Source organism: Thunnus albacares, chromosome 20 (assembly GCF_914725855.1).
Source record: "Thunnus albacares chromosome 20, fThuAlb1.1, whole genome shotgun sequence".
Taxonomy (NCBI): Eukaryota; Metazoa; Chordata; class Actinopteri; order Scombriformes; family Scombridae; genus Thunnus; species Thunnus albacares.
Window position 1 is genome coordinate 12,929,424 of NC_058125.1, and position 138,777 is coordinate 13,068,200.

The window sequence follows — 138,777 nt, forward strand, 5'->3', positions numbered from 1 at the left end:
AAAAAATAAAATCTCAAATACACTTCAGAAATGTGGATTCTTCCGTTGATGGAGGCTTGAACTTATGAAAAACAATTCTTTTTGCGTCAAAGAGAAACATCTATACAATTATTGAATGTAATAGTAAGAATATTGTATAGTGTTGTATTACAGCACCTAATAGCTCATGAGCATAATTTGTATGCAGTTATTATGAGTAAGTGAGTGTGTTTCTGAATAAATGTTTACTCTTAATACACAATATAACTAGGAGTTTACAGTATATACAGTATTTGTCTATTCATAAAACAAACATGCTGCTCCTCCACAGTGAATTTCTAAAATAGGGGGTTGTTTTTGTGGTGGCTTTCAAGTTTCCAATCAGCTGCTGGAGACCAACTGACCCAGCCCTCTGGCCTGCTGGTGAGGCGCAATTCCATTACCAAAAGGTAGAGTAAATTATCCATGATGTAGAAAGGCAGCAACTAACACGAAACTGAAGCGCTTAATTTAATGTACAAGTTGCAGCAGAATTTTGTTCAGTAAAGCACTAAAAATGACCAAATCTAAACATTCCTTCCCCTCTAAAAACAGTTTTATAGTGTGTGTAATGTATACCGTATTTAACAAGATATCTTCACACCATCCAAACGTGCGTGCTACATGCTGAACTTTCAAAACCTCAAGGGGTGAAGTTGATCATTGCTCAACTTCTAAAAGTAAGAAGGCAGACAAACAGTTGGCATGAGATTTATGTTGAATTAACTTTTTAGTTCTTCAGACATGTTGCTAAAACATTTTATTCTTTTTCTGTTCTGCCAACGTTCCCATCTCTGTTTCACCCACCCGCTCCCCAGGCCTCAGCTGTTGTACAGCCGTTTTGACCTCTGAGATTTGGGGGCTGTGATAGGGGTCGGCCTGTCAGTGTCTCCCTCAGGGCAGAGCAGTGACATTTAACTCAATATCCCAGAAGGATAAGGTTTCTCCCTCGCCTCCCCTCCATCTTCCGCCTCTGTCTATCGGTGAGGTGTCAGTAGCCTGTGTGTGTGCGGAGCCTACTACAGTGTAAACCCCTGCAAGCTGGGACACCCATCACCTCCAGCTCCCTCCGTGGTGCTAACACGCCACGCCCCTCTTGCCAGGCTGAGGGATCACCATGTGCCGCCTTAACCCGTCCAGCCCTCCCTCCTTCGTTTGTGAACTCAATACATGTTCCCAGTTCTGCACAAGTGTTAAGTACTGCGGTGGTGCAGCTGTACGCACGGCTATGTTATGCAACTAAGTCTGTCTCTGCTGACTTGCACGGCACAAGCAAAGTGAGAGGGGACAAGGCGACATTTATCACTTAAAGACGTGGAGCCGGGATAGACTGACATATTTCCTAAAGAAGGTTATTGTCATTAACAGTACATTCTGTGGGTTGCACATATGCTGTCCAACTGATTAACAGCATCCATTTGTGGGGGTATAATGAAGTGAAAGAGCCAGAAACCCACTTTAATTGATCTAGTTTTATGATATACGACCCAGACTCATGTGTCAGCCCGGCGGTGTAATACGTAAAAGCAGCATCTTAAAGGACAAGTTCACAATTTTTCCAAGTCTGTCCTAAAACAGTCAGATTCCCAAATTAACATTGAAATATGTTTTTCTTGCTGTAATCATTCCTCCTGTTCATTCTGGCAATTAAAATATCCCTTCCTCAGGTGTTTTCAAGTGATGGGGCACAAATTCCAGTCTTTTTTGCAAGCAAAAATGTGTTCAGAAGTTTATCTGAAGCTCATGTGGGGGCTTCAGATGTCCAAATTAGTCAAATTAAGTGGATATCTTCAAAGGTTTTAGCCATTTTAGCACAAATTTCCCTCTTTTTGTTTCTATTCTTTCACGGCTGCTCAACAGGGAAACACAAAGAAGGAATTTTGTACTTCAGAGGCTGTAATTGTGGAAGATATTCACTTGATTTGACTAATTTGGACGTCTGAAGATTCATATAAGCCTCAGATAAACTTTTTGCACAAAACAAGGACCGTGAATTTTGTCCCCCAACACTTACACTGAAAGTGCATTCAGAAGAGATCTTCTACTGGTCTACGGTACTGTTTCAATGCTCTTACAGGCATTTGACTAATGCATTAGAACAGATTTGAAAAATTGTGAACTTATCCTCTAACTGCACATAGACCTGATTGCATCCATAAACTTATGGTTTCTTTGATGCAAAATACCAAAAAGTTACTAACCAACCACACAAATGTAATAACACGGGACACGTGTGGTACTGACTGTGAGGACATAATTAGTACTGAGCAATAAGGCAATGGATAAAGGAGCTGCAGCGTCGGTGTTAGCTGGGTACTTGTTACAGCATTAGCTAATAGTAATAATAGAAGTGGCAGCTGAGTGTCTGAATCCAGAATTCCTGTCAAGATATAAATAGAGCAGGTGACACTGTGCTGCTGGGCATGGCACCACGACAGCTTTGCAGCTTTTTTATTTCAGAATGCTGGACCTTAAGTTCAACCTCCTAAAATCTAACTTTCATCTATTGAGAGAAAATGACATAGGATGTTGGAGGACACAGTGGACCCCATCGTGTCATCAGTATCCATGTGGTGCATTGGGCCCAAGAGTTCCGGGTTGTTCACACCATTCCACACACTTATAGCTGCACTATATAAGCCCACGGGGGAGCCGGCAGGAAAAGTGAGCCTGTTGATCAAAAGTGGCCTTCATTTTACCAGTGAAGTGTCATTTACTTGGCTGGCTCTGCATTTTTTTAGAGGTGCGTTGTTAATCACTATGGCAAAGACTTTTTATTGGGGGAAGTCGAGGTCTGCAGAATCGAGCACAGCATCCCGTTAGCTTCACTGGTTGAGATTAGACGTTGCTGCCCTGAGTTGGTCAATTTAAGTCATTTACTGTTCAATAAAATTCCAGAGAAGCTACACAAAAAATATTATAGCAAATTCTGTCATACATTACAGAAACATTAGATGTATATGTGCTGAATAAACAAACAGTGACCATTATGTTATTATGTGGACCACGCCTTACAAATTAAGTTACTACCACAGCTCCATCTATCAAACCTTTAACAAACATACCACAAACTTTACAGTCGGTAGATTAATGCGTGTATGGCAAATCATACTGCAAACTTAAAAGTGTGTTTCGCTGCAGATTGCAGTTTTTTGTTTTGGGGATGCCTATAAACTGGAGGATGTATATAAACAGAATCCTCCTGGAGTTTCCTAACAGAGGTCATAAATTAAACAGCTTAGTATCCAGGCCAGCATAGCTGTATGAACTACTATGTTCAGTATTTGGCATCGTCTGAAAGATGAACACTTGGAAATATACTACATCTTCAATGTCTTGTCTATTTTGAGTACTCTTACTCAATCAAGACAGTATTAGGGGGGTGATTGCAATGACTGATGGGAATTTTGCAGCCTCGAAAAACTGACTGGATTTATTTACACCCTTTTTCTACTAATGTTTAATAATGTGTCCTGCCTCAAGAACAAGGTCACATCTGAGTCGAGACTCACTGACCAACACAGAATTTAGAAACACAGTCCAGTGGAGGCGCTGCAGTGAGAATTTGAGACGACACAGCCAGCGACAAACTGTGAAGACTATGAGTTACTTTAAGTGTCAAAGTCTTTCGTCTTGTAGTTTTATCACTATAAGCGTGCAGAGGACTGTAAGCCTGAGGCAGACTGAGGCTGGAAACCCAATGACCAACAGATATCAGAGCAACTTTGTAATAGAACAACTGTGTGGTTTCTATCAGAGGCAGTGCAGTTACAACTTATTCCAGCTTCATAAACATCTAAGTTTTAACCATATTATAATGTAGGTTACAAGTGTTTCTGTATCAGGATATTATGGAATAAGCAGGTAACAATTTCATATTTTTCCTTTTTCTGAACTCTTATGAAATGCTTCTCTGTAAAACGTGCTGTATGCTTCACCTCTCACCTCACTGGACTTATTAAAGTTTGAAAAACAATTTTCATTTCAAGCCACAGGACAGAGTGAATTACAGAAAATCAATTTGCATAAATAAGTTATTCTTTTTTAAATCCAAGCTCAACCCCCCTCAGCAGTAGCCTTCACCTCTCACCCCATTGGTCCTGTAAAAGGAAGGCAAAATGATAGACAGAGCGTCTTGAAGAAGGGTGTTGATGACAGGAAGACGGATGAATGCAAAAAGAGCCTGAGAAATGCCGAAGAAAGAAACAGGATCCTTTTTTGATAAAAATAGAACGAGGAACGCAAGATAGAGATCCAGGAGTTTTCAACAGAGCCGCGGCATAGCGACAGAAGGTGAATATCATGCTTATATAAAAAAAAAAAAAGATTTAAGTTTACAGTAACTTGTTAATGGCAACAGGACTTTACACAAAATGTTCCGACTTTCCGACTTCTGTTCCGACTTCACCACTTCACCACAAGAGCTCCTTTTTGGCAGTACAGCAGTTATGTTAATGTTAACCTTCCTTGTGGAAGTTGGTAATCAATTAGCATTTTCTTAACCAAAGTGCTGTTGTCCATTTTTGTCTAATACGGTATTTATATGGCTCTTATGACTAGAGAAGTTAAACGAGCTCAACAGCACCTCCATGTGGATAACAGCTGAACATAACCAGACATACTGTACATTAACATGACAGCAACTACAGTAACTTTCTTTTTTGATGTTATTAAAGAATATTGATTGAATATTAATTCTGAATCTGTTCTATTTAAGTAAGGTTTGATTCAGTTCAGCCTAAATATTACCCTTTGTGCATGATAGGGTCTTGTAGTTAATTGCTTGGCTTATCTGTCATTAGGATTAAATTAGAAATTACACCTTTTTTTAATGAGGAAAGAGCCGTTTTTCAGAATTAGAGCAAGTGCACAAATACAAATACTTGTGAAGTTAGATCTACGAAGATGGAAGATGTCTGGAGGAAATTAAATGCAGTTTTGGACAAGCAAAAATAGCTTTCTTGGAGAACAGAGAACTTCTGAGAAGCAACATCATCATCACAGTAAAGATCATTGAAACCTGTATCTTTTCTGTTCTTACATATGGATCAGAGATGTGGACATTGACAGAGGAAGCAAAAAGAAGGATAAATGCATCTGAGATATGCTGCTACAGGAGAATGCTCAAGATCAGCTGGAGAAGATTTATGTCAAATGTTAGAACTGGTAGGACAAGATGGGTATTTTGTGAAGATTGCAGAGAGAAAGTTTGAATTTCCGGGGCACATTCTGAGAGGGTTCGGTGGAGGCTGATAACAAGGGTTTTGGAGATATGAATAAAGGGAAACGAGGAGTGGGAAGATAACGCATAATGTGACTCGATGACATAAAGAGATGGAGCGGAGAAAGAGGATAAGAACAACTCAAGAGAAAAGCTCAGAAGAGAAACAGCTGGAGGACCATGAAAGCCAACCTTCAGATCAAAGACAGCACAAATAATTGATTGATTGATGAGCCGCTACCAAAGCTTCTACTGAAAATGGTCAAAAAAAACAAAAAAAAACCCTGCAAAATTACATTTTTTAATTATAACCAATGATCACAAACAAATCCAGACTATTCAACTAACAATCTACCAAAGGGCACATCTAGTGTATTAAAGGCCAGCATGGAATATTTTAAAATCTACAATATAAGCATGAAATTATGAAATAATCAGATACATTTTTAAACTAAGACTAATATTAGGAAATGTTATTTTGAGTTTTTAATTCCAGAAGTTTTTATTTCAAATTGTAATGGAATAAAATCTACAATAAACTATAGTGAAAAGAGGCAGAATGAAAAACATTAAAAACAAATTATCTGAGTTTTGACAATTTAATCCTATAAATTGTTCAAACCTAAACGTATGTATAAATGCATATTACATGTTTGATAAGGTCATTTATCTATTTCAGTAGTAAAATGAGGAACAGAACTGATGACTGCTAGTACAGTGATGAACTGGTAAATAATAGATCGATATAAACATGAGGATTTTTCATTAAACATAGATACAGGATTAAAATAAAAGCATCCAGTAGACAAGGTAGCTCAGATTCTCGCTTTATTGGTCAACTTGATGAAAGACTACAAAACGAATTCACAAAAAATCTCTTTCAAGTAATCAAATCTGTACAAACCTAAACTGTATGGGTTTTTTACAGCTCTGGCTCATATGAATCTGAAGAGTCATATGCATGTGTGAGTGTGTGTGTGTGAGTCAGCGTGCGCTTGCTCGTTCTTGTTAAAAGGATTCTGAGACGTCACACTCAGCCGGGCAAGACGCAGCGTCCACGCACACGCACACACACATGCACACACCTGTGTTTGAGATTTTACAGTACAGAGGACAGGGAAAACAAAATACTTCCCCCCTCCATAAGTACACACACACCACCTGCTGGCAGGGGTTTGCTGCTAAATTTATCATGCCAGCAATCTCCCGCTTTCTCCCAAACCCTGCTTTTTCAGTCAAAATTACTGTACAGACAGACACTGTGGTTTCAACCTTTCCACGGGAAGAGTGGCAAGAGAGAGGGGAAAGTATAAATCTCTAATACTCTCACACAAAATGTACATGTGCACACATGATTTTAATGCTCACTGGCAGATGGGACGCATTTGTCATCTGCGCACGCACGCACTCACTCAGACAATTCATAACATTAAATGTTTTAAGAAGTACAGATAAAAAAGGAAAAAAGCCCTGGGTATAGGTTTGATTTCTGGCTGTTTGGTGAAAGAAAGGAGAAGAGAGGTAGAGAGGGCAGGAGGGATGGGTCGGAGGTCGAGGGCAAACTACTGGTGTCATTTCTTAGCTTTCCTTGGAGGAGTGACTGGGCGGCCAGAGCCCATGCCCCCTCCGCCACCATAGAACAGCTTCTTGTCTGCAGGTTTGAGAATCTGTTAAAAAAAAGGGAAACAGAAAAATAATGAAGCGAAGACAACAAAAACAATGTCATGTTGCCATTTTAAAACGTTGATTTGGAAGAAAAGCTTTAGCAGATTGTGAATTTTTTAAAAAGGTCTCGTTATGTCTCTTGCTTACCTGGAATGAGCACATGAGGGTCTCGTCTACGCTCATCATGGCTCCGGCGTTGTCGAACTCACCGCAGTAGTTTGGGGCTGAGAACAGCGTCACCAGCTGCCTCTTTGCAAAGAACTCATAGCCGTCCTCAACCACCTGAAAACAGACACGACAGATTAACAAGCCGTTTTTGAGGAATGAAGGTCGTTTCAAACATTTTGCTTCTCACCAGTATGAAATAAATCAGGCACAAAACAGAACCATAAGATTGTAACTCATCTTGGGCGTTACATTTATGAATAACTTATATGGCATGAAGGTACATCATAAATGCAGGTCTATCGCTCGCACTGCCTACCTGGTTATCAGTCAAACTGTGCTGAAATCCAACTGAGCTGGAGTGGCCAGGTGCTATCCAAGTACTCCAGCAGTTCTCCCTGACTTCTCTTCAAATATTCACTAACAGCTGGACGAGGTTTGATGAAAGTCCGAACTTAACACACACTTTAAAAAGTGCCAGTTTAAACAGGAGGAGGAAAGATGCACAGAACAAGAATACGGATCTTATCTTTCATCACTTATGTAATATTAACTGCTCTACATTTCCCCTGTCAGCTTGAACGGGTGTGTTCTGTCATTGTGTCTAATTAGACGTCTGCTCAGGTTGAAGGTGGATAAAGCTTTGCTGGAATTACATGAGGTCATCAAACTTGAAATGAATGATAAAGGTGTAATTTGTGCCGCCCAAACAGGTGGAACAACCCTCTCAGGAGAGTCATGGAGAAGTTATCAAATACAGACTGTTCACACCCACACCGCCCTCAGACAACATCTGATCAGACACTATTATTAAAATCACCTGTCAGCCTTTAAATTTATAACCTTAGAATCAAAGTCTTGCACTGACCTGATGGGCCCGACAAATGAGGTCCATGTCGTGTTTATGGAGGAACTTTGTGACCACGTCAGCGCCAAAAGTGAAGGAGACACCACGGTCGTTCTCCCCCCAGCCCAGCACGTCCTTGTCCGGATCGGCCCAGAGCAGGTCGCAGAGGAGACCCTGGTCAGGCACATCAGTGGGGCGCATAACCCTTCGGACCTGCTCCATAGACTGGAGGTCTGGAGATAGGCCTGGAGAAGAAAACAAAAGTTAAGACAGGAAGAAAAACTAGTGAACCTAGAGTCTGTTTGGAAAGTGTTTGCAAAAATCTAACTATAGAACTAAATTTAGTTTTCAGTAATGTTTTCAAACAGAAGAAAAACTGAATGTATGTCAATTATGATCAGCTGGAACACAATGGATTTTTTAATCAATGATAAACTTTTCAATTGCATGTGTATATCAAACATTATGTAATCGAAACTATGTCCTACAAATGAATAACTCTAGAAAACATACAATATCCTTTCAGTGTGTTCTGTCTTATGTAACTTTACAGCATTGAAGAGGGAGGTGGTGTTTACCCTCATGGTTATCAGTGCCTGTTTACATATTTTGCGCTGTGGGTCTCGCTGGTTTAGACATGAGATAGCCGTGACTGGCTGTTAGTATCATGTCTGAACCCTAAAGCCCACTTTATCATGCTGTTATTTGTATTATAAGTACTGCCTAACTAGTTCAAATAGGTGCCAAAATAGTTGGGGTCAAGAAAAAGAAACAAGTCTCTTTTAATACACATTATTTAAATTGCCAAGAGTGCTGCACAGAGATTTTGTACTTTCTGAGATGAGCATTTTGACAGTATCTGACCTCTTTTTTTTTTTTTAAATGTTCAATTGTTTAAGACCAAGTCCAGCTCAAACACAGTATATTAATTTGTAAGACTTGAACTGTGTAATAGCATACATGATTAGAAACTACTAAAAGTACTGAGCAGAAGGTTTTGCCTATAGTAACTTGATACACATTTAGTCCAGCAGTATCCGTCATAAGCACAATCTTTTAAAGAGGTAACTGTATATCAGTTTAATTATCTACCTGTTAGGAGTCAGTGTGATTAAAAATAAGAAAGAAAAAGTGCTCTGTAGCCATGTGTGTCGATACGGGGCACGGATATATAAATATACTCAAACAAGAAATTAAGATGGCACACAGCCCTGCAGGTCTTTGACCATTATGTTGACAGTAAAAACAGAGCAGAGGCGAGTTTGTGTGTGCACTCTGTATAGACGCCAAATGAACTGTTTGATGAGGCTACCTCCATGGCAACAGAAGATCTTCTCATCAACAATGGCTGCAACAGGCAAACAGTTGAAGCAGTCGGTGAAGGTCTTCCACAGCTTTATGTTGTATCGCCTCTTACCTGTGGGAAGAAACCACAATTATTTGGTCACACTCTAATATTGAGACGTGCTTAAATCTCAGCGGCTCTGCCTCTTGCATCACGTTAGAAACGATCATAATCCAGGCTGTAAATAGCAAAGAAAAGCATGTGATTTTATGCCTTTACTGCTTGATCACGCTCCTTAGCCCAAAGCCTGAGTGTACTGAGAGGTTTGTATGTGTGGCTGCTGTTACCACTAAAAAGACAGTTTTTGCTTTCGGTTTAAGAGAATAGCTCCAACTCAGATTCATGATTTATTCAAATTGTTTACATTTTCTCTGTGGAGTATGTAGACTAATTTCCACATGAAGTGCTAAATTTTACTTGATGAGTGTCTAACAAACTGAAAACAGAGCTGATGCACACAGTGAAGGATATTAAGTTAACGCTGGCCATTTCTTAAGATCGACAGCAACTTGCCGTTAAAGAAACCAAACAGTCTTTAGATCTATACTCACTTATCAGATTATTATTAGGTACAAGATAAAACGGCCCTGCAATAAATCCAATAATGTTCACCACAAATGACAGCCTCCAAAAATAAATCAACACTTCTCTAAAACAGATTGGGAGGATAAATGTCATCTGTTATGCATGCTATGTGACTTACACTCATCGTAGAAGCCATATATTCTGTTAATGGAGGCGCACTCGTGGTTTCCTCTCAGCAGAAAGAAGTTTTCTGGGTATTTGATCTTGTACGCCAGCAACAGGCAGATGGTCTCCAGAGACTGCTTGCCTCTGTCTACATAGTCTCCCAGGAACAGGTAGTTGCTCTCTGGTGGAAAGCCCCCATATTCAAAGAGCCTCAGAAGATCATAGTACTGCCCGTGAACATCACCTGGTGAAAAAAAGAAGTGTAAGAGAGGAAGCAGCAATGTTGGTCAGAGGTGTGATTATGATGCCGTGTGTATGTGCACAACAAAAAAGTAAGGGAGATGGATAGAGGTACAACAACACTTGGCAGTGGCGCCTTGCAGATTAACAACAACACTTCAACCGTGACTGGCCATGCATTATTTTAAATGAACACTTATTGTTGCCCGACTTGTTTTTTGTGATGTTGAGACAACTGACCGAATGTGCAAGCTTGCAATGTGAGAAAACTGGTGATTCTCACTGCAATGAAAACTTATCCAGTTCCTGAAACTTGCAGACTGTTCCTTTAAACTGGCATTGTTCATTTAGTGGCATCAGCGCTTTGACACAGGAGGCCAAATCCAGTGAGACCAAGTGCAAAACAGCACTGTGCTGGCAAGTCAGTGTTATCAGTTTATCCCTCCGGTTCTGTAATTATGTGGCAAGGACGCAGCCAAGCGCTTTTATAGTCCTGAGCTTTTCAACTGGTTTTAAATACAATTTCTTTAATTAACTGCCATTTGAAACTCATCAGCATCAGACAAATAAGACTGCATAGCATAACTCCAGTGTAAGCCTTCTCATAATAGTCCAGCACACTAAGTTTAAACAGCCATTTCACAGTGTTTGTAAATACTGTGGCTGACCACACTTGAGAATTCCCTCGACTCTAAAGAACACAACTAAGCCTCACCACAAATCTTGAGGGGCGCCTCAAGTTCGAGCAGGATTGGCTGGCTGAGGAAGATCTCCCTGGATTTGAGGCAGAGACCACGGATTTCATTCTCTGTCAGCTGAACATTTTTGCCAGGTCTGGAGCCTTTCACTGCAAGAGGAAGGGAACAAGAGTGAGAAATGGTAGACTGGAAACAACAGACCATAAACAACTGAGTTTATTGTTCCTAATAATTTTACAGGGAATAGAGAATTAAACTGTTCAAAAGTATTCAATAATTAAATAATGTGCAAAAAATAGGTTGAAAATATCAGTATCTTTGAAAGAACAGTCAAATGAGTTATTGTACAGATACATATACAGGCGTCAATATTTAGTACACTCAAATCTGACATCCACAGACAATCATGCACCTTACTACCGTAACAGTATCCTCTTGACCTTTCTATTCTTTCTGATCTGTTTATTTTTATTTATATTTTGAGTTAGTTTATTTGGTTATTGTATACAATTTAGCCTTTAATTGCATTTGTTTCTTTTACCTTTATAACCTCATTGTTTTTTACCTCACTGTTGGCTGCTGTAACATTTTAATTTCCCTTTGGGATTAATAAAGTATCTATCCAATTATCTATCTTTAGTATTCTGTTTGAGAGCCAAGTAGTATTAGCTCTTAGCCCAAGAAAATGGTCACAGTTATTAAACTCCAAACTTGTTCTGTAACTGAACAAAATATCATAAATACAGGATTTATAATTAGTATCATTTTATAAGCAGATTTTACAGGGAGTAGAGCATAAAACTATACTATTCAAAATATTCAATAATTTTATAATGTGCAATAAATGTGTTGAAAATGTATCGGTATCTTTAAAAGAACAGTCAAATGAGATATTGCGTTTTATTCTTTAGTTGGAAAATACTTCCTAAACTACAATTCATGTGTTCTGTGCAAAATAGGATAAAATTGCCATGCAGAATTAACACAAGTTCATTTGTAGTGTGCACACTGTTCACTTTTCAATCATGAACTCTTGCCCCCACCATCAGAACCATCATGTTTATATAAAATAATTGAAATATTGAAGTCTGGAGAAAAAGGCTGATTGATTCTACAACTTAATCTTATGTCTACAATAAAAATCTGAATTCTGCAAAAGTCAGACATTAAAATGATGCTCAGTTCCATTTTATCTTTTAGGGTGTGCTAAATATTCTACTTGTCCCAAAAACAGACTGAAGTTTCATCATTTAGAGAGAAACCCTGAACCTGCCCAATAGTTAGTAAATATTGGTGTAATTCATGAGCCTTTCTAATAGCACCAAGGGTGTTTTCAATGGAATATGGAGCAATTGCCTGCCATTCAAACAAAACTGGTTTGAATGTAAATATCAAACAAAAATCCAACAGGACCACAGAGATAATAAGTATTTTATGGTTGGTTATGGTTGTTTATGGAGGTGAACTAAAAATGACATACAGTAATATATTTATACTTTAATGTTTTACATTTTGAGATTATGGACAGTTATACATTTTGATCTTACTATGCATAAGCATTCGGTCAGCAACAAGTACATTTTGTCATATAAACACTTTAAACAGAAGCAACTTACATTACGAATAACAAATTTGCAAAAAGATGAAAAAACCATCCGACAGTGCTCACCTGGACATATTTCATTATTACATTGTCCATCACATATTTTGTATTTCATATTTATACTTTAAATATATGCTGCTGTAATATGTATATATTTTGTGTAGATAATTCAAGTATCAAAATATATTGTGTAGAATCTTCAGCTATCAATATTTAGTACTCATAATTCTGACATCTATAGACAATCATGCACCTACAGTAGCAATATCCACTTGACCTTTCTATTCTATTTCTTTTTATTTATATTTTGAATTAGTTTCTTCAGTTATTGCATATCATTTAACCTTTAATTGCATTTGCTTGGCTGCTGTAACATTTTAATTTCCCTTTGGGATCAATAAATTATCTATCCATCTATCTATCTTTAGCATTCTGTTTTAGAGCCAAGTAGTATTAGCTCTCAGCCCAAGAAAAGTGGTCTCTGATTATATCAGTAGTCACAGTTATTAAACTCCAAACTCGCTCTGTAACCGTACAAAATATTGCAAATACAGCATTTATAATTAGCATCATTTCATAAGAAGATTTTGTACATAATATATCTATATCTATCTTTTTAAAGTGATAATTCTAGGTTAACCACACCATCTCCAAACATTTCTAAAATGTGGTTACTTTCTTGGACAAAGTATCACATAACTAAATATATAAAAGTGAGCTAAGTAAAGCGTTAAAATGCGTTCAGATTAAAGCTTTAATTTGCTCCGAGAAGGATGCAACTAACAAAACATAAACTGACGCTAACAAAGCGAAAAGGCAAAGACGAGTTTAACCGGCTGACATAGCAGAGCTGGTTATCGTTGTCTAGTCTCTGTTAGCGTAGTTAGCTAAAATGGCTACCTCGGTGAATAAATATCGAGTGAAAAACGGAGTCTTACCTTCCAGCAGACGCTGTATAATGGAGTCGATGTTCAGTTTGTCGGCTTCTGCCATGCTATTCCTCTTATTCTGGTCGGTTTCTAACAACTCCTACAAGCCAAAGACGTAGTAACGATGTAATGGCTGCTGAGTTAGTGACCGTTAGCTGTTAATCGGCTAGCTAGCTCACCTTGGGGCAGAACTGGAAACCTCAAAATTTGACTGATTTGTTCAAGATGCAACGGCTGGCGTGTACTTAAAAAAATCCGCATCAGTCAACTAATTTCCATTAGGTGTCCGAATTCACTTAATAATCGTCTTTTCTTCGACAACGCCGTTTCTGCCGAAGCTACTAGCACCATGCCATCGACACAAAAAAAGAGCCAAGATGAGCGTTAGCTTAAAGCGAGGCTTGAACGGAAGTGGTGCCATTGGTCAGTTTTTCTAGAAGGCGGGGCTTTGTGGGATTCAAAATCCACGCTGATTGGCTGCTTTTCAACGTCTTTCAGCATTTTGCTTATCTCAAACCAGAATGTGAAAAAAGGACAACCATTCTCCGATATATCTGACGTTGTTTCTGGGTTTAATTGGGAGAGTTTATCAAACGATGCTTGATACACCGCGTGTATCGTCTACATGTACCCAACTATTCGTGTTTGTATCGCTTTTTGTTTTTTTTGTTGTGCAAGTAAAGCGACACCCACGGAAGTGACAAAAGGTGGGAAGACGTCATTACGTATGTTGGCATGGGCATAACGTCCCAGCTTCTGGCAACACGCAGCGAGTGATTCATTCAGAAGCTAATGCACAGTAATATAAACATGACTCTAATAACCCGGAAAAAACGTCAACCTATCTAGTTTTAACGAATAATTCTCTTTATATATCATACGACCGTCCGACCATGAAGCTCCTCCACAAAGACATAGAAAAAGATAATGCCGGGTGAGTGACTGGCGATAACTAATGTTAGCAGGCTAGCCAGCATGCTAAATAGCAGCTGACTGTACTTGTGTCAATTTATCCGTGGTAATAAAAGTCCATATGTGATTTACATTTACCAGCACAGATATGGAGAGATTTGGGATTAGTACGAAAATATTCACTTTTGTAGTTAATGTGTAATAACTTAGGACATGACAGGACACATATGTGCATAGATTGTAGCACTTTGTAGATGTGGCTATAGCTTTATTGACTTAGTACAAAACAAACATCGATTGTGCTATGATTGATGTATACTCTATATACATTCCAGCATGGATGCTCCTGCAACATCTCCCTCAATAATGTCTTGACATCTTAAAAGTAAAATCATATCCACAGTTCAATTGAGTGATGACGTGAACCACAACTGATTACCTGTTTATGAGTGACGTAAATTCAGAAGGTGGCTCATTTTTTGCATAAACCTTTTCAGTCAGGTGACTCTGATGCCAGAGGAGGCGGAAGACATGTGGCACACTTACAACTTGCTGCAAGTGGGAGACAGCTTGAGAGCGTCCACTATCAGGTAAGAGCAAACCTATTTACTCCCCCTGTGAATTTTCCTCATTTATCCTGGTTGGCGTTTACATCCCCCTGCAGGCCTGCGTGAAAGAAGCGCAGCAGCTTCTTGCAGAACAGATAACTAAGATGGAGAGAAAATACCCGGACTGATTTCTTGTCATACTTGGCAATTTTAACAACACAAACCTCTCACAGGACTGTCCCAAATAACCCAGCACATCACGTGTGCTACTAGAGAGAAGAGAATACTGCACCACTACTACACCACCATAAAAAGTGCGTAACAATCTGCACCCTGCACTGCTCTGGATCTCTCTGAATCACCTGATTCCAACCTACAGGCAGAAACTAAAATATGCAAAGCCTTTAGTGTCTACTGCAAAGAAATGGACCACCACAGCCACACAGGATCTACAGGCCTGTCTGGATTGCACTGACTGGGACATATTCAGGATGATGCAGCTGACCTGGATGAGTATATGGACACTGTTACATCATACATAAGTTTTTGAGAGGATTTATGTATCCCCTCTAAAACTACAATCAAATACAATAATGCCAAGCTCTTGTTCTCAGCTGAACTCAGGCAGCTTCGCAAAAACAAAGAGACTGCCTTCACCAGTGGGAACACAGATGAGTACAAACAGGCCAAATACACATTTCAGAAGGCCATCAGGGTGGCCAAACAGAAACACTCAAAAGACCTGAAAGAAAAATTTGCATCTAACAACCCAGCTGCCATCTGGAGAGGACTGCAGGCCGTCACAAACTACAAAAAGAAAAACCCCTCAGCACTTGGACAGTTATCAATTTGCATATGACCTCAACTTAATCTACAATAGATTCATCACCTCTCAGTATGAGTCTCAGCCTGCTCCCCCATCCCCCTGCCTTCCACTTCACACCCCAGAACCACCCAGCAATCCTCCATGCTTCTCTTCCAGCCTAAAACTCCCCCCTCATCCTACAGACCTGCTGCTATCTGCCCCATGCACTTTAAACCCTCCCTCCACCTAGTTATTGTTCGATTTTTATTTATTCGTTAGATATTTTATTGAACTCACCCAGCATAACAGTGTCTGTTTTTTGTTAGATTTTTTACTGAATATAAATGTCTTTGCGTGTTTTGAAAGCTGAACGAAAGCAAATTCCTTGTATTTCTATACTTATACTTGAATCCTTGAATGTTACGTTCAAACCAGGGCTGCAACTAACAATTATTTTCACTATCAATTAATCTGTGGATTATTTCCATCGATTTGATTGTTTGGTCTATAAAATGCTTGAAAATGCTGAAAAATGTCGATCACTGTTTTCCAAAAGCCCAAGGTGATGTAAAGATAATTAGTTTACTATCATTGAAGAATAAAGAACCAGAAAATATTCACATTTTAGAAGCTAGAATCAGAGAATTTTTGCCTTTTTTTTTCTTAAAAAATGACCCAAAATGATCACTCAATTATCAAAATAGTTGGCAATTGATTTTCTGTTGATTGATTAATCAACTAATCGCAGCAGCTCTAATTCAAACTGTAAATTGACTGGGAGAGGTAAATAACAGCTAAAGTCCTGCCAAACATGTGACAGTTTTCCAGCCCTGTAGAGAAAGATGTTGGCTTTGCAGTATTGCAGTATTGCAGAATGTGCCTTTTTGAGCCAGTAAACAATGTAGCTCAACCTCAATTCTCTGCTGTTACACAAATGCAACTATAGTTATGTACAGTGTCCAGCTTTTAGGTTCAGTATCCAGCTTGGCTTTACATAATTAAAATCTTCTTCTCCTCTTCTGCTCTTTCTATCTGTGTCTTTGTGTATCATGCCATGTTTTGGTCTCAAATACACAGCAAACTTGTCATTGCAGTCACAACTAAAATCCCTTTCCTCTGGTCCCACAGGAAGGTGCAGACAGAGTCCACTACCGGAAGTGTGGGCAGCTCCAGAGTTCGAACTACTCTCACCTTATGCGTGGAGACTATCGACTTCGACTCCCAGGCCTGCCAGCTGAGAGTAAAGGGCACGAACTTAGAGGAGAACCAGTATGTCAAGGTCTGAGATTTACAAGCGACTTGACAGTTGCAGCCTTGTCACATTTATAGAAGTTTTAATGTGGTGTAGAGTGATCAAGCAGGCAAGTCAAGGCAAGGCTTTAAATGACAAGTTTAATAGCAGTTAAAGATCATTACACATGTTGTTTGTGTATAATGCATGTCTACTTTACATTTTAAAGCGACACACCTTTCAGTTTTATGTTTTATAGGTTCAACATGTAAAGTTTATTTTAATGTAATTTTTAGTTGGGCTTGTTGTTACACTAATCAATCAGCAACTCAATCAATATGTACTTATTTGTATTTACTAACATAAGCAAATTCACATTAAAGAATAACAGCAGTATAATTTATTGTTTTTCCTCCATAAAGATCTGTAGAGTGTAAATGTACTCTTGTTTGAAATGAGAAGTGGTTGTGATTCTTGTGTGTTTGTGTTCTCTTCTTCACTAATCAGATGGGGGCTTACCACACTATTGAGCTGGAGCTCAACAGGAAGTTCACACTTGCTAAAAAGAGCTGGGACAGTGTTGTGCTGGACAGAATCGGTAAGCAGGTGCTACTGTGATCACAATTTCAATTTGTTTTGTTCGATCTCAACAACAGAGTAAAACTTCACTTTGTCTCATTTTTGTGGTTGGTTTAAGCTCGCACTTGCACGTCACGCCGTTGTTTTCACCCTGTCAAAACACAGACCTCCCAAGTAAAGTGAGCGAACATGGTTATGTGCTAATGACACAGGGAGTCCAAATGTCAAAAATTGCTTACAGATGTAAGGACAACAGCACTGCATTAAAACAACAACAGCACTCTCTCCATCATTGAACGGGGGAAGTCCGTTGACGCAGCAGGGGTACCAACACACAGGGCACCTGGGGAAAAAACACATGGTTGTCTGGCAAAAAATTTGAACCAGGCTCAACTTTTGCCACAAAGCAACGTGACGTCAGCAAGCACATTCTTAGTGGATTACTTTGTAACATAAAAGCCGTATTTCTGCTGTTTTACCTCAAGATCGTCTTGACAAAAAATAAAATATCTGCCTCTGAGTTTTACAAACCACTGTGCAGACACAATAAACCTTCAAATTCACAAATCTGTTACGCAAACTGTACTTCCTGGAATATGTTTCATGCGTCGAATCATGTTGAAGGTGCCCAGTGATGAGAATCAGCTGTTTAACAAGCTTTTTAAATCCCTTTCACAGGGTGGAAATAGGCTGTTGGACTCTATACAACAATTAATGCTTTTAATTTACCTTTCTTCATCTGTCTTACACATGCTTTTCTATCTGTAGGCTTTTGTAGCTCATTCCAGATATAAGTAATCACAAATTAATTAAATATATCAAAAGCTTATTCTGACTGTAATGTCTGATTAACAGGGTGACATTATAACAGGTTTTGTTTTAAATAAAATGTACGAAAGAGAGAGCGTTGCCATGGGAACAGAATAGGAGAAACAGGAGGGAAGCTCCTAGCTGACAGATGGGGTTCATGTTATTTGCAGGAGTGAAGGTCTGTCATTACACATGCCTGTCTCCTCTGTAATTTTCACCACAAAAACTTATATTTAAGAAGAATGACCAATAAATACCAATTATTTTACCAGTAAAACGCAATAAATGGTAAAAAAAATACAATAATTAATAGTAACATATTTGTCGATAACTTCATTAATCCTCAGACGATGCATTTATCGTTTTCTACCCTTCAGAGCAAGCCTGTGATGCGACCCAGAAGGCAGACGTGGCAGCTGTGGTGATGCAGGAGGGTCTGGCCAACCTGGTGCTGGTGACCCCTGCCATGACTCTGCTTCGCGCAAAAGTGGAGGTCACCATTCCTCGCAAGAGAAGGGGAAGCTGCACCCAGCACGAAAAGGTAGGTCAGCTTTCTCTAAGTGCACAGATGTAATGAGCTCAGGACTTTCAGAGCAAAGACGAAGAAAGAGATTATCAGTGTTAAATGCCGGAGAAGATTGAAATATGAAGATAGGCAGTTGAACGGATACTGGATAGGCTTATGGAAGAATGAAGTCAGCAGGTCACCTGTAGGTAGTGAAGTGGCCCGATAACCCTGAATACGAGGCAACCTCCATTTGTGACACCTATTTTTGGGAAAAAAACATCTTGAAGGTAAGAATAACTCTAAATGAAACAAGGTAGGCAGATATATTTAACATGTTTTAAATGTATTTTCACATATTCAGTATATAAAATAGAATAAACCAATAAAAGCAAAATAAATCTATAAAAGTAACCACATTGACTATCTAAAAGAGACAGAGAGTGTATTGGATGCATATTACATAACATTTATGTCCAGTCATTTGTGTAAGACAATTCCGCTTTATAAAGTGATTTAAAAACAAAAACATTGTCTTATATTCAGACAAATTCGGTAACTACCCCTGTTAGTTGTCCCAGTTCCTCAGTATTGCGACCTATTGTATTTGTCATGTATTGTTTGTTTGATGTCAGTCTGTCCATCTCTTTGTGTGCAGGCGCTGGAGAGGTTTTATGAGGCTGTGATGCAGGCAATTCTTCGCCACATCAATTTTGATGGTAGTTTACTCACACAACTATGTTCCTGTTTTATGTTGCACACTTCCCCTTTTTTAATTTGTTGTTCCTATCACATTTGTTTGTTTGCTGATTGCTTCTTTTCCATTGTACTGTATGTCGTTTTTATGGTCCTATTATGGTTTATCATTGTTGCTGTATAATCTTAATTGTTTTCTTTTTTTTTTTTGTTTCTGATTCAAGAAAATTAAATTAAACATTAGAAACTTTTTGATTTTGATTTCTCCTCACTGCCATGTACTAGTGGTGAAGTGCATCTTGGTGGCTAGTCCAGGGTTTGTGAAGGACCAGTTCATCACCTACCTATTTAGAGAGGCGGTGCGGCAGGACAACAAGATCCTCCTGGAGAATCGGCCCAAATTCATGCTGGTCCACTCATCATCAGGTCATAAGTACTCACTCAAAGGTAGGAGCTGATGGGTTATGAGTATACAACAGTCAAATCTTATTTCAGGGTAAAAACTTACTTAAATGTTTGTTTTCGTAGAAATCCTCTCTGATCCCACTGTGACAAGCAGGCTTTCTGACACCAAGGTGAATATGCATCTATGCTTTGTCAGTTTGTTTTGCAGGAATCCAGAAAATGTTACTATATAAGACACAAATCAATGTGTTTACTGGTGTTTATTTATAACTTTCAGGCAGCAGGAGAGGTGAAAGCCCTGGAAGACTTCTATAAGATGCTGCAGCATGAGCCTGACAGAGCCTTCTACGGGTGAGTGACGTGACCAGAACACTTAACAGGCTGTGACTCTCATTCATTAACACAGATTATCAACAACCTTTGTATCTTTGCATCGTCACAGATTGGCCCATGTGGAGAAAGCTGCTGACGCTCTCGCCATTGACACCTTGTTGATAAGTGATAAGCTGTTCAGGTATGCACGTACTGAGAGACACACACAGTGTTTCTTTCACAAACAAAAACTTGTGTCATCAGAATAATTTGAAAAATACTATAATCACATGAAAATTCCACACATATTCCTTTACCTATTGGTTTTACACTAACTATACAAGGGGTTGCTTGTGATTTGAACAGGAGTCAGGGACAATCACAATTTCTCTGTGTATCAATATAATATTTTGTGTGTCTTGTGTACATCCAGGCATCAGGATGTCCCTACAAGGGCTCGTTACGTTCGGTTGGTGGACAGCGTGAGAGACAATGGAGGCAACGTCAGGTATCAAGTTATCTTTGAAAAATCTTGTGCATAGTTGTTTATGTTTGCATACACCAGGAATTGGCAGAATTGGACGTCCCTTGCCAAGCATCCAGCTAATGACAGCCTCCTGTCTCTTTTTTTCATGCAGAATATTCTCAAGCCTTCATGTGTCTGGTGAACGTAAGTTATAAAACCATTCAGATTTTTATGAATTATATGTTAAAAGAGAGAAAAAAATGAGATGAGATGTTTGTTATAAACATATCTGCAGCATTAATTTGACAAAATCATTAATCAAGCATAATCTAGTGTCTTATTGCTGAAAGGTACCCTGTGGAGTTTACTTGTAAACAAAGTCATGTTTTTACTCAGTGTTGCCCACCAAAACTCATTATGTGAATTCTTGAGGCCTAACAAACATGTTGGATGTATTTTGCTCCTCATAAAACATCTGCAGAGCAGATTTTTTTTTGAATGATTTTAAACTTACATTGTTGCATCCATGTTTGCTAGCTTGCAGTCCTCTTCTTTACTGATTTTATCGGGGCATTGCGACTCTTCTTAGCACATTACCTACTGTCAATCAGCAGAATAATGTACATTGTCTTGCACGCATACATTTGTGTCTTTGAGCATGATACAAACAGAATGGGGATCCACTCTTATAAACATTGCTCCACAGCGCTACTTGTGGTCAAAAAATCCACAAGGTACCTTTAATTGAGTACAACTCAACAACTCATAGGTTTTTGTTACAACTGCTTAACATGTACTGACCAGTATGATTAACATAACGGCAACATATTGTAAGATCTTCACTATAGATGTTTGATGACTGAATACTGATGTCCTGACTTGCTCTTTATTGATAAAGTCCCCAGTTTAAGAAGCCAAGAATGGACAGAAATATTTGCTTAACAACAAATGTGCTCCTTTCACTCCTGTACTCAGACATAATCAGCCAACAGCTTGCTGAGAAGTGCTAACTGTGTACTGTTAACTATAGATATATCTTTTCTTTACCGTCTCCTCAGAACTGACTCAGTTGAGTGGAGTGGCAGCCATCTTGAGGTTTCCCATCGCTGACCTATCAGAAGCTGAGGACGATAGCAGCTCAGAAGAAGATTGATCCCAGAAACTGACCAGAGAGATCTTATTGGTAGCGAAGAAGAAGAAGGTTGTCCAGTGTTGCAGATTACAAAAGAATGACTCGGTGTGTGTTGCAAAAATACAAAGCTGCTGTGTCAGGGTTTATGTACTCCTCTTCTGCAACATCCACACCTCTTTAAAAATCAAATTTACACACGTTTTGCTCCTAGTGGCCATAATTTTACATAATTTGATGCAGTTTTTGGTGCTTTGATGCTTTTGGTTTGAAGGTGACAGTATCTGCAGCTCCTAAGAATGCCAATGAAGAGGAATGTAACTAACTTTGCCAAGTCCACATAAAAACAGTTCAAATTCTGAGTGACATTTAGCAATAGCAAAAACCAGATTTCATTTTTCTTGCCAAGTGTATATACAGTATATCTTTCTTGCAATTAAACAACAGAAGCATTCAACCACTTGTGTTATTTCACTTTTTCACATGAACCATTCTCATCATGCATGAATGAAATACACATTGGAACAAGATATAAAAAATATATAAATTATTACATACAATAATCTCATTTTCCATTTAAAAATAACTATTTTGGTTATGGGTATTATAACCCAAAACTACTGCATTTCAACAAACTAAAAATCAAGTATGCAGGATTGTTAATTTGATATAAGTGACATTTGAGTTCCACAGTTACAACACTGTAAGTTCCTCTTACTCTTCTCTGGAAAAATGTCAAATAATAAAGTGAATTAATCACAGTGAACAAACTCATTGTCAGCAGCTAGGACTAAAGTGCATTTTAAAACAAATTGCTTCTCATCTCTTCATACTTTACTCTTCCTGCCTCGTTGAATCCTAAGTCTCGATCCTATAAGCGCAGCCTTGAGTGCGTGTACTAGATGCACTTGGCATCATTCAATAGGACACTGGTAGGTCTTAATCCAGTCTAAATCCTCCAGTGTGCCCCAGTGGAGGAAGATAATCGAGCAAATAACCATGACATGCATAATCTGGTGGCTGTTGCCCCAATTGTCAAACAGGCCTGGGCTGAAGCGCTCAGGGATCTGGATGACATTGACCAACCCTCCCAGTACAGCTAAAGAGTCCATGATGACAAAGAGGCGCAGTGAGTTTGGGCTGCCCACGCCGCTGCCGTACACCCGGAACAAGAAGAGGCAGAAGCGGAACAAGGCCTGCCAGACAAAAGCCCGCAGGCGCAGGACGTTAGTGCGGGCTGTGGTGGCACAGTAGATGCCATAGGCTGATAGGAGGATGTAGGCCAGCAAGGCAGTCTGTTGCATGGTTGGATAGCAAAGAAGGGTGATGTGGATGATGGGTAGCGCACCTGGTGACAAGAGGGAAGATGTAGTGGTGAATAAAAGGCAGTATCACTAAAACTAAGTCAGGAATGATTGACTTGGTTATTGTCAGGGTTATTATTAATCAAATGTGGAGACTTAAGACTTGGACTGGAGTTAGATTTAGCAAAAATTTAGACTTGAGGCCTAAAGATTTGATTTGAGACTGAGAAATGTAAGAATTCAGATCATAAACAGCAGAGCCAATTTGCATCAAGTACATTTTGAGTGAGGTGATCTTCACTCCCTCTCAACGACCTACCCAGAGTGTTAACGAGGCAGACCCCAAACATGTCCAGGGACAGCAGGGTGTCGTACACATGTTCCCCTCCCACATGGTTCATGAACACATGGTAGACCACTGAACCTACAGTGGGGCAGAGGCAGGCCAAGTAGTGGACCACGCAGATCCAGACACTCTCCACCTCCATCCATGGGATACTATAAGGCAGCAGCACCAAAAAAAGGAAGAAAGGGATGCCTGGAGTGACAGGAGAAGTTGTAAAAGGGAAAGAGGAGAAATTAGATGAGATGAGATAAAAGGAAGAAATGAAAAATGAAAATCGCTTGAAACCTCTTAATTGAGGTTTGCAGGGTTGATGCCTTTGTTGTTAAAGTTAATGGCATTGTTGTTTACAGTGATATTTGAAGCCTGACATTGTAATCACAGCAGATGCAATCAAATATCACCTAATGCACAACAAAATGAGGAATTTAATGGTCTGAGTGGTTCCTCTGTTTGTTTTTACAGTGAATAATATGAAAGATTTGGTTGTTGGCTACATGCAGAGAGAAACGTGAGCAACGCTCTAATACTAATACCCTTCACTTCCCCTCAGTAAGAGTGTTAGTCTTAATGAACTTACAGGATGGTCAAGGAGAAAATGGATCATGAAGAAGATGCCATTGGAAGTTCAAGGCTCTGAGAGTTTTAGCTCATGCCTAGTTGATTTCTGTCTTCGCTTGTGTTTGCACAACTCAAGTCAGTATTAAAGTGTTTAATCAGAAGCACAGATTAGAAAATGTATTCTATAACTGTTCCCAAAATTTACAAAATTGTCTCCTGCATGTGTTGCTAAAGACACACGTAAAATGTTTTTATTACAGGTAAGAAGTGTTAGCCAACTACACATCTTTAAAGACCTTGTTAACAGCAGGATATTTCCAGGACAGGGATTCCTGGGGCAGATTACAGCTAATACCCCATATCCTCATTACACACTTGTCAAGTATGCTTCTAACTGCTCATAAGTGAGAGTAGTGGACATCTGTGACCTTTTTTGTTTGTACATCCCCTGTATGGTTTAAGTGGATATAAAGAGGAAAGGGCTTGCTCTATATATTTAACTATCAAAATGTAGAACTTCATGGTAATTCAGATGCACTGCAGTTTTACCGTTAGTCCAGGATGGCAGTGATTGGAGTGGATACCTAAGCAAAGAATACCAACATAGGCAATGCACAGTTAATTTCAGGACTTACCATGTGTGTAAATGTTCCCCAGCTCATTGTGCATGTAGAAGAGGCTCCTGAGGCACTCTTGAGCAGTGGACACTGGCCGGTAACCCGTCAGGACATATTTGTTGAACTGAAGGTGTGAAGGAGTCTTTGTAAAGTCCAACAGCCGCGGTCCTTTGTAAAGCACCATAACGACTTCATGCAGTCAATGCCCTTACATTTAGTTGATAGCGCAGGTTCCTCAACATTTACATCCTAAGCGATGCCACACACAGGACTCTCAGGCACAGTCATGACTGCTTCTGGTCCTTGAGACCCATCATTGGACAGGTGTAATTCCAGGCAAGTAACCTGTTGAGCCGGCCAAGTGGCATGCTTTCAGTTGGACCAATCAGCAAAGGGCTCTTATTCCTAGAGATAAAGCTGGGGTAATCCTCACAAAAAGCCATGTGCACTACCGCAGCTGCTACTTGTCATGGCTCATAACTGACACTTCACTTCAGCTTCATCGTGAACATAGAAATATTCTGTGGTTCCCTTATTCTAGACTGCACACATGTTCCTATTCCCCATGCTCATCTACAACTGTGCTGCAGTAAGGAAGATCTGGGGATTACAACACTTTATCAGAAGGTTGTTTTTCTTAATGACACTAATTCACTGGCACTGCTAATTCCTTATCATGTAGATTTACACATAGTAAATGGGTTTTGCTCATTCTGTAACATACAATATGCATATAAACACACACACATAGATGACTGAAGACACATTTTCCACTTTTGGGATTCTTTGATGGTTTTAATCAATCAAATACTGTACAATAATAAACAGATGCTTGCCGCAAGTAGTAAAAAACCCCTTTCCCATGCAAAATAAATTAGACTGAATTAGGTTTTATAGAAATATTTTGAGCTGATAAAATAAAGGCAAAACTGGCTGATATGCAGAAAACAAACTCCATTTCTCAAACAACCATTTCTTTGCATGTACAGTGAGCAGTAAGTGCAGGACAAAACGTAAAAAATATACAATAAAACAGAAAAACCTAACAACTCAAAATCTTTAAATGTTGTGTTATCTCTAGACTTACAAAACAAACACAAAAATATGACTCCCAGGACTATTAGATGGACAGGAGAAAATAAAACTAATATACAATTAGGAAACAATCAAAAGTAATATACAATGGCTGAAAAAGAGGTTATACTTGTCGTTGTCAGCAGGGTTAACCTGTGTAGGAAAAAAACAGAATGCAGTGTAAAGATGAGCAGAATTGTTGAGAAAAATACTGCGTTCAGAGCATTAAAACTTATAATTTTTTTGTTTGAGTCTGTCTTCTTACCTTGATAGCCACTATTCCCAAAGAAGCCGTTCAAATCGTATTTGCCATTCTTTGCTCCTGAAGACAAAGAAAAGAAACAATGCAAAGTTTACTCAGAAGTTTCCAAATGATCTCTATCGTAGAATGTTATTTACATTGTTTACATATAAATATAAAGTAAGTTTCTAGCCTTTGCCTGGATTTAGATGTTTGGCATGGAAAACAATACCACTCATTTTGTTCTGTTAAATACAGGTTTGCAACCAGAGGGAGAGCATACTATGTTCCCTCAGATCAGTACCTCCGCCAATGAGGTAATGTTTTCGCCCCTGTTTGTTTGTTTGTTTGTTTGTCTGTCTGTCTTACCCTAACCCCAACCCTAACCCCTGCCCTTAGGGGGACCCCAACAGCTCATTTCGCATATTATGGAAGGGTTGGCTCCAATGCTGAGGGAACATGGGACTGAGGGAACATAGGACTGACCCCACCAGCAGCAGTTAGCTTAGCTTAATTTAGCATAAAGACTGGAAACACGGGGAAAACAGCTAGCCTGGTGCTTTCCAAAGGTTACCTCTCAAGCTCATTAATTAATATGATATATCTTGTTTGTTTAACCAGTAACGTTACAAAAACCAGAGTGTACAAATGAGAAGTTGTGGTTTTACAGGGTTATGTGCCAGACTATTTCTTGGCTGTGAGCAGTGACTCATTGAGATTTTGTTACCTTTAGCTATGTTAGCTGTTTCTCTGTTTCCAGTCTTTATGTTATATAACCTGCTGCTGGCTGTATAGCCTCATACTTAACGGAACAATTCCACATTTGGGGAAATATGTTTATTTACTTTCTTGCCAAAAGTTAGATGAGAAGGTTGATACCACTGTCATGTCTGTATGGTAAATATGTAGCTGGAGCCAGCAGTTAGCTTTGCTTAGCAATAAAGACTCGAGAAAGCAAAAAAGAACCACAACCAGAAAAGACAAAGAATTAGTCCAGTACACTTTGAAACACCAACTTGTCTTTTTGCACTTTGGTTTTTGTATGAAAGAAACACACAAGATATAACCTGTAATATTGTGTTATTTGCTGTTTATGTGTTAAGCTAAGCTAACTGGCTGCTGGCTGTAGAGCATGTTTAATGTACAAATATGAGAGTGGTATGATATCCATCTTCTCATCTAACTCAGCAAAAAAGTGCATTTCCCAAAATGTCCAACTATTGCTTTACTAAATGCAAACTTGTAAGAACCATACAGTAGGAGTTTTGCATGCTAGATTTTCAGTAAGCAAGGCATCCACATCATGTAAACAGCAAAAAACGTATTTAAAGGCAACAAGCTGGGAAAACTCTAAAGTTCAAATTTTATATATTGCTCAGGATACAGCCTTCTTACTTTATCTTTTTTTTTTTCATACATTACTGTATCCTTAGATTATGAAATATTTCCAGAACCACCCAACCATTTTGTTGGAATCTAGATAATCTAACTCGCAGTGCTTTTACATCCTCTGCACTTGCCTTGTGGGTGAAAATGCAGTTTGAGGTGCTGCTGAATGTGTATCTGACGTGGAAGCTGTTGTGGGGGCACATCATCGGGTTGTTCAGGCGCCTGAGCTGCGGCCTGCGTTTCTGTGGCGGGTGCAGAATCAAGGGTGAGGCTGGCAGTGTTCACGGGGTCAGGCAGGTCCTCCACACCAGCTCCATGCACCACATCAGGCATGAGGGAGGACTCCACAGGCAGATAGGATGGAACAGTAGGGTAGGCCAGGGTGGGACCTGGAGTGGGAACTGCAGGAAATGCAACAACTAGAGAGGGAGCGCAGAAATATAGAGAAAAAACAAACAGGTGAGTGGTGTCATTGTAAACTTAAGTTTCAATGTTGTCTTTATTGTCTGTGCTTTATGTATGTAATTAAGATTTTGGGATGAAACTGGTGTTCCTAGTTTTACCTTCTGGCTGCACTTGTCCGTTTATGTAGCCCACATTTTCTGAAATTGACAAAAAACAGCTAAATAAATGCACTGGAGCAGAACAGCCAACTAGGCATATGCAGAAAAACTCGTTATACTTACCGTATCTATCAATCGCCATCTCTTCGCCTTCAGCTGCAATTGCTGGCGTTGGTACTTCTCCCTTCACTAAGAGATCAGGAGAAAAAGAAACAGATATAAGAAAGACATATTGGGGTCTACAGTATATTTATGTTGTGAATCTCTCAAAAAGAAACCTCTTTCCCTAATGGGACACACACTGTAAGATTTTCCAGCTGTACCTGGCTCAAGAGGCAGGGGCTCATGAGGTAAACTAGCTCTAACTGTTTAATACAACAACAACAAAAAAACAAACAAACAGGTAAATGTACAATTTGTTTGTGTAATTCTAACCTGACTAGTTAGATAACTGAGTAGCAATAATGACAAAATACCATATTCTCCACCAGATTTGCCTTCAGATGCAGATTCAAGGGGCTGCGGCTGATACAGTCCCTGATTATCTGTTGAGAGGTTGTTGAAGTAAAACTATTTAGTAAACATGGTAAAAAATAGAGATAAAAATAATGATTTGTATGAAATGAACTGCAAAACAAATAAGCACATACCATATTGCCCTGGAGATTTTGCTTCACCACCAAAACCAAGAGCTTGTGGTGCGTAGGGAACTTCACTGCCACCTTAGCAACCACATAGAGATGAGTTAAACCAAATTAAGAAATAAATGACATTTAGAGGATGTGGCTGTCATATTTGCTAAATCTCACCATATTTGCCATTATGTCCAAATCCAAGCGGTTCAGGCTGATATTGTGACGCAGCCGTACCTGCAATATATATATATATATAAATATATAAATGAAACACAGTAAAATAACAAATGCATTGGTGCTGTGTACACTGGCTAAAGCTGCTCTCTAACAAATCTTCAATGCAGCACTTTTTGTATTTCCTCTTTTTTCATAATTCACATGTTTATGGATAAGCACATGGATTTTTTTTTTTACCATATTTGCCAGTAGATTTGGCTTCAGGACTTAGTCCAACTGGTTGAGCTTCATAGGGCATCCTTCCATAACCTGTCGAAGAGGAGAAACAGAGGAAGAAGAGAAATAATAAAAGATTAATCATGTAACTTTTACATGACCATGACTGAGATTTTATGTGTGTGTCACAATAGAGCTAATTACTCACCATATTTGCCGCCTGCATTTCCATTACTGCCAAGACCAAGAAGTTGCCCACCATTGGGGAAGCCACCATATCCTGAGCAGAGAGGGGGGAAAAATGATCACCTGACCTCTTAAAATGGTCCCACATTAGGAGATATTTGCTCACTCCAGTGTAGACTGTGTATTTAATGTCATCTGCCTGTCTTTATGTCCAGAATATCAAAACCAGCACAGTGAGGACAAAATTATTATTAGTCACAGGAGAAGCCCTTTTGTCACATCACACTGACCGTATTTTGTGAGTGCAGGATCCCCTCCCATGCTGGCACCAACACCACCTGCAAGAATGTTGAATTAATATCATCTAAAGTAAGATACAAGAAATGCACCACTCAGGGGGCGCAGCATGCATCAACACATGCCAGGATTAGCAGCTTTCTTCCCACTTTGGAGAAACGCAATAAAAAGTCATCATATTACTGCACATTATTTTGAGATAGATGATTTGAAATAAGAACTAGATGACAAATAATAGATTCCACTCCTGAGAAATGCAATGAATTTCTTTCCTTCTTTACGCAGGTCTCAGTTATTAGAAATTGCATATCTCCCTGATTCTCCCATTACTGTTGAGAAGCCCTGTGCAGTTTCCCTCTGCTCATTCAATCCAATTTCTCCATCCTCACTGACTGATATGATAATGAAAATGAAACCCTCAGCTTGTCCTTTAGGTATTCTTCCTGTAAAATTTCTAAATTATGTTTTTATTATAGTTTCCCCCTCTATTCTGCAAATTTTAAACTCCTTTCTGTCACCAGGTTCTGTTCCTGAATTTTTTAAAACTGCCCTTGTTCAGCCACTTTAAAAAAAGCCATCTTTTGATCCTTCAGATCTTAACAATTTTAGACCTATTTCTAAGCTCCCATTTTTAGCCAAGGTTTTAGACAAGATTGTACGAGATCAACTGCTTGCTTTTATTCATGAAAATAATATTCTTGAGTAGTTCCAATCTGGTTTTAGAAAAAACCATAGCACTGAAACCACTCTTCTTAAAGTCGTTAATGACTTATTAGGGGTTTTCACTGTGGGGTGCCCTAAGGCTCAGTGCTAGGTCCAATTCTCTTTTCCATTTACATGATCCCTCTGGCTACCTTATACGCAGACATAATTTCAGTTTCCATTTCTACTCAGACGATAGTCAGATCTATCTAAACTGTGACCCTGAAACAACTATCAGAACAATAACCTGCTGAACTGTCAACATCCACAGGTGGATGTCACAAAATTTCCTTTAGCTAAACACTGATAGGACATAGATCAGAGATATTAATCATAGGTCAAGATAGGACAAATAGGAGATGATACAAGAAAGTACAAACAACCAAATTTCAAACAGTCTTGGTTCACTATCTCATTCAATAGCTCCGCATTGCAGAAACCTTGGTGTCATTTTTGATCAAAACCTCACCCTTGATAAACATGGCAATTCAGTAGTTCAATCCTGTTTTTATCATCTCAGAAATGTTTCAAGGATTAGACCATTTCCTTCTGCCAAAAATCTGGAAACTATCATTCACGCTTTCATAACCAGTCGATTGGACTACGGTTATTCCCTGCTCTCTGGCATCAGCAAAAAATCCCTCTCCCGCCTCCAGCTCATCCAAAACTCTGCTGCCAGGATTTTAACTCAGTCTAGGAAACATGATCACATTTCACTGATCTTGATCTTTTAAGATTGTATTGATTACTTACAAAGCCCTGAGAGGCCTTGTCCCAACCTAACTATCAGATCTCTTATTGCCCTATGTCCCTTCCCACTCCCTAAGATCATTGGATGCATCACTTCTAGTTGTTCCAAGGTCCATATTGATACGTAAAGGGGACAGAGCCTTTGCAGTCAGGGCTTCTAGACTTTGGAATGACCTGCCTGAGGAGATCAGGGCTGCCACCTCTGTCTCATCTTTTAAATCACTTGTTTAAAATTGCTTTTCTGTGATCTTATATTTTATGACATTTTAATACATTTTACTCCATTTGTATTTTTATAAATGTGCTCAGTTTGTATGGCTTTCAGTTTGTGTTTTCATGTTAAATGTGTTCTGTTTTTATTATGAAGCACTTTGTGACTGTGTTTTGAAAAGTGCTATATAAATAAAGTTATTAATATTATTATTATAAAAGACAAATATGTTCTCACCATATTTTCCAGATGATTTCCCATCACCAGCAGGCCCATAGGGGCTTGCACCATAACCTGGATAGAAATGAGACAAACAGTTCAGAAGCAGAAAAAATACTGGACACATGGACTCATTAGGCTGTACATGCATGCTTGTATTGATTCTTTGTGGGCTACAATGACACTTATTAGCAGATGCTTTGGCATTTAGCACATGTGGATTATGAAGTGTTAAGTGTTAAGATGTACATGCAGTGTCCAAATAAACAGCAATAATAATATTGACATACCATACTTTCCTGCGCCATTATTTCCTGTACTGAGGGGGTTGCCACCAAATTGCAACCCTCCAATGCCTGAATACAGGTGAGAAAGGAAGCGAGAGAACAAAGAACAACATTAACACTGAAAAATGATAAAAAAAACTTCTTTTAGGGGTTTAAGATTGTAACGTCTGTGCATCAAAATGAGGCAGAATTATATTAATCATAAACTCATAAAGCCATAAATAAAACATTTTTTTTATTTCATAGCTACATTTTAGTGGAGTGATAGTATATGACCAACAAGGACTCACCGTACTTGGTGTTTGATTTCTCTGCACCCATTCCAAGAGTCTGGCCACCAAAAGGCAAGCCGCCCATTCCTGTAACATTGGAAAAAAGAAAACTTTTGGTTCTAGCGTGTTGGAAAAAATGTTTCTTAAGACCATGTTACATACATAGAGAGGTGTACATTATCTTGACAGGGTTTCAAGATAATGTATATCTTGAAATAGATAATAACCCTGTCATTATCTTGACAGGGTTTCCTTAAAAAAGAGTTTTATGGTGTTTATAAAGATTTGAATGAATGAATGTTATTAAAGTTATACATGAATGAATGTTATTAAAGTTATACATACCACCATACGTGCTGCCTAATTTTCCATTTGGACCAAAGCCAGCTGACTGAGGCTCAAACTGACTCATTCCTGCATGAGAACACAGGCTATTTTTATTCATATCTACTGACTTTATACCCTAAATTATGTTCATGCTGCTAACATGCACACAGTTTTCAAACCAAGACGTCTCAGAAATCACCATAAGCCGTAAAAAAAAACCCTCTAAAACTTAACATGATGGCATGATCTTACCATCTAGTCCAGCAGGAACCACTGGAGCTCCGTTGTAAGGAATCTGTCTGCCTCCACCTGCACCATCAGTAGTAAATTGCACAATAATGGATTATCACTGTTAGTGTCATTGTAGAACTAATTTACTTCAGTCTTTTGTTGGACTCATCTTCAACTGAATCCTCACTTGCCAATCATGTCATACCTGATTTGCCATCAGCAGTAGGTACACCTTGGCCAAGACCTGGTAAAAAAGAGAAATATTGACTTTTGCTGTAATCCACACAGAAAGCAATTGATTTTAAACAAATTGTCTAGTTATCTAGCCAACCAAAACACATTTCTCTACTTTTTCAGATAGAAAAAGTAGAACATCTAATGTTACCTACTTGCATAGTCAGGCTGTACACCAGCACCATAGCCATTTCCATACCCTGCAAAAAAGAAATCAGAAACTACCTCAGTGTACAGAACAGACTAGAAGTCTGAGTTTAATGGTCTGCAATAACACATGGATTCAGTACTTAAACAAAATTAATGTTAACATTGAAGCATACCTGATTTAGACTTTGCTTGACCCAAACCAGCATTTCCTGAGAAAAATGGCAGAATTTAAGCAAAAATCTGTCTGTCTGAACTGTGCACTAGAACAACTCAGAGGTCCAAATTCAGCGTCAGTTTATAAAGCTACTGTAGGCCTAACTTATCATCAACATACAGGTTGAATTAAAAGCTAATGTTTAAAGCTTATCCTTTGAAAGTGCACCTCCATAGGAATTTCCATTTCCATATCCAGCTCCAAGATAAGCTCCTTGTCCATAACCTGAGAAGAAACAGAACAATTATCAAAATGCATTCCACTCTTCAGATTATAATTATTCCTATGTCCTCTGAAGTTGTAATCAGTGCAATTAATTGCTTTTGGCTAATTAGATATTTTCACTCACCAGGTTGTTTAGGTTTCCCTGCATAAGGATATCCAAGGCCTGCACAGAGAAAACCAAAAGTACCTCTATGAATCATGTCTAATTTTACTTGAAGTGAAACAGAAAACCAAGAAAGAAAATCAAAGAATAAGGCTGGACAAGCACATTCTTTACTGTTTTTGTATATTGACAGTAAATATTACCAGCTCCATATCCATTGCTGTGTCCAGGGGCAGTATAGCCTCCTGCTCCATAACCTTTGAATAAACAGATACACACATGCTAAGATAAGCTAACCCACTGCAGACATGAGAGTGGTTTCAATCTTGCATCTAACTGTAATCAAGAAAGCAAATAAGCATATTTGCTATAATGTCAAACTAATCTCTTGGATATGAACTCCACTTAGGGCAATTTCTGTAATTTTTACCTGAATGGACCAGTCCACAATGTGCAGGGAATAACTAAGACCTGAAACATGAAGGTGCTGACCCTCGTCTCAAAATCTATGAACACCTTACAGTCCGATTAGGTCAAAAAGACATCATCGTCTGCTCTGCATCTTGTTGAGATTGACATGTCTCTTAAATGTGACAATAACCCAGCTAGAAGGGAATGTTCCCACAACATTGACTAACATTACCTACAAGTTCTAATAATGTTTTAAAGAAAATGTTTTAATGTAATGTTCAAAGAACGTTTTGCGGATGTTTATCATTTCAAATAATGTTCCTATAAGGTTAAATGACATAATGTTTTAACTGCTCTTCTGAGGATGTTTTGAGGATGATGTTGAGGTAACATATTATAGAATGGTCTTTTATAACACATTCCCACAATGTTACATGATACCAAAGGAAGAACATTCTCACTAAAACATTCGGAAAATGTTTTGAGAATGTTAGGGCATAATGTTCTAACAATGTTATCACTAAACATTTTAAGAAGGTTGTCACCAAACATTTTAGGATGTTTTTAGAGAACATTATCCTAGAACATCCTGAGAACCAAAAAAAAACTTCCTACTGAAAATGTTTTAAGGAACATTTGGGCATAATGCTCTGACAATGTTATCAATAAACATTATTAGGATGTTTCTAGAGAATGTTATCCTAGAACATTCCAGGAACCAAAAAAAAACTTCCCGCTGAAAACATTATTATAACATTACATGTAACATTCTCAGAACGTTTTTAAAACAAAAAATTTCATCAAGATCATCATCACCTACGATAAAAGAAGACCTCATCCAAACTCTGAACAATGTTTTGAAGTTGTTTTTGAGACACAAAAAACATAGTCCAAAAATCAAGAGGGTGTCATTTTTTAATTTTTTATGTATTTGTTACAAAATCTTGGACTTAGACTCCTTACTTGGTTCAGATGCTTTAGCGCCTCCTCCATTTAAATATCCTGCTGCACCGGCACCATATCCTGAACAAAGACACAATATCACTATTATCTGTCATTTCTACATTTATATAATGATCAAACCTGCAGCAGGCTTCAATTATTATAAGCAGAGTGCTCCATTGTGAACATTTTATACACATGAGTATTGAGAATGAAGAATAAAGTCAATTTACCGTTGGATTTAGCCCCAAATCTGTTTGGAACACCTGCTCCTGCTCCATAACCTGAGAGCAAAACAGAGCATCATTTTAGAGTGTGAAGAATAACTCATATGAACTGAAAAATATCAAAATAGTTTATAATTAAATCTTGTTTTGAGAAAAACTACACTGTATTATGCCATTAACTGAGTCAATTTGTACAAGTACCTTTGGTTTTTGTGCCAGCTGAAGCTCCAGCACCTGCATTATAACCTTAAATTAAATGACAATGAGAAAACAATGTGTACACTTAGTTTTCATCATCAGTTTGACTCTCAGTGTTTAATATTCAATTGAAGGTAGTGACCAAGCAAATGTAGTGTTTTAAATATGTGCTAATCAGCTTGGTGTACAGATAGTCTAACTCCTCTAATATTTCACTAAACCACTTAAAAAACTATCCCAATTAACTTAAAATACATTGTACACGTGGTAAAAGTAAAAATACACATATGAACATGCAAGCACTATTAGACCGCTATGGTAATTACCTCATATGTTTCTTAAAAGCCATACATATTACCAGTATTAATGAAATGATACGTATATGTTTACCAGGTCTAGGTATTTTCATCCATTGTCCGTTTGGTACTCCTGATGGTCCACAGTCTAGAATAACCATGTAAAGAGGTATTACAAACATAATCCTAAAATTTAAGGCAAAACACACACAGAGATATGTACATATACCCAAGCAATTAACCACCAAACTGTAATGTAATGTGTACTTTATGTAACAGCATATTAATCCCAGAAAGTAGACAAATGTTTACCAGGTTTGGCTGGTTTAGTGCCCTGCCCCTTGGAGATCGAAGCTCCTCCTCCATTCTCTGAAAGTTAGAGGGACAGATAGACAGATCAGGGCTTACATGTGGCTGGAAATGATCTTTCTACAATCTCCTCTTTAACTGTTATGATTGCAACATCATTAAACAACAATGGTAATCAGTGTGACAAACTTAAAATTCACATCATGTACAGAATGCACCCAATTGAAACAGTTTGAAACAAAATGTAAAAATATCACAAGGAACAGACAACAAAGTAACACACATCACACTTTTAGTCTACTAATACACATACAGTGTTGTAAATTGGTTAATTCTGAACCTGCCCTAAATGTTAAAGGTATAGTTTGGACATTTTGGGAAATACACTGGTTCACTTTCTTGTCAAGAGTCAGATGAGAAGAATGACCGATTGGAGTTTTATAAGAGCAGTATCAATTTTCTCATCATATTTGCGTATTTACGAAAATGTCAAACTATTGTTTTAAGGGTGACACGTGATTATTTAAATATGACAAAGTTGGGTAAGGTTTCAACAGTGAAACATTAGAGATAAACACATATGCTATTGGAAATTTGCTGAGATGACTTTGAAGATTGCATGCAACACAGAAATACAATATAATACATAACCATGAGCACTGGCTAGGATTCACTCTCAAGTTAATACTGTAACATTTCTCTATCTGTACATGTCATGTAGTATTTTATTTTTTTAAAAAAAATCACATTTATGGTTCTAGATGTTCTGTAAATATGTATATTTAGAGTGCCATTTAGACTGAATCCAAGCCATTAAAACAACACAAATTTTGCAGGGTGACAAAAGACACTTAGAGTGATTGTCATCAACAGACTTAGGACAAACACGGGAGTCAGTCAACATTTACACACGCAATACACTAGTAAACACACCAGTAAACAAGCCCAAATCAAGATTTAGTTTACCAGTTGCCCCACTCTCCCCTGCAGGGAGACCTTTGACCCCAAGCCTGTCGGGTCCTGCCTCAGGCTGACTCCTGATGTTTGCTTCCTCAGGTACAATCTCAGGTACACCCACAGTCAGTGTTTCTTCAGGGGCGATGCTCCCTGTACTTTTAGCTGCCACTGTTTCAGGAACAGCTTTGGTTTTCAGGGGTTTGGTGCTTTCAGGGGCAGCATCCCCTTCACTGTTGCCGCCTTCCCCCAAAAGAACGTCTGCCTCTGCACTTTTTTGCTCAGGCACAGCACTTCCAGTCACATAACCTAGAGGCCATACATTTCATCAATAGTTATATGTATTATTTTGTTAAATCATTACTGTTAATGTCCCTTTGCTGTACATGAATAAACACAGAATACACACATCTATAGAAAAACAACATTAAAAGCCTTCAAATGAAATATCTTTGTTCTCACTAACAATATTTTAGTTGCATTTACAGTATGCATATACAGTGAAACTACAAAGTACAAATTCAAAAGCAACCTATTAAGAAACAGTAAATTGACATATTGACTCATATGAGAGGCTACTTCAAATTCTTGCATTGGAAACAGACAGAGCTAAATGTTGTTGATGACAGTTTTAGTTGCAATTGACTGAAAACTGCTGGCGTACAGTCAACGGCACCAGCTTGTACTTGTAATTTTCCAAAGATTAATTATGGTAGTTATTATGGAAATTATGGTAGCCATAACATCACTTGTTGTATGTTTTCAGAACTATATCTATATATACATGTATCTTTGCCTATTTATTCCTCCCAAATTACCAAATCTTAATATCGGCAAGTTGGGCTTTTGTCCACAGGGCACATCCCCTTCAGCAGCAGACGACAGAGTCATCAGTGTGCTTTCTTATTATATATTCTTATTGTTACCAGTAAATATATATGTGTACTATGTAATTCCATTAGTTGCACACTTGGTGACAGTGTACTGACAAACCTGAGGTAGCAAAACAAAAGACAATTCATTTTTCCAAAACATGCGTAGCAATGCAAGCCCGATACTAATGGTAGTTACTCAATAAGTGGATATCAAAGGTAAATATTACTGCAACAGTTTCTTGGATACAAAGCAATTATAGCAGACTTTTTTTAAACTTTACAACTCTGCTTAAAATAAATAAACAAATTCAAGTGACTTCAGATGTCCTTTAAAATGATCATCTAAGTCCTTAAGACACTGAGAACTATAAAATCCATCAAAAGTGCAATCTTAACAACAATTTTATATAAAACAGTTGAACATACAATCGTTTGTACTGTACTTTTACTGTATGTTATAATATTAAGCACAGAAGTAACTCAGAACATGCATGTTTATATGGGAATACAAAGCTGGAAAAATATCATTATACACAGTTTATTCTGGAGGTTACATTGCTGTGAAGACCAGGTAATAATACTAAATTGCACCATTGGCAACAAAGATTTCATTGTTGTTTGTATTGTGTTGTTGTTTTTTTTTGTTTTTTTAATACTATTATAGTAACTATGGTACACTCATTGACATGTCTGGTTTAATATACAGTAAAATACAATATATGGCTTTATCTAACAAAACCAATTATGTTTCTGCGCTTCTATATGAAGGCAATCACTTGAGAATAATGTCAATCCAAAAATGATTCAAAAATTATTTTTTGATTTTGTTGGAAAAAATGACTTTAAGTAACACGATGAGATCAAAGCTCCACCGATACTTTTAATAGTTGTTAGAATACGCTAACAGTGAAATCAGTGATGCCGCTACCTGTGGAGCCAATGATGTGTTCTGGATTTTTCCCTCCACAGAAGCTCTGGTTTAGGGTACTGGTTTAGGGTACTTGCCTTGAGGAAGGACCTGTGCCGGCTCTGGTGCTGGGTTACTCTGGGGAACAACTGGTGCAGGTTCAGATGTGACTACCTTTGGACTCTTGCCCTGTGGATCCATGAATGCTGGTTCAGGTGTGGGTTCAGGTGCAGGCGTTGGGTCTTGGCCTTGAGGTAACACTGGTAATGGTTCTGGCGTAGCTTGAGGCACTGGTTTGTAGCTTTTTCCTTGAGGTACAGGTGGGGGCAGTTTTTGATATTTCTCTTGTGTCACCATAACAAGGATACCGCTGGTCGGCTCCGGGGCAGCAGGTGCTACGCCTTGAGTAATCGCAACCTCTTGCTCTGGTGCTGCACTCGGCTGTTCGGGAGCGAGAACTTCACCTTTAAGGCCCTTTCCATTGGACGCACCTGCACCCTTTGTACCCTTCCCATTTGGCATCATGCCGTAACCTGAGAACCAAATAGAGATATATATGTGGGCAAAAACCAAACCCAAACATCATTTGAACCACTCATCATTTGAAAGATGGAACTAGACTTCAAACAACATACAGTTAAACCTAAAACATAAAATGCACATGCAGAGGCGAAAACACTCTCAAAAATCATTAAATCATCACATGTACATTTGTCTACTGAAGAACGCATGTTTCAGTATTATCATTTAGGTTAGGACAAACAAGTATTTACCAGTATTGGCTACTTTAGGCTGCCCGTTTGGTACAGCAGCAGGACCACCATAGCCTGTGAAACACAACATTTTCAAAAACAGATTTATAAATCACATTACCACTGCAGAATGTCTGAGTTATACAAAAAAGGGAAACTGGAGAAAAAATAGTTTGGTTTCTGCACATTGCGTAAAGTTTTTCAGCTCAGTTTGCTCCAGTTTGTGTATCAAAAACATTCAATGAATTGTATTTAATACACAGTGAAGAATTCTCACCATTGCCAAGTGATTTTGCACCTTCTCCGGGGGAAACTGCTCCAACTCCTTTGGTAGATGGAGGTTTTGAACCTCTGCTTGGCCCTCCGTATCCTGCACAGTTTATAAATTTCACAATGTGATTACAATGACACATCACAAAAAAACTCACAACATCAACTTTGACAAATTAGATTCAGAGCTCATCCATGAATAACTCTTCTTAAATTTCAAAAATAAATTTGACATTGGATAGCTGGAGCGTACCATTCAGTTTACCTCCATATCCACCAAGTGCAGCACCATTTCTAACTTCATGACCTTGTGAGAAAATGTAACAAGAAATAAGCAAAGCTGGTAATAGCAGTAAACTATGTTTTACTGTGTAGGGTGCATATTAATAGGATGTCACCATTGGGTTTGGCTCCATATCCTTTGGGAGCTCCGGCTCCAGCTGCAGCTCCATAGCCTCGGGTCAAACATAACAAGCACATGAATGCACCATCACACTGAACCAGAGGGAAATTCTTGTGTATGAGGAACATTTGTAGCACTGTAACACTAAATATGATCATTTACCATTGGGTTTAGCTCCATATCCATTGGGAACAGCTCCATTTCCATAACCTTCAGATTAAAAATACATCATGACGAAAAGATCCATTTTATATCTGAACTTTTCATTGTGTTAGAACTAAATTTTGTGACACATTTTTACAGTACAAGTTGTACCTGGTTGGGGTCTCATAGCACCTCCTCTGGTGGGTCCATATCCTGTAAAGGATTCATGGAAGCAAATTACTTTATAATCTGATGGAGATGTCATCAACATAAAACAGTATTTTGAATTATAAATAGATTTGAAAAAAGCAGTGACAGTTTTACCATTGGGTTTGGCACCATATCCATTTGGAATACCACCATACCCTAAAAATAATAAATCAGAGTAAAGAGACCTTATTTTGTGCTTCATCTAAAGAGATCCACTGATAGTTAGTGAGTTCATTTGCTGACTAAAATATACTAAACATACAATAAAATTCTGTTAACACATTAATAACAACACTTATCCAACAACATAGTAATTTTCTAACATTTCCAGGCAAGTATGCAACATGACTAAGACTAATATCTGTGCCTACAAGCACTGAACTAAGATTATTTGATTTATTAAATATTTAAATTAAATATTTTATTAAATATTAAATTTTACTCAAGTCTCATGGCTCTGAGAACATAATAGTACATGTCCTGCATCCTGTATGCCTATGCCACATGTTTGAGTGATGTATGACTCCAACAATGTACAATTTGAACTAAAATTATTTAGTGAAATTATGTTTTTTTGTTTTTCCATCTCAGACAAACATTCCCTCTTGGTTCAAAAAGTGGTTTCTGCTTTAAATATTCTTCAAAACTAATGACCTCACCTGACTATGAATCTTGGCAAAGTGCTAGGAAGTGAATACTGTATGTATATCCAGAAATGTGGCCACACAGATACCTGGTTTTGCTGGTCTAGTGGCTCCACCATTGGGGTATCCATAACCTAAATAGTATCAGAAACAGAAAAAAAAAATTAACCTTGTACTGTATATGTAATAAGATTAAGAATAACAAATATATAGTATGCTGACCCACCATTTGGCACAGCTCCATTCCCGTTAGGTGCTCTGGCTCCAGCATAACCTTAATTTTAAAACACAGTGATTTAAAAGATGTCTGACAATTGTTTTTACTGGATGTGATACATTGCATTAGATATCATTTATAGGTTTACCACTGGGTTTTGCACCTTGTCCATTGGGCACACCAGCTGAGGTACCATAGCCTGAAGTTGTAATATTATGTCATGAGCTCAGGGAATTGTGCTTGTTGAACATGGAATCTAAAAACACGAAGATCATCAAAATTGTAGATATATAATTTTCACTAAACAGTGAGGATATTCCTACCTTGCTTCGGTCCCTTCGTTCCTCCATTTCCAAACCGAGGTCCCAGAGCAAAACCAGCATTGCCATAACCACCGTTGTAGCCTTGTAAATACAGAATACACGTATATATTAAAAATACACTTTATATTATATTCATCATTGTATTCAGTAAGGACTAACTGGTGTATGACTCACCTCCCATTGGCTGAGTTCCATAACCATTATAACCATTACTGCCATATGCTGGAAGAACAAATAAAGACATTGTTACTGATGTATTAGGTGGTGACCTCAGTTCTGTGTAATGGCCTTCACTCACCTGTCCCTTGGTTCCTGGCAAGCTGAGGTACTCCCAGACCTCTGGAGGCTCCCATCCCCACACTTGGACCTTTTATCAAAGAAATACAGATGAAACAATGTGGTGTGAAAGTGAATGTTACGATCTGAACAACAAGGTGGCAGAACATTAATTACCTGCCCCATAAGGTGGTCGGCCATATCCTTTCATGGGTTTACTTCCAGCTCCCCCCTGGCCTGTTAAATACAGAGACATGTTCAAGTTAAAGAACAAACAAACAAACAGAAACTCAGAAAAGTATCATGCCGTCTATTCCTATTTGACCATTTTACATCTCTCACCATTGGGCCTTGCCCCATTTCCACCAGAAGGACCTGCTGTGGCTTTTTGACCTAAAGACCAAAAAAACAATTACTTACATTCAAATATGTAACACCTTCTTCTGTACTAAATAATTTAATCTAAATATGTTAAAAGTTCTGCTTTTGCAGACATTACCGTTGGTTTTAGCCCCATTTCCATTTGGTACACCAGATGTAGCACCATATCCTGGCAAACAGAGGAATTAAACTTCATTTATTTAGCATAAAGTAGTATTTGAACTCTTTGCAACATGTTGGTGCTGTAACAAGATCACTTTTAGCTCCTTGTGGTTGTTTCCTTTAACTGTTTATACATAAGAATCTGTTGATTCTTTAGAATTTTAATCCTTTTAGATTTTATAATAGTTTTTATTTGAATGCTTCAAGTACATGGTGGGTATGACTGCTCCACCCCAGACTCACAGCAACTCTGTGATTAAAGCTGGGTGGTTAGTTGTCTCCATTCTGGGTTTGATTCTGAACAGAGAAAACTGAAGTCACGCTTTCTGTGTGGAGTTTGCATGTTTTCTCTGATAGAAAAAACTCTGAACTAGTATGGCCTTTAGCAAGTCTGTGTGCCAACATTTAGTCAGTGTAACTTAGTATACATGTGAGTTTTCATCACACACACAACTAGACTGCATAGTGAACATCCAGTCATTTAACATGAACACTTAATAACAATGCTGTAAGAGCTGCCATACCGTTGCCTTTGGTTGCAAATCCATCATGTGCAGCAGCACCACCTACAAACACATACAAAACTTTATCCTTGTTCATAACATTAAAAAGCAAAAACATTCAATTTTATGCCATCATTAGCTGAGCCTTTAGTTGGTCATAACTGCTTTTGTTATCAGGTGAAAAATATCAACCATTCTCTTACAGCTTCAGAAATTATCATAAAATTACTTATTTTTGCTGCTTGTCATTTTGAAACATTACTTTGGGCTCTAGTAACTGTGATCAACATATATTTTTTAAACATTTTGTTAATTTACATTTTATAGTGATTCATCTATTAATCAGAAAAATAATCTATAATGAGACATAATTGTCGATTGCAAACCTAAATTGAAGTTTATCTCATGTAAAATCTGCATCATACTGTGTCTGACATAAATACATGAAGAACTGTAACACTGGCATTTGTTATTGAACAAAGAGCATTATCAATGTTCACTCACCATTGGGTTTAGCTCCATTTCCACCTAGACCACCAGCTGCTGCACCATAACCTAAAAGCCGATAACAGAATCAAACAAGACTCATTAGCTTTGCTGTTTGGGACTGCAGCAGTACTACAAAATGACCTCAAACAGATTCACTGTATCACTAGCATTAATATGAGATTCTACTTCAGCACTAACTCTTATCTCTCTGTACATTTGGCATTTTTCTAGAGGACCAAATTGTATACAAACTAATAAAAAAGATGACAACTCACCATTCAAATGTCCTCTGTTTCCGTTGGGTGCTACAGCAGCAGGAGCTCCATAACCTAGAGGTTAAATGTATAATTTGATGCTTTTATAGCATAGAAATTATGATGTATATGATTCAATTGAACACATATGCATATCAACCCCAAATATGATCACATCATCACATCTGAAATACCATTGCCTTTAGTTCCTTGTCCACCGTATGCACCAGCTTGAGCACTGTAACCTGCAACATAAAGACAGTTTAAACTAAATGGTTTTATTGCTCAGTGAATGTGTGTGAGAGTATGCATGTGTCCTCATCGAGAAGACTTGTGTCATACCATTGCCTTTCATTTGTTGTCCATTGGTCGGGCCGGCTTGAACACCATATCCTGCAACAATGATCACAATGTTATTATATTATAACAATCAATCATTAAGTCACATTAGAATTATTTCTACCATGAAGGCAAACCATAAGACGTGACATCTACCATTAGATTTAGCTCCATTTCCACTGGGCAAAACTGCTGGATTACCTCCTATCAGAAACACAATGCATATGGAGATTGGAAGATGGTTAGTGGAAAGCAGTGACCTGATACAGAGTTTAAACATTCTGTGTTGTTAATTTCAAAAACAATAGTTCATCACTAATACAACTTAATGCTGTTGGGGTTTTTTTTTAAAATAAAGTACAGGACTCAATGACAAAGTTTAAAGGACAGGTTCACCATTTTTCAAGTCTGTCTTGACAGTCAGGTGCCCAAATGAACATTGAAAGAGGTTTTTCTTGCCATAATAATCCTTCCTGTTCACACAAACCATTAGAGGATCCCTTCATAAAAAATCTTGAAAAATTGTGAACCTGTCCTTTAAGGGCATTTTGCATTGCTCATTGATTGCTGCTGGTGAGTTAGTGACCTTCATATAAAGGGAATGAGAGAGAGTTCAATTCTTGCAGTATATTCAACTTTAATTACCTTTGAAGCTCTACCAGAGGCAGTGTGTTCAACTATTTAGGATAATTAAACCATATTTGAGGATTTGGGATTGGTTTGGAGTGGTTTCTTTATGAACATTATGACTGATTTAATCCAAGCTGATGACAGCCACTTCCCTCTATAAATGAGGAAAGCAACTAACTTTTAACATCCTATTTTTAAGACTATTTGTTGTGCATCAGTTTAGTGGTCAAACAGAGACTTAAAATCTTGCTTTTGCTGCCATCTATTGATTGAAGTTTTCAGGACTGTCAGACCATCATCATGTCAACTCACAGAGTTCTGAATGTAAGCTGTTAAGAAATTGACACACTGTGTCTGTGTGAATTTCACTAACCTAAAAATGTTGATATGCTGAAAGCGTTTTAGCTGTGATTGGTCCACATTGGAATACCTACCTTGTGGTTTCCCACCTTGTCCATTGGTTGCACCAGCTGCTGCTCCATAGCCTTAAATGACAAAATGGAAAAACATAAAAATAACAAGATATTTGCAAATTTCTTAGATTAATCAGCTTTGATTTCACAGAGTGATAAACTACAAGATTTGTTTAAATATCATGAATAAAGGTACATGGTGAATTTACCTTTCATCCCTACTCCAGTGGTCACACCAGCAGCTGCACCATAGCCTTAAATAGATTATATATGTGGTAAGAAATGTTGTATGTAATGAGAATAAGCTCTAAATTTGTATTCAATAGTGTGGAAAGAGATTTACCGTTAGATTTTCCTCCATTTGCAGTTGAAACACCAGCTGCTGGCCCATTGCCTGAGTGTAAAGGTCAGGAAAATTACTGAAAATTATGTTAACCAGTCATGCAAATTTATTTCATATTCACACCCTGTAGTCACTGACCTACTCCTTTTGTGGGGTATCCACCGTATCCATTCTGTGCACCCATTACTGGACCCACACCTTAGAAAAAATAATAGTAAAGACTAAATATAAAATTCTCAGAAACAGAGAAATTCATGGCTGGAGAAATTTTCGTTAGTTTACCTTTTGATGGTATGAGCATTCTTCCCACACCTCCACCGTTCTGAGGTTTCTTTCCTAGAAAAAAAGGACATAACTGTGACAAAGGCTCTGGCTTGTTTGAAACTATCATACATGCAATGATTTACATGTTTCACAAGTGTACAAAATGTGATGGATTCACCATTAGGTTGTGGCCCTTGTCCATTGGATACTCCAGGTGCAGGACCATAACCTTGAACACAACACGTTTAATGTAAAGGTATGCTTTGATTTCAGCAATTCTCAGTAACAAAATCATCATCTGGCTTAGCAACGTATCCACAAGGCATATCAAGTCTTACTCCACAGATTAAGAATCAGACTTTGAATCAAAACACTGATGTTAAATCTGTAGTCCTCACAAAATTATCTAACAATCATCTCACATAACTTAATACAGCTGCCTATTTAGATGCAAATGTCCAAGATGATATCAAAAATATTAAGAGGGGAAAAGATATTAAGTGTGTGGGTACTGAACCACCAAACTGACTCTCGACACCAAATAACTCCATACTTTTTTCAGTTTTATATCAAAGAATAGAATCCACCTGGAGACCACCACAGTAGCTTTTATTAAAGCTGGAGTGTCTCCCCCCTCCGGCAGTGAGAGTTAAAGAGGGGCACTCGGCCTGACACAGGTATGAAGCATACTTCTATGTGCACCCCAAATGACAGACATACAGAGAGGGCCGGTAAAAACGAATGTTTTGACGGCCCACTGGCCCATCGGGATTTGTCCCAGTATGCCTGTTGGCCAGTATACACTGGCCGTAACCTGTTGTGGCTCGTTTCACTCTCAGAATTTGATCTACTCGGTCTGATAACATTTGGAAAGTCCAGAGGAACCGCATGATTAACGGCCAAATGGCCAGCGCGGAGTGTCGCGCCCAACATGAGATTTAAAAACTCTGTGTACTGTGAAATACAGACAAATTTATCTGGTGGTGAACTTGTTTGTCAAGGGCTTGAATGTAACAGACATTCATTATGTGTAAAAGTTCTGCACTGCAGGTTTAATATCTGATTGACAAAAATGCTCATTTCAATTTAGAAATCTGCATCGTCATGAGTTTGTAAGGGACTGCATGAAAACTATGGGGGGGATAAGCATTGGGGGTTTATGTATTTTTTTGGTAATCCTTTAGTTTAAGTCCCCCTATTTAGCATTTAGAATCACATGAATATTTAATAAATTATTTATAACACACTATAATGTAGTTATAAGTGGATAGAGGAACATTTTAAGTGTTTATTAATGTACAGTATTTGTCAACAATTATAACTTCTTCCATGAAGAGATATTTTATGGTGTTTACTTCTTTATATTCTCATTCATAATCTGTTTATACACCAGCCTCCACTAATGGGTAGAAGCTTTTTGATTATTTTATTGTTTGGAGCAGGCACAGAGCTGTTGATTGACAGTTTATTCAGTGACAATAATAACTGTTTATATAAGGGGCTTTATTCTGGTGGCTAAAGTGAATTTTCTATCCACAAAGGGTTAAATTGGGGCAAACAGTCTTACAATTACAATTACAAATTCTTCCACTTGACCATTTTCTAATTATTTATTATGAAATTAATTGTACCAATTCAGTTATATTTTTTTGATATATATATATATATTTTTTTCTCTCTTTTTTTTCTAAGTCAAAGGCAGAGTCAAAAAAACAAAAAGAAATTTAAACATAAGATTCACACCCCTCCCCACTCCAATATTTTTTGTACAGTCCCTAAATTAGAATTACACACTAAATTTTATTAAATCCAGTCTTGTGAGTCAGAAACATTTTTGGGAAGTTGTGAGTCTAGATTCAACAGAAATTCAATGGAGTGACTGTGTACAAGTAGTAAAACTATTCTCTTCCCTTCTCACAGAGGGATGTTAAATTTAGACTGCTGATGCCACCAAAGCTGAGCTGCCTTTGATTTCACAAAACTGAGACAGCTGGTAAAGAGAAAACAGAATATATAGCTGCTTCGCGTCATTGCAAGAAAACTTGGAAGAGGGCCGAACAACTTCAGAACTACACAGGGAGGGTTGCCGAGACTTCAGTTTAACATGATCGTTTGAAATTTGACAGGCAAACCCGAGCACCTGAAAGACATTTGTTTCATCTCTTCATCTCTTCAGGAGCAGGTTGTACTCTTCACTGCCAGACTGGAGTATGCATCATTTTAACATAGTTTGGGATTCTTTGATGAATGCAAGAATGCCAACAATATACAGAATATACAAATACAAGTAGACTCTATATATACTCATGGAGATGTTTAATAATTTCACATTTTTCTCTGTTCAAATCATTAAAATTCTGGCTGCACCTTGAATAATTCTGATCTGTTATCAGAGGATAGGTTTAAATCTAGATCATGTTTAATTTCAAAGCATTCAAAAGCAATATGTTAGAAACCATCACTCAAGACAAAATATTTTACTCACACTAAGGTACATAGACCTGAGATATTGTCTAGATGTAAAAAGAAAGAAAACATCAAATTACAGCAGTCTCAGGTTTAAATATTCTGTATTTTTGGTCATTTTGCACTATTTTGTCTCACAATTTTTCACTGAACTAGAAAATATTTCTGTTGTGAACATCAAATCATGAAATATGTTGCTTTACAGGTGTTAAGACTTCGAATTACAGATCTCCTTGCAGAAAGCAGTTCCTCAGTGCCAGACAACAGCATCATCACACTTGTTACGCATCATGTCAGCTTATAACTCAATCGCATCTCACCTTTTCTTCCAACAGCAGACCACGCAGACACATAACTGACCATAAAGATGCCACAGAACATAGAGGATATACTTTTATTATCCTACACAGTAAACTATGAGGCACCAGTACTTCAGGTAAATACTGAATTACAACAAAAAATCCAATTCCTATGTGAACTATCCTAATTTTCTATCACCTGATATATTTGCATTCATTCTAATAAAACACATAATTGCCCTTCTTTTACACAATGTGGTCTCACAAATGAATGTAAATCCAGTTTAAACAACTTAATTTGACCACTGAGCTGATGGCTATCACATTATTTTAGATATATTTGACTGACTCTCAGCAGTGGCCTTCACATCCACACTTCACACTCACCCCCTGTGTGTGCCGTCTGCGCCAGCCAAAGGACCACTGCACTCCGAAGAAGTAATTGTCCCAACATAGTGGACCTGAATGTTTTAGACCCAGCAGGAGAATGAGGAGGGCGAAGCAGATGTTCTGGAGTGGGCAATGAACCCTGATTGTGAGGGTCTAATATACACTCTGGTCTGAGGCGCCCCTCCTCTTACCACCTCATGTTGTCCTGTAGATGCTCCTGTTCTCCAGATCCTACCCCCCCTTGTTAGGGGACACCCGAGGTGTACACACACTAACTGAATAATTGGGCACTTAAAGTACATTAACACTTAAGGGAGAGATAGAGAAGCAAAGAGAGGGAGTTCATCAGATTGGACGTTGACTGATGAAGTCTGGACGGTGCATCATCACACAAACTGGATTAAAGGATGATACAGCTGCTTTGCACTCATAGTTTAAATTGTTTGCACACACTATAAAAGCATCTTTTCACAAATATATTCTTCAAACATTTGATACAGCTTATTAATCGATGTATTATTTTAAATCAAGGAGTTTGCTATGATGATGTTGGCTAACACAAAGCATAAAATGTGTTCTAAAAACAGACTTTGATTTATTCAAATGGGCTCAAATATAAGAGGATGAGGAGAGGAGAGGATGACATATATAACCTTCACATATGAACATCAAACACACTGTAATCCAAAGAAAACAACTTTAAACAGGAAAAATAATCATCTGAACAGTCCAGACTATGGAAAGAAATATACTGCAGACAGGTTAAAGTAAATATACTTTAAATACTTTCAGCAATAAATCACTCAAATGACTGTAACTCAATGACAGAGCACAACAAAAATAAAATTGCACATGTAAAGTTCTGAATAGGCCACAGTTTAGTTCAGTATTTCGTTTTAAGAATATTTTTTAAAGGCACTTTGGTCAAATGCTTCAGTACATTAAAACAAAAAACTCAGTATTAGCTGTCTGGTAAAGAGTAAATATGTACTTTACAGAGAGCTCAACATGCATCCTAACTGAACTATACTCTTATTTATGAATGGACTTTACGACAGAAATTACATCAGCTCAAGACGCAGAGTAGTCTGTGCAATGAGTGATATGATGGAAACTGTTAGTGGGCTCTTTAGGTCCATAAAGTCTCCATGGTCTCAGCACACACATACTGTTGATGGGTGAGAGGCCCCTTGTATATTTAAAGAAAAAAGCGGGTAAAAAGAGAAAGATATCTCACCTTTCACATAGATTCCTCACCTAAAGTCCAAATCCTCTTCTTATAGGGTCAAGGAGAGGTTAACATCTCACCTCCCAGCCCACCCAGACCTCTCACATACTTGGCTTCTCAACAAACTCAGTCAATACCTCTGACAAACCATCTGGCTAACTTTTCACCACATGGCAACAAATCTGTCTTTCACTTCCTCGCTGCTCTTTCAGCTTCTGATCTCTTGGAAATATTTTCAATCATCCTTTATTTAGGACATTAAAGAAATCCTTATGGGACAATGATGCTTTAACAAGTATGTTTGTGCTAGATGCAGACAGTCTCTTACAGTGTGTTGATTGGCAGTCAAAGGGATGAGTAGAATAATACTTGATGTAATAATTGTATTTGCATTGAATTGCTAGTTTTATGTTCCTGTGAAGACAATGTGACATTTACTGTCTTACTGTCATGGTGCAGGCCCGTGCCCTCTAGAGAGTAATAACCATGGATGACTAGATGCTCCAGCCCTTGGCTAGTGGGTTGAGGCTTTGGCTGAAGGGTTGGTGCAGTTGTCCAAAGTCTGGGAGACCACGGTTGTGACCTATTGTGGAAACCCTCCTTCGCTACACTTACCAAATTGGTTATAAGCCTAAATCAGAGCATGCATGCTAGTAGTATGGCTCTAATGGCAATTACATTTGGTACACACATTCATATTAACTTCAGGATGCATTGTAACTTTTTGTGATCCATTAGCCTTAGTGCCATTATCAGGTCACATTTTTAATTTGTCCATCCAATATTTTGGTTTATGACCAAACACTTGTCACTCCAATCAGCCTTAATACTTTTTGTTGAGTGCTAATTAGCAAATGTTAGCATGCTAACACGTTAAACTAAGATGCCAAACATGGTAAACATTGTTCCTGCTAAACTTTAGTATGTTAGCATGTTTTTGTGAGCATGTTTGCATGCTTATGTTAGAATCTTGTTATATCGCCAGTAATTTTCACTTTACCTAGCACATGTAGGCTAAAATATTGTCTCTTTAGGCACCAACTGGCTTGTTTTCCTTTTAACGACATATGGAAATTTCTTGTTATAAACAACTTGCAAACTTATAACTAGAGATGTTTAATGAGATACATTCATTTTGTGAAATGATGAGAAAGTTTTGTGTTCTAATCAGATAAAGTGATATGTTGTCATTACAAGAAATGTTTCTTGTAAAAAATGAATAACCTGATATCTAGTAATAACGAGAAAATATCTCAGAATAACACAAAAAATATCATGTTATAACATGAATATTTATTGTCATGGTGGCAGCAATATGTTGCTGTTAGCATTTAGCTAAAAAATCCTCAGCCTCACACAGATGCTAGCATGGTTGTAGACACTTTGTTTAAAGGTTCCTTGCCTGGAAAGAGCTTTTACAGGTCAGTTGTTTCTGTGACTGACACGTGTTCTGAGAGTAAAATGTATATCTGTATTAAACTGTTGAGGGTTGGAAGGTCAGTTTACTGTATTTCCTCACAAATCTTCACAGAATACACTCAATCACATTGATAGCCTGTGTAGACCTCCCACACAGAGGTGAAGACACAATGTCATGATGGTTTTCAAGAAGGCCAAAGACAAATAATCAGTGTCTCCTGTACCTGCTCTCAACTGACATCTGTTGCCTTGTACACCTGTACTATCATAGTATGAAACAACATTGAGTACTAAAACAAACTATTTTTAAAACACACAAATGACATGATACAAAGCCAAATTGTGTCAGTTAATGACATAAGACAGCTGTTAATGCTGAAGTGGTTTCATGGCACTAATCCATAGGAGGATGTGTTGGTACAGATGAGGTGAGGGTGGGGTTTGGCGGTCAGGATGTTAGTGTGTCGCTCTGTTTACCATAAAAAAAACGTGGGCTGAAGACCACAGTGCGACCACTATTCAACAAAGATTCCTGGACTCCACAGAGCCATGTCTGCGATGTGTATTCCTGCCCAGATGAGTGCAGCTGTTATAAGGAGGCTGGCCAAAATGGCTCTGACTCAGTGTTTGGTTGACATCCAGTGGACTCCAACTGTTGAGTGTCAAACACTAGTTGGCATTGGAAACAACTTTGCTCAACAATGTTGCTCTAAACCTGCTGCAAATAAACCCACACTGACAGCTGTGAGAGGGGAAAAATCACTTCAATGCATTTCATAAGAATGAATCACAGAAAAAAACAACATTTAATATCACCATTGCCTTCTAGTAATGTGAAAATGATTAGGGTTTTGGGTGACAATATAGCAGATTTCTATGCAAAATTCCCAATTTTGATTTCAAGAGACATTTCAGGGCCTCTCTCAAGGCCTTTTCTGTGAGCTGTACACTTTGTAGACTGTGGTCCTGGGACAGATACTGAAGAATCCAGAGGAGGACATAGCAGAGGGTTTAATAAACTAATATTTATAATTTAATGTCTCAAATCTTTATATTGATGTTGCACTTTGGTACTCTTGTTATGCAAAGAAATAAATACATATATTCCTTGTATATAAAAACTATGTATGTGAATTGTCAATGGCAAGAAAAGCAATGTTTGAAAACTATTAGATTTAGGTAGAGTAATGCCTCTCCTCTCCGAGTGCTGGCTGCTGCAGTTTCAGGCACTACTGGAGGCCACAGTTAAGACTCTTCCTTAAAACTAATTTAATCTTAAAAACTACCAATTCTTCCATGAATCCAACTCACTTTCAATCCAAATATTTGATGAGCCAACTATCAAAGCCTAAACTAAATAAAATGAATGGTGCCGGAGTTACACCACTTTGTCCTCAGGACAAACTATGTTCATGGCTTCACTTGCTTATGTCTTTACTACCAGTAATCTATGCTCCAATTTGTTTTAAATCTTTATACACACACTGTTCATCCCCACCTCTTGGTCCAATATTCCAGCCTCACTGGAAGGCAATAAGAAAATATTACTGTAAATGTCTGCCCACACTAGGCTTTATTTAAGCTTTATATAGTCTGTTTGGTCAGACAAACTAAAACACATTAAAAGGATAACAACATTATAGTAGTCAAGAGAAATAGGGCACATTAAATAACTTATTAGTGCTGGCAGAGTACTGAAGTTATGCATACAGTCACATTAATGACAATGTCCTGCCACCAGTCACACCTGTTACTGTTTATTTCTCTCTTCTTCACTGCAGCCCCCTTCTCATTAGTACACTTGGTCATTGGCATAACTTGACTTGCATTTTGCGAATCCCATATCTCAGTGAGTTTATTTGGAGTTCTGCTCTGTACAGCACTTGATACATTTAGATTTGACACTATATTTGTGTTCTGCTATTCCTTCCTCTCATATACCAGATAAGCTGTGTTTCCACCGCAGGAACTTTCCCGGAGTAAGAACCTTTTGAGGAATTCGGGTCGCCTACTTATGTTTCCACGCAAGGAACCAGGAACTATATGAAGTTCCAGGAAGATTATTTTATCCCCCTAAAATTGTCTGCTTGTTTTTGGGGGGTACATGAACTTTTGGGTCAGGGTTTGTTGTGCTGACCATTGCTGATTGGTCAAACACAGACACCACAGCTGCGTCAACTTGTGCGAGCTAAGAGTGAAGAGAGCAGTGGTAATGAGAATAAAGACAGTGAATGAGAGAAATAAAATGTTTAACGTTTTTTGATACTTTCATGGTGGTTATGTTCTACAGCAGAAATAAATAACCAATAAACACTTAACAGATTTACCATGGAGACAGATGCTCTTTCAGTTTCATTTCCTCTTCTGCATTTCTCCTTTTCATTCATTCATTACATCCAACTCATGCAGTGGTAAATACAAACAACAGGACTGTGTTGTTGTTTTCTCATGTGTGAATACTGCATCATCCTGCTGTCCTGCTGCCATTAACTCCCTTTAAGGAATGTCACACACTGGTGTTTCATCATTATTAGTTTGGTTAAAACTAAACTCCCCTAAGGAAAAAACACAGGAAATCTGGACTGCAGATTTCTTACTGAGATTCGGTGTAACAATGTGACTCCAGCTTGAGCCAGCTGAGAACTGCAGCACCACCCAAACCAGACTTAAGTAAAATCTGATATACAGAAGCAAGAAGGAGTACCTGATGTAGTGAAGTCCTCCTTGGCTGGAGCTAAAATGCAAACTACATCAAACTGTTGAGCATTTTTAAAGATTTTTTTTATTTATGTTGCAAGTGCTCTACAAGGGTGCGATTTAAGTTATTCCTGTTTCCAAATGAATACAATAAATAAAAATCTCTTTACAACTGAAGCATCTAAGATGGAAAATTACATCAAATACATCATAATTAGTATTGCTACACATGTATACACACAATGCATGCCTTTTTACAAAAAACCCAAAACTGCATGGCTTATGTTGATGGGCCATGCCATGACAACTTCTATAGTGGTTATTATAAACAACATAGGTTCAGCTGTACAATCATAAATTACTATACAATCCTCAACGTGGTCACCAATATCTGATCCAACACATTTATCTTAGGAAGTGATACCTCAAATTTCTTCTAAAAGTAACTACTATTTAGATAGAACATTTGGAAATGTGTAAATGCTGAGTGGTTAGATAGAAGACAGATAAGTAACTAACTCTATCCACAACATAATGCAAAGTTACCAACTACAGTATATGGTAATCTCATGGAAAACACTTGTTTGGGAAAATTAAAGAAAAAAAACTTGGATTTGTGATTTCAGAGAAAACTGCACTGATGTAACCTACTGGAGACCAAACAGAGGAAAGTAAAAAGATCAGATAAAGGAAATAAAAAAGGGAAACAGGTTTTGGGTGTGCAAAAATGTGAAGGGAGGAGGGAGAAGGGCAAAAGGAATAAGAATCAAATTATTTTGAACACAGGTATATTACATATCTTCTGTTATGATGAACACTGAGCAATTTTTGTCAGGGCTTCAATTCTGCTCCTTTCACCCTGGTGCTCACCACAACCCGGTCATTAGCTGAACGTCTCATTTGCTACCATCCACCTTAAGATGGAAGAGCCAGGAATCCTGTCGCAGACCTAAATAAAGATATTAAATAACATTTGGGTCCATGTTCTCAAAATAAGTATTTTTTGTATACAGAGTGTTAAAATCTCTTCCTCTTGCATCAAATCAAAATGTAAAAAAAATAAACTTACTCCATGTTGCTTTTCAGCTGATGCACAGTGCGCTTGTCCAGGTAACGGCAGAAGAGAGTGAGCAGGTTTGAGGGCATGACGAGTGGCTCCACCAGTGAACACTGCGATAGCTGTCCCGCCACCTGGAATATTGTGTCGGTCCTAAAGGACAACAGAAACACTTGCTTCACAATCTCAGACAGATGTTAAAATTATCTCCCTTTGTGTAATATAAGACTAAAGATCCCCACCAGGTCTCAAAGTCACCGATGCTGGGCTCTAGAGGAACACCAGAGGACAGCAACTTCTCTCCTTGAGACAGGAGAGCATACAGTAAGGACAGTCCGAACTGAAAGAGAAAGAAAAGAGTCTCAAAAAAAACCTTTCAGTAAAAATGGCCCATGCAGAAACACGGAGCACAGACCTTGTTCTGACACGCCAGCGTGAGGGACTCATATGTCGTTAGAGACTCAGATGATGTCAGATCTCTGAGGACCCCGATTAGCTGACTGAATGTCAGGCCTCCAATCACATTCAGGAGAGATGGGTAGAGCACTGGAAGAGCCTAAAAAGTGAACAGTGACAGTGATGAGCTTTGTTAATACTTTAAACGTGTTAATTTCCTTTTATTGCAACACAACAATGCTGAGAAAAAGCATTGGGAAGAACTGCCCTACCTCATCTGCATCTCTGCTCATCAGCGTAGGTAGGTTAGAGGTCACAATCCTCAGGATCATTATTGCAGAATCATGTTTCAGAAACGGAAGCAGACGGGCAAGAAGCTTTTTGCCTTTTGAGACCAGTAGGAAAGGAAGAAACTCTCCTCCTGAATCTCTACATCAGAACGTTTGAGAAAATTCATTGCTCAATTTCAGTATCCAACAAAATGTGAACTATGATATAAAAAGCTAGACACAAAACAATATTTATACATCACTTTTTGCAAGTAGCAGTATATTTCACATATATAGATAAATAAATAAAACTCACAGGGGATCGTGGTGTTGCAGCTGGGAGTAGATGTGCTCCACCTTCCTCTGGGTCTTCTCCATCAACCTTCTTTCTTCTGCTTCAGACAGGACTGTGGTTTTCATCCTCTCCGTCTCCTCGACCTCCAACAAAACCATGAACAGCTGCATGGCAGAACAGGTATGACTGAGTGTTAAAGGAAGGAGGTTGGAAGGAAAAAAAAACACACACAACAAAAAAACAAGGCATCTCACTGCACCAGAAGAACTAACCAGATACCTTTTCTATTTTGCTGAGGACCTCTAACCGCTGTTGTCTGGTGTCTTTTTGTTCCTGTAATGTGGAAAACAGTCTCAGTATCAGGAAGGGCAAATAAAAGCACTCCTAAGATGCTAAATGTTGTCTCAAAAACAGTCACCTCGAGTGGACCCTGAGCTTGGACGGCATGAACAGCACCGATGGCATGTCGAGGAGAGTAACACGTGGACACAGCAACTTGACCCAAAGAGCCTTCAATGTGCACCACTGAAAGAGAAAAAAACACCACTGTAGAAAAGACTAAATAACATTAAAAGGTTTTTGGCAAATTCAAGCAGAAAGGGACGTGCATTACACTCCCATAACCACTGTAGACAAATTAGATCAAATGGCATCAAAAGGTGAAAAGAACCTGGTGTGTACTGGTGGTCAGTTTTCGTGATGTAAGGTGTAGTGAGTTTGGGTGGCTCCCTCTTGCTCCTGATGCCCAGCTCTTCCTCTGCCATCTTAGCTTCTATTCGTCGATAGTACTCCTGTGACAGTGGTTAAGTACACCAGTCATGAAATCCCATTCCCTTATTTAATTTTCTTAGATCATACAGAAAATACAAAAAAAAAGCAAAGGAGCAAAAGATGGGTTATTTGGCTCAAAAGCAACAATGAATAATGAGACATTAGAGCAAAGCTTTGATTTCCTACCTGGTAATAGTAGTCCTCCAGGTATGGATTCTCACTTTGCAGCTGAATCATCTGCAGCCGGGTGATCCACTCCTTCTCTTTGGATGTCATCAGATTAAAGTAAGGATCCCAGCCCTCTGGTTTTCTATTAATAAACATATTCCTAGTTTATTAATAACATTCTGAATACGAAAAAATATATTCAAAATCAAAAAAGCACTGACCTTTGGAATATTCGCTGTTTTTGACTAAGTAGTCGTTTATGTTGTGGGTGGAGCTGGGTGACTGGACCCGGGTACCTGTGGGTCAGACAAAGACATCATACTCAAAAGCACCAACCCTCATCAGTTTCCATGAAGATCTGATAGAGTGCCTGTTATATGTACATAGCCTAGTAAAGATGTCCATATTAAACAGATAGAGTGTTAATTAAATCCAGTGTCAAATTCCACAACAGTTAATTTATCTTAATGCACGCAGCTTGAAAACCTCAATATGTCAATGTTGGTTTTTTTTGTATCACAGAATACTCAAACCAGCCCAGACTTACTATGTAAAAATATAATTAATCCAATCATTAGGTTGTACAGTGAACTTTGAGAATGTGGTCCTAGTTTCAGTTTAGTTTCTTTAAGGTTAAAGTATATTTATGGTTTTTACCTCAGTTTGTTTTTAAATCTTTTCTCCATTTTTATCTTTTTTATCATTCAGTCCAACTACACAGCTAACTTTCAGCAACTTTATTTTTTTTAGCTAATAAATACCTTGGATGTGTGATAAAGAGTTTAATCAATAAGTTAATTTCAGTGTGCTGCCATCGTCAGTTTGCAGTCTGAAGTGTGTTATGCTATAAATCTATTTCAAACTGACGTATCAATATTTCCTTTGATTATACAAATCAAGAATTAAGTTCAGTTGTGCACCAGTTTTGGGGATATACAGCTGCATCTTTTATATCCAGATGGTACAGTTATCCATTAGTCCCACTTTACCCAGTAAATACACAGTAATGCTGGGGATTTCATGATTTATGAATGTCAGGTCGATGAGAGTTTTATATAAACACATTCGAGGGATGAACAACACTGCCAAGTTATAAATATACTTGATACTCAAACTTGGCTGACAAACATGTCAAGCCACAAATCAAACATTCATGAAAGATACGAGGTGGTCACACACCTGAAATGCTGCACTGGATTAGATGAGGGGCTGTAAAAGGGGGACGGCCTTGGTGAGTTGGCACCGAAGCGAAGTTGCATCATCTTAGGAGTCAGAGACCGAGGAGTGGAGGGGCAAGGCCGGCTCGTAGGATACATAAAGCCCCCTGTCTGATTGGATATATTCAAAAAAAAAATAACTGAGTAAATCTGAGTAAATGCATTTAATATAGTTTTAATATAGTAATATAATACTTGATGTATCAGAATAGTTCTTTATTATGGAATAAACCTGATTGTAATGCTGCCGTGGGGTTAACGGTTGACGTGAGAAGATGGGTGATCCTGGTATCATGGGTGCATGTACCTGCCAGAGAAAGATTGACAAAATTAATCACCAACTATTTTGATAATGATTAATGGTTTTCAGTCATTAAGAAAAAAAAATCTAAAATTCTCTGGTTCAAGCCTCTCAAATGTATATAGTACTAGAAATTAATATTTTCTGATGTCTTTTGACTTCTATGATAGTAAATCGATCAATCTTCAGGTTATGGACTGTTCATCAGGACAAAAACATTCGAGGTTGCACCTTTGGCTTTGGAAACAACATTTATCACCATTTTCTGACATTTTATAGACCTAACCACTAATTGATTAACCATGAAGAAAATCAATTAATCAGTAATGAAAATAATTGTTAGTTGCAGCCCTAAAAGCAATAATTAGACATTTTTGTGCTGACAGATGATACCACTGATGTCTGTACTATAAATAAGAATCTGAAGCCAACAGCTGATGGGTTTAGCTTAGCATAAAGACTGGGAAACGGCTAGCCTGGCTCTATGTATCTAAAGGTATGTGCTAACTAACACTTGGCTCCAGCCACATATTGAACTGACAGGCAGGAGCTGCATCAATCTTCCCATCCAACTCTGCAAGAAAGTGAATATGGGCACTTCCAAAATGTCAAACTAATCCTTTAAAAGAAACACTTGTTTGGTAAAATTAAGTCTCCACCTGAGCGGGGCCTCTTTGGCCAAACTGTCTTCTGAAGTAGGGCCCTCTGGGTTCCCCTCTCCTGCCCCTGAAGGAAGAGACAGGATATGGCAAATCCAGGAAGTTGGAGGTCAAGTGCTGACCTCTGCCTCTGTGACCATCAATCACACACACTACAGCACTGTCCTACAAAACAGAATAAAATCAGACAGATGTTTGTTTAGGTAACCCATTGTCATACATATTATAGCATATGTTCTTTGGTGATCTGAACCTGAAGTATAGATCCTGAGATTTTTCTGGTCTTTCTATAAGATGGTACCATCCACTACGGGAAAAAAATAAAAATGAACAGCAAAAGGAAAATTAGCAGCATGAACAAAGAGTTTGGCAGAAATGAAATGTCTTTAGTAAGTTAACACTTACATCATCTTCAAAGGTTTTCTGGTACATGGCGTTCCCACAGTCCACTATGGCACTGTCGAGACTCTTAAAGTAAAACAGACCAAAATGAGGACAAGCTGCTATGAGCTGTCTTATCCCAGTTTTCAGACAAATAAATTAATCTGCATCACCTTGAGGCTTGGTCGCCCCTCTACTATCCTCATCACAGCTGGGTCTTCAAACATCTGGCCCCTGCCCAGCCCTCCCCTCTGCCCCCTCCCTCTGCGAGGCCGGGGCAGATACTGTGTGCGGTGTCTGGGAGGGGAGGGGGAGCTGTGAGGGGATGGGGGTTTAAGGTCTGGTGGTGGTTGTGGTGTTGGTGGAGGAGGCGGTGGCTCTCCAAACTGGAGGAGACCGCTGCTGGGATCCTCTGTGGTCCCATGTGCATCTAGATCTATGATACAGATACAAGCAGAAATACACTGAGGACACCTTTTTACACTGTAATAATGCCAAAAAAATGCCAATTTATATTCTTTGGCATGAATAAGGATCACAAGTTGTTGGGTTGTAGAAATATAATTTATCGGCATTTAATAATAATAAAAAAAAGTTGCGACAACAAACCAACAACAAAACTTGCTTTAACAAAAATGAGTGAGTCCTGATAACTTTCTATCTTCATCATTTTATCATTTATTCATTGCAAAGTGAGAAAGAATTACAAACAAAAATCTTCAGAGTTCATATTACTTTACACCAGACTCCTCTAGACTGCAAAACCTTATCAGGTAAATGAACTAAAATGATCAATACATTGTAATTAGATACAAGATTTGTCAGTTTCAAGTCAGGTCAACTTGAATCATCTAGGTTTCACTTTCAGAACTTAAAAAATTGAGTTCAGTCTTGTAACAAAATGAGCATTTTTTCACAATTATGTGACATTTTGTGGACTAAATGATTCATAAATTAAGAAAAAATAATCTGCAAATTAATTGATAATGAAAATAATTGTGAGTTGCAGCCTTACAGATGAGTCATATATTGATCCTGAATTGACTGCGGCTGCTAGCAATGACCCGAATATTGTAATTTTAAGCAGTTGGAGTATCCTTCATACAATAGTAGAACAAATGTATTAATGATCAATCAGACATAACTGGAAGCTCATTTATAAACTACCAACTCAGAGTGGGAACAATTTAATGTACAGATATGAGTTACCTTAACTCTAAGTTAAATTGCGTCATTCAAAGTTGTATTAAAGTTTGTTGCCTTAAAAGGAACAGCTCAACATTTTGCTCTCTTGCTCAGAGTTAAATGAGAAACTTGATACCAGTCATGTCTGTGTAAATATCAAGCTGAAGTCCAGCAGAAAGCTTTTTCCAGTCTATATGCTAAGCTAAGCTAACCAGCTACTGGCTATAGCTTCATATTTAACACACAGAGTGCTATTCACAGCAAGAAAGTGAATAGGAATATTTCCCAAATGTTTTATCTTTTTTACTGTGTACTGTAGTTTGGCATCAGTACTCCTGTTGCCCCATTTGAAGAGGAGTATTAAGGCATCTACACACCCATCCCAAACGTCTCCTCATTGTAGACGTTGATCTCCTCATCCTCCTCAGCCATGGCCTGCAGGAGCCCACAGTCCATGTTTGTCCCATCCTCTCCATCACTCCAATCCTCTCCATTCTCAGGCCACTGAGGCTGAGACACTTTCTCTGCCTCCTGGTGGATAAAGGCCATATGGAAATAAAATGATAATAATAAAAACAGTTAAGAGTATCAAACTTTATTTATATAGCACCTTTCAAACAAATAAAATATCATTCAAAGTGCTTTACAGGCAACTGATAAAAAGTAGGATGTAAAAAATGGATTTAGAGACTAATGCACACCAAAATAATTAACAAGCAAAATGTTATTTGATTAAGAGAAAAGGTGGGTAGTTAAAATAATAAAAAGATAAGATAATACAAGCAATAAAAATATAAATAAAATACTACACAAAATAAATACAATAATAAAGATAATAAAAGTATAAGTAATAATAAAATTATAAAACACTACATAAAAGTCAGACTAAATGGATGGTTTTTAGTTTGTTTAAAAATATCAATATTTTCAGCTCCTCTGTAGGCTTTGAGCATAATGGCTGAAAGCATCATCACCATTTTTTTTTTTATGAGGGGGAATTTGTGGCAGAAATGCTCACAAGTCAGTTTTTGCAAGTCCAAGCCAAGTCTCAAGTCTCTTATGGTTGTAATGAGCGTTATGTCTGCTGCTGCTTGCCATCTTAACACTGCACAGCTATATCTAAGGAATTCAACGCATGTACTGTATTATCATCACTCCATTACAGACTCAGCGTTGATCAGTTGTTTGGTCTATGATCATTTTAAACAGGCTATTACAGTATGACAAAACACACAATGAAAGCTTGTATTTAGTGATTCTTTTGTTTGGGCCTTGTGTGAAGCTGTTATAGCCAAATGTTTTGACAAATGGCACAGCAGCTGCAGGTGTGCTCGCCATGGTGTTGTTGCTGCAGCTGACTGTGGAAGCGCGCACCAGATGCGTAAAGTTACGCACGATAATGAGTAAGGGAATGACATTTCCTCGACGTTAATGCGCCAGAAAAATAAATAAAATAAAGATCGTTCACTGGTCCCAAATCTCCGAGTCAAGTCTAATCACTTTGTGTGCGATATTAGTGGAAACTCGAGTCCCCATCTCTGCTTGTGGAACAGCTGAAAGAAGAACCAGAGGATCTGAGGGGCCTTCCTGGTTAATAAACTAAAAGCATTTCAGAAAAGCAGTCTGGTGCAAAACCATGTAGTGCCTTATAAACCAATAAAACAATTTCAAGATCAATATATGAGTATAAAATGACTACAAAATGAAGAGAAGCTTCGTGAAACGTCAGGAAATGGTTGATTCCGTCTAAACATTTACTGTTTTTCACTTATTTAAGGAAATTGTTTCTCCACCACTGCAGCAAAATAACTTAACAGCACCAGACAGAGGGACCAGCTGGCACGCTGTGCGCCCCAAACTGAGACTGTAGTTTGTTCAATACAACATTCACACACTGAAAGATGTTAAAAGTTGCCTAAATGACGCTGACTTACTTGTTGCTGTTCTGAATCACTCATTATGTATTTTGAAGATGTTTTTCTTTTCTTTTTTTTTTTGCACTTGAAGCCGACGGGTCACGATGACTCTCTTCTCAAGGTTACCTGCTTTCTGTTGTCAGACAGCGAGGGAGGCTCATTAACTTTTAAATGAACCCACCTGTGCGACGCAGAGACGCTCACACGTCAACACGCCGCACGCAGCTGTCACTTCGCTTCCATTGTGTGCTAGTTCATGGATGTTTAATTGGGTTTTGGATTTGTTAAAAAGTGTTTTATTACACTTTATCTTTCTGTTCTTTTCAAAATCTTTTCAAGATGTAGCACTTCATTTTGGAGTTTAAAACTGTTCCTCTGAGAAAAGGTGTGAGCTAATAGTGACATCTAGTGGTTCAAGATGATTTAAAACACTTTCTGCAGAAGCAACATTTCTAGAGGTGATTTAGGAAGCTTATTTACAACTTCTCACCACTCCACCTATATGGAACAATGAATGAATGATGGATGACAATGGACTTCTGTTCCAAATGTATTCATAATGCACACAATCCCAGTTTGCATCTGTTTTAAAGGCTTCACCAGCCTCACTTCTCTTGATGGTTCAACACATACACAAAGATTTTCAAAACCAGGCGCAACAATCCAGCAGAAGTGCTCACATTTATTCTAAATCAGACAGTAATGGGTCAAATTTGGACTCAATATCTTAAATGACACCTAGGACAAAAGATATACACTTTAAAATCTTTACTAATGACTCCATCAAATGAGTTTCTGAGAAAAAGAGTTGGTATTTATCACAGCAACTGTGTATTTTGCAGCGATGATATAGAAGCAACTGATCATTTATTTTTCTTTCTGTATTTCTTCATCAATCCTCAGACTTACATGACTGATTTCCACCCTTCAGTAGCAATGACATGATTTTTAGTGTCACTCCCTGAAAGTATATCCATATTTTTCATAAATGCACAGCTTTGACTTGGAAATGTTTTTATTCATAAATGAAGAAAATTAAAAATGAAACATATTTCCTCTGTGTTTGAGGGAGACCTGAGAGGCTATTTTAAATTCTTACATTCATTCAAAAATGGTATCAAACTACTAGCTTTATGTCATGAATATCTCCCTCTCCTTTTTATTTATTTTCATACACATTTCAATCTACTTTTCGTTCTTCACCCATTATGCATCTGCTGATTCTCATATCTTTGTTTCATGTTCTTTATAGACTGTGTTTTGAAATGTTTATTGTCCTAAAGTGCCGTGTTTAAACTGGCTTACCTGATCCTGCAAAATGCAAAATTGTATGTTAATACTGGAATTAAAAGAGTTATTTTTCCAGGTTGCTTTTCCCACAAAGTTACTATTATTCTTCTGCTGAATTTGTAAGGACTTAGCTTGGTATAATTGGTTTTTGGACTTAAAACAAACACATTTTCCCAAAGCATAATTTCCCCCCCTCTTTTCTCAATTTTCACAGTTAATCCTTTGATTTAATCACCCATGAAACAGTGTAATAATTTGTGTTTAACTTTATTTTATTCTTTGGAACAGTTTTTGGCAAATTGCATAGAGCAATGGTGAAAGAATAATGCAAAATATCTGATATTAAACATATGATACCTTAGTTTGTTACACAAAACATATATAGCAGGCAGCATACAATATATAAAAGGCAATTGCAGTGACACTTATACTTTTTGTAATATAAAGCAAATATATTAAAGGGGATTTCCTTCCTTCACTGAAACAATATATGCTCTCAGTATACTGTTTTTTTCTACCTTTGGCAAAAGAATTCAATTTTCAATATTCAATTTGAATCAACACAGTATGTAAAAGATTCACATACATGACAAAGTCATTTGGTATCATTTTTGTATCTGTCTAACCAATACTAGAGTCCTATTTCACACTGCCAGTCTAAATGCAGTCCATTCTTTTGTTAAATAAAGAGAAATGAATTGGGTTGGATGATTCTCTTATTATTCTGCTCCCTCTATCAACTCTAATATTCTTAAAACCAAGAAAGAGACCAGCTCCACCCTCATTCCCACAGTAAAAAAAAACACAAATTGAGAACTCAAGAGTCATACAGCTTCTTCATTTGGTGGCCCAAAGGAGGATGAGGAGAGGGGGCGGTAAAGTCCTGCTGTGTCCTCAACCAAAGAGTTTGATGAAGCAGGGGTGGCAGTAGGGCTTGTTCTCCTGCTCCTTGAAGCAGCCTTTGCTCAGAGGCTTCAGACAGAAGTGACACACAAGGTGGTGTGGGTGGAATTTGGCCCCCATGGCGGTGACACAGCGGCCCAGGATCGGCTGCTGGCAGGCCTGACACACGCTGCCGCGGGACTGGTGGTAGTGGGCCTCGCACAGCGGCTGACCCTCGTGTTCGAAGAAGCTGCCGTTGACGAAGGGGCTGTAGCACTCCTAGACGGGAGCGGGGAAAGAGAGAAGCAGGGAGATCCAGTTACAGCTGAGAGAGCTGTAATTAAAAAGCTGTCATGTGAAATGACAACTTTCTCATCTAGAGTTCTAACCTACTTCCAGAAACTGGAATTTTTTAAAAACTTTTTTCACATGCTAGTTTTACTGAGAGCAGTGCCTTTTTTCAGGAACACCCTGCTCACACTCACAATGTTACATTTACACATGGAAGCTGGCCAGTGCAACCGCAGCCTAATCTGTTGGCTACCAAGCAGCTTGACTGTAGTAACTTTCCCCACCAAAATGTATCCTGCCAGTCTGGGGATAATATGAAACAAATACCAGGTCATGACTAATTTACTGGTGGTGTCTATGTTTTTGTTATTGTTGCAAATACCATGAAAAGACCAAAAATAACAATGTCAGTTTGTCTCTTAATACTTTCCTACTTCCCTACCTTGTCTGTGGCACTCAGACCCAAGCTTATCATTTCCTATGAAAGGCATAAATCTGGAAAAACTGATCACAAATATAGTTTCCTTTTTTAAGAAAAGACTCAGTGGTTAAAAACGCTGGGTACAAACTGGAGTAAATAGATCAAATGTTGTAGGGGTCTATTTTCAGCTGCGGATTAATACACATTTAGTGCACTATTCTAGTATTAGCAGTTTTTTCAGCGCCTTGACTGTGTATTTGGCACTTACTCAAAATAAACTACAATGGCCATGTTCATGGTAATTATCTTTGTGGATTTAATCTTTTTTATGGGATTTGTTGACAATAAGAAGCATATAGAACATATATCCTGTAATGTCTCAAACCTACGTGACTTTCACTTAGAGAAAAGCTACGAGAGCTGCAAATGTTACACACCAGGATTTAAACTCAGGAATTTTTCCCAGTGCAGCTAAACACCAAGCAAACATCTGCCAAATGCAACAAACAGTATTTATGGACGCCAGTGAAACACTCACCCTACATACGAAGCACTGTGGGTGCCAGAGAGAGTTGAGCGCTGAGATGTAGTTTTCCAGAATGGGCTGGCTGCAGCCTTGACAGCGGGAGGCAAACAGAGTCAAGAAGCACTGCTGGCAGTACTGCTGGCCATCACGGTCGTGGAAACCTGTGGAAGATATTGTCACAGATTTACACAGTTCGTTTGACTGGATGATGCAAATTGATGAAAACACTGTCTGAACCAGTTCCATGTGACTCAAACAAATTTAATCAGTTTATAACGGTTTAAGGTTTCACTGGTCTGAACTTTTAAAGGCTAACAGTTTCTTTTATCTTGGAGCTTGTTTAAATTTGGCCATTTTCATGCCAAGAAAATACAAAGATTCAGTGTTTCTCCCAAATTCTTGGCAATGTGGAACAGCCTTTATAACAGATTTTAGGCGACAAAACATTTAACTCTCCTTTGAAACTGATACAAATCAAATGTTATTAGGGGGGTTAGCAGCTACTTATAGCAATGTTACTCATATAGAAATCTGTTAGGACTATAAACGAAGAATTCTTGTGTAAAAGAAAAACAATACATCTACATCATTTAATGGTTAAGTCGATGATTAAATTAATTATTAGTGATTGAATATGTGTCTATGTTTGATTAGAATGAGGTGTGTTTATGAGGTCTGCTGCAGTCTCCTGTTGCCTGTTCACTGTTTTGTTCTAGAGCCAGACAGGATATGTGCCACCCATTACCTTCCTCTCCAAACGCCCGGCTGCATTTCACGCAGCAGAAACACTCTGGGTGCCAGTTCTTGTCCAGAGCAGTGACCATTTTCTAAATGAAAAGAGGAATAAAAAGTCAAATGGCTTCAAGAGGGATGAGATATTTCATCGAGAATACGCTCAGTGTTACGTAACAGACACACATGAACATCCAAGTCTCGTACGTTTAGTATGGGCTTGTTGCAGTGTGCACAGTGGGGGGAGAAGAGGGTGAAGTAGTCTGACTCGCAGTACGGCCGTCCGTCCTTCTCAAAGAAGTTGCGACTGCCCAGCTCTGTCTCACACTCAGTGCATACAAAGTGCTCTGGGTGCCACACCTTCCCCAGAGCCGTCACCACCTGAATGAGGAAACAGACAGAAATTGCTTAATGGACAGACTCCTCTGCATGAAAGATATTACACTTCTCATCCAAATACTGCTGAATATTAAACTAGAAGTTGCAATAGGAAACTTTAGTCTGTCTCGCAATACTTTCTGACCTCTGAAGTTGTAAATCTTTAACAACGGGTCACTAACATGTCACTAAAATACATTTTAACTTTTAAATAGGCTAAATACTTTCCTTTAACAGCAGTTTTTTATCAAAGGTCACTGTTGGGGAGTATTTTCAGCCACAGATTTGGTGCGCTAGTGAGTATTTATGACCCAGGATGGTGTATGGGTTTGACTCAAAATGAAATACAGTTCATCATAATGAAATGTTACCCAGCGCCTCTGCATGGCTCACTGATGTGTTTTTGGACAACAGTGGAGCTCTATGGCACAGAGGAATAAGCTATTAGCAGGCTTTGACTGCTTCTTGTTAATGTATTGTTGGTTTGGGTTTTTTTCATTGGATTTGCTGACAATAGCAAAAAATAGAAAATCACCAGCTTTATCCTTTAAGTTTCAATTTGTCTTCTCCTCTGTGCTAAGAGGATATGCTGCCAGTGAACACAATTTAATCAAACAAGGTCTTTGCACAATAGGACGCTGTTCTATATATACAATTTATAATTGTGGTTGGTAAAACTGTTGAATTTTAAACATTTTGTCAAATTGAATAAACTTCAAATTTATTTCACTTTTAATTACCATATATTGTGAAATGTGCTGCAAAAGCCATTGCAGGCACTGCACTGTACATTCCAAACTTTTATCAAATGAACATTATTTATCAGTCCTATTCCTCTGGTTATTAATATCAATATAACCAATATAGAAAGGTACAACTGATTCTGATAACTCACCTGTCCTACAACTGGCTTCTGACAGGCTGAACAGTTTCCCTTTGAGGATGTCTGAACTCCTTGTCTGCTCAGGTCTGATTGGAGGAGCCCCAGCATGCTGTCCAATGAGCCGCCAGATGAGGGTTGTGGTGGGGTGACGGGCTGCTGCTGCTGCTGCTGCGGTGCTGTGACCACTGGAGTGACAGGTGCAGCTGGCTGGGAGAGGGCAAAGAAAAATGAGGCATTGCACATCTGTCTTTGGGATTTCAATTTGAAACTAAATACCATGAAAGACTGGCTGTAACGCTTTTGACATCCAGATAGTCTGGCTGGGTAGATTAGTGTATATTATGTAGTGTATAACAATATAAGTGAGTTGAAGTTCAGAGGTTGGAAAGGCAACATTTTTTCATATTAAGTAAAATGGCTGTTCTGGTAACCTAGTGGTTAAGACAAATCCCATATAATTACGACATCCCTTGTATTAGATCCTGGCCAGACACCTTGGTTCTCTGGCCATCTTTCCTGTATTTCTCTTCTATCTGCTGTCAATAAAGCTACACAATAGTGTGATATATTGTGTGTTTCTGGGCTTCTGTTGTCTGCAAGTGTTCAGATTCTTGTGGATAACTGGCCAAAAATAGGAAATGTCAGATTGTAATTGAGAAATTTCCATAACAGCTAGGATAAGAGTTTGATGGGAGAAAAATGTTTATCATTCCAAAAACATTACAGCAGTGAGAGTCAGTCTGCAAGGGCAAATGGCAGAAATACTTATTTGTCCCCTAAGAGTAGCTGATATACTGTGTAATGGAATATATCGCAACCACAACTTGTTCATTTTGTGAAAGATGTCACCTGGATATTACACACAAACCCAAACTATCAGGAACTAAATGGCTGGCTTTACACAAGCTCATACTGCCGTTCTCTGCTGTCTCACTGAAGTAATTCTGGGAAATGTAGGAACTCACTCAAGTAAAATCCGATAAGACAGTTTTAATGAAAGTGGGTAAATATCACTTTGGAGCGTACTGAACATTACAACTTGATCGTGATCATTGTAAAGAGTATCCTATGGTGAAATGTCACTTTTAAAACTCTGTTCCCATAACTTCTCAGGCTTGTTTATAATCCACAGCTGGACTACATACTGGAACCAAACAAACTTATAATGATGGAACCACTTCCTTTGCTCACATGCTTGTCATTGACTCAGTGAAAAGGAGATCTATACACCGAATGTAGATTTATAACACCGACTTCCAACTATCCGAAGCTATTTCTGTAGTTGGAAAATATCTCCACCAAGACTAATTTCTATCTTCAGGCCATATCTGGTGACTGATTTATACCAGGAAGCATGTGCTGCTGCTGTGGCCGGGCCACACAGCAACAGTGTAGTCAACATGAGGTCAAATGAATGTCTTCATGAATTCACCATGAATTGGTGTGAGCTGCGTTAAATTCTGGAACAACTGGGAGCGAATGGTGGAAAAAAAAACACAGCGCTCACATCTTGAGCACAATTGTGGATTTATAGTTGAAAAGTTAACAGGTAAAAGCTCTTTGTGTCATTTTTCATGCGGTTTTGTGGACTTACTGTGCTTTGGACTCTGAAGTCAGACAGAGAAGCCATCAGTTTGTCCAATTCCAGTGTGGCTGATGTTGCTGAAGGCTTTGCAGAGCTAGAATACAAAAGACAGTTCTTTGTTTAACATGCCCACAAAATAAACAATTTCATCTGATCTACCTTAAAATATGATCCAAAATAAGACAGAATGGAATCAGTGAATTAGCCAGTGAATACTGGATATTGTTAATGGGGGCATATTCTGCACATTTCCAGGTCTATATTTGTATTCTGGGGCTCCACTGGAATACATTTGTATGATTTACAGTCAAAAAACTCCTTACTTATCTTATATTGGCTCTTTATGCAGCCCCTCAGTTCAGCTTCTGTCCGAAACAGGCAGTTTTAGCTCCTGTCTCTTTAAGGCCCCCCCTCCCGAAGAGCCCGCTCTGTTCTGATTGGTTAGCTCCCGGAAGCTGCCCCTTGGCAGACTTCCATCAGTTCCTGAGGTTACGTAAATAAACTATAGTACTTGGATTTCATTTTTTTTCTCGTTCTTTACTCAAAATATTAACTTCTCAAATAGATCTGTGCATGTTTGAGCCAAAATCTGAAATATGCGAGTGGACAATGTGAACAACCCATGGAACAACCTTAGAAACCAAGGCCACAGAACGGATGTCTGTTTGTGGGCATGTGTGAACAATCTGATGTCCGTTCAATGGGGAAGTAGTGGTAACTTTGCAAATGGAGCGTTCAGAGCCCTGGCTTTTGACTTGCAGGGAGCATTTTACATACATTCACCTCATGTTTTGGAACTTTGACCATATTTAACATCATCCAACGTTATAACAGCATATAACTGAAAGAGAGTCACAAAAAGCATGTGATGTCCCCTTTAACAAAATGTATGTTGATGTCTCTTCTTGTGCAACAAACAATCTTTGAAAAAGTAAAACCTGCACAAAACAGAGCAGCATGCAGAGTTAATGAGAACATTTTCTCTCTCATATAGACTGCAAATTAGTTTTGAGATGCTAAACTTGACCTGAAATAAGTCACAACTACTTAATCTGTGCAAAGCTGCCATGGCTAAGAACTGATTTCAAACCCTTCAGAAAACCTTTCTCTGTGGACATAGCAAGAGTTAGATGATTAAAACATTTAACTATCTTAGTAGCTCTACTTCTAAAAGCTAGTGTAGTAGTTTGCGGTGTAGGAGGCTCATTTGCAGTACACTCTACAGATTCTTAAGATATGATTAAATTGATTAGTTTTATTACTTGGAAGATGATGTTGTTGCCTTATCCTTGATCTTGTCTCTCTCATCTTTCTTAGAAGAAGGGAACTGGGCCAGGATCTCATCTGACAACAAAAACAAAGTCATAAGAAAATATTCACCTCAGAGTTAGAAAAATATGACACATGTAAACACACACAAACTAACCTGTGATGTTGAACTGGGTCGCATTCAGCTCCTGTAACAGATGGTCCAGTTCACTCAGACCTCCTCCCAACAGCGAGGAGGAGGAGAAGGCTGGAGGAGGATCTGCTGCGCGTGGAGATCGCGGTTTGCACACTGTGCTGTAAGAAAGATAGACAGGCGGAGTGAGGAGACATTTAGGAGTGTATTAATGTGCAGGATGGTAGCCAAGTAGCAGGGTCCATTCAGACAGATTAAGAAAGACCTTGCTCAAGACAGTCAGGTCAGCCAAAGCAGTATTTACAAAAAAAATTCTGATTTTATATCATTAAAATATTTGGTTTAATCTTTGGTCATCAATCTTTAGCTTTGTTAGTCCCTGTCCATTACTCACATACATTAGTTGTCCATAACATTGGTTTAAGATCTAAAAACACTTTCTCACTGGCATTTGTGAAATATAATTTAAAATGCAAAAGCTGTCAATTGACAATAATTGAAAAAAAATGACAAAGATTAAAAAAACAAGCTGTTGATCATTTCTTTTGGTTCTAATCTGATATCAGCTCCAAGTGGTTTCTACAGTAACTAGATATGAATGCATATATCCTCATGCAGACACAATGAGAGGCTCTGTCTTGAGGCAATTTCTCTCTAATCTAAAAGCAAAAGAAAACTTTCATATTGGCAGAAATGTACTCCATACTTTACTCTTATATAATTCTTGTAGGGAAAACTGTGCACTACATGTTTAAAAGGTTAAACCTGAGAGGGGGTTACCTGTATAATTTGTCTGGGTTGGAGTTCTGGGAGGTCTTCATTGCTGAAGAAACAGTCTGAGAGACAAAACAGACAGATGATCGATCAAGCTAAGCAGTACAGGAATTCTCAGAGATTACATATGTATGGGCAGAAAGCTCAGAGTTATGATGATCCAAAGGAGAGTGCAGTCAGAAACAGCATTTTATGCATGCATCCCTGGCAGCTGCTTGTCTACCTGCTGTGGGGTGTAGGCGGGTGGCGGCGGCCGGGCCTGGGCGGGGTCCTGGCTGGGAGGATCAGCATTCTGTGGGGGATCAGAGGTGAGAAGGACAGGGCACCGAGCTAGAGGAGAGCCGGTGTTCTCCAAATCAGCAAGGAGGGCATCTGAAGGGGAAAGACAGGGAAAAGAAACTGAATTAGAGAAAGAAAAATTATAAAACACGCAATGAAAGGCAGTTTACTAGCCCATAATATATCTCTACATTTATGATGTCCCTGATGGTGCTATCAGTTTGTTTATGAAGCTTTAAAGGCAAATTGAAAGAGATAAAAGTTGGAATAGATTTTAAAAACATGCAATGAAACATATTGGATGACAGACAGAACAGATGAGGTTAAGTCAAGGACAAACGAGTACATGACGTAGTGGCAGACGAGATGAAACACATACAAACACATGCACAGACAGTTACGTACCAAACACAACAATACGAGGACTGAGAGGGTAGTTAGGTGGTTCAGGCACTCCTAAAGAGAGACAGACAGCCTGTGTGACCAACACAGCACCAGCAAAATCTGCCCACACGTCAGACAAGACATGGAGGACAATGAGCGTCCTCAAAACACTAATCAGTCAGAGGACAGGACAGTCAGAGATAACCCGTCAACATGGTTATTAGAGCACACAAACATTTCTGCATTTATATCCAAGACATGCCAGTATAGATGGAAAGGAAGCAGAGGAGGAAGAGTGTTTGGCAACTGATATCTATGTCCACTCCAACCCTCTTCCGACCCCCCCCCCCCCAACCCCCTGCACACTCCCTCTATGCTGAAGTGGAAGCTGCCCAGAAACTGAGCTCGCTCAAGCCTTTTAGGCTTTCCAGCTGTATGACATCATTCAGCGCTGAGAAGTCCCTGTATGAGTGACTAAAGGCCAGAGCCACAGTTTGTAAGAAGTGAGCTAAACATGAGTAATTACAAAGTCTAAAGGCCGATCCCATTTCTTTATTTTCCCACCCCTCTTTTTTCGAGTGCCCCTTGCCCCTTGGAACAGAGTTACAAGGGGTGGTGGTTGATATATGCCCCTATGAAATAAGACAACCCTTAAGTTGTAGCAGACTGCTGCTGCTTTGGTTGAATTTCATTATTTTTACCAGGGAAATATTCACTTTGCTTTTGACAGTGCCAATACTATATTAATTGAATTAGTTGTCAAGCCATTAGATAAAAATATCAGTGATATAACCTCTCCTTTATAGAGATTAGTGGTCCTTCTTGTCTGATGTGCCCCAAAAGCCGTCTCAGATGAGCTCAACTACCCCTTCAACGACACCACCCACCATGTTTCAAATGTGTTTATTTGAACTGATTTTAATCTGGATGTTAGTGAACACTAGCATTTAGATAAAAGTGGATAATGTTGCAGTATTTTTTTCAAACAAGACATGGTGAATATGGAATTGCTGATGTTTAGGTTTGGTCTCAGTAGGTTTGGTAATGTTTGCTTTCATAGTGCCACCTCACTCGGAGAGGCAAAAACTGGATGTTTCAACCATTTATCCATCACTTTTAAGCCATGCTGGTGGCATGGCCACAAGTCTGTTAGCTGGTCAGTCCGACACTTTGGCCCAGACTGAAATATCTCAGCAACTATTGGATGGATTGGCATGAAACGTTATACAGACATTCATTGTCCTAAGAGGATGAAACTTTAGTGTTCCCATAATTTTACTAGTGCCACCAATAGGTCAAAATTTCCACATATCCAATGAAGTATCTCAACAACTGTTAGATGAATTGGCTTGAAATCTGGTATAGACATTCCTGTCTGCCCTCAGGATGAATGGTCATAACTTTCAACTTCATGTAACGCCATCATTAGGTCAAAATTTTAACTTGTCCATTACTTCTGGATTACAACCAAATAACTGCCAAACAAATAACCTTCCCATCAGCCTCAGCTGTAAGTTGTGTTGATAAGGTTATAATTAGAGCTTTTTGATACAGTGAAGTACCTTTAGCGCTGCAACTAACAATTATTTTCATTATCTATTAATCTACCGATTTTTTTCTTGCTTAATCAATTGATCATTTGATCTATAAAATGTCAGAAAATAGTGAAAAATGACTGTTACAATTTCTCAGTCAAAGATGAGTCAAATCTTCAGATGTCTTGTTTTGCATTAAACACCACATTTAAGAAGTTGGAAACAGGAAACATTTGGCATTTTTGCCTTAAAAAATACTATTGCCTATCAAATGATTATTTGATTTTCAAAAGTAGTTTAGTTTGCTGTTGATTAAACAACTTATTGCTACAGCGGTGAGTATTGTGTATTAAAAATATCTAACTATAACTGTGTGCTCAAATCCTCAAACTTCAAATAAAAACTCTTAACAGTAACACTTCACTGTAAGTCCCCCATCCGCTATTTTTTATAACACATTATCATGTAGTTGTAAACAGATATAAGTGTTTATTAATGTACTTGTCTACCATAAGTCCTCCCGTGGACACCCATACATGGAGGCTCATGTATATAATTTGTTATTATTTATTAAATGTTAATATGGTGCTTATAAATGCTAAATAAGTTGTGTGTTATTGTTATATTTGTTCCATTTAGAAAAAAATTACGAAATAGACTTTGTGACAAGCATGGATGTATTATAAGAGCTGGATACGGCGCCGCTGCTCAGCCTTGCAGCCAATTTTTCCCAGTGGTCACTTGCAGTATTGCAGCAAAAAATCACCCTGCCGCCCAAAAAGAACTTTAATCATAGACCATCATTGTAAAAGAGACGTCTGTAAAACTGTTGACAAGGTCAATTATGACTCTATATTATGAATTTTTGATCCATGGAAGTTTTATACTTGTAAAACTTTTCTCGAGCCAAGGAAAGTTAAAAATCTTAAACTTAAAAATCTGTGACATCATCAAAATGTAAAGTCTATGGGCCGAGTGGGAACTCACGGGTGGTGCCAGCAGGGGAAACACTACAGCGAATATTCAGTGGGCCGTATACCCCGGAAGTAAACCCGGAAGCTAGAAACTTTTTTGGCGTATGCGCCAGGGGAGCGATTCTTACTGGACTGAATAGGCGCCATTTCGCGTCCGGTATCCAGCTCTTATAATATGGTGGCAAAACTGTGAAAAAATTAACTTTCAGCTTCTCAGATTCTGGTACCCTTTAAGAATGATGTCATGGATGTTTGATAAATGTTTGAACTAAATGATTAGACTTATTCCTTCTGGTTAAATACTGTTTTAAACATCTGTGGTGCCATGTTGAATCTAAACATAACCAGTTCATCATGCCTTAGCTCATCTCTGTGGTCACTTCTGACCCAGATGATTCACACTTCTGCTACGACCATGCGGTGAGAAATCTTGTGCATTTACAACTTGCCCTCCTCCTCCCTGCTGTGTCTCTGTCTAAAACACACACACATACACACACACACACACACACACACACACACACACACTCCTACAGACTCAACTGCTCATATAAGGAGCTGAACTTCTCTCAATGGGAATTATGACCATATTTAGAGCTGCCTGTCGACTTGTTTGTCTTGGCTAAAGGCCTCTCTAACGAGTGGTCTGTCTCACCGAAAAGCCTCGCCAGATCCAATACATAAACTTACAACGCTGTCGGACAACTGCATAAACTGAGTGTCCCAAACATGGCCACTGGCTGACTAACACTCAGTCAGTCACCCAGTAAGTCGGTCTCACTGTGCACAATCCGATCCAGATGTGCCCAGATGTGCTTGGCTACATCTTGCCATTCCTCCTTGTATCGCTCGAAAAGCACAAATCTCTCCCCCACCCCCCTCACCCCCCCAATCTCAAGTGGACTTCAAGAAAAAAAAAAAAAAGAAAAGTTCTTGGGCAGCTGAGGCAAAAAGGCCTTTCTATATATTCATTGTGGCTTTTTGAAATAGCAGTGTGGCCCTGAGCTATTTCAGGGCCTTTCTGACACAGTTATTCCCAAACACGAAGACTCAGCTTCTCATAATGTTGTTCTTAGAAAGAGAAGAATCAACATCTTTTATCAACAGAAAAAAAAACAATCACGCTCCCTGATGCTCATCCACTCCACTCTTTCATTTCATGTCGTCCAAGCCTTCAAAATGGAAGACACTCTGTTAAACATTATGTGGCTTTCTCGCTTTCTCTCTCTCCCTCTCTCTCTCTCTCTCCTGACTTGTTGATATTAATGGATGAGGAGACCCGCCGTGGACCGCCTTTAAACCTAATTTGCAAAGAATTTATTAAATTTGCAGGGACATGCTTGAAAACACCACCGGGCTAGACATAGAGAAGTGGAGATCTTGTATTACCTGTAGGCTATGTGTGCATGTTGAAAAGGTAAAAGAAAATGCTGCCAAAAACAATAAAAAAAGATAACAAAACCATCCAACATCTCAAGAGGAGCATTACATCAAGAGGTATTGCTGTGGACCAGGATGATGTCATATAGAGAAAGCCCAGTTCCTGACAGAGAAGTTGTAACAGTCACATTTAAGGATTGGCTACTCATTTTTACCCGTTTACACCAATAAAACTCCCTTTATATTACAGGCATGTTACAGGCTCATTGGAAACGGAAAGCAAACTGCACTCCACTGATTGCCAGAATAAACAGAGACCCTATTTCCTCTGTTTGGGCAAACCACCCCTTCCCAAAGATCCCCTCCAGATATCTGAACATGTACGCTTCAGACGAAGAACAGCAGTAATACTCACCCAAATCCTCCATGATATATATATGTATAATTTCAGCGTTTCAGCGTTTTCCTCCTTGTGCGCAACAACACGCACAGCATTAATAAGTTGTGCCGGACAGTGTCGGTGCCGCTGCTATTGTCTGCGTCCGTCTTGAAGGACTTCTTGGAGACCGTTATCCGCCAAGAGAGGTGGAGGAGGAGGAGGAGAAGGAGGAGGAAGACGAGGAGGGCGTCCCGTTTTTTCTTTTCTTTTTTCCTACACGACTCTCTTCCTGTGTAATGCCTACCAGGACCTCAGACCGGAGAAGGCGTAGTTAAATATATGTGGTTACAAACCCCGCATTCCCCGGACACACGACGTCATCCCAGACATTCCTAGTCCATATTTGGGAGAGAAAATTAAGGATTTAGTGGCGCGCAAACTGCATTTGAACGCGCCGCTGCGACTAAACTTAATATAAATTGATGTGAGAAAATATCGGAACATGTAATTTGATGATGTTTCATTCACAGGAAGTACAGAACATCTGTAGGATAAACACTGACAGGCCGACACCCATTTTTGAAAAAGACGTTTGTAATGAGGACAATTGGATGTAATAATAGAAGTCAATTTAGTAAAAATGACAGGACTCATTAATAACAACAACAATAATAATAATGTAATAATAATAATAATAAACAATACTATATACAGGGCTGGATTAAAAAGTAATCTCTGATAATTTTGGCCTGAAAAACGCCTACATTTTTCTATCAATCTTGTATTTTTTCATAATTAATTCAATCATTAATTAATTCACCTGTTCTGTTATAATTTTTTAATTCAATGTTTTCTGTTTGTCTTTTATTTAAAATTCTTCCAGAAATGTCCCCACATGATTGTAGAGGAGCTGTTAATTTATGGCTTTATTAAGCAGTTAATAGTCCTTGTTTCCACCCACACTCTGGCAGCTTTGTTGTATTTTTACAGTGTCAGAAACCAACCAATAGTCCTGTATTGGAATACTCTCTGGACCTTGTTTTGTTTTTTCGTAATTTGATGAAACACAACTTATTTAGGAAAATGCACCATGTGAAAAAAACAACAATAATAGATATTAGAACTAGATTTACACACTGGGCCATCATGTTACCTGATAATGAAGGACTGAGTTGATAATAACTACTTTAATATTAGTGGTACAAATTCCTAAACAAACTTGCAAGTAATGTAATGAGCAAAAAGAAACTGACACAAAGTAAACTTTGTACTGAACCCCCAGAAGTACTTCTGGGGGTTTTGGAGGTCTGGGGTCCTGGCGCTGACTCTGTCGAGTTGGAAATTCAATCCAAAATTTTTAATCTGGTGATTTATTTTCTTGCATGTATTCATTTATAAAATCCTTCATTTTTCTTGGCCTGAAAATATATTAATGGCACTAAAATATGTTATCTTAAAAACCCAGTATGTGACTCAAGGTCCCAAAGTACCAGTGAAAAATACCAATCGTTCTAAACATACCGTACTTCACTTATAATATTCTAACCTTAACAGGACTTAGGAGTTTTGCCCTACTCAGTGATGGTCTGAAGATCTGAGGGTGAAAGATGCTTCAGTTGTTTCTTCATCTTTTTCTCTCTATACGCTGTACTCTTGGTCCTGGCTTGTTTGAATTTATGGTGTGTTATAAGCTCATGTGGGCTGGGCCCGCTATCGTGTGCACAACACAAGAATAAAATTTAATTTGTTCATGTCACAGTGGTGTAAATAATGAACTTAACAATGGTTGAATTTCATTTGTTGCTTCCATATAAGGGTCTTATTCATGCCGGCTCACTGTCAGTTTATTGGGACACTTGAATAGAGTGAAGCCGACATTAGTGTTATTAGTAACAATTGTGTTTTTCCTCCAATGACGTCAAAATCCCTACTGTGGAAAAAAATATTATATGGTAGCCTCAGCCCTGTCTGTGTATTAGACCAAGAGTAGACTAACTTTTTTTAACACTCACCCTTTGAATTTTGTAGTCTTCATTTAAAAAGTTGACACAAACCTATGTTTAAAATAAAAAATCCAGCACAATCAGCAGTGTAAAAAACAAAACAGGAAAAACTTTTAATTAAGCAAGCTCACAGTTACAGGCTATGTTTATGTGATTAGGGGAAGGTGCGACATTGATGTTGATGACGTGCGGTGACAAATGCATTTTCAAAACTAAAAAGTTAAACACATCTTCTTAAGTATATTGTATGACACAGACAAAATGTCCTCTGACCAAAAATATTCCTCTGGTGTCCAAGAGGTACCTGCCTTTGGTCTCAGTGCATGAAACATACAAAGAACGGACAAGTAAAACATACAGAAGAAAAAAAAAAAATGACAACAACAATGACTTGAACATAATTATTATAAAGACTTTTTTTTTTTTCCTGGTATGAAATTGAAATCAGAAATGTACAACAAAATTGGGAGAATCGGGCAGAGGAAACTATCAGTTAAAGGTTTATCTATTTGTGTGAAAATAAAGCCTTTGCTTTGATTTGTTCATGCAGTTTGCCGATTCAGACACCGGACTCCTTACCCATGCATGTTACTTCTAGAGCACTGTGACACACAACTACACCTTCACCTGTTTCCAAAATATTAATGATAATAATTATAATAAGTCACACACATACACGCACACACACACACTCATACTTTCCGAACCAACTTCTTCACTCAAGAAATTTGAGCCAGTTGGTGCTTAAGAGCGAAGTCAAGGAGCAGAACCGCATGTGATGTGGAAATCATAGAGAGTTAAAAAAAAAAATGACTTGTGAAGCAAATTAAGGGGGGGAGGGGGGTTGGGGGGGGGGATGCTGGGATGACAGCATGAAGGTCACATGGATAGGCTTGGTTACCTATAATGTCCCCATCCATCAACTGAAATTATATTACATATCCTCCACCCCGCTACTTCTTCACTGCAGTTAATCCACACACACCCACTTCCATCCTTCCCTCCATTGCTCGTTTCCTCTCTCTCTCTCTCCCCCCGCTATCACTGCACTGCCTGTTCGTTGGCAGTGCTACCGGAGTCCTGAGGCTTCATCACATCGGGGAGTTCTGGGGGGCTGGAGAAGGCCTCGACGTGCAGCTGCTCGAACATCTCATCTGGAGGGCGGAGGAGACAGGAAATGGTTAGTTGAATTTGTGACGGCGAGGTTGCACGTGGCTAAATCGGTCTCAGTCGCTGCTGTGAACATGTACGGCGGCGGATCAGCTCAAGCTCAAATAAAAAAAATGACTCTGGTATTCTTAAAAAGGTAAAAAAGGAAATAAGTCTTGAGAGTTAGGTAATATAAGCCACAACTATTAGTCACAGGGAAGCTATGTATTAGTTTAACTGTTCGCTGGAACCAGTTACGACCTTCTGGGCATGTTCAGACTGGCAGCTCAAATATGATGTTTGGTTCAGGATGGTGTCAAGATTGATTTTATAAAAAGGTGTGGAGCACAAAGGAAAATCCAAATTTGATCCAGTTATTGTGAATCAAATCAAATCTACATTCATAGACATTTTGCAATCTCCTCCGAGAGATGTATCAAATTTAAAAAAAAACTCTCCTTTTCATCCCTCACAATGCATCATGGTCAACCAACTCTGACCTCTGTACGAACCAGGCAGGACATATTCACCTTCTCTGTCAGTTATCTTGTCTTGTGTATGGTAAACTTGTTGACATTGAGTGTAGCAGTTGAAATAGTTTTGCTATCAAAGAGCCAGAGCTTCAGGCCACACTCAACATTTGACACCAAAGTTCAAAATACATACAGGGGTGATTCTGCTGTAGGAGAGGCAGCGATAGATGCAGCAAGTGAGAGTAAGAGGCACAATGCCAATTTCTGCAAAGTGGGCAAACTCATTCAGCTGCACTTAAAACCACTATCTCGGGTTCTATTACTATAGCACCCGACTGAAACGTTGCACAGTTGGAAGTTGTCTGTACCGGAGACATTTGAAACTCACTGCCTAAAGTAGACAAGGCAGACTGAAGTAAAATCACTATAACACAGAATACATAATATTATTTCATCACAATATAACTCCTAGATGGCACTGAACACCATAGATTCATATTTAAAAGTGCAAGAGAATGGACGACAAGCAGGAGCATCCTTTTCAGACCAGAATTTGTTAATGACCATTTTATCTACCAATACATGACAGCAGCATGACTGCAAACCTTAAACTAACCTAAATCAAACAAGTTCAATCACTACACTAAAGCAGAATTTCCAACCCAGGAAAAAATTCAACACCCCCGATCCTAACAGGCATACAACATAACATGGACTGAACATACCATTGATGCGGAAAGCCAGACCAACTGTAGCTGGGGCCTGAGGTCTGGCAGTCTGGTTGGTGAATCCGCTGTCACCAAGAGTTTTGCTGTCCTCTAGCAGCTGGTCATCCTGTGGAACAACAGTTGAAAATGTCACAAAAGGCTCCCCAATGGTCTCAAAAATGTATAAGCTTACATCCGTGAACATGGGGACACTGTGTCAGACATTACAAGCAAATATTTCAGTCAACCTGAGGAAGGACAACCACCATCAGTAAGGATGCTGAGATAAAACTTTTGTGTGACAGGACTATAATAGATGTCACTGGCATAACTGGCCCCAAAACTCACTTTGTAGAGCCGCTGGTCCTCAGGTGGTCTCTTCAGAATACCTTCAACAATACGCTTCAGCTCATAGACGGTGGTGGACTCCTTGGCATCTGTGAAGATTGTGGTCTTGTGACGCCGGATCATTAAGAACACGTCCTGAAAGAAAGAAACATGGGCATAGATTGATTTATATGTCAAAAGGCAACTGGATTTGATCCTTAAGATGAGAGCTTAGAAGTGTTACTCTACATTTACGATGAGGTCAAACAGGATGGCTGAATCTACATATAAGGTAATAATTCACAACCAGGTTAACTGGTAGTAACTCCTGTTTATCTGCCCAAACACTCCGTAGGCCATGCAAGTTTATAGTAAGTGTCCCCTTTACAACTGTTTATAACCCCTCCCTCACTAGATTGAATGCGTCTTCTAAGCAATGACATATGAATGGAGCTTAAGTTTTTAGTTGGCTGTTTAAATACTTGGTGTGTCAGGTTAAGTATTTCCCGGATACAGCAGAATTAACGTTACTGGCAATTCATTGAACGTTGTTAGCTCTCCAGGCTAACGCGAATTAGCCAATACAAAACAGCCTTGAGAGTTTTGAGGGTATAAATTTGACAGATAAGTGGGCAGACATTGTAGTACAATAGCAGAATACGTGAAGCCGACCTGACTAATCTAAGTCCAAGGTTAGCCGAGCTAAGATAAGTTACCTCGCTGCAGTCTCTCGTTATAGCTGGTGAGGCGAAGCTAACATAGCAAACAGAAACTGACACTAACACTCCTTTAACCGACAGTACCGTTTGTTATTATCGCGTTAATACAAGGCGTTGAACGTTAATCCAGTGTATGTATCTAGGCACCAATCTCACAAGATTACTGGTAGTAATAATAATAATAAAGTTACCATTTCAAGTAGTCAGCTAGCTCGTCAGTAGCGCCAGCCCTGTGTTGTCCACACTGCACCGCTTGCGGCTCTTGCGCAAATTCAGATAAGCATGTTGTATTCACGAAACACAGCTGCGCAGGACAGCGTAACGTTTTCAGAATTTGGCGCCAGCTAGTTTAATGCTTGAAGGCTGTAGGCGCAGTTTGGTTTGGATTGACCGAGACTGTCTGTTGTTGATATTGGATTATGGTGAGTGTGATACTTACTTCTACCTACTTAACGCTGAACTGTCAATTACAGAACGTTGTTTGACGGTTAGTTAACTTGCTAGCTAACGTTAGATAAGGTTATCTTATGCTGTTGACTGGTTACGCCTTAAATTAATGGTAGCCAGCATTTGTTTTGTGGGGATGACATGGGTCAGTCATTGTAAACAGTGAGCCACAACTTACCGAAAGCTAATTCAGTAGCTGACATAATTTAAATTTTAACTGACTGTAATGTAAATTCATATTACAGTTGAAAACTGAGGTTGTCAAACTTGTAAAGTGTTTGCTCGGTTAAGCAGGTCTGTCCTGCTTCTTAACGCCAGCACCCATCTCCAGGCCACAGAGAGCTGTTGTTCTACAAATGAGCTGAATATCAAAGGATCAGAGTGATACTGGTATCAGAAAACCGGTCTAAGCAGGATGTTTAAGATGCCATATCTCTCTTTTTGAGTCAAATGAGGGAACATACTGTATCTCTGTCTAAACTGTGCTGTACAGTATTAGTTAAAGGAGGAGCTCGACCATTTTTTGGTTCATTTTACTTGTTAGTGAGTTAGTAACACAGATAATTTGGTACCTGAACAAATGTTAGTCAATATTTGTAGATCATATTTTATAGCAAATGTGCCTGAGTTTAAATGAATATGTTTTATGGGGATATTTAAATATCAAGTGCTGTGCTTTTGTTTTTACATCATACATTTGATTTTTTTGTATCAGTACACTGAATGAGCATGAGCAGTGCAAAAGTGGCATTTGTACATTCATATTAACTGTCAGCCAAGACTGTTTGTGTTTAACAGGTTTCTCTTGACTGTTGCAGCTCAATATCTTCAAAGGAAGGAACTGAAAAAGTTCCTACAACAATGTCGGTGGCGGTGGAAACCACAGTTTCCAGGGTGCCTCTCCCTCTTCCGACTCACTTCTCCCATGCAGAGCAGTCTTTTTCCCTCAAGAAGCGCCGTCTCCCTTTCTCCTCGTCTTCTACGTCCAACTCATCCTGCTCCTCCCCAGCTCGGCTCTCACACTCTCTGCCCCCGCTGCCACCGTCCAAGGGATGTCCCCCTTTGAGCCGGATGTTCCCCCAGCATCCATCCCCCTGGACACCCCTATCACGTTCTCTTACTAAGTCTCCCCCTCCAAATTCGGTATATGATCCCAGTAAGCAGCAGTCCTATTTCAGTCAGTGCTTCACTAATTTGGGCCTGCTGGGGAGGGGCTCATTCGGAGAGGTCTACAAGGTGAGCAAGACAAAAATGTCAGTGTGTGTGTCTGTATATATATATGTGTGTGTGAAAGCAATATAACATGCAAACTATATTATATATTGCTGCCTTTTATCAAGATACATGTTCACTCCTTTAAGGCAAATACATAAACAATATATCACTGTAACTCTTGATTCAAATTTTATAGTGGTCCATATTCAGTGTGATGATACAATGACTTTGAGTTAAAGTTAGTTGGTCAGGAGTCAGACTAGTATTAATTGTATCATAAGCACTTTGAGAAAAGGTGAACTCCTCTCAAAGGTAAAACTCAGTTCAGTCAAGTGTCCAATGTTACCTTGATTAATCAGAATGTTTTTTCTTAAGAACTACTATTCTGTGAGAAAGTTTCTAAATAATAAAGCATATAAAACGAACACAAAATAGTTTTCTAAAGTGAGACTCTAATAGTCTTAAAGCCAACTTGTGAACTTGAGAGGAAGTTGTGGTTTTAGAACAAAGTATCTGAAGGGACGAGATCCTGAATACATGACTGTATCTCTTAGTATGTTTCTGATTTCACATCTTTACCAAATCTGGAAATTGCCTGATGTTAAAAAAAAGAGGACTTGTTACATAACAGTATTTATAAAATCTTGTTTGAACATCTGTGCCGTGGTTTTGTAAAGGGAAAACTCACAACACGAATTGAAATTTCCTTGTAAGTCTATTTTCACACTATAACCAAAATCATAACTGGGAGATCTCCAAACCGAAGACGAGACCTCAGCACGCTCTGTGTTTTTCTAGGTGCAAAGCAGCAAGGACGGCCGCCAGTATGCAGTCAAGCGCTCTACTCATCGCTTCAGGGGCAACAGTGAGAGGAACCGGAGTGTGAGGGAGGCCAGAAACCACGAGCGCCTCTGTCCCCATCCTCACATCTTGAACTTTGTGGCAGCCTGGGAGGAGTGTGGCCGACTGTTCATTCAGACAGAGCTGTGTAGCACCAGCTTGCTGCTCCATGCTGAAAACCAGCCTCCTGGCCCAGGTCTGTCTGAAAGAGACAATCATATATCCTGATATTGCTCTGGCTATGATATCATGATACTGTGCCTCTTGCTCTTTTGCTCTTATTTAATCTCAATTCCCCAGACATACTTATCGACTTTGTTGTGACACTTTCCAATCCAGATGAGCGTGCAGCTTGGGGTTACCTGTGCGACCTTCTCTCAGCACTGCAGCACTTGCACTCTCACGGTTTTGTGCATCTAGACCTCAAGCCTGCCAACGTCCTTATCACTGACTCTGGGTGTCTCAAACTGGGGGACTTCGGGCTGCTACTTGAGCTCAAACAGAACAGCACAGATCCTGTAGAGGGGAAAGTGAAAGACGATATCCAGGAGGGAGATCCCAGATACATGGCCCCTGAGCTGCTGCGTGGGGAGTACGGGCCTGCTGCAGATGTTTTCAGGTACAAATACCATACATGAAAAATCAATTATATTCTAAATATGTAACTGATTGATCTGATTAATTAATGTCGAATCATTTTCATTTAGTTTGGGCGTTTCTATTCTGGAGCTTGCCTGTAATATCGAGGTTCCCAATGGTGGAGAGGGCTGGCAACAGCTCAGACAAGGCTACCTCCCCTCACAGTTTACCAGTGGTAAGATCTAAGTCTTGTGAAATTATCTCATGGTCTTCATTCAAGGAGACTTATTTTATTAATATTTCTGTATTTGCAGGCCTATCAGCTGAGCTTCAGACAGTACTGCGGATGATGTTGGCCCCTGAACCGTCAGACAGACCGACAGTCTCTGAACTTCTTGCCCTCCCCTCTGTTAGGAAACACAGGTGGAAGAGGCGCATCTGCCTTTTGCTCGCTGAGACCATGCTGACCTTTGCCTCCCTCTGCCAGGTAATGTGTCTAATCAATCTTTTGTAGGAAGAACTTAAACAGTTTATACTTTTTCTCAACATTAAATATTTTAATTCTATTTTTTTTTTCCTCACAGTCGGTCATGTGCTTTGGATGTAGACTCCTCTCTTCTCTTCATTTGTCGTTCCTCCCTCGTTGGACCAAGCCAGTACCCTGCACTCCTCCTAAGGACAGCTGGGACAAGGAGTTAACCCTTCCTCTCAGCGCCATGCATGCTGACTCAGGCAGCCCAGAGGATGATGCAGTGTTTGTGCTGGACCCCTTGGACCCGGAGCTTTCCCCTACCTTCTCACACAGGTAGAAAATCCCCGTGTGTGTGTGATGATGAGAGGTGTGGTGTCGAAATGTCTTTGACAAGCTTGCTCCTTAATGGCAAAAGAAGATAATGTCCTACTTTGGATTACTTTTTAAATTCCCTACTTAAACTTATATTTCTCTCGTTCAACAGGGTCAAATCCAGACTATGTGTAGAGAGTACGTCCACTCCTCTCCCAGGCTCCCCAGCGCACAGTCATCGCAGTCCTGCCCACACGCCCACTCACTCAAATCTGTATGATTGGTCCTCCTGTGACTTAGCGCCGACCCCCTCCAGCATCCACTCAAATGGTTCCTGCCGCACGCTGACGCCCAGCGCGAGCCCCATACACGCAGAGCTTCACACCGACAGCATGTATGAAAGCTCCACGCAGAGCCGACACACTTCATCCACCAAGTCCTCGCAGCGGCGTGGTCGTAACTGGGTCCGAACAGAGGAGGCTGTACCCCGGCCCAACTTTGAACCAAAGAACCTGCTCAGTCTGTTCGAAGATACCGCTATAGAGGGATAGCCACGAGTACAAGACTGCCAGTTTACATTCAGGGACGTTTTCTCACTTTAAAGTGTCTTGTGAAGAGGACCTAAGTGTATGAATGTTCACTACTTTGTTTGTATGAACTGTTTTTTGCCATTTTGTACAGTAAAAGCCAGTAACAGCTTCTTTTAACATGTATTTGAACAAAAAAAAAAAAAGAATTTGTGGAAAGGTTGAATATGTAATCAGAAGCTTAAAGCACTTTTTATGTTTATGTAAATGCAAACAGTTGCTGAAAAGGACAAGTCATGATTTATTGTTATAGTAAGTTATCATTAGCTTTGTGCACACTTGAGTCATGTATCCCACCAGCTCAAAAAAAAAAAAGAAATAAACAGAGGAGAGAATCTAAACTTGTCAGATATGTTTTGAATATCAGAAACATCCAAAATAAACAATCCTGTGTGACTGGTGGCTGCTGTCAAGCTTCGTGACTTGACAAATGAAACATCATTTATTGGCAGAGAAATGAATATTTTTAAAATGTTTTCACCAGAGGTTACATAAATCAAACTGTAAGGAATACAAATCAGAAAGATGCACCGCATGATAAGCAGTGGATGAGTAAATGTATCCTTTATAAAGAGATGAAGATTATTTCAGGTCCCGTTGGCATGTGCACCAGTAGATGGCAGCAACGCCTATAACGCAGGATGGCAGCCGCCTTGAAGACACAGGAAGGGGATGGTGTGTTAGTGGTAATGTTTCTGTCGTGCACATAATAACACTCACATCTACCGGGCTATTAAATAATCCGCCAAACCGATTTTAGACTCTTGAACCCGTGTATCGTGCAAAACCGCTTTACCTTCAGGTGCCAAATGAACACCTGGTCTGACATGTTCTGAGAAACGATTCTGCAACATAATCGCGAATATCTGCATAAACATCGTGACAATGAGCGTTTCTACAGGGAACACCATTACGTAATCTGGGATTCATCAAAAACCGCGACACTTAATTGAAGGTTTAAGGTATGCTGCTTCTCCTTTTATTAAGAATTGAAATATATTAGTAATAATCTGGTAGAACCTCTTAGTCTAGTTAAAAGTGAGATGCTGATCTTGATTTTTCTAATTTGCTTGCTATGTTACGGCAGTAGTTTGTTAAACTAGATGTATTTTTGCAGTAATATCTGTAGGTAATAATATCATCAATGATCAGCAATAGTGTAGATCTGCAAGTTAATAATATTTGTAGAAACCATGAAGCCTCGGCACAAAGTCTATGAAATATGCTCACACTGATCTGGACTATTACACTGACTATTTTGTATAATCGATCAATCATTTCAGTTAGTTTTCAAGCAAAAACATTAAATATTGTCAGGCTCCAGCTTCTCAATCGTGACGATTTTCTGTTTTTCTTTGTCATATATGACAGTAAATTGAATGTCTGAAGGTTTTGAACTGTTAGTTCAAGCAAATTGAAGAATGAATCATGGGCTATGAGAAATCTTGAGAAATTTTTCACAATTTTTTAACATTTAATAGACTAAATGATTGATTGAGAAAATCAATAATGAAAATAATCGTTTGTTGCAGCCCTACACTGATCTAAACCAAGACTCTGTTTTGTCTTTTTAGTGCACAAAGATGTCCAAAATTGAGCGTCTGAATGCTCGAGTGGAAAAACTGCTGTTTAAAGCAGTGCAGGAGGTTCTGGAGGTGGTGAAGGAGACGGTGTCAGAGTACCAGGAGAAAACTGCCCGAACCCAGAGGGAGAACCAGAGTCTGAAGAGGAGACTGCAGGAGCTCCAGGAGAAGTTACAATTGGAGAGCAATGGTAAGACAATACAACTAGTATTTGTCTCCAGAGAACTCTTGTTTGTTTTCTACCAGATTGATGCAACAGTTGATTCTATTTTTCTCTTTGTTGTCTTTCAGGAATTGTGCCTCAGATTTGCCCTCCATCCCAGCCGGCCAAGGTGGACCTACATCCCATGAAGCAGAAACAGAAAGAGGAGCTGGAAGAGGACATTGAACTCATCCCCTCTGATAAGGACATTTCAGTAATCTGTCCCTCAAATCCATATGAAGACCTGGACTGTGAGGCATCCATCCTACCATTAGCCCCCTCCTGTCTTTCCCCTAAATGTACAACAAGACTACTAGTGGATGAGGATTATTTACACGACTCAAAAACTCTCAAAACCGAGGCTGACAACAGACTGTCAACACCAATTTCAAACCAAGAAAACCCCATAATTGAACTTACAATCACTGAAAGTGATAATAAAATGAAAGAAGAGCCTACATCAGATGAAGACGCTGTGCACACCACAAGTTATTTTTATGATGACGCTCGTAGAGGCATTACATCCTTCAGCAGGCTAAACCTAGAACCCCCTGAAGCCAATACAGGACCACACCCCACTGAGTCAAGAGATGTTTTCAGTCTGGACCAAAATGGCACAGAAGAGCTTCTGTCTCAAAGATACAACAGTGCTGGAGCAGTAGAACAACACGCCACTCAAACAAACACAAAAGTGTGTGGTTCAGGCTCGAAAGCATTCGAGAGAAACACCAGAAAACACTACTGCTGCTCTCTGTGCGGTCGCACCTTCAGGCACGCAGGCGACTACAAGAAACACAACAGAGTCCACACGGGGGAGAAGCCGTACTGCTGCTCCGTGTGCGGAAAGCGCTTCAGCCAGTCGGGCTACCTGACTGTGCATCTGCGCTACCACACAGGAGAGAAGCCGTTCGGCTGCAGTCATTGTGGCAAAAGTTTTAGTCACTCAAGTAACATGAAGAAACACCAGCAGACTCATCTGTGAGGCAGCTGTGTTTTCGGCAGCTGATGCATCCAGAATTTTTCATTACGTATCGTGTTATTTGTATTAAGGGATGAACACTGGAAAAGGCTGCCTGTCTGCAAGCTACAAACTGAAAGTGTTGGATTCTCAAAATTCGATGTCAAGTTATCCTCTGTGAGCGTCAGTTGAGCATATTGCAATCCTGTCCAGAAAATGATGTATCTGTAAGAGTGTCACATGGAAAAGTAAATGTGCCTTCTTTTCATCACAACAGGAAGCTTAGAGTAGAGCACATGTCAGCTTTCAAGTGTCAAGCGCAATCTGACGCACAATCTGTTCCAGCCTTACTGTTGCCTGTCAGTTGTTTTGAGATTGTGGTTACTGTGTTACGCATCTAGTGTGGACCTGCACATGCAAATTTTCAAATTGAATAAATGTATTTGGTACTTCTTTATGGTAAATTGTTCTTCTTTGCCTGTAAGATTACTTTATATTGATCCTATATAAGTTGATTCCCCAAAGCAAAACCAACTATTGTGTTGTCAAAAAGTCAGCAAAGTTGTGGCTTGCTGGGTAGAACTTCACAGCATTGGAAGTGGATTGAAAGGTGCTATGCTAATTGTCCTGCTGTGATCTCACAGTTGATCTGTCTCAGGATAAATTGGTTGTTGGTGATGAAATGACTTTAAGAAGCATCTGTAATATTTGGTCTGGTCCGACATGTCAGGTGGCAGCGTAATTAACAGTCAATTCTGCTTTTGTGGGATATTGATCGGTAGAGTAGCAGGCAACCACATCTGCATAGAATGTGTAAACATTATTACAATAAATATTTACTATTTCAAATCAGAAACAGGTTTATTTCCAAGTAGGTTTGCACATACAAGAAGTTTGCCTTGGGGTTGTAGTGCAATACAATCAGAATATACAAACATATTAATTATAAGTATATTAATATAAGTTAAGAGAAAATACAAGTACTTATACAAAGCAAGAGAAAAAATAATGAATAACAAGATTTTCCATTAATGTAACATGTAGTGTCAGTGGACGGGACAGATTCTGTGTCAGCGGGACTCTTGTTGATGAGGCCAGCTGTAGTCGGGAAGAAACACTGGACATATATAATAAATAGATCCTGTACAAAAATGCAGGTCTAAATTGGTAGCTTGACAAGATGTGAAATTCCCCCTCTGGTTTAATGAGAACTCAACTCCCAAGATTAGATTGGCCTTTGAAACTGCAAAATTGCAGCAGTGGTGTGCAGTAGTATAGTTAACAGTTTTCTATTTTTGACCTGCTAGTACAGTGCCTCCCTGTGGGCAGTCAACGTATGTTTTAAAGCTACCACCATCCCTCAATATTGGGTTACATAACTAGTGTATAAGATATCACATTAGAGTGAAGATCTAGAGATATGAGATTATCACTCCACCATCTTTGAGCAATAACTGCTCCCAGCCTTGTTAGACAAGTTGAATAACATTGCAGCACCTCATTACATCACTTAGAAAGGATGACAAAACGTCTCTTGCGACATTTTGAGAGTTCTGTGTTTCCCAATTCTGGACATCTACTTCCCTTTCCTTCCCGACCGGCTGTGACTTGTTAAAACTTGATGCAGTCTCCAAAGCACCACCTACATACCTGTGTGTTTTAGTCTTGTATCTCATTTAAACAGTATGTCAGCTATGGCACACCATCATGAGATTGAGATATAACAGACCTGAGAGGTAAGTTAGAATTTTTCCATTTATTCTATTTATTGATGTCTGTTTCCATTATTTAGCTGTTAATACAGTATGTTTTGAGAGGAAACAGAATCTTCATCTGCCTATTTTTTAAATTCAGTTTAGATTTTTTTTTTATTTGAGTCTGAAAAAACTGATAAGGGTCAAACCATTATCTGGAATGGATATAGAGTACACAGTATATACAGTTTGTAATGTGCTGTGAAATGGGGTCAGATGTTAAAAAGCAAGAACAAAATCCACTGCATCCAAAACATCAGTGTTATTGTTACTCATAAAGTTTTTTTGCTTGTGTTTCAGGAATTTCTAGAAGTGAAGACGTAACAATGCAGAGCGTGAAGTGTGTGGTGGTGGGTGACAGTGCAGTAGGAAAGACGTATCTGCTCTTCACCTACATCAAGAAGATCTTTCCCAAGGACTACATACCAGGTTTCTCTGACACATACAGTACCCAGGTCAGCGTAGACGGCCAGACTGTCGGCCTTAACCTTTGGGACACCGCTGGCAGGGCAGAATATGACCGTTTACGCCGCCTCTGCTACAATCAAGTCAATGTCATCATCATCTGCTTCTCCATTGCTAGCCCATCATCCTACGAGAATGTCAAGCACAAGTGGCACCCAGAGGTTAAACACCTTTGCCCTAATGTGCCTATTCTCCTTCTGGGAACTAAGAGTGACCTGCGTGATGATCAGGAGGTCCTGGAAAAACTGAGGGAGCAGAATCAGACCACAGTCACTCAGCAGCAGGGGACAACCATGGCCAGACAGATAAAGGCTGTTAAATATCTTGAGTGTGCTTCGATCAACCAGGATGGACTAGATGAGGTGTTTGATGAGGCTGTGCGTGCTTCCATCAGTCATTCAACCGCCAGCAAGAAACCATGTGTACTCCTGTAAATTAATGTTGCATATACATATCTTACTTTTAATTTAACTTAATCTTTGCATGTGCATTTCTGTACATCAGTGATTCTTCATGTGCATGTGTAAGGTACAAGCATGCACTTTGGGTTTGTTACAAGCAAATGCCACAGAAGTAAATTATCCAACTTTATATTAATATGTAACAGACGTCACCATGTTACAGTTACATTTTGAAAAATATATACATATTTTACAAGCCATTTTAGTTTGCTCATCACTACTTTTTGTGCTGTGTTGTTTTGACTTGGCTACATGAATAAATCAATTTGATCTCATAACATTTTATTGGCTATATATTTATTGGCTAGATTCAGACTGGATGGTAAGCAGAACAAAGAATGTAGGGCTCAGCAGCTGCACACAAAGGCAGTGTTACAACCAATCATTGAAATGTTTAAAACCAATCCAATTTGATTGAAGAAAGAAAATTAGTTTTATAAGGTGTAGTGGATTTTTTTGTTGTTGTTGTTTGTTTTTCTTTTGATGTCATTGGTCCTATTGTGATTTTGTTTGTTTTGTTTTGTATGAATGATGTAAGGTATGAAAGTAGGTATGTTTGGGAGAGACATGTTCTATGATGCAGTAATGGTGAGCCCAAGAAAATTCCCTAACATTAAAGTATATCTTATCTTATCTTATATACACACACAAAAATTTAAATATGATTTTATGCAACAGAAGAGGAGATGTAGTAAACTGCTCGAGATCAGATGTCAAATTAAAAAAATAATCATTAACATTTTAAAATCATCTGCAAATCTTTTTATTCATGAAGGCTTTTTCATCTGAACTCTTGTTATTTTCTTTATGTTTTTAACGCTGTTGCACTTTGAGATTCACTGTGAATAAAAAAGTGCAGTACAAATTAAAGGCATTATTGTTTGTTATTAACATAGACTGTAAAAACTAAAAACTTAATTTATTAATAGTTAAGCCAATTTATTAATTTATTCATAATTTATTTATTAATGTATTAATTTATTCATAATTTATTTATTAATGTATTAATTCATTATATTAAAAATATTAATAGATGCAATAAACCGGGGCTTTTATTGTGAAAACCATTTCACAGCGGAAGTGAATCAGATTCTGTTTCCGGTTGCCAGTTGCTATGTTGCATTATCATTTACGCTTTGTGACGATTTTGTTTTTTCAAATGTTTTGGTTGTATGTACAAGTTAGGTTTCCTCAGAATTTACAGAAAATAAACATTTTGCTGACACAGTAACCGCACGGCAGGTTTGTTGGACCTCGGAGATGTTTAAAGGAAAAACGATAACGTACGGAGATAGTTAACGTAGCTTTTGGCTAACGTTAGCTAGCCACGTTACAGTGCAGCCGCTTACTTCCCGACCAGTTTGCAGGTACTGCAGCACAAAACATGCTTATAACTGACACTGCTTTAACTGTGGGGATTAAAGATGTGTTTTAAATATGTTTTATTTGAAATTAATGTTGAATATAACATTACATTACAGTGGGAATGCTGACTGGGGTTTGAACGTAGAAGATATTTCACTGTGATTAATGTTCTGTCACATTGCAGATAAACTGTTAAAATGACAGCTTGGTGTGTCCATGACTTGTAAAATATAAAACCAGCATCTATGTTAAGTTTTTTAAAACATTCGGGCTAAGATGGGATGAATACATAAACCAGTTTCATGCGATGTAAGGGAACAGCTGACAAGTAGACAGCATAACATCACAGGTTTTCAAACTTTTTGTTTTTTGGAGAAAATCATTCTTTTCAAATGTTATTGCTTTATTGTCTTTGTCCAGACAATCATCATTTTCATTTGTTGTTCCTCCATCAAAATTATTTTTCAAGCTATCAAAATGGCCTTTATCCTTTGGGTGAATGATATCAAAATATATTGTTATTATATAATCACACAGCAAAGTAATCAGATATTACCAGATAATTCCTGTTATTGATTTACTGTACTGCAGATATGTATCCAAGGAGGGTTGAATCGAGGACAACTGGACTTGCCCTCGATTCAACCCTTCTTGGATAACCATGACCTAGATGACTGAGAATCTTCACAGACATTTGTATATATGCACTGACAGATGTAAACACTACGACTACTTTGGCAGAGGGTTATACATGAGCAGTCCACAGTCATTTCTTACCATGAGTTTCATTTCAGGATGTCTAAACTTGAACGTCTGAATACCCGTGTGGCCAAGCTTCTGACTGAGGCGGTGCAGGAGGTTCTGGAGATGGTGAAGGAGACGGTGTCAGAGTACCAGGAGAAAACTGCCAGAACACAGAGAGAGAATGAGAGTCTGAAGAGGAGACTGCAGGAGCTCCAGGATAAGATATCAAGAGAGAGCACACGTGGGTACAAGTGTTATTATCTTGGGGCATTTATCATGACAGATGATGTGACTGTCCCATACTGGTTGAAGTGTTTACGGTAATTTATAATTATTTACTAAATAGAGGTATAAGACTCATTGCTTTTGGTCTTAATTTCACAGCAGCTCTACCTTCATGTGGTCAATTGCCTGAAGAAAAAGAAGAGGATCAAGAACAGGATTTTGGCCTCTCTCTGCAGCAGAACTCAGAGCTTTCTCTCACAGAGCAAAAACATATGAGCGACCACAACCCTGACCATGATGTGACGCAGAAATCTGAAGAACAGGAGAGCTACATTAACACTGAATCACAAGCTGAGTGCAACTTGGCACACACATCAGCAGAACATTGCAAAGAACAACCAAAAGAGGAGGCGCACATTACTGAGGAAGCAATGACTGTCCACACATCTCAGGGTGCAAATAATGTGTGCACCTCTCACTCTAGCTCCCCACTTGGGGTAAATCTGGCTGTTGTCAAAAGAGAAACAGAGCCAACAGACTGCACAACATCAGAACCACCATCTCTACAAGAACATTATAGTGGCTGTGTTGATTTAAGCTGCAACTCCTCTCGTCACAACTCTGCTGGAAGCCATAAACCGCAAGTTAGTGCTGAACCTTACGAACTTGTCTTTGTCCGCTCAAATCACACCATGTCTAGGAGGCATGGCTTTGCCAAAACCAACAGGACTGCTTTCGATGGGAGAAAAATCAGGATGGAGCACTTCAGGAGAGAGGACTCACACTTGTGTCTTGTGTGTGGAAAGACATTCAGCAGGGTCGGGAACTTGAGGATCCACCAGCGATGTCACACGGGAGAAAAGCCGTACGGCTGCGTACAGTGCGGGAGGCGTTTCAGTCAGGCTGGAGATCTGAAAAAACATAAGAGGGTCCACACAGGGGAAAAACCGTACTACTGCAACCAATGTGGAAAGAACTTCAGTCGGGGGGAGAATCTGAAAAGACACCAGAAGGTCCACATCGGAGAGACGCTACAGTTGCAGCAGGTTTGGAGGGAGCAGCAGTAGTGATCACTATAGTAGACTCAGTGCAAATAAGTCAAATCAGCACACTGAGGTTGTGATGACACTGTGAAGTTTAAAAAGTAGTTGCAGGGTATTTAAGTTATAAGCTACAGAATATATTGAGAGGCTGGTCTCTTGTAACTCATCGAGAATTGTTACAAGGAGTTTCTTATTATTCTGTTTGTGTGCTAATCATGCTTGTCTTTTTGCCCTTGCAACCATAATAAAACTGTAGTAGGTTATCTCTTACCAAATAGGCTAGCGCTGTGCAGATAGAGATGCACTGATACAAAGGCATACTGTCAGTATCAGAATGGTATCTTTTCAGTATTATTTTTGCTGACAGGATTTCGGCTTATTGTGGGATTTGTGTAATTTCACTTAATAGAACAGTTAAATTAGCCAAAGAGTTAGAGGACCATATGCTTGGCTTTTGAAAGAAAAATCATCTTACTAGTCACAGAAGCAACACTCAGCCTTGAAAACAGTTGTACAATGTCTTCTGTGGATCTGGCGGAGCTTTCAAATGACATCACACGACATGGCTATCTCAGCTTAAGGTGCGGTCACATGACATTTGCTCCATTCCCCATTAACTTCAAGTGAAGGCCATCCGATGGATAACTTCAAACGTCTGTTTCCTGTATTGGTGCGGTGTCCAGCAGGCTTCAGTGGGTTCTCAGGTCAGAGTTCACCTTTGTTCAACTTTGACACGGCGGATGTACTCTTTCAGCCAATAGAAACTCTGCTGCGCTGTGTTTGGAAATTTAGAAGTTATTATTCTTGTATGATTCATCACCAATTTTAGTAAATTATTACACTACCAGACTACAAACTGTTGCGTCACTCCCACACACTGTTTGCTGTTTCCGATCACTCCTATCAATATTTATTTATTACCCGCATCACAGAGGTGACATCACATCCTTTGTGGGGAACTTTCAAAGAACGGAAACGTCATGTAACTGCACCTTTAGGATTAGAGATATGGAGGTTTCTCTGCCACAGAGTCTAAAAAAATAAGCAATTGAGTTGATTTGTGGAAAAGCATTTTGGAGCTTGACTCATACTTTATTTTGGACTAAAATTCAGAATATCTGAGCCTCTCTCACAAGTACCTGAACCAGTGTAATACTGATGTAATACAGTGTGTAATACAGTTATGTATCAACAATATGGAAGAGTAAATATTGGATATTGACATCCGCTTTAAAAAGCCATATTGGTGCATCTCTACTTTACAGTAGCCGGTGTACTGTGACTGTGTGTTTCACCTCTTGTAAATAAGTGACTGCTAAAGACAATGATTGAAACTCATTTCTGAAATCTCAATAGCATGATTGTCATTAAAATTGCAGATTTTTTTTGAATGACTGAAACTTGCTTTATGCTGGATGTATTTATTGCAGCATTTTAAGATATTTTGTGGCACAAAAGCAATAAATCTAATTTATTATCAACACAAATGACTTGAGTGAGTGGCTTTTCAAGCAAACTGTTCTTCAGCAGACCTGTTAACATCCCGTTAAGCTTTGTTGAAGTTGTCACAGGTGTTTTGTCTCATCTCTTAATTAATTAGACAGGAATCAAAGACAAGCATCCTCTTACACCTCCTGTCGCTGCGTGTGATCTTTACCCCACGACTTACTTGGGTTTAGTAATATTATACAGCTAGAATGTGTAAGTTATTAACACATGCACTCAAGAGATGCTTGACTTAACACACAACATGCTAAGGATTTTCACAGAGTGACCAACACACATCTATAGATTGCAGTACACTTAAACACATCCGCAGCCAAAAAACTGCATGTCAACAATATTTTTACTGAGACAGTAGTTCACATGGTAGCCTCTGAGAAACCATGAGTGCTTCTATTCATGGGAGTAATACATGGAAGACATTTTGACATGTCACAGTAGGAAAAGCACAGGTGTAAAAAAAAAAAAGAGGGCTGCTTAAGTTTCAGGGTCCTGGTACTGTGCATGCTGTAGTAGCTAGTACAACAGAGCCACTCTTTAAAGTATTAGTGACATCTGTGTTTTTATTGCTATGACAAGTCAAGATGTCTGCTGTGCAAAAGGCCTGTTTTCACTGAAATTGGGTTGGGAACAAAATACGATTTTTAGTAGGGATAGTGAGTTATTGTGACAAGCATGATAACCTAGTTGAATTTCATTCTAATGTAAATCACCACAATAGAAGATATAGTCATTTTGGGCAAAGTCAGTGGTATATTTGAAAAGATTTATGTATGAGAAACATAATTTATATACTATTTTTAGATTTTATCATTAGTATTTAGTGTATTGAAACTGTTCAATCAGTCAACGAAAAACAAGCTAACACTGATAAGCATGTACATTTACTCAAGTACTGTACTTAAGTATAGTTTGAGGCACTTACTTATTTCCATTTTATGCTACTTTATACTTCCACTCTACTACATTTCAGAGGAAAATGATGTACTTTTTACTTCACTACATTCATTTCACAGCTATAGTTACTTTTTAGATCAATATTTTACACATAAAACAGATGATGTATTTTATATTTGTGATTCATTTAGATCACTCGTCTGTCTTCATCTTGACATTAAGGGGCCTTTTCGGTTGATCAGTGGAAAAAAAATCCACATTAAATTCCTCTTTGATTCAATGTTTTAAGACAACAAAACATGACAAATTTCACAAGTGGTGAATACTTTTTACAGGCACCATTTATCTGTATACAGTATGTATAATATATATAAAACTGAGTGGGAACATTTTGCATAATGAGTACAGTAAGTAAATTGAGTAACTAATACTTTTATATGTTTACCTAAGTTATAGTTTAATCGAGGATTTCTAGTTGCAATGGAGTATTTTTATGCTGTGGTACTCAGTCGTATAAGTAGTACTCAGATCTTTAAGTAAAAGTACCGATGCAGCAGTGTCAAAATAATCCATTACAGGTAAAACTCCTGCATGTAAAATCCTACTTAAGTAAAAGTACAAGTATTATCAGCTTGATGTAGTTAAAGTATTGCAGTAAAAGTATTGGTTTGGTCCCTCTGACTGATATATTATTATATTATTAATACTGAAGCATCAGTGTGTAAGCAGCATGTTACTGTTGTAGCTGCTGGAGGTGAAGCTAGTTTGAACTACTTTATATACAGTTAGCTAGCTTAGCCCAGTGGTTCCCAACATAGGGGTCAGGCCCCTCCAAAAGGTCACCAGATAAATCTGAGGGGTCGTGAGATGATTAATGGTTCTGATACACAAATCTGTTTTCAGTTTTTGGACTTTTTTTGGACTCTTTAATCTCTGATTTTGGTGAAATATTGGATCATTTGAACATTTATTGAAATGAAACCATGTGAGAAGTTTATAGGGAAAAATTACTATTTAGTGGAGCTGTTAACAACTATAGACATCTGAAATGTGACCCCGACTACACACTGCTTTTTGTAAGATGTCAAAAGCCAAAAAGGTTGGAAACCACTGGTTTCATCTTTAACAATGTGTTGTATTTTAAAAGCTTGTTATATTATCCATTGTGTCAAATCTTCATCTGTAAAGTAACTAAAGCTGTCAAATAAATGTAGTGGGGTAGAAAGTACAATATTTCCCTCTGAAATGTAGTAGAATGGAAGTATAAAGTAACACAAAATGGAAATACTCAAGTCAAGTACCTCAAAATTGTACTTAAATACAATACTCGAGTACAAAATTGCCATTTTTACTCAAATAAAAGATCTCCATACTTCTTCCACCACTGCTTATCAGGTACATTTACATATTAATTACCCTACAGCTGAAGTTGTGTGTACAGAGCTGTTGACGTGGAGCTGCCCTCACCTTAACTACCAGGAAGTGATTGGCACACACGCAGACGGAGGAAACTGAAACACACTTACACACTTTGGAAAGGTGAGTAAACAGCAACCATGTGGATGTGAGGTCCTCAAACTGTCTAGTCTTTCACAATTAGTCGTGTTAAAGTAAACGTGTTACTCATGGAAACCGAAACGCGTCTGTCACCACAGACAGATCGATAGTGAGACATTACCGCCTTTAAAACCAGCTGTTGAGATATTAATGGCGGTGAGTTTGGCAGGTTTCCAGCTACAAAACAGAAAATGATAGTAAATGTGTAACTCCCTGTTGTAGAAAAGAAGCAATTTTAAAAGTACTAAATGCGCAATATGGAGCATTTCCTTGTTGTAACGCGGAAAAGCGCTTATTTAACCCGCAGGCACACAACGAGCTGTGTTTAACATTAAACCCGTATTAATATAACACTGTACAATAAGCTACACAGAATTTTACGTAGTTACTAGGGAACTAACTGCTAGTAAACCATTAGTTAACGGCCAGTTCCATAATCAAATTTAACAGAGTAATCATTTGTTAATAATTACTTAATTGAGAAACGAATGTGGAACGACCTGATAATTGATGAATCATTGACAAGTACCTCCCTACTAATCCTAATGGAGGACTAAATAGTAGATACTGATGAGTTAATAGAGAACAACAGACTGGAAGTTATTTACCCAGTAGGTAATGATTAGTTCATGAATATCTGTGAATGGATCATACTGACCACTTTCTCTAAAATTATGATGACGTAATGAGATACTACTCAGTATTATGTACCACTTTATTTGGGGGGGCACAAAAAGGGTAAGTAATTGTAAGATAATGTTGAAATAATGAGGGACTACACAGTAACTACTCAGTATTATGTACCACCTTACTTGGGACACACAAAAACGTAACTAATGTTTAAGTAATTAGTAACCAATGAGTTACTAGTTACTAGTTTTGTGCCACTCAGCACAAGAAAGTGTCAGTATGATGGGTTCACCAATATTCATTAGCAGTTGTTTCCTCATTTGTTCCTCATGTGTTCCTCTTTTGTTCCCTGGTAAATTTATGTAGCTTATTGTAAAGTTACCATATAACTTCTCCATAAACACACAAGCATCTGTTTTGACTGTGTTTGTTCACTTGTGTGTGTGTGTGTGTGTGTGTGGCAGGTTCAGTGCTGCAGCCTGTGATGTTGAAATGAAGATTCATGCAAAGGTTGTCTCCTACTTTGAATCTTGTAATTCACCTGTGGACAAAGAAGGATACCTCTACAAGAAGGTAAGACAACATAATTAAAGCAATATTCAAAGTTTAGAAGAAGTAGAACAGATGTTTTTGCCTTTTGAGCAATTAACATAATACATGTAAATAACCAGCTGTGATATATATTTGATTGCAACAATATTTTGAATGCTGTAGTCACCTTGGAAAAAGAAGCAAAAAAGTCATACTATAGATTGTCCAGAGCTTTCAGCAACATATCAGCAAAATTTCCAACAAGTGAACTTGTGGCAAGATTTCTTTTGTCAAATGCTCAATGTTTTATTTAACAGTTTTAAGGTGCAATTTAATTTCATTAAACACTCAGTTATGGCTGCAACTTAAGATTATTTTCAGTATCGATTAATTGATTAGTTGTTTGGGCTATAAAATGTCCGCAATGGTGAAAAATGTCAATGACTGTTTCCCAAAGCTCAAGGTGACGTCCTCACATGTCGTCTTTTGTCCTGAGCAACAGTCCACAACCCATATATATTCAGTTTACTATCATAGAGGACTAAATAAACCCTAAAATATTCACATTTGAAAAGCTGGAATCAGAGAATGCGGACAGTTTTTTCTTTAAAAAAATGACTCAAAATGATTAATCAACTATCAAAATAGTTGACCTCCCAGTAAACTGTTTATTTCACCAAACCCGTTGTGTAAGGAATTGAGTAAAAGAGCCATTTGTAAATGAGCCAGTAAACCACAGATGATACAAATGTCACACAGGGGGAGATAAAGACTTCTTATCAGAAGCGCTGGTGCTTGCTGAAGGGGAACCTCCTCTTCTACAAGGACCGGCCAGCTGACCGGGACGTGATAGGAGTGATTGTTCTGGAGGGCTGCACCGTCCAGTTGTGCGAGTCCGAGGAGCAGTTTGCCTTCTCGCTGGTGTGGAGCGAGCCGGGACTGCGAACGTACAAGTTTGCCGCCGAGGACCAGGCCAGTCAGGAGAGCTGGATCAAAGCACTGCTGTCGGCCAACCACAACTACCTTGCTCTGCTAGTGATGGACCTGGAGAAGAAGTACAGAGGTGAGAGACAGAAAGGCTGAGAGGCTTTTTAAATCTTTGGGTGAAAGAGAGAGCAGCCTTTGTTCAAGAGAGCAGCTGCATTGCATCACTGTTTACAGCCCCCACATCATCCACCATGTACATGATGGTACATGGTATGCTGGTATGCTCTGTCAGTATGTACATAACTTAAGTTTATAACAATCCATTTTTAGACTTTATCAAAGAGGGGTTGATTCATCTCTGCAGTTGTTTTTGAAGATGTGGTTTGTGGTTTTGTTGTTAGATTGTAAGGTGTAAGATTTTCAAGGTATTTTGTCCTCTTCTGCGTCATGTACCTGGGAAAGTATGAAAATCCGGTTTAACAACAACACGAACTGCAGCCTCAAAATAGAATAAAGTATTTATTTACCATACATGTATTTGTTTTTATTAATCTCCTCATATCTACACATATTTATTAGTAATAGATGTGTAATTAAATGAATTAAATATCTTATCATGTTTTGTTTTTTTAGTTTTAATTTTATTTCTGTGTCATGCCAAACATTTGGCCCATCCCAAATGGGATTACAAGACACGACTATTTTACAAAACACGCATCTTCCAGTAATACATATAAAAAACTTATACAGAAGCATGTGGAAAAAGAAAAGAAACACAAATAAAAAAAAAGAAACAATACAAAGCAAAAATCCCAAATGACCTGTTCACAGAAAAGAACTGTTTAACATTTGATGGTGATATTGCCTTTAGGACAGTGGCTTAAACTCCCTGAGCGTCATGGAGCAGTTACAATAAACACCCCCATAAACAAAGACCTCTCTTAAAGCGGTCTGTTCTCCAGGTAAACCTTTCTTTTAGGTTTAGAAAGAGACATTTTGGTGCCAGATGTGCCAAATCAGAGCGCTGTAGGTCAACAAGTTGTGCAGTTAGACACAGCTCGCTAAATGTTAAATGTGACGTAGAAAAGATAATTTTTATCCTCCAACTTTCACTAGAATATTAATTGGTTACTGAAATAAAAAGAATGGGAAATAGGTAAAACCAGGAAGTTAATATGTGGATTTAAAAATAAATTTAAAATATACATTTGTCTCACAGACCAGATTGGTGGCCCCTGAGAGGTCTGTTTTAGGGTGTTAAACAGTTATTGGCGTCCATCATTATGAATTCTATGAGAAATTAAAGAAGATATGTTATATGAGACGATAGATATGTATGTAGGCTGGGTCGGCCATTAATTTTAGTGTTGGTGATTTGATCCTTGGTCACTCCTGTCCATGTGAAAAAGTGTCCTTGACCCATACACTGAACCCCAAATTTCTCCTGATGTGTGTGCAAAAGAAAAAATGAAAATTGCTTTGTGTAAAAATAATCTTCCAAATTAATTTTCTAGTCTTTCTGTTCTATTTCTGTTTCTCTGTCTGTCTTTGCTCTTGTCTTCAGATACAGTAGGTGAGCTCGGTGGCCCAATCAAGACTTTCACCATGCCAAATTTCAACACACCAGAATTTGGATATCCTGCAGCCGGTCTGAGCGCACAAACTTCAACGTTAACTCCGTACGCAGCACCGGGTGTGGGAGCAGGATCCAGTCTGAGCTCCAATCCAACGCTTCAAGCTCCGACCATTTCATCCAGATCAACCAGCAAGAGATCCCCCAAACTCTGGTCCAAGAGGAATGCAAATGTGGTGCCCATTAACACTCCTGCTCCACCCATGGGGGAGTGGTCAGGGGTATGTTTAGGCACCAAGGAGGATTTCAGTAAATTGCATGAGGACTTTGGAAAGGAAGTAAAGGAACTGATTGCTGATTGGTCAAAAAGGGGACAAGGCGGTGAAGTTGTCCAGGAAGAGAACCTGATAGATTTTGGCTGATGAATGAGTTGTGTTCACAGTGTCTAAACCTTAATTTGAATAACCGCAGTTGCAGTAAAGCTGTAATGTAAATAGGAATTAGAATGAGAGTACAGTGCCACACTATTTGTTAAGATATATTTGTATATATGATAAGAACATACTGTTTCTGCTTTTGCTTATCATGCCATAGAGTAAATAAATGATTTATTATCTCCCACTCTGTTGACCTTTGTTCCTTATTACAGTCCAGTGATTTTACACATGAAGCTTTGAAAACAGGTCATAAGACTTTTCAAAGACACCGACACCAACTGCAAATATGGCCTCTATGTAATTTATCTAATCTAGGTTAAAAACTATATTTTCTATTGATGTTTACATTGATCATCGACACAATTGACCAAGTAATCAGCAGGGCTGCCTGGTATCATTTGAAACTAAAACTTAATTTTAATCTGATTAAATATGAATTAGATAAAATCACAAATCTGACCAGAAATCAACGCTGACTCAGATTTTGACAGTTTTCAATCAGCAACTAATCGATTGGTCAATTGACAGAAAATGAATCAGCAACTATTTTGATATTTGATCAATCCTTTTGAGTCATTTTCTTCTAGCAAACATTCATTGTTTCAAGCTCCTTAATTGTGAGCATTTACCGCTTTACTTTGTCATATGTGACAGTAAGCTTAATATCTTTGCATTTTAGACTGTTGGTCGGGACAAAACAAGACAATTTTCACTAATTTCTGATATTTTATGTACCAAATGATTTATCAATTCATCCAGAAAGTAATTGACAGAATAAGCCAACCTATTTTCAGTACGTGGTGCAACAGACATATTTTTATCAGTACCAAAAAGTCTTGTTGTTGGATACCAATACCTATTAATCAGAAATCAAATATTATTGATCACTTAAATGTCCATTTATTCAATATATGCCTTAAATTTAAAAATCACTTTAAAAGCAGGTTTGTGGCTGCGTGGGTAAAAAAGGATCGGCAGATGTATGGGGGGCAAAGCAGGCCAAGAAGGGTGAAGTATGTCAAATTTTAGAAGAGAGTCAAAATGGCTGAGAAAGAGAATGGTGGGGGGAGGCAGGGCTATTTCAGTCTGTCCAGCTGTCTTGTTTTTATGGTCTTAGACAGAGCTTCGTCTCTTTCTGTGTCTCTCTTTTCACCTTCAAGCCCATACTTGAAGTGACTGCTCTCCTGCCAGTGACCTTCTTCACATAGGATTGAACTTTTGCTTACCTTTTTTTGCAAATAACTGTGTCGGGTATCGGATCAGATAAAATCAGCCCTCGAAATATTTATAAAAAGTCAGAGACACATTGGCCCCTTTAGAAATATTAGGTCATATTTTGCTATGTGAAACACTAGGCCTACAACTCAGTCGCAGAGACGCAGTATCAGTTCACACTGGTGCTCCTTCCGAATACATACCTTAGCTGTACATTTGTGTGATTGATGGCAGCCAATGGAGCTCATATATGGAGTTTGGTGGGTGGACCTCTGTCCTGCTGTTCTACAGCAACTATACTGGGCACATCCAGGAGCAACCCAAATTAGTGCATCCGTGGTGGGAAAGCTGCTCATTTAGTCCAATCATCATTTGCTGTTTTCCATCACAGATGCAGATATTAAGAAATCCTGCAATCAATGACAGAAATCAACTAGTCAGAAATGTAAAATGAAACATAATATGTGTTAATACTAAAAGTATTACACACAACATTTGCACCTGTGTTAGTATTCAGGGACTGTTTACACTGCTCATTGATGCAAAGCCACTGTTTCCACGCCTAACAGTTGTTAGTCATTACTGGATCAGAACCAGTGTTCATCAGCCAACTGTTTTCAGGTTTCATGACTGTTTATAAAAGCTGTTGGCCACTAACAGATCTGGGCACAAATAACAGACCGAACTTATCATTAAGATAGGTGATGACTTCTAGATATTTTAACTGCAATTACATGTTGGCACATTGAGCAGCTTGAGGCAATTAAATAATAGAAAGCATGAGTTGACTGTCCCAGACTTGTGTGTATCAAGGGAATAAAGTGGCAACAGCCTCCCATCACACACCAGATTCTGCTCTCTCATGGTGGATATAAAAGAAAGAGAAATAGCCACAACAAAGACTCTCAGTGTGTCAAGAAGAAGAAGATGAGTACGGGGGTTGTTCAGTTGTCCGTCAGCAGGCTCTGTCTGTCAGTTTGGCCATATTAGTCCACAGATGACACCAAAGTCATGCCTGTGTGTTGGCATTGAATTCACCTCATTCCAAGACTCCTGGGACCTATTTTGGAGCATCAGTAAGCTGATACGCCCTGCCATCTCCTTGCTCCTCCCTCTTTCTGTTACTTTCCCTCAGCTTGGTTTTCCTGCCTAAGCTGATCGTGTGGCTAAAGTTAGCCCCCAAGGGGCTAGTATATAAGGCCCCAAAGGTCCAAAGCATACATGTCAGTCACATCGGCTTGGCGTAGGCTTCTCTTCTTCACCAACAACAACCCCACAAAACTTGAGAGATGGTGAGTGTGGCCATGTTCCTTGGAAGAACAGTCTCTAGGATGTAGGATCTTCTCTGCACTAAAGTGATGAGATGAAAGCATCACTGATACATTTGCTATCTGGATTACCGACAAGTGAAGCAAAATTGTCTATAGGAAATAGACAAATTGAACTGAGCCTACCAAACTTTGGATCTGGACCCAGTCTTAACTTTTATCTACTGGCTTGAGCTAAAGTCTGGCCAACATCTTAAACCATAACCAAGATAAAATACTGGGATATAATATTTTTGGGGATCATTCCCTTGTTATTATAGTCCCCAAAGCCATTACAAAATACTTTACCCTAAATTTGGCAATACATTCAAAATGTACAGTGAAAAAAAACCACATTCGCACAAGAATGTGCGACTCTGTGCCACCAGATTTAATTTATAGCTATGTTTTATAGATTTTTGAAATGTTCTTTTCTTAATCTTAGTCAGAATATTGATGTAGAGGTGAACCTTAGTGTCCTTTTGTTAGTCAGGAAGATCCTGACTGTCTGTTTGGTTAATGAACTGTGTGTTTGAATAGTATTTTACCTTTCACCTTTTTCCAGGCACCCAAGAAGGCCAAGAGGAGGCAGCAGCAGGGTGAGGGTGGATCCTCCAACGTGTTCTCCATGTTTGAGCAGAGCCAGATCCAGGAGTACAAGGAGGTAAAATTTTCTTCATTTGATCTTGTATCACAAAGCTTTTCCAGTAGTGTAAATTGGGGTTCTTCTTAGCTATGTTTGTGGTGCTCATGTAACTGATGACTCCATGCATCATTTGACATCTGAGGTAATTTGACCCTGAAAGATATATGGTTAGACCTGATCGGTTTGCCTGCATGACAGCAAAAAATGTCCTTATCAGCATGACAGCACAGTAAATTTAAGCTTGACCAGTGATAGCAGCTACCTCTTCCCTGAAGCAGCTCAGTAATCCTCCTTCTGTGACCGCACTGGAATGCTGCCCAACAGCTGGTGGAAGCTTATATTAACCAAAGCGCGAAAGAGTGACTTGAAGTAGAAAGATCAAGAGCTTATCTGAGTTCAGTGTACCTGATCTTGAGTGTACACAAGAAGAGAAAGGGGGAGAAAACATTACTTTACTACCACCAGAAGGTTTTTTGTGACATTTGAGGATGTAGAACTTTTCTCAAGTAGGAAATTATTGTTGTTGATGTAAGATTGAAAAAACCCGATCAGGCATCATCCTGGGGATTGTCCCCAAAGGAAAGAGAATACAATAGCTGCAGTAGCTCAGCTGATGCATTGGAGGCCTCAAAGGTGAGAGAACGTTGGTGACAGAAGAAAAATTTGTCACAAGGCAAAAAAAGAGGAGGAGGAGTGGGGGGAGTGACAGCTGTAATCAATACCTCCTCCCTAAATGTCGCAAGGGGCTTGTCTTGCATTCCGAGACCATTTTAACACCTTAGAAAGACAAGTGGCCTACCAGCTGCCAAACCCCAAAAGGTTTGCAATGCCATCTTTGGTTTCACTGGGGCTACTCTCAGTGATGTGCAAAGAGAGGTGGGGAACAGCTCCGCATTTACACGTTTACGTTGCCACACTACCTCGCTCAAGTGATCATCACAAGAAAGTCTTGTGACAAGGACATATGAGAAATGTAGGGATCACCCCTCACCCTTTTACTCAACTGTCCCTGGCAGGCTTTCACAATCATTGACCAGAACAGAGATGGCATCATCAGCAAGGACGACCTCAGGGACGTGCTGGCCACTATGGGCCAACTGAATGTGAAGAATGAGGAGCTTGAGGCCATGGTGAAGGAGGCCAGCGGCCCCATCAACTTCACTGTCTTCCTGACCATGTTCGGCGAGAAGCTGAAGGGTGTGTTGACAGTTCACTTCTTCCTTGCTTGTTGCTTTCATAAATAATTTTCTTTTGTTCGTTTTGTTTTTGTCTTTTGTAATTGAGGGCAATTCAGTTAAGTGGTCTGATTTTCCCCTTTAGGCGCTGATCCCGAGGACGTTATCGTGAGCGCTTTCAAGGTCCTGGACCCCGAGGGCACTGGCGCAATCAAGAAGGAATTGTAAGAGCTTTTCATCGTCAGCTTACCTTCCATCACACCAATTTTCCTGAATCAAGATATCTCATATATATTTTCACCCATTTTCTCCCCCCAGCCTTGAGGAGCTCCTGACCACCCAGTGCGACAGGTTCACCGCTGAGGAGGTGAGCTGATCAGTTTTTGTCCCACTCTGTATTCACATTCTGTTGTTACTGGTTGTGAGACATTTCTTTAATCCCTTCTCTGCAGATGACCAACCTGTGGGCTGCTTTCCCCCCTGATGTGGCTGGCAATGTTGACTACAAGAACATCTGCTACGTCATCACACACGGAGAGGACAAGGAGGAGTAAATTCGCCTCTCTCCAGATCTCTACCTCCGTTCAAACCTATACACGCCCCACCATCTACTCACCCCCTCCTCTCCAAAGCCGTGCTTCCTTACACACGCTCGCGCCCCGGCCCACTCTTTCCACTTGCCAAACCACTACGAAAAGACTTGTCTCCTTTATTGAGATGCTCAGTGAGAGGACTGAAGGCCGTGGGGGTGTTTGTGTGTGAGTACCAACGGGGGAACATGGGATTATTTTCAATAAAAATAATCTTGTGATACTGAAACACTCTCTCTATCTCTGTCCCTGCCTCTTGTTCCTTCTGCTTTTCCTCCCCATCACTCATTCTGTCCTCTTGTGTTTAGGCCAACAGTGCATGCATCATACCTACGTACATCTTATGTCAGTGTGTCAGTCATGACGTCTCTTGGGTGCTGTGGTGCATGCACAGTCAATTACTTGAAACAAGTAAGCAGCCTGACCCAACTGGTCTGTTAGTCTAAACCGGACACAGAGTGTTTAATGGTTTTGTCCCTTTGCATTGTATTGCAGAGGAGTGTACTGTAAAAGAGCGGGAGTACTGTACTATAATAGTTTGCCTACCCCTCTCTTTTTAATCTGTCCTCCTCTCTTATGCACAGGTATGAAAGGAAAAGTTGCAGTGAAAGGAGGAAAGCTTGATTTTTATTAAAATCTTGTAAATAGAGAAAGAGATGGCGAAAGATGGTGAGCGGGAGGAAGCGAAGAAATAAACTAAAGTAAAACGTCTTTGTTTTGATTCTTCCCCCTCCCTCTCACTACTGTTTCTCTCCTGTTGTTGTGACTGTGTCTGTGTCTCCACTGTAACGAATAAAGAAGTACAAATAAAATCCACTATCTTTCGTACGACACTGTGTCTGCTGGTTTAAGTGGGGGCGTGGGTGACAGCGCTGCTGGTTGACAGTGGACAGCCCTGTAGAGCACTGACTGCACACTGACTGTAATATGTATATGGTGAAGAATTATCAAGATTTAGATTACTCTAATTTACTCTTAAATGGTAATTGCAATTGAGGATATGAATTGGTCAAATCCACTAAATTGCACGGAAAACTGATCACCTCTTTAAACTCAAGACACAAAATATGCATATCAGAGGGACAAAATAATGGAAACACCCAATAACACAAGAATAACACATATCTAGCGTAACACTGGTTACTCTTAGTGCTACTGCATTACAACTACTTTCAAGACATGGGTTAAGTAAAAGCAATTTTACAGTTGGACAACATAACCAATACTTCACTTCCCTGTCTTACTTGCAGTGTGTCACTCCACCAACCTAAACAATTACTAACACAACATTATGCAGTCCCCAACTACAAAAAATGACATTTTATACTATAAAATATAATTATTATCAATTAAATTATGTAAATCATCAGTAAAAATAATAAACGTATAGATAAACGCATAAGCACATAGATAAAAAATAAACTTAAAAAAATAAATAATATCTTATATTAGTAAGGACATTATTGTCATAAAAAGTTCCCGACCTTCACTGAACCATTAATAAGTATGTTGCAACATAAAGGTGATAAATACTGGCTGATGACAGTCTTGCTGTCCATTTTGTTTCCATAACTCTCATCCAACATCATTTCTGTTTTTTGTCCACTAAAATGAAAAATTAGATGAAAACATCCACAGTAGGACACATCCAGTGAAGATCTGTTTTTTCCACTCAGTGAACAGAGGTATGGTATGTCATGCGATCTTTAGCATTAATTCTTTTTTCTTCACTGATTTTACATTAAAAGTAATGAAAATCTAGATAATGATGATGATGATGGTGTGGCTTGTCAAGTTTTGATGCTCACTGCCACACCTATATTATTCAAATCCATGACTTAATCAAACACAGTAGGTCATATTGTCACTTTACTAACTAGCGAGGAGTCGGCTCAGCATGTTCAGCTGCTGTAGGTGTTTTGACTGTGATTGTTGGTCATGGATGCTATTTTGCTACCAGAAATGTAGACATTCCGATTGACCTCAACCCAGTCTTGTTTTTAGCTTTGACACTCCCCTGTTATTGGGTTTTGTGACTTCTTTATCTTCAGGACTCTGAAGAGATCAAACTGCGGAGGAGGAGTGGTTCATCCCCAGAAGAAGAAGGCTCAACAGAGAATCATCAACAACCTTGTCATTACCTTTATTTCCTATCTTCCTCCAATAATCATTGTATTTGTGTCCCAGTTTCTGAGCTTGGATGACATTACCATCTGCTGCCTAGATGTGATTCCAGTAATGTCATTATCACTGCAGTAGGAAATACAGCCTCGCCCATCCTGCATTTGAAGAATCTAGGAAAAGTGGACTGGCTAAAATGTTGCAAGCAGAAATGAACATAATACAATCTCTGTTTTTATCATTTCAGTTTCTATTAACAAAATTTGCCACAAATTTCAGTTTGTGTGCAGTTTCCTCTATATAGTGTTCTAGTCAGTTGGGCTGGAAACTATTTGCTCATAGTATGAATATGAACATGAGTTTTGAAAAAAGTGAATTTTTGTTCATTTATATTCATGTATTTGATAGATAGCGTGTTATTCTGCATATATACCTGCTACCAATTTTAAATTATGTTTTTTTAATATCTACCATATTTAATTTAGCTACATATATTCATATAGTGCCATAGAGACAGACATTTCTGGGGTTCATAATCAAATGACAAATACGGTAATTGTAAATTTTCTCTTTGTATTGTAACTGAATGAGTTGAAATAAATGAAATCCATGCTGTTATATTCCTCTTTGCTTTAGTGGTGGTGAGGTTATTTAGAATTTCCAATACTTTATTCATTCATTTCTTCAGTCATTTTGTTTGTTTCCATGTATACAGCTTTGAGGATGTCCTAATGTAACCATAAAATACACACCCCGAAAGTATTTCAGTGCACTTTTCTGGCACTCTGAATCATATAATACTGAGTGAGATGTTGCATCTCATTGACCAGGTGTTGTCTGGTGCAATCTGTGGTCTGTAAACAACATAGGAAGCAATTTATGTCACTGCATGTTTGTTTGGCATCTGTCAGTAGCCACCACCTCGTTTACATTGAAACCTCACTTACCATTTACAAAACACTGATGGTGACAGGCAGTGGAAAGTGACTGGTCATGAATGAGTGTGACAAATTAGACCTATAGAGAAAGACTTGCATATTCAAAGCAAGATACATTTTTCACAACTAGACAGGGGAGGCATCGTGCTAGTTGTTTATCAGCCATGTGTATCACACATGGTTAAGGTTTTAGTGCTCCTAGATATCTTTAATAAACTTGATATACAGTATCAGTCAAAAGTTTGGACACATTTTCTCATTCAAGTGAAGTGGAAGGTGTGTCCAAACTTTTGACTGGTACTGTAACTTGATGATACATAAAATGATATATAAACTTAATAAATGATTATTTGCGCATTATGATGTCATTGTTGGTTATTATTTGAATTTTTCATTCAAAACTTAGTAAAAATCGCTTTTTAAACATAAAAATAACAATTCATATCATTATTAATTATATTATTATTTCAGGTAAACAATTTTTTTCGATACTGCGTCTATCTATCTTAAAATCTATGTATACACACAGTACAGAGCTATAAAAATCAATATATCATGACTGCGTGACGTTGACATCAAACTCAGGAAGTAAATGTATCATCAACGAAACAAAAGTCTCTATTCAAAATGAAAGCGCAAATTATGTCGCTGTTAAAATACTGAGTTTAGTAAGTGAGTAGGACTACAGAACAACAAGAATAATCCCTTGATGCAGGAGTTTCAGACTGAATATGGATGCCTACTTTAGCTGGACTTGACTTATCTCTCAAAACAAACGCTTCCAAAAAGGCTCTTCCTAATAAGTGTTTTGTTTTGGAAATACCGGCAGGAAACGGCGTGTGACGTTTGACCCCGAGCAGTGTTATTATTTATCCCACCCGTATTCCGCGAAGACCCGCCCTTCTCTGCCTCTGATTGGTTTTGACAGTGATATTCTTAACCCAACCCAATCATCTCCCTCCTCATGCTTAAATCTGACCAATCTTATCAACGAAGGCAAAGAGCACTAGCCAATCAGAGGCATGAAATGGCAGAGAAGGGCGGGTCTTTGCGGAATGCGGGTGTTGAGGAAAAATAAGGCCCCTGATCAGAGTGCAGGGCAACAGTGCAGACTGCCTGTAACTGTAAATCATTTCAGGCCCGCTTTCTCGCCACAAACTAGGAATAGTAATGTGGTAATGTGGACCTTCGGCTGCGGAAGCCATCGACACCGCTGTCGCCCCGCCGTGCCTTTGTGAGTGCTAACGGGCCGAGAGACCCACCATGGCCTCACCGTTACCCCGCTGCACAGCTGTCAGACTCCCCGCTCTGGCCGCCGCCGTCCTGCTTTTGGTGTCGGTGCCCAGTGTACAGTCCTCTCAAGGCGACAAGGAGCCGGTTTACCGAGACTGTGTGAAGCAATGTGTCCGTACCAACTGCACCGGAGCTCGGCTACGGGGCTTTCAGTCCGCCCAGCCGCAGTACATGATGCTGACAGGTGAGTTGTTGTTCTTGTTGTTGTTGTTGTTGTTGGCAGGTAAATGAAGCTAACTTAGTCTGCTAGCAGTCTGTAACCTCTTCCTACACGTAGCAATCAAGGTACAATATCAATAACACTTGTTCAAAGTGAGAGTCAATCACTGTGTAGTTTCTTGTCCATGTAGCTGCTCTCTGCTGGCTGCTGTGTGACTTTTAATCTCGTATATTTTCTCATCTTTGACGGTTCATGAAACATGTGAGTTTATGTGTCATAAACCTGAAAACAGCCTTGAAAGTTGAAAGCCAGTTTTTCTGGCTGAGCAAGGTGTCACAAAAGGCCTATTGTAACTCCACCCAAGGTCCATATCATTAGCAATTGTATGGTGTGTTTGTGTGAGCTTTAAAAACTCAATTTGGCATTAAAATTTGAAAAATGTGAAAAGAAGAACTAATTAATAAAGGGCAAGACAAGGAGAGAATAGAGATCGAGAGGTAGTCATTTCTTCTCTCCTGCTGCAATAATTGGAAGAGGACATTTTCAGTAAAAAAAAAAAAAAAAAAAAAGGTTTCTAGATGTATTCTGTTGTTGATAGTTTATAGTTAAGTTGTCAGAGGTTTTTCCAACTAGAGCCCATTCAGTTCATCAGATGAGCCAGTAATAGCTTCAGAACTGCAATGATTAGTTGATTAATCGATTAGTTGCCAACTGTTAAATTAATCAAGTCATGTCAATTTTACTTTATTTATATAGCGCCAAATCAGAACAGAAGTTATCTCAGGGCACTTTTCATGTAGAGCAGGTCAAGACTGTACTCTTTAATTTACAGTCACCAACTATTTTCAATTCATTGTTTTGAGTAATTTTTTAAGAAAAAAATATCCAGATTCTTTGATTTCAGCTTTTTGATTGTGAATCTTTTCTGCTTTCTTAAGTCTTCTATAACAGTACACTGAATATTTTTGGGTTGTGGACAAAACAAGACATTTGAAGACGTCATCGTGGGTTTTGGGAAACAGTGATCAATATTTTTCACCATTTTCTGACATTTTATGGACTAAACAACTAATCGATTAATGGAGAGAAAAATTGACAAATTAGCCGATAATGAAAATAATTGTTGGTTGCAGCCCTACTAGTATACACAGAACACTGATAAATTTATTTCTCAAATGTATAATATCACATTCTGTACATATCTTAGTCACAGTTTATTAATAACAAAATTTAAAAGATTCTAATCAAAAATATTTGTTCCATTTATGTGTTTATGTTAAACATGAATCAGCTGAAACTCTCAAATATCAGTATTGGTATTTATCTACATCAAAAATCTGAGATCAGTTTGGCTGTAGTTTCAGCACCTTGTTATGACCTCAACTGCTCTCTCTGTTCCTGTCGTCCAGGCTGGACATGTCGTGATGACTGTCGCTACCAGTGCATGTGGACCACGGTAGGCCTTTACCAGGCCGAGGGGTACAGAGTCCCACAGTTCCATGGCAAGGTTGGTGCTTCTTATTCATACAGAGGCCAATATGACATCGAAGTTATACAGGTTTCATCACAAACATAACATCAAGTTACTCAGTATTGCAGAGGATGCTGGATTCTGTCCTCGAGGGTCTTTTCCAAGTTCTCCAGTGTTGATTTTATTTAACCTATTCGAGTCCAATGTTGTGAAATGATGAGTGATATCTTTTGACTTCTCCTAGTGGCCATTTGCACGCTTCCTGTGTTTTGAGGAGCCGGCGTCAGCCCTGGCCTCTCTGCTTAACGGCCTGGCTTGCCTACTCATGTTGATGCGCTATCGGAGCACAGTGCCACGCCAGAGCCCCATGTACCACACCATCAACGCCTTCTCTCTGGTCAGTCCAGTGCTGTAGTTAGTCGAGTCAGACAGAGGACATGAAATGACTTAAAACACTAAAATACACAAGTACCAGCAGGTGTTTACATTTGTGTCATGACTGAATTACACTGCATATCTAACAAGAGCCTGCATGTGTTTCTCTAGGTATCTCTTAACGCCTGGTTCTGGTCCACAGTGTTTCACACCCGGGACACCTATCTCACTGAGGTAATGGTGGTTGTTAAGTGTCTAGAGTCTTTATCATTGTAAAGCTGAAATAAAAAAAAATAAAAAGTAGAAAATATATTTCTTGATCTAGTTTTTTTGAAAAACCTGTTAAAGAGTTTTGTTTGTCTCCATCTAACTCACATAAAATGAATAATCTCACACCTTTCAAAGCAGCTAGAAGAAACCTTTTCACATCACCAGCAGTCAGTGATTCAGTGTTGATTAAGAAAAACACTATAGGTGTAGCTTTATTATGTGGTGAACTGCGACAATATCTTTCCAAGCAGTGCAGTATATTTTCTATAAAATACAACAGGCACAAGTCTTTCTTTTCTTGATCTTGACGTTTCTTGTTTCTGTTGTTGGTAAACGGTCTGTATGTGTTGTTTTCTTTCAGAAAATGGACTATTTCTGTGCAACAGCAGTGATTCTTTACTCCATCTATCTATGCTGTGTCAGGTAAGCTCTAAAACATGTATTCTATTCCACATGCCCTGCAAACCTAAATCACATTCAGCTCGAGTAATCATTGACCCTGTATAACATTCCCGTCCAATGTTTCCTGAATGAAGATGTGATATTTCTGAAGAAGATGGCCAACTTTGAGAAAAAACCTTCTGAGACTGAGAATGTAAAATGTCTCAGTTATGACGCTTTCTGTTATTAGATCATATCTGTTCACACCGTCTCTTCCTTCTCGTCGACAGAACTTTGGGTCTGAGACGTCCAGGGGTTTCCAGCATGGTGGGAGTCTTGCTCATCTTGGCCTTTACCTCGCATGTATCCTACTTGACCTTTGTCAGTTTCGACTACGGCTACAACATGGCTGCTAACGCCACCATAGGTACAACAAAATGCTCAAAAGTCACATGAAAGCTCATATTTGCTTGCTCATAATAGCGTATTTTTGACAGTTGTGTTATTTTGAATACTTTCCTATAGCTGTACTTTATTATTAATATCTAATATCATCAACTGTTGTGCTGCTGCTGTCTCTTGTCCTGTTTTACGTTTTTCCTCTCTTTCTAGGCATGGTGAACCTGCTGTGGTGGCTGTGTTGGTGCTGGCAGAACCGGCGGACCCTGCCCTACTGGTGGAAGTGTGGCCTGGTGGTGCTGCTGCTTCACGGTCTGGCCCTGCTGGAGTTGCTGGACTTCCCCCCACTGCTCTGGGTCTTAGACGCTCACGCAGTGTGGCACCTCAGCACCGTCCCTGTGCACTTCCTTTTCTACAGGTTCGTCCGCTCACCCGCCTGAAGAAGATAAGCATTTCAGACGGCATCTGATAAAAAAGAATGATGCTTTTTTTTTTAGAGGAAATGAGAGAGAAAATGTTGCTTTTTTTCCCTCTTTTACTACATAAATTTGTTCTTTCAAAAACATTTCAATCGTTTTCCTTTCTTTGCTCCCCCTCCAGTTTCCTGATAGATGACAGCCTCTACTTGCTAAACACAGAGAAGATGGGCGTCAAAGTCGAGTAGGAGGAGCTCACGGCCTCGTCGCCACGCCTACATCCTCGCACCTCTCCAATCAGGGCAGCCGCACACCTGAACGTGGCAGTAGCTCAGCCTCCCAGATGACATGCATGACACCTTTTGCGACTATGACTTCCATCAAAGTAGACTTTGTTTACACTCTCTCTCTCGTTTTTTTAATTTTCTTGTATTTATTTGATGTTGTTTCTCTTTTTTTTTTTATTTTCAATGAGAATTATCACGATTGATGCTTGCTCTACTTTGCCTTGTAATGACATGTGCACTACTTTTCTTTTTTGTCGTCTATCAAAACTACAAAACAGGACGAAGGAAAAAGTGTTTTCTACCACAGCAGACCCAGTTTTTGAGTTCCAAATGTGACTGGGGTACATATCCTAATCCTCCCCTCCTTCATTCCCTGAATCCCAACGATCTGACAGAAGCTCGCTCGCACCAGCTTCAGCCCCTCTGAAGTAACCTCGCTTTGCACAAATGCAGTTTGCCACAGCTGACAATAGATGGCACCAAATCCCTTGCCACGCCATCTTAACCTACACCGTGTTGTCAGGCTCCATCTATGCCAAAAGTGGACTGGCGGACACAGAGAGGTGCCCCTTGTGAAGGGGGGCTGCCAGCAGATTGTTCGAGAGAGGGGGGAGGTGGTTTATGTTTAGAGGCTATTCTAGCTGACTGTGTTTTTTTTTCTTCTTTTCTCACCATCACACCTTTTATTTTTGTGCCTCTGTTGTTTCCACTGCTGCTTTTGTTTCTTAACACTCTTCAGGATCATTTCAGGTTATTATTTTCTTTTTCATCAGCTGCCTTAGTTATTTTAATTCTGTTTTTTTTTTTTCTTTTTTTTTTGTTGACCAGTCTGTGCTTTATTCTGTTGTTCTGTTTTACTTTGATGACTTGATTTTTTTGAATTGGGTGGACGATCAGGAAATTATTTTTTATTCACCTGGATTGCCTTTTAGTGTGAGTAAAGCGAGGAAATGTTTAAAGTAGAAAGAAATAAGCAACAGGAAGCCTCAGTCAGTGGAGCTTTTTTTTACATATATGAGGGGCAAATCAAGAGATTCTAATAAATTCTGGGGTTAAGGTGGTGTGTGTGTGTGTGTGTGTGAATGAGTGTTAAGGTGTTTGATTGACGCCCAGTATTTGGATTTGGTTGTGTTTCTTGCTGCAATATTTCCCCAGAATGACACACACACATTCAACCAGCTGCTTTACAGATATCGCCCTGTCATGTAAAATACTCCATCTCCCTCCATGCCTGCCTTACCTACTGTATCATAACCATAAGTTTCTTCTTATATATATATATATATAACATTTCTTATTTTGTATCAAATCTTTTTTTTTTCCCCTCTCAGAGTTGAGACCATGTATGTCTTCATCCCTCAGAGTTTCCCCTTCCATATGTGCACTTTACGGGTGTGTGTACATTTACGTGCGTTTCTTTTTTCTTTTTTTTTTTTTTTTTTTCTTTGTTTGAAATTCTGCCCATGCCTTTTGTATTTCTGTGTGCGAATGTGAACAATGACTGGTACGTGAGTGTGTATGCGTACACGCTGCCTTGTGTTGTTTTTGCCATCACAAACTGAAACTGCGTGTGTGTGTGTGTGTGTGTGTGTGTGTGTGTGTGTGTGTGTGTGTGTGAGAGAGCTAGATAGTGCTCACTCTTTTGTAAAACTACTGACGTATGTGTGACTGTGTCTGTGTGTGCGAGTGTGAGTGTGTGTGTGTGTGTAAATATATATATATGTTCGAGGTTTGCTGTGTGAATGTGTGGCAGACGATGGGTAAATTTAGCTTTGCTGACAGACAGCCTGGGATGGGGGTGGGGGAAGACAGAGGACGAAAGACACGGAGAGGTTTGGGTGGCAAAAAGATTCCTGAAATTGTGGCAGAGATACCGACCTTATGAGATGAGAAACAATATATAGCACATATTCTAACTGCTACTGGCCAAAAATGCTTATATTATCAGATGTAATCATGTTTATTAACCAGCAACGTTCATGAAATGAAGTGTCTGGGCCCCAGTTATGACAAAATTGTAAAAACAAGAGCTGTCAGTTTCCTATTAAAACAGACAGCACTTGTCTACAGGTAAGAAAATAACTGGATAAATCATTTCATTGGTATCTATTTTGGTAAGTTTAGGAGTATTCATTAAACAAATTCCACTCCCCACTTTGCTCAGTGAATCATTACATTGTTAATCTCCTTCCTTACTAGTAGCCACATCCGTCCTCTTCTCTCACTCATCTGCTGCCCTGTGCACCATCACCTCTCCCACTGAGTGCTCTTTCCTCCACCTCACATCTAATATTTGACCAAAAAAAAAAAAAAAAATCTTTAAAAAAGTGGAACAAATAAAAGTGTTCTTTGTTGATAAGGGACGGGGGCTCGGTTGTGTGTTTTTCCTACATGAGACTATTTCTATTTCTCAATGATATGATCTTGTGGAATGAGCTTTGTTGGCATTTGACCAAAAACCATTTTACACAAACATATAGTAAGACAAGAGGAGGAGAAGATGAGGAAAAGGGCAACTTTCTCTCATCACAGAATCTCTTTACTCTGAGACCTGGACCTGTATTTGTCAAACTTCCAAGAATTACACAACAGGAGTGCTGTGAAGAACCAAATGAGTTACAAAATTATTTGCAGATTAATAATAAGACAGATATCAAGCAACTTACTCCTTTAAGAGCAGCTCTCAAGTGATTACAAGATGAATAATATGTATACTCATATGAGGATTTATCCTACAGCTGACTTCTTAAATAGGAAAATCTTGAATTTTACTCACAAAAACTTGATTTTAGTTTCAGTTCACTTTCATTGTGTGAAATCATTAATATCTACAGTAGCAATTGACATGAAATTTACAGTAATCTAATATTTATAATACATACTAACAATAGGACATTGGCTGAAATAAAATTAAACATGAGCAGGAAAGACAAGTAAGTCAGAGAATTCATATAATTAGGAGAATTAAGTACCACATTTACAAGATGAAGATGCTTTGTACTGTTAGTGATTGCAAACAAAATCAGTATGAGTTGTATTTGTGTTTGAATCCCTGATAAATGCAAAAAAGAAAGAAAAACAGGCAACCAATCTATCAAATATTCAAATGAAAAGTAAAAAGTACACTAAAACAACCATGAATTATACATATTGCTTCAACGTATTATCATCACGACCAATGATACTTTGTACAATCACTTCAGAACAGGAGGTGCTGGTCTCTGTTTCACTGCAGACATCAAGGATCTTCTCTTACATGTAAAACTGTTTTTATGATTTAGATTTATATTTAAGTTTATGAGTAGGAGTAAAAGTGCAGGATTTTATGTTTAAATGTAACTTTTAGCAGCTTTATAAAAACACTTCCTTATGGAGGTCAATTAAAGCCACAACCGCCATTCATCTCAACTTCCTCATCTAACTACCACAATCTTTGTGCCACATCATCCAGACAAACTATTGAAACTGAAAGCCTTGTACTGCTTCTATTTATTATCAATGCATTTGATCATGGACCTATTCTTTATTGCACAGCCTTTTACTGCTGACATTGTATAGTTCTTTGCACTCTGGACATATTTCAGTAAGTGAGTCTGTGGTTCATCTCTTGTGCCATTTGTGGGAATATTACACGTGCAGATTCTGTCAAAGCTGTTATTATGTCTCTTATATCATGAAGGCACATTCTTCAAGGCCTACATTAGTGATTCTGGGTTGATCTAAGTGAGCAGATGATATTGATTGTCCAAAATTTATTCTTAGAAACCCGTTTTTTGCAATCTTTGCTGTAGTTGTCCTTGGACTCTCTCACTTGCACACAGTATCTCTCACCCACTTGCTGGCCCCCTCACTTTTCACCCCATACAAGCCCCAACAAATACTGATGTTTTATGAGTCACAGCCTCATTTTTGCAACCCCTTATATAATATTTTGTCACATTATAGGTGTAAATTTAAGCGTCAGTTTTGCATTTGACCTCTAAATGCATACTTTTTATAAATATTGCGAGGTTTTGCATGTTTCTACAGAGCCAGCAAACTTTATCCAAAACTTGATGCTTGAGAATTCCCTAATAAAACTTGGTTTATTCATTTCACAGAAGTTTACAACTGAGAAAATCGTCTAACCAGAGTGCTAAATTGGCTCCATCCCTTGAAGGCCTCAGTGGAACCCTGTGTCCTAGAAATTGCGTTTATACGGTGCTCTATGGCAGAAAAGTGACTTTTTTTGGTGGGAACCAAACATTTAAGTTTGGCCAGGAACAGTAAACCTTGTGAAATTTCCGGGACATGTGTTGTCTTTGGCTTTAGTGGGTAGCTTTTTGTTGTTTCCTGATAGCTCTGTGCAGTAGGTTGGACTCTGACCCTGGCTGCAGTGGGTGGGGAGAGTGGATAGGTTGGGATGAATAGAGTTTATTCTTCCTCCTTCAACTCCTGATTTGTGACTGTGAAGTGAAGGGCATGAGAAAAGTGAAAGAAATGTGAGGATGCTCCCAGTTCATGAATTGCAAAAAAATGTTTCCCCTCTATAAATTCAATAGCTCACAAAAACTAATTGGTATAAAAAGTTGACTTGGCATATGTATGATTATGCTTGAGGTTGGAATTACAAATAATGTGATACAGAGAGACATATTTGAGGGGCAAATGGAGATGAATTGGAGAAAGTTTGATGGCTTTTTGTAAAAAAACGAGTTGGCCTGGATGCTCTCAAGCATTTTTCCAGAAGGTCAAACAATTTTGATGTATTTGTACTTTACTTGAGTATTTTCTTAGATTTTCTCTGGATGCATCCTCGTGTCACATTTCATATGTGTATAACTTGTTCAGCTCTAAACTTCTCAGATGGTTTCATTTTATAATTGTTCAACGATCAAAGAGGTGAAACTCTCCACTATTTCACAAAAAAGCAAAGCTTCAGTCCAAAGTCCAAAACATGACTACAAATGTGTGTCTTAAAACTTTGTTTTTATTTTCCTACCACATTAATTGTCTCACGACCCACAAGTTTTATCTTGTGACCCACTGGAAGGGTCTTAACCCCTTGGTTGGGAACCGCTGGACTAAACTAAACTGTGTATGAAGCAGGTAAAACTATAACTATCTCAACTAGTTGTGACAGTACATTGATGCATCAGTAATAACAAACTAATAATGTCATATAAAATCATGAAGAATAACTGCAGAACGAGCACTTTAAATTTAGATGATTCAAGTACATTTTACTGATAATACTTGTCTACTTTTACTTGTGAGTATGATTTTGAGTAATATTTATAATGGATTTAGTATTTTTACATTGTTGTATTTGTACTTCTATTTACCTAACAGACATTTTATATACAGAAATATGATCATCTTATATCATATAGACCAAACTACCCAACAGTAACATAATAAATGGTTAAAATTTGTTCCACCTCAACTGGCTGCAACATATAAGTGCTGCTTACATGTGAATACATCAATGATTAATGATTAGCCAATTCAATTACAATATACTGTATGTATAGACCGTGAGTCTGTGGCCACTTTGCTTTTGATACTTAAAGTCCTCCTGCTCTCAGAAAATGTTTTGCCTGTTATTACTTCAGTTGGATGTTTGAGCTTCACTGTGCAGGATGACGTGTGTGCAGACTTTGACACTAGAAGACTGTTTTCACTTTCATTTGCTGAACACAGAAAGTTTCTCTGAGCTCGTCGAAAATCTGAGTTTAAGGAGTGAACCTACGAGCATGATTTGACGCATATGATGCAGAAACTAGAGTTGAAACAAGTAAGCGATTAACCGATAGGTTGATCCACAGAAAATTAATTGGAAACTATTTTCATAATGGATTTATTATTTATTTATATTTATTGATTGATTTTTTTCTAGCAAACATTCATTGTTTGCAGCTTCTTTGGTTTGAAGATTTTGCTGCTTTTCTTTGTCAAACTGTACATGGTAGTAAACTGAATGTAGAGCTGCAACGATTAGCAAATTAATCAATTAGTTGCCAAATACTGAATTAATTGCCAACTATTTTGAAAATCGATTAATCATTTGGAGTCATTCTTTAAGAAATTAATGTCCAACAACAAACAAATATTTTCTTTAGTTTTCTATATAGTAAACTAAATATCTTTGGGTTGTGGATTGTTGGTCGGGACAAACAAGACATTTAAAGACGTCACCTTGGGTTTTGGGAAACAGTAATTGTGACTTTTCACCATTTTCTGACATTTTATGGACCAAACAATTAATTGATTAATCAATAAAATAATTGCCAGATTAATCAATAATGAAAGTAATTGTTAGTTGCAGCCCTGTATCTTTGAGTTTCTGACTGTTGATTGGACAACAATCTTTAAGTACGGATTCCTCCGTGTCAATAGTCCGTTTATTGTTGGTACGGAATTATTACGCATGCGCATTGGTATTGATTGTACAAGATCAGGTCAAATTGTTTCAAAATGGAGGAACATTTTTGTTTGCAGGTGATACGCCAATCGTTCCCATGGTTTGGGTTAAAATGGTTTAGGCACAAAAACCACTTGATTAGGGTTAAGGAAAGATCATGGTTTGGGTTAGAACAGTAAAATGTGGTAAAAAAAAAATGTCCCACTTAACGGTACTAAATTGCCTGATGTGACAGTAAAAAAAATGTCTGGTTACTGGTCTACAAGAGGACTGGCAATAAATTCTGGGAACCCATTCTGTACCAATAGAACAAACTACTATCTGCACAGAAAACCAGTCTGGACCAACAGCCTGTAGACGATCCCGTTCCTTGTCAATAGTTGTAAATTATTGCACTGGTTCCGTAGCCTTAGCCGGTGCCTTTTATATCATGCTGGATAGTTTAATTAATAATAATGCATCATATTTTAATTGTTATATGTTTATGAGTAAAATCTGAATCTGCAACATAACCAGTAACATTTATCTGTAAATGTAGTAGTACAATGTTTTCATTCATAATCATCATAATAAATCTGTAGCTGTTTTTGGGGGCCTTTTAGTTGGGGGCCCCAAACAGTTGAATACCTTTTCCGATGGTAAAGTCACTGCCGCCCCTGACAGCCAGTTTGAAGTGAGGGCGGGCTGACTCAACCTGCCACTCCCCGCTCAGGCCTTCACGGGAGCGCGCATCTACTCCTGCGCGCACTCACGCTTTACTACCAACAGGCACTTAATTCCAGGGAGGAAGTCACTGAGATTGGGAAACGAGCAACGACTCCAAACGTGCCAAAAAAAAAAAAAAAAAAAAGAAAAAGTAAAAACCCAACCAAGGGACGGGAAGAGGTGTGAACGCAGCATTCCCTCACTGGGAACAGTAAAAACACCAAACTTTAATATGGACTAGAGGCGCTCGGTCGCGGCAGATGGAGGCGGCGAGAAGTTTGCTGTTTGTCGGGGCCGTGCTGCTCGGAGTGACGGGCGCGTTGGGCAGAGAAGGTGGGTAACTTTCGCAGCCTTTCTCGTCTTTTAACGGCCCGGTTGTCACCAAAACAGACAGCCTGCCTGTTTAGAATATAAGAGTATAGTGTGTAGGTTATATTTAAGTAAATATTCGAGGTTCAGCTCGGCACAAAGAGCTTGATATCTCTGCCTTGAGACCACATTCCTCCGTGAGTCCGCAGCCCTCTCTCTCGCGCAGACAGTCGCGGTTGTGGTGGCTCGTGGGATTTATGAAGCGCTGATAAGGTGGAAAAATCACACCTGTCACAAAGTAGCGTCAAATGAGATTTACTGTTTGGACAAAACACGCTCGTTGACACTTTAGGCATGTTTTGTTGCACACATAAACACTGCTAGCATTGACATTGGGACAGGTAAAGAAATATGAGAACCTGCTTTGCGGCTTGTGGACAAACAGGAGACACTGACTGACTGACTTGCGCGTGCAGGAGGACGTTAGGCTAGTTTTGCTCTGCGCGTAAACAAAAACAAATCCCAGCAACAACAACAACAACAGTTCGTGCATTGTGTGCCAAGGATCATGACGATGTCAATTATTCACTTCTGGCTCCAAAGAGGACATTGTCTGATAGAGGGCCACTTGTCACACTTGGTGCTTGAGTGCATGCCAGTAAAACAAGAGCTAACTGAAAGTGCAAACAAGTTCACCACATATGCAAGATAGTCCCATAAATACTATTTCTTCCTGTTTTATATTTATATTTATATTTGGGGTCTCATTTGGAAAAATGACACTTTTTGACTTAATCGTTTCTTCAGATTATCAGAACTGAAATGATTTCGAGCTGCAACGATTAGTCGATTAATTGTCAACTATTTTGATGACTATTAAATAGTTTTGAGTATGTTTTTAAGAAAAAAAGTCTAAATTATCTGATTCCAGCTTCTCAAATGTGAATATTTTCTGGTTTCTTTACTCTTCTATGACAGTAAACTGAATATCTTTGGGTTGTGGACAAAACAAGACATTTGGGGACGTCATCTTGGCCTCACAACAACTAATTGATTAGAAAATAATCAACAGATTAATTGATCAAGAAAAAATAATTGTTAGTTGCAGCCATAAAATGATTGGTTGATTGATCAATCAGAAGTAAATTATTTTGCTGATGTTCTATTTAAGGCTGTAGCCAGGTCTAAAGATTATCATCATTATCAAGTGTCAATTTACTGTCAAAGATGACTAAATAACACCAGAAATTATTCACATTTAAGAAGCAGGAACCAGAGATTTTTTTTTTTCCAAAAAAAAAAATGCTCAAAATGATTAGTTGACTTAATTTTTGATTAATTTTCTGTTGATTGATTAATTGACTGATTGTTGCAGCTCTAGATTGATTATTTGCTTTAGTCAGGTTTCAAGCAAAAATGCTGAACGTCTGATGGTTCCAGCTTCTCAGAAGTGAGGATGTGCAGCTTTTATTTGTCGTACATTACAATAAACTGAATATATTTGGGTTTTGCTCTGTTGTTCAGATGAAATAACTCAGAACTAATATAATATATAAAAGGAAAAAAAGCAAATGGGGTTTGGGCTGCAGCAAAATTCTGACTCGTTCCTGACATTTTATAAGCATTAGTTTAACAACTTATCATGAAAATAAGCATTAGTTGCAACCCTACTTCATGTCAGTGGTTGCATAGACTTCAGTATTGACAGAGATCAATAATAAGCCTGGTCAGCTGATTTTAAAAGCTTCAAGTTAATGGCAAAAATATTGACATCAGTAATTCTGAGAATTCCTCTTACAATACAATTTTTATTGACATGCAGTTGCTAAAAAACAAAAACCTGCAGAGGAAGTAGGTCAGTACATAGCTTTTAAAAAATTAATAACATGAAATATGTGTTTTAGTTGTGGGTGAAATCTCTAAATAGGAATAATATATAAAGAACTAATAATCCATATAGCCACAGTTGTTTTATTAGCTGCCAGCAACAGCAGCAGCAGCAGCAGCAGCAGCAGCACTACTACACACACTCTCTAACAAAGCTGATAGTCACAGGTGAAGTGATTTCTAAATAAAACTGCATTGTTGGTGGGAACAGGTTGGTGCACTTCTCTCACAGTGTTGATCTCTGTAGCATCGGTTCACTCTGAGCACCGTGATTGGTTCATCAGTCAGTTCTGTCTCTGAGTTTAGCGATGCATCATGCACAAGTGGACAAATCTCAACTGTGTTTACTTTCAGTTATGAAGTCATCTTATGCCAGTATTTCTGTCCACTAACACACATAAACATGTCCTGTGGCCAACATGACTCTCAATGTCAGTGGTTGTAGTTGCAGCTGTGTTTTTGTTTTTCCTTTTTAGTGGTAAGAAGAAATCCTTTCAAAACTAAACTTCTTCAGCAACCTGTTCAGTAGCCTCAATATTCACAGGGTTCATGTCCTTGTCACACTCCAGTGCACCCATTTAGCCGAACCTACTGTGAAGTGATTAAGTCCTACTGAATTGGCCTCAGTGACAGGTTAACTCAGCCAGCCGTGACTCACCAGTCTAGACTGCGTGTTAGTGATCTAACTCACTGAGGACGGGGGGCCACCGTTGGGCTTCATTACCAGCCTTGTGGGGAAACTTTCAACACCTTCTTGTGTGCTTTTCTTGGTTTACACCTTCAGGCTGCATTTACAGTAAAACAAATCCACAAAAGGAAACTAGTTTCGCAATGAATCATTGTCTTTCAGCAGCCTTCTTAAGAATAAGCTATTATTTCACTGATTGATCATTGATTTTCAGCACACGTCTTCTGTAGATACCAATTTTCTACTGAGGATTTTTTTTTCTTTTTTCTTTTTTGTTAATTATTTATAGTTGGTGGGCAATGCTCGTGGTTTGAGTTTGGCAGGAGACTTTCGTTGCATGTCATCTCTCTTCCCTCCTTTCCTGTCACCTCTCTACTGTCGCTGTCAAAAAATAAGGCACGAATGGCTTAAAAAAATACCCTAAAAAGGAGATGAAAATGTCAATTCAGTATTATCTATCCAGTGGAATTACATCTTGATGAAATATTTTGCTATTCAAATTTTCCCTTTTTTTACATCTTGATGAAATAAGTAAATAAAATTAAATAAGTCCTACATAAAGTTAAATCTTGACCAAACTTGGAAATATTATTTGAAAACTTTTTATCACAATACAGTCCAGTGCAGTTAACATCAGTTCATCTATATACATCTGCGTGTATAGCAGATAATAAGCTACTGATATGGAAATAGTTTCTAATGAATGTTGTGATAGGTGATGTTGTCCAACCTAGCTGTGAGCAATATATCAGTATTTATTGTTTCTTGTCCATCACTGTAATCATGTTATAGTATTTCTCTATTTAATCAATTGCAACACTAAATTTGGTCGTCCAAGTTAACACTACAAAACTATTACACTGTCAGATTTCTCCTCCCAATAATTATTGACACTTGAGATTGCAGGTTGAAAATGATAAATTCAGTTTGACCTCCATTATCATACAATGTGATGATTTCCACACCTTAAAACTGGTGATATTAGAGCTGCAATGGTTAATTTAGTTAAATCTTAATTAAATCTTTAAATCAAAAGAAAATTAAGGGGCAACTATTTTGATAATCAGTTTATCATTTCAGTCATTTTTCAAGAAAAAAATGCTTAGTGGTAGTATCTTCTCAAATTAGAGGGTTTGCAGCTTTTTTGTCATACTTGATAGTCAATGAAACATCTTTGGATATTGTGATGAGCATTTTTCACATTTTTTTCACATTTGGACTAAATGATTAATCAATTAATCCCATTAATACTTGATATCAGAAAACAGACAGTATTTTCCCATCATGTCCTAGTCCTAATCCAGTTTTGCATTCATTATGTTTTAAACATTAATCTGTTCTTTGTCTGCACGCACACAATCCTTCCCCTTTAAAGTCAAATCTGCATTTGAATGCAGCTGCAGGTGTTTTCAAACTGTGGTAAACATGTCAGAAAGTATGCAGCAGGTTGTCTTATGCAGCAGTGTGTTTGTGATTGTGATTGTAGTCTGTGGATGACAGAGGGCATGAGCGAGGAGTACGTGTCTGTAGCTCCAGCACATAACAGATCCTGTTCTGCTTGTCTGTTGAGCAATACCTGTTTTTTCTTCCTCGGTCTTAGAGTGAAGGATAAGAAAGAATGTGTTCAGGGAGGTTGGGAGAAATTTGAATTTTATGCAGGACACGTTGCTGGGATTAGCTCTGCATTGGAAGCAGGACTGCATGTTTCCTTCTTTTTTCTATAATTCATGGTGACAGTGTAGGATATATGGATCATGTGCTGTGTTGTATATTGTATTTGTTTTTGGACTACTATCTGTAAAGTAAATTTCCACTTGGACACATTTAAGTTTTTGGAATCTCGAATGTTAAATCTTAGGGCTAATAAGAGAGAGAGAGAAAGTCCTGTTGGATCAGCTTGTTCTGTTTGTGTTGAGCTTTGATGGGATCTAATCCGTTAGAGCAGAGTGGAGGCTAGATGATCTTGTTGACTGTTCTGGTGTGTCACACTGCAAGCTTTTCCACCTTGATTCAGACTTAACTCCTTCAGCAGAATCGATGCCATCATGTTTATGTCACTTCTTGGCGTACTCACACTGGTAAACACACATGCACACTCCCTGTGTTAACTGGCGCGCTGCCACACACAGGTGTGGCTTCAAGCTGGCTTCATTTTACAGACCATTTCAAGATGCACACCGATACAAGACACAGTCAGATTGGAGTTGTTAAATCCTCTCTTGCAGGAAACCAGATTAAAGATTCATTTTTTCAAGTCTGTCTTAAAACTATAGTCAGGTGCCCTTATGAACACTGACAGAGGTTTTGCTTGCTGTAATCATTCCTCCTGTCCATACTAGTCAATATAAGATCCCTTCCAAATGTGCTTTCAATGTAATTCTGTGCAAAAATGTATTCAAGTTTATCTGAAGGTAATATGAGGCTTCAGCTGCCTTATATGGGAAAAGAAATTGGATATCTTCCAAAATTAGTCTTTTCAGTTCAAAATTCCCTCTTTGTTTAACACAAAGATAAAATTTTGTACTAAAAAGACATGCATTTAGGAAGATATCCACTTGATTTGCCCCCATAAGACTGCCTCATCTTGTTGACTGTTCTGCACTGTCACACTGCATGCTTCTCCACCTTTATTCAGTCATGCACCAGCATTGCTTCCATCATGAAAAGTTCAATCAAAGCAAGCGTAAGTGCGGGGGCATGTTCAAAAAGGACAAACCCATACAGCAAAAAGCAAAAGTGTTCATAGCTGTTCCGAACGGCCACACATATACATGCACATGCTGGGGTGAAAAGCTGGCCATCACAGAGAGGGGCAGGACATTTAAATACCAGGAAAATAGCACACATTTTCAGGTAGTCTCTCCTGGAAGGTGTTCACATTGCTGAACTCGGTTGTTGACACAAAAAGTGACAGAAATAGTTGTGTAAAGAATGAAAAAACAGTGCTTGAGAGAGAAGTTTAAACGCTGCTTACTTCCTCACCTTCACACACCTGACCAATCACTGGGTGAAGCAGGCACGATTGTTGGATTGTCCGTTTTGGAAAGTTACAGAAAAGGTGTCAGTAAATTTTTGGGAGGGATAATGCAACAAGCACACCCACTCAACACAACAATTGGTCAGGTGTGTGGAGATGAGTAATCACAGTTTGTACTTCTTTCTCAAGCTATTTCTGTCACTATGAATGCCTTCCAGTATACATTGTCCAAAAATGAGCGCGCCGTCTTCCCCATATTGAAATGTTTAGCATGTCAGACAGCCAGCTTTTCAGCTTTTCATTCCATCTTTGAGTTTGGTCAGACAGACAACACGCTGTATAAACTAGGTTGTTTCAAGCACACCCCAGCCAAGATACATACACAGTCCCCACCAATACTTTGGTTGGAGCGTACCGATGCCTTAAGGATTCTTCAGCCTGATTTTAAACACTGATGAAGACATAAAACACGTCCAATACAGTCAGTTGTTTCATGTTTAAAACAAGCAAAGGTCTTGTCACTCGTAGGTGACTGAAACTCAAACAAATGTGAAATAGATAGCATAATCAATCAAATCAAGCTGAATCACGTTCCTGTTAAGCATTAACCCTGCATCGTCTTTACACCAGAACACTGAATGTGATCACAATGAATGCTCGCTTGTTCTGTATGCAAAGAAGCGCAAACTGACACTGTCACTGACACTGACTGAAATGAACAGAAGTCCGTTAAAAGATTGCATGTCTGAAGTCAAACATCTCACTGAACACAGAAGGATCCGACCACAAAACCACCTGTCTAGCAAGTTGCCTGTGTGCAGAGGCCATATCCCAGACAGCATGAACACGCTCAATCTTGTGTGTGTGTGTGTGTGTGTGTGTGTGTGTGTGTGTGTGTGTGTGTGTGTGTCTGTTTGGATGTCCATGGCAGTGGCATTAGTTTATGTGTGTGTGCTGGGGTGACTTGTCAGACGCAAGGATCATCTTGTGACCTGGAGAGTCACAGGTCGCTGACGTGTCTGAACAAGACACTGAACTGCAGCCTAGTCTCAGTTCCCCGACTCGCTGGTGAAATACATGCAAGTGTGTCATCTTCAAGATATGCAAAGACACACATTCCTGTGAAATGACACTTTCCAGAATCCAAAAAGAGGTGGGCAATGGCCAGTGGACTCTGAGAGGAACTGACAGGAAGAAATTATTGGGGGGGGAACAAAGGGGAAGTTTGTAGATAACGAAAACAACTAAAGATATAGTGACTGAAATTAGACGAGGAAGGCAGGGATAGTAACATGACAGTGCAGAGATAAAGCAAAGGAAGGGATAAAAGAACAAGATCGGGAGAGAATATTTCAAGCCATGGAGATGGAAAAGTGGGCAGCTCCTCACAAGGCCCCACATACACACACAGGCGTTGCTGAGAGACTTTTTGGAGAGCAAACAATGAGGGAATAAAAGGAGAGGAAGCTGAGAACTGGCTTTACACACACTTTTTAGAAATGGAAAATCTGCTCTGTTGTGCTTTCTGTTACGGCACATTTACCTAATCCCTAGAGCTGGAGCTGTCCATGTTTGTGTGTGTTTGTGTGTCACAGAGTTTCTGTTTCTGTTTGGATATTCTGTCTTAATAAAAAAGGATTTAAAATGCTGGAGAATAAAAGCATGACTCCCCTTTTGGCTCGACGTGTAAAGCTATTTTCCATGATGACATCACTGAAGGAGGCAGTGATTAGGCATTTGATTTGATATCTGACACAAGCTGCAACGACTGGGTGTGTATTTTCGGCAGCCACACTATTAATCATAGACGCATTTGCTGCATTGAGGATTTCAGTAGCATGCTGTCAGATTTTTAATGCAGACCTTATTTACTCTTTATGACCCAATACTTTGTTGCTGTGTTTGGTGAGCTGCAGCAGCTGTAATACGAGTCAAGTTCTGAGCACTCAAGCATCACTAAGAGACTTTACACGTGGCAGATGCACATACTTGATAAGAACACAACTTGAGCACATACAGTGTCTCCTGAACCTTGATGAGCCCCAGTCTATCATGAAAATCACCCTCCTCCTGCACTCCTGTTCCCCAGATGATGCATCCGAGTCCATCCGGCCATGTCTCCAAAAGGAGGGACAGAGATAGCACAAGGGGAGGGTGGCCTCAATCAGGAAAAGTGGGTTGACTATTGAAGGGCTGTTGGAAGGAAGCCAAAGGAAGTCATTTATAACCTCAGAAGAGGAGGGACTGTCCACTGTGTGACTGCCTGTTAAAGCATGGGAGCTATGTGTCTGCGAGTCATGAATTGTAATGCTGTATGGCCCACCGTGGGGAATCTCTGCTCACTGTGGCCTGTGGAAAATATATCATACACAGTAAGACACAGACAGAGGCAGTGCATGTGGTTTGTATTTCAAAGTATGCATTCAAGGCTGCTCATAAACAGTGACACCGTCGAACTATGTAGAAGCCTCAATCCTTACAGTCATTTGGACTTTGAATATCTAACACAAGAGCTGCTGTCTGTAACCTAAAGTAAATCAATTAATCATGTAGTGGTTTGTAAATTTCTTCTTTTGTCTGACCATCAGTCCCAATTCCAAAGATATTCCATTTATGATGATATAACATTGGTAAAAGCACCATACATTCATACGTTCTCTGTGTTGCAGTGTGCCTGGGTACAGACATGAAGCTGGCCCTGCCCTCCAGCCTGGAAAACCACTACGAGACCCTGAAGCTGCTCTACACTGGCTGTCAGGTCGTCCACGGCAACCTGGAGATTACACACCTTCATGGACAGCCTGACCTCTCTTTCCTACAGGTATACACAAGTTTTATTTTTTTATTACCTGCATACGTTTAGCCAGACAGAAAAAGGAGTTTAAATGGAAACCTGGTTTAATCTTGCCACAAAAGAAGCATAATAGTTGCAAACTGAATGAGAGGGAAACAAATAAAAACAAAAGTGTTATTCAGGAGGACAGGGTGGTTTTCTGTTCTGCTCCAGTTTTTTTCTCTTCATCTCTTGTTCTCCAGGGTATTGTGGAGGTGCAGGGCTATGTACTTGTAGCCCATGTTTCAGTGAATTTGGTGCCTTTGGACAACCTTCGGATCATCCGAGGCAGCCAGCTGTACAACACCAGCTATGCCCTGGCAGTGCTGGATAATACTTTGAACGGACAGGGGCTCAGTACACTCCGGCTTCGTAGCCTCACAGGTCAGAAAACAGTAGAGCGTTAATGCCCAAATCCGTTATGGCCTGACTGGACTGAACAAGAACTATGCTCTCCTTTCATCTAATATCTACTGTAACAGTAAGTTGATGAGCTCCTCTTACACATCATCTCCCCTGCAGAGATCCTGTTGGGTGGGGTGTATATTTGGGGGAACCCCCAGCTGTGCTTCCCAGATCCCCAGAACATCACGTGGAGGGACACTTTGGATGAGCAGAACATCCACGCCAAGCAGCACCGACTGCAGCCTCGGGCCTCTAAATGTGAGCAGCAGATTGGCTTTGAAATATTCAACATCACACAGGCGTATTTAAGACATAACAGCAAGCAAAAGCACATCAGCATGTGTATGAAAAGGAGATTTGCTTGCTTTACAATTTGTTGATTTTCTTCTACAGGTCCAAGTTGTTCCCCTGCATGTGAGACAAGCTGCTGGGGAGAAACCGCACAGGACTGCCAAACCTGTGAGTTAACATCATGTGCACAGTATGACAGTAACGCTATTTGGTTCTTGCTGGAGAAAGTCCAGAGCTGGTGAAGTGAAGCTGACAACTGAAATTTTTTCACTTATGTTCAAAGTGACCCGAATCAACTGTGCGTCTGGCTGTCAGCGGTGTAAAGGACGTCTGTCCAATGACTGCTGTCACATGCAGTGTGCTGCTGGATGCACAGGACCCAAAGACTCAGACTGTCTGGTAAATGACACACACACACACACTTATCAGATTTTTTTTTGTTTTCTCTCATCTTCTGTGTAATCCCATTGTGTTGTCAGGCAGTCCTTTATCATTTGTGTAATAACACGTTTCCTCCTTCCTCTTCTCTCCAGGCGTGTCGTCATTTCAACGACAGTGGTGTGTGTAAGGACAACTGTCCTCCACCCACTATCTATGACCCCGTCACCTTTCAGACCAAACCAAACCCAAACAAGAAGTTCAGCTTTGGAGCCACCTGTGTCAAGACGTGTCCCTGTGAGAACTTATTTTGAATAAATCTAAGAAAGCTGTGACACAGTGCTCAGCTAGAGGCCACTGTGCAGCTCCACTATTGCAGCTGATGATTAAGAGCCTTGCTTGATGATGGTAGATGGGAGGAGGAGATAAGATTATTTAGTCCTTTACTTGCCAAGATTTCCACACAAACAGCAGTGATTCAAAACCTGGCAATGTTACAATCACACTCCTGCTTCTCTAAGCCTTTAGGCTACCAGCTTCCCATTTCAACATACCCATTTCATTTTTTTTTTACTGCTGCAAAGATGCCCTTTGAACACTTTGTCTCCTGTCTATAGATAACTACCTGGCTATGGATGTGGCTTGCACTTTGGTTTGTCCCAAAGCCAACCAAGAAGTTATCATCACCAATCCTGATGGAAACGAGATGCAGAAATGTGAAAAGTGTGAAGGAGACTGTCCTAAAGGTGGGGGTCAGTGTGTTTGTTTTCGTTTATCTGTGTCAGTGACACGGTGTTCCTCTACAGGTGATTTGCACTGCATGTACTGATGTTCTGATGTGTCGCATGCTGACAATAGTGCAAAGTGAACCAACCTGTTTCTGCAGTAGGTTGTTGTTGTTGTTCTTGCATCTGGAGCTTGTCTCATGAATCAAGATTGGTAAATTTAGATAACTTTGATAATTTATGCCAATCTGCATTATTGAATTTTACCTCAGTTCCCGATTTCAGGGCAGGGGGGTCCAGACTAGAGACAGACCCCAGCTATCACATAACTGCAAATTATACTGCTGAGACTGTCTATTATCATTCCATACCCCCAGAGGTTTTATTTAACTTCCTTAACACAGCCATTTCAAAAAGTGCATTCACAACAACCATTAATACAGCTATTGTTTCTCTATTACATAAACAAGATAAAAGATACATAATCTTATACACCAAGAGCAGACAGGGTTTTTTAAGAAAAGGTTAACCATGGATAAAACCCATCAGTTAATGGACGCACAGAAAGCTTTTAATCTTGAATGGTGTTATCTATGGCAGGTCCCTCATTGTTTTGAACAGTTTACTAATATGATTGAAGCATAATACTCTTCCCCAGGTGGAATTGTTTTTACAGGTAAGGCATCTCCTCCATATATGAACATTGCTAGAGGCAATGGGCAGGGCTTCCCTCTCTCCCCATTCCTTTTTGCTCTAGCTCTTGAACCACTAGCTATTTGTCAACCGCCTTGTACCCTTGTATACAATATACACAATACACCACAATGTGTTTCATTCTATGCTGATGATGTCCTGTTTTATTATTGATTATTCTGTCCCTGTTATGTTAGACATGTTTGGTAAATTAAATGTAATCTCTGGATTTGAGATGAACTGGTTAAAATCTGTTAATTTTCTGCAGTGTGTTATGGTCTGGGTATGGACAGCCATGGCGTCATGGACAACCATGTTGTCACCATGGTAACCTCTTCTAATGTGGAGCAGTTTAACTCTTGTAAGAAGATTTTTGGCAGTCTGGCCTTCCTCCCTCAGAGCTTTGAGAGGTAAGAGTTACACAAATATAAGTATAACCTAAGTACATTTTTATCTCACAAAAATACATTTCTATATATTTAAAAAAAAAACCTCAACTAAATAAAGTAGTTAATTCAGTTGAAGTTGAACTTGTTAAGCGACACTGTCCTACCTGTAGGATACTTTAGCCTTGGTGGCATTATTTTCAGGATTTTTTCAAATATCCCTTCAAATATTTGAGTTTGCAGCAACGTTTGTGGAAGATTCTTTGTGTGAGTTGAACAGAAGGTTGCCACCCAAGCCAAACAGATTACTGGACTCAAATGTACTTCAAATCTAAACTTGGTTTGTTTTCTTAGGCATTTTTCACTTTTACAGTGACAACTTCGTCTGGGGGGAAAAAGCTGCTTTCATGTTTGTAAGGGGAGTGAAATCAATAGATATATTTGCACCTCATGCCAATACAGTGAAGAGTAAAGAGAAGAACTAATGTACAGTAATAACATATACAGTACATCAAACTAGTTTGCTGAGTCACTAGTTGCTCTGTGAAGGTTTTATAAAAGGTTTTTCGATCAGCCAATGTGACACCTATCTGAGATGTCAAAAATGGATTATCTTCATAAGTGTGTGCCAACTCTTCACAATGAAAGTGAATGTTTTGTTTTGTTTTGTGAAAGGTAAACACAAACCTGAGATAACATGCATCAGTGAATAGAGATTTTACAAGATAATAATTATTATATTATAATTATGCATGTAAAATTTGTACTCTAATCTCATGTGCTCATCCAGGGACCCTGTGACCAACACATCAGGCCTGACTCTCAAGCAGCTGAGCGCCTTCAAGAACCTGGAGGAGATTACAGGTACTGAACACTGAGGAACAGTTTGTTTAGCCCTTTGTTAAGCTTTAACCAAGAAAAGAAAAGCAGGTTATTCATTTTTTTAAGTTGTGTTTTAGTTCTGAATTTGCAAATGCAAATTTTCCAGTTCAATCTAATGTTCTTTCTGAGCTCCACATGGAAGTCTTGTATACAGAGCATGTTATGGCTCCTCTGTTAGTGTTTTTAGCATCTTTGTCTGATTTGCTTTTGCAGGTTATTTGTACATTGATGCCTGGCCAGAGAACTGGATTGACTTAAGTGTGTTTGAGAACCTGAAGGTGATCAGAGGCAGAATGCTCTACAAGTAAGACTTTTAAACTGCCACATCTGTCTGTATGCTCACCTGTCCTTCTTTTGGTCGCCTATAAACCTCCCTGTACCAGTTTCAAAACTAAAACCACTCACTCATCGTACTGATTTCAGTTGCCCTCACGTCCAGTATTTTATGAAATGCAAAAAAATATATATTACAAAGTGTTCTCATATCTCAAGTCAATGTATAGCATCAGTTTCTTTCTGTGTTACCACATGCCACTGCCTTTATGTTTTTGTGCTCTGCTTTTTTGACTTTATGTCTCTGGTTCAGTTGAGGCAGTTTGTTCATTTTCAGGGTTATAAAGGCTAATTATTAGCCAGCACAGCTGCATTAACCTGCAGCACACGCCAGCCTGGATAACAATAAGAGTCTATGTGATGGTAAACTAGTGCAGCATGCTCAATCTAGGTCATAGAGACAAGTGTGAGATCTGCTTGTCTGGAAAGGTTTTAGCATTTTACAACATGGTCTGACTTTATGGGCTGTTGTTTTGATAAATAGTGAAGTGCTGCAGTTTTTCCTGTGATTCGTGTTCAGTTACTTTATCTATATACAGTGTTATTTCTTCACTCATGACACACTTTTACTTTCTTTCAGTTTCTTTCCTCATTGTGCTTCATTAATACTATTTTGGGTTTGTTTTTTAAAGTCTTTTAACTGCACAATCCCCTTCATCTTTCCAGTTTTATACAAGATTCTTGTTCATACCTTATTGTCACACTTGCTCACATGTAGACTTGTATGATAGGAAAGAATCTCAGATTGTAGTTCAACCATTTGTTGTGATCCCGATGCAACCTACCAGACCTCATTGTTAAAAAGTGTTAAATCTGACTTTTACTGTACATGCAACGTTGATACAGCCTTCTTTGTGAGCTGTCTTGAATACATTTTTAGAAATTTAAAAGAAAACATTATAATTGGGCCCAACTTATACTTCTCTCTCTGTGTTCAGGGGTGTGTTTTCACTGGCCATCCAGAACTTACACATCCAGTCACTCGGGTTGCGTTCACTACGCAGCATCAGTGGAGGTTTAGTCCTGTTGCACAACAATTCCCAGCTGTGCTACACCAGTTCCCTGCCCTGGGGGACTCTCCTCCATCCCACCCAGGGACCGCACTACATCGTCAGCCACAACCAAGATCCCAAACTCTGTGGTAGGTAAACACACGTAATTAAAGTAGAACACAGCGATGCCGAGGCCTATTAAAGTTATTGTGGTTGCACTTTGATCGAGCTCTTGTCTCTTGGTTGCTGTCTTTATCTGGATTAAATACTTTGATCAGATACAAGATTCAGTTTATTGTTGCAACAGAAATGCAGCAATGACAGTGCGGAAACTACAGTGCTATGATTGCATTTTTAAAAACATTCATGAATGTTATTGCATGTTATCACTTTGAAATTGGTGATATGGGGGCAGTTTGTCTGCGCAATCCTTATCAAGAGTTTTAATGTGCATTTTTGTTATTTTTAAACATTTCTCATTGAGCAACAGAAGGAAACTTCGCCCACAAATTTGTAAAATACAGCAGAAAACACACTCATAACAGTGATGGTGAAACCTGATAACTGTTTGATGGGAAGAAGCCTCATCACGCTCTGCTGTGTCTGTCTCTGCATGTGTTTTCAGAGGCAGAGGGCCGTGTTTGTCACTCGCTGTGTGAGGGGGGCTGTTGGGGCCCAGGGCCCAGCCAGTGTGTGTCCTGTAAGGCTTTCCAACGAGGAACTGAGTGTGTAGAGCAGTGTGACATCTATCAGGGGTAAGAAAGTTTGTGTGTGTGTTTTCTGTGGGTGTGGCTGCACTAAATCAATAAAAAGCCAAGTGACAATGTTTCAAATATTACAGTATACTGGAAGTAATAATAATCCCCAAACAAGTAGGCTAAATAAAGCAAAATAAGCATGCAAGTATCCATCTGAAGTAAAAGGTGAACTAGTGGATGTATGCGGGGTCAAATGGATTGACAGTCAATACCAAATGCCAAACCAGTAACAGTAAATCAATCTGAAAGCTTTTAATTTAAATTGCGCCCTTAAGCAAATAAAGATCATGAACAAAGCAAATAGATTTGATAACACTCGGGACTTGACCTGCTCTTTGCACAGTAGCAGGACTAAAAGTGACATTAATTGATGTCATAGTAGAAAAAATACTCGATAGAGATCCATTTTGTTTCCAAGTTGTTAGTCTATAATCAATAGAAATGGTGAACTAGTAGGTTTCTGTGCAGGTTTTTATTACCTTTCTGCTGATCTGGAGTTGACCTACAGTTTGATACAAAAAGTCAAAAATATCCTTCTGATGAAGTCACAAAAAAAGCATAAACATTATATATGTGTCATTATGTATATACATTATTATATGCATATATTATGTACTACATAGTGCTTGGAATCATAAATTTGACACCATATTTTTTAAAAACACCAATAACATTAGATGATTAAAGTATAATTACACTTAAAGTTAAAGT

General features: G+C 38.9%; 15 protein-coding genes across 28 annotated transcripts in view; 9 read left to right on the forward strand and 6 right to left on the reverse strand.

Annotated features, from left to right (window-relative positions):
• Nucleotides 1-6,050: 6,050 nt before the first annotated feature.
• ppp1cab (protein phosphatase 1, catalytic subunit, alpha isozyme b) lies at nt 6,051-13,798 on the reverse strand. Of its 3 annotated transcripts, XM_044337117.1 has the most exons (8): nt 13,601-13,793; nt 13,431-13,521; nt 10,907-11,038; nt 9,965-10,195; nt 9,229-9,333; nt 7,938-8,161; nt 7,052-7,186; nt 6,051-6,906 (listed from the first exon to the last, which is right to left on the reverse strand). In XM_044337117.1, the coding sequence occupies exons 2-8, from the start codon at nt 13,483-13,485 to the stop codon at nt 6,811-6,813; spliced, it is 978 nt and encodes a 325-aa protein (XP_044193052.1). In that variant the 5' UTR covers nt 13,486-13,521; nt 13,601-13,793; the 3' UTR covers nt 6,051-6,810. The 3 variants fall into 3 exon arrangements, 2 of the variants coding, with proteins under 2 accessions (XP_044193052.1, XP_044193051.1); XM_044337116.1 differs by having other exon boundaries at nt 13,431-13,793; XR_006399336.1 differs by lacking the exon at nt 6,051-6,906 and adding an exon at nt 7,389-7,534 and having other exon boundaries at nt 7,095-7,186; nt 13,431-13,798.
• Nucleotides 13,799-13,934: 136 nt separating this feature from the next.
• On the forward strand, nt 13,935-22,276 carry pelo (pelota mRNA surveillance and ribosome rescue factor). The gene is made up of 13 exons (XM_044337115.1): nt 13,935-14,355; nt 14,831-14,923; nt 16,815-16,965; nt 17,425-17,515; nt 18,684-18,847; nt 19,470-19,530; nt 19,793-19,954; nt 20,036-20,082; nt 20,190-20,263; nt 20,355-20,426; nt 20,658-20,732; nt 20,863-20,894; nt 21,749-22,276. Exons 1-13 carry the CDS (start codon nt 14,315-14,317, stop codon nt 21,841-21,843), a joined length of 1,158 nt encoding a protein of 385 aa, XP_044193050.1. The 5' UTR covers nt 13,935-14,314; the 3' UTR covers nt 21,844-22,276.
• Nucleotides 22,270-24,950, reverse strand: paqr4b (progestin and adipoQ receptor family member IVb). The gene is made up of 3 exons (XM_044337119.1): nt 24,663-24,950; nt 23,443-23,661; nt 22,270-23,167 (listed from the first exon to the last, which is right to left on the reverse strand). The coding sequence occupies exons 1-3, from the start codon at nt 24,826-24,828 to the stop codon at nt 22,734-22,736; spliced, it is 819 nt and encodes a 272-aa protein (XP_044193054.1). The 5' UTR covers nt 24,829-24,950; the 3' UTR covers nt 22,270-22,733.
• A 474-nt stretch (nt 24,951-25,424) lies between these two features.
• Nucleotides 25,425-48,954, reverse strand: cmn (calymmin). 8 transcript variants are annotated; one of them, XM_044338747.1, is made up of 58 exons: nt 48,636-48,954; nt 45,662-45,712; nt 45,502-45,555; nt 45,358-45,417; nt 45,220-45,270; nt 45,086-45,130; nt 44,898-44,948; nt 43,990-44,037; nt 43,837-43,887; nt 43,689-43,739; nt 43,516-43,569; nt 43,256-43,306; nt 42,773-42,814; nt 42,205-42,255; nt 42,048-42,098; nt 41,883-41,942; nt 41,728-41,796; nt 41,604-41,651; nt 41,430-41,510; nt 41,270-41,305; nt 41,116-41,163; nt 40,979-41,023; nt 40,360-40,401; nt 40,207-40,248; nt 40,054-40,101; nt 39,887-39,943; nt 39,742-39,795; nt 39,496-39,588; nt 39,240-39,293; nt 38,565-38,999; nt 35,734-35,790; nt 35,516-35,569; nt 35,129-35,173; nt 34,934-34,984; nt 34,722-34,781; nt 33,551-33,604; nt 33,369-33,407; nt 33,188-33,244; nt 32,979-33,014; nt 32,811-32,855; nt 32,627-32,665; nt 32,443-32,499; nt 32,209-32,277; nt 31,882-31,950; nt 31,595-31,660; nt 31,323-31,379; nt 29,416-29,463; nt 29,148-29,219; nt 28,961-29,032; nt 28,721-28,780; nt 28,562-28,633; nt 28,388-28,456; nt 28,214-28,276; nt 28,035-28,100; nt 27,912-27,950; nt 27,480-27,767; nt 25,984-26,040; nt 25,425-25,871 (listed from the first exon to the last, which is right to left on the reverse strand). In XM_044338747.1, the coding sequence occupies exons 1-58, from the start codon at nt 48,700-48,702 to the stop codon at nt 25,867-25,869; spliced, it is 3,756 nt and encodes a 1,251-aa protein (XP_044194682.1). In that variant the 5' UTR covers nt 48,703-48,954; the 3' UTR covers nt 25,425-25,866. The 8 variants fall into 8 exon arrangements, with proteins under 8 accessions (XP_044194682.1, XP_044194681.1, XP_044194683.1 ...); XM_044338746.1 differs by having other exon boundaries at nt 39,754-39,795; nt 41,255-41,305; XM_044338748.1 differs by having other exon boundaries at nt 28,235-28,276; nt 41,255-41,305.
• A 5,095-nt stretch (nt 48,955-54,049) lies between these two features.
• On the reverse strand, nt 54,050-62,765 carry patl2 (PAT1 homolog 2). Of its 2 annotated transcripts, XM_044338569.1 has the most exons (19): nt 62,616-62,765; nt 61,059-61,212; nt 59,670-59,932; nt 59,521-59,583; nt 59,369-59,422; nt 59,116-59,280; nt 58,388-58,462; nt 58,118-58,266; nt 57,160-57,234; nt 56,957-57,080; nt 56,670-56,790; nt 56,418-56,524; nt 56,279-56,332; nt 56,021-56,163; nt 55,708-55,864; nt 55,455-55,595; nt 55,282-55,379; nt 55,052-55,192; nt 54,050-54,931 (listed from the first exon to the last, which is right to left on the reverse strand). In XM_044338569.1, exons 1-19 carry the CDS (start codon nt 62,637-62,639, stop codon nt 54,898-54,900), a joined length of 2,142 nt encoding a protein of 713 aa, XP_044194504.1. In that variant the 5' UTR covers nt 62,640-62,765; the 3' UTR covers nt 54,050-54,897. The 2 variants fall into 2 exon arrangements, with proteins under 2 accessions (XP_044194504.1, XP_044194505.1); XM_044338570.1 differs by lacking the exon at nt 59,369-59,422.
• A 1,370-nt stretch (nt 62,766-64,135) lies between these two features.
• Nucleotides 64,136-77,103, reverse strand: LOC122971627 (transforming growth factor beta-1-induced transcript 1 protein-like). Of its 2 annotated transcripts, XM_044338359.1 has the most exons (12): nt 76,729-77,076; nt 72,446-72,496; nt 71,985-72,133; nt 71,768-71,823; nt 71,012-71,148; nt 70,848-70,929; nt 69,595-69,679; nt 68,013-68,207; nt 66,947-67,120; nt 66,753-66,834; nt 66,020-66,168; nt 64,136-65,048 (listed from the first exon to the last, which is right to left on the reverse strand). In XM_044338359.1, exons 1-12 carry the CDS (start codon nt 76,739-76,741, stop codon nt 64,782-64,784), a joined length of 1,440 nt encoding a protein of 479 aa, XP_044194294.1. In that variant the 5' UTR covers nt 76,742-77,076; the 3' UTR covers nt 64,136-64,781. The 2 variants fall into 2 exon arrangements, with proteins under 2 accessions (XP_044194294.1, XP_044194295.1); XM_044338360.1 differs by lacking the exon at nt 72,446-72,496 and having other exon boundaries at nt 76,729-77,103.
• A 1,681-nt stretch (nt 77,104-78,784) lies between these two features.
• LOC122971207 (elongin-B-like) lies at nt 78,785-82,353 on the reverse strand. The gene is made up of 4 exons (XM_044337756.1): nt 82,262-82,353; nt 81,373-81,507; nt 81,043-81,151; nt 78,785-79,849 (listed from the first exon to the last, which is right to left on the reverse strand). The coding sequence occupies exons 1-4, from the start codon at nt 82,262-82,264 to the stop codon at nt 79,737-79,739; spliced, it is 360 nt and encodes a 119-aa protein (XP_044193691.1). The 5' UTR covers nt 82,265-82,353; the 3' UTR covers nt 78,785-79,736.
• A 32-nt stretch (nt 82,354-82,385) lies between these two features.
• On the forward strand, nt 82,386-89,722 carry pkmyt1 (protein kinase, membrane associated tyrosine/threonine 1). The gene is made up of 10 exons (XM_044337755.1): nt 82,386-82,492; nt 83,336-83,753; nt 84,531-84,768; nt 84,912-85,191; nt 85,280-85,386; nt 85,466-85,638; nt 85,736-85,956; nt 86,108-87,484; nt 88,097-88,295; nt 88,397-89,722. The coding sequence occupies exons 2-8, from the start codon at nt 83,379-83,381 to the stop codon at nt 86,484-86,486; spliced, it is 1,773 nt and encodes a 590-aa protein (XP_044193690.1). The 5' UTR covers nt 82,386-82,492; nt 83,336-83,378; the 3' UTR covers nt 86,487-87,484; nt 88,097-88,295; nt 88,397-89,722.
• LOC122971728 (zinc finger protein 2 homolog) lies at nt 87,164-89,289 on the forward strand. The gene is made up of 3 exons (XM_044338471.1): nt 87,164-87,208; nt 88,097-88,295; nt 88,397-89,289. The coding sequence occupies exons 1-3, from the start codon at nt 87,164-87,166 to the stop codon at nt 89,287-89,289; spliced, it is 1,137 nt and encodes a 378-aa protein (XP_044194406.1).
• A 409-nt stretch (nt 89,723-90,131) lies between the features above and the next one.
• LOC122971439 (rho-related GTP-binding protein RhoG-like) lies at nt 90,132-92,761 on the forward strand. The gene is made up of 2 exons (XM_044338086.1): nt 90,132-91,001; nt 91,320-92,761. The coding sequence occupies exon 2, from the start codon at nt 91,346-91,348 to the stop codon at nt 91,916-91,918; it is 573 nt and encodes a 190-aa protein (XP_044194021.1). The 5' UTR covers nt 90,132-91,001; nt 91,320-91,345; the 3' UTR covers nt 91,919-92,761.
• A 274-nt stretch (nt 92,762-93,035) lies between these two features.
• Nucleotides 93,036-95,410, forward strand: LOC122971438 (zinc finger protein 252-like). 2 transcript variants are annotated; one of them, XM_044338084.1, is made up of 3 exons: nt 93,036-93,312; nt 94,105-94,295; nt 94,439-95,410. In XM_044338084.1, the coding sequence occupies exons 2-3, from the start codon at nt 94,106-94,108 to the stop codon at nt 95,344-95,346; spliced, it is 1,098 nt and encodes a 365-aa protein (XP_044194019.1). In that variant the 5' UTR covers nt 93,036-93,312; nt 94,105; the 3' UTR covers nt 95,347-95,410. The 2 variants fall into 2 exon arrangements, with proteins under 2 accessions (XP_044194019.1, XP_044194020.1); XM_044338085.1 differs by having other exon boundaries at nt 94,442-95,410.
• A 3,743-nt stretch (nt 95,411-99,153) lies between these two features.
• On the forward strand, nt 99,154-103,561 carry LOC122971208 (sesquipedalian-1-like). The gene is made up of 4 exons (XM_044337757.1): nt 99,154-99,261; nt 100,374-100,482; nt 101,200-101,503; nt 102,932-103,561. The coding sequence occupies exons 2-4, from the start codon at nt 100,402-100,404 to the stop codon at nt 103,360-103,362; spliced, it is 816 nt and encodes a 271-aa protein (XP_044193692.1). The 5' UTR covers nt 99,154-99,261; nt 100,374-100,401; the 3' UTR covers nt 103,363-103,561.
• A 2,215-nt stretch (nt 103,562-105,776) lies between these two features.
• On the forward strand, nt 105,777-109,138 carry mylpfb (myosin light chain, phosphorylatable, fast skeletal muscle b). Its single transcript, XM_044338584.1, has 6 exons — nt 105,777-105,884; nt 106,465-106,563; nt 107,562-107,742; nt 107,866-107,944; nt 108,039-108,087; nt 108,173-109,138. Exons 1-6 carry the CDS (start codon nt 105,882-105,884, stop codon nt 108,272-108,274), a joined length of 513 nt encoding a protein of 170 aa, XP_044194519.1. The 5' UTR covers nt 105,777-105,881; the 3' UTR covers nt 108,275-109,138.
• Nucleotides 109,139-112,401: 3,263 nt separating this feature from the next.
• Nucleotides 112,402-118,575, forward strand: pgap3 (post-GPI attachment to proteins phospholipase 3). Of its 2 annotated transcripts, XR_006399548.1 has the most exons (9): nt 112,402-112,846; nt 114,232-114,329; nt 114,538-114,690; nt 114,840-114,902; nt 115,300-115,361; nt 115,610-115,746; nt 115,932-116,136; nt 116,319-116,519; nt 116,700-118,575. XR_006399548.1 is itself a non-coding variant. In XM_044338432.1 (8 exons), the coding sequence occupies exons 1-8, from the start codon at nt 112,633-112,635 to the stop codon at nt 116,380-116,382; spliced, it is 996 nt and encodes a 331-aa protein (XP_044194367.1). In that variant the 5' UTR covers nt 112,402-112,632; the 3' UTR covers nt 116,383-118,575. The 2 variants fall into 2 exon arrangements, 1 of the variants encoding a protein (XP_044194367.1); XM_044338432.1 differs by having other exon boundaries at nt 116,319-118,575.
• A 4,908-nt stretch (nt 118,576-123,483) lies between these two features.
• erbb2 (erb-b2 receptor tyrosine kinase 2) overlaps nt 123,484-138,777 on the forward strand; it is a 25,510-nt gene continuing 10,216 nt past the window's right edge. The window contains exons 1-13 of the mRNA XM_044337554.1: nt 123,484-123,862; nt 132,060-132,211; nt 132,427-132,607; nt 132,746-132,886; nt 133,022-133,087; nt 133,203-133,318; nt 133,453-133,594; nt 133,915-134,043; nt 134,984-135,125; nt 135,892-135,965; nt 136,197-136,287; nt 137,255-137,457; nt 137,934-138,063. Coding sequence (XP_044193489.1) covers nt 123,790-123,862; nt 132,060-132,211; nt 132,427-132,607; nt 132,746-132,886; nt 133,022-133,087; nt 133,203-133,318; nt 133,453-133,594; nt 133,915-134,043; nt 134,984-135,125; nt 135,892-135,965; nt 136,197-136,287; nt 137,255-137,457; nt 137,934-138,063 — 1,640 coding nt within the window. The 5' untranslated portion in view covers nt 123,484-123,789. The remainder of the gene's footprint in view (nt 123,863-132,059; nt 132,212-132,426; nt 132,608-132,745; nt 132,887-133,021; nt 133,088-133,202; nt 133,319-133,452; nt 133,595-133,914; nt 134,044-134,983; nt 135,126-135,891; nt 135,966-136,196; nt 136,288-137,254; nt 137,458-137,933; nt 138,064-138,777) is intronic.

Bases quoted from the DNA above. Each gene is read 5' to 3' on its own strand.
- ppp1cab (XM_044337117.1), bottom strand. From the start codon at position 13,485: ATGGCAGAAGCCGACAAACTGAACATCGACTCCATTATACAGCGTCTG. The intron at 8,162-9,228 runs GTAGCCTCATCA...TTTCTTCTCCAG, and splicing joins GATCTTCTGTTGCCATGGAG to GCCTATCTCCAGACCTCCAG. The intron at 7,187-7,937 runs GTCAGTGCAAGA...GTCTGTTTTCAG, and splicing joins TCATTTGTCGGGCCCATCAG to GTGGTTGAGGACGGCTATGA.
- pelo (XM_044337115.1), top strand. From the start codon at position 14,315: ATGAAGCTCCTCCACAAAGACATAGAAAAAGATAATGCCGG. The intron at 14,356-14,830 runs GTGAGTGACTGG...AAACCTTTTCAG, and splicing joins ATAGAAAAAGATAATGCCGG to TCAGGTGACTCTGATGCCAG. The intron at 20,427-20,657 runs GTATGCACGTAC...GTGTACATCCAG, and splicing joins ATAAGTGATAAGCTGTTCAG to GCATCAGGATGTCCCTACAA.
- paqr4b (XM_044337119.1), bottom strand. From the start codon at position 24,828: ATGGTGCTTTACAAAGGACCGCGGCTGTTGGACTTTACAAAGACTCCT. The intron at 23,662-24,662 runs GTAAGTCCTGAA...CTGTCACTCCAG, and splicing joins GGGGAACATTTACACACATG to GCATCCCTTTCTTCCTTTTT. The intron at 23,168-23,442 runs GTAGGTCGTTGA...TCTTGTCACCAG, and splicing joins CTGCCTCGTTAACACTCTGG to GTGCGCTACCCATCATCCAC.
- cmn (XM_044338745.1), bottom strand. From the start codon at position 48,702: ATGTTGGGACAATTACTTCTTCGGAGTGCAGTGGTCCTTTGGCTGGCG. The intron at 33,605-34,721 runs GTAAGGAGTCTA...GTTTATTCAAAG, and splicing joins CGCTAAAGCATCTGAACCAA to GTTATGGAGCAGGAGGCTAT. The intron at 32,500-32,626 runs GTATGACATGAT...CTGATGGTGCAG, and splicing joins TACTGCTGATGGCAAATCAG to GTGGAGGCAGACAGATTCCT.
- patl2 (XM_044338569.1), bottom strand. From the start codon at position 62,639: ATGAGTGATTCAGAACAGCAACAA. The intron at 59,584-59,669 runs GTGATGCAGATT...TTTTACTTTAAG, and splicing joins AGGGGCGACCAAGCCTCAAG to AGTCTCGACAGTGCCATAGT. The intron at 57,081-57,159 runs GTCAGTGCTTTT...GTTTATTAATAG, and splicing joins AAACAGCGAATATTCCAAAG to AAAACCAGAGGGCTGGGATC.
- LOC122971627 (XM_044338359.1), bottom strand. The intron at 71,149-71,767 runs GTAACCCCCTCT...TCTTTCTTACAG, and splicing joins AACCCAGACAAATTATACAG to CACAGTGTGCAAACCGCGAT. The intron at 67,121-68,012 runs GTGAGTTATCAG...TTCCTCATTCAG, and splicing joins AGAAGCCAGTTGTAGGACAG to GTGGTGACGGCTCTGGGGAA.
- LOC122971207 (XM_044337756.1), bottom strand. The intron at 81,152-81,372 runs GTGAGTTTTGGG...GTTGTTCCACAG, and splicing joins AGGACCAGCGGCTCTACAAA to GATGACCAGCTGCTAGAGGA. The intron at 79,850-81,042 runs GTATGTTCAGTC...TCCGCCCTCCAG, and splicing joins TCTGGCTTTCCGCATCAATG to ATGAGATGTTCGAGCAGCTG.
- pkmyt1 (XM_044337755.1), top strand. From the start codon at position 83,379: ATGTCGGTGGCGGTGGAAACCACAGTTTCCAGGGTGCCTCTCCCTCTT. The intron at 84,769-84,911 runs GTCTGTCTGAAA...TTTCCAATCCAG, and splicing joins AAACCAGCCTCCTGGCCCAG to ATGAGCGTGCAGCTTGGGGT. The intron at 85,957-86,107 runs GTAGAAAATCCC...CTCGTTCAACAG, and splicing joins TCCCCTACCTTCTCACACAG to GGTCAAATCCAGACTATGTG.
- LOC122971728 (XM_044338471.1), top strand. From the start codon at position 87,164: ATGGCAGCCGCCTTGAAGACACAGGAAGGGGATGGTGTGTTAGTG. The intron at 87,209-88,096 runs GTAATGTTTCTG...TTGTCTTTTTAG, and splicing joins AAGGGGATGGTGTGTTAGTG to TGCACAAAGATGTCCAAAAT. The intron at 88,296-88,396 runs GTAAGACAATAC...GTTGTCTTTCAG, and splicing joins GTTACAATTGGAGAGCAATG to GAATTGTGCCTCAGATTTGC.
- LOC122971439 (XM_044338086.1), top strand. From the start codon at position 91,346: ATGCAGAGCGTGAAGTGTGTGGTGGTGGGTGACAGTGCAGTAGGAAAG.
- LOC122971438 (XM_044338084.1), top strand. From the start codon at position 94,106: ATGTCTAAACTTGAACGTCTGAATACCCGTGTGGCCAAGCTTCTGACT. The intron at 94,296-94,438 runs GTGGGTACAAGT...TTAATTTCACAG, and splicing joins GATATCAAGAGAGAGCACAC to CAGCTCTACCTTCATGTGGT.
- LOC122971208 (XM_044337757.1), top strand. From the start codon at position 100,402: ATGAAGATTCATGCAAAGGTTGTCTCCTACTTTGAATCTTGTAATTCA. The intron at 100,483-101,199 runs GTAAGACAACAT...AATGTCACACAG, and splicing joins AAGGATACCTCTACAAGAAG to GGGGAGATAAAGACTTCTTA. The intron at 101,504-102,931 runs GTGAGAGACAGA...TCTTGTCTTCAG, and splicing joins CCTGGAGAAGAAGTACAGAG to ATACAGTAGGTGAGCTCGGT.
- mylpfb (XM_044338584.1), top strand. The intron at 107,743-107,865 runs GTGTGTTGACAG...TTTCCCCTTTAG, and splicing joins GTTCGGCGAGAAGCTGAAGG to GCGCTGATCCCGAGGACGTT. The intron at 107,945-108,038 runs GTAAGAGCTTTT...TTCTCCCCCCAG, and splicing joins GGCGCAATCAAGAAGGAATT to CCTTGAGGAGCTCCTGACCA.
- pgap3 (XM_044338432.1), top strand. From the start codon at position 112,633: ATGGCCTCACCGTTACCCCGCTGCACAGCTGTCAGACTCCCCGCTCTG. The intron at 112,847-114,231 runs GTGAGTTGTTGT...CCTGTCGTCCAG, and splicing joins GCAGTACATGATGCTGACAG to GCTGGACATGTCGTGATGAC. The intron at 115,362-115,609 runs GTAAGCTCTAAA...TCTCGTCGACAG, and splicing joins ATCTATCTATGCTGTGTCAG to AACTTTGGGTCTGAGACGTC.